Below are 132,319 nucleotides of genomic sequence, written 5' to 3' on the forward strand. Positions count from 1 at the left end.
TATGTTTAGTAGAGCATTTGTTCTACAATTTCATGAACAGTCCATCGCACTAAGTAATAATCACATGCATGATGCAGTATGCTGTATTTCATGATGGTATTGTTTCATATATATATATATATATATATATAATATAATATAATATAATATAATATTGGCCAAATACATAAGGATTTGTTGCTTAAGTTATAGTACCCCTAAAAGTTTGAGTGACAATCGCATGATTGTTTAATTCAATATTTAAAGCAGATTATAAATTATACTTAATTCAAGCTGTCTCGTTTTCGAAATGTTCAAATAATTGCTGGAAACTGTTCTTCAATTTTTTTTGGGTGTGTGTACGTGTGTATTGGTTTTCTTTCTGAAAATTTTCCTCCTTTAATTTTCATAATTTTAAAAGAATAAAAACTCTAGATGAGATTTTAGTTCAATAATCTTCATAACCTACAATCATTAGGATAATTATACATAGGGAAGTCTTTGAGAAATGGCAACAAAAAAGTTGTATGGAAAAAACTCTATATAATCCTGTACTTTTGTATTATTATTTATATTCATAATAATTATGTTTTTTATATATGAACAAATTATGTTCAAATATTTATAAGTGATTGTTTGTATATAAATAATAATATGTCCATAATTAACCAATATTTATGAAAATGCTTAAAAAATAAATTTATAATATATATATATATATATATATTATTTAGTATAATATTAATAATCTGTTAATGTTAAACGAACAATGTGTTAAAAAAATTGAAAAAGTTAGGTTTAAAAAATTAACAACTTTTTTACATATGAACAAGTTATGTTTAAATATTTATAGATTGTTTAAATATAAATAATAATATGTCCATAACTAATAGCAAATTACATAAATGCTTGAAAACAACTTATAATTAATTTACATACATACACATTATATTTTACTATGTACAACTAAAGATGTTTAATTAGTATCAGTGGCAACATTCTTTTTCAACACCCAAGGAGTTGAGGACCAAAAATTGAAATTATATTTTACAATGATGAGGGTGAGTTTTTTTTTTATTTTAATACAAACCAATGGTATTTTAATAATTGAACCAAAAATTTTAATTGCAATTGAGGCTCTTACTTAGACTTGTAGAAAAGTGTCAGTATCTATTGGGTCTTATGTGTGATTAATTTTGTTATGAGGATCTTAATTGAAATTGTCCCTAAATAGAAAGGATAATACGGAAGAACATAATGGCACGATTTAGTCGATTTAATTCTTAAAGCTCATCACTCATCATCTCAAGTCACAAATTAAATATTTATTTCTATGAATTCGGTTTCAAGTGAATTAACCTAGTCCCATAAAAAGAAATTTCTAGGACCAAAACTGAAGAAACCCATCAATTAAAATATTAAAATTAAATTAGTGACAATGGATGTAATAATTACGCCCTTATCAACATGACAACATCTCGCTCTCCCGCATTTACCCAGCAATCTCGTGCTTCATTTTACACAGCGACCAAAAGGGCCCCAAGGCCCATAAGTCCGGCCCAAACTATGCCCATCTGGATCCGTGCAGAGCTGCTGGTAGCCGGAACTGGAGCGTCACTTGGAGTCAAGTCATCTGACAATGGTGCTTCAGCTTCTTCAGCGGATGGCGAGATCTCCGGCGCCGGCGAGCTCTCTGAAGATGGTGAGATCTCGGACGATGGTGATATCTGCTTCCTTGATGTAGCTGGAGCCTTTGCTGTTGCTGGTGCCTCTGATGGAGGTGGCGATGATCTCGATGGTGATGCTGCTGGAGCCTTTTCTTTTGGTGCCGATGATGGAGCCTGAGCTTTTGGTGCCGATGATGCAGCCGGCGATGATGCTGATTGTGACGATTGTCCATCAATGCCAGGAGCAATAATTGGTCTGACGACTTGGAGAATAGAAATCTTTGAAGGCTCAGTGGCGACGGTTTTGACGAGTTCCACGTCGATAGGGGCGCCGTTGACGGCGGATCCAAACGCAATCTCGCCCTCGCCAATTAGGCCGACCTTGATGAAGCCCATTTGGCTATTGGTGGGACCAGTGGTTTGGTAGAGAGTGGTCAATTGAGTCTGTTGGTTCTCGACCGCGGACATGAGCTTCATCTCGTCGAAGTAGTCGAGGACGACATGAGTGCTGAGGATAGCCTTGATAGTGGCCATTGGCTTGCCGGAGATGGCGGAAATGGCGGCGTTGTCCATGGCGAGGACGGTAATGGTTTGACGACTATTGATCTGATCAGCAAGCTTGGTTTCGGTGAGGTATTGATTGAAGGAACTAAGGTCAGGGTATTGTCCTAGCATCTTGGTGATGTCGAAGGCCTCAATGGCGGACGACAAAGCCAGAAGAGCGAGAGCTACGTAGAGAAGAGAAGAGTTTCTGGAATTCATCTTCTGACTTCTTCTTTTTTTATTTTTTATTTATTTTATGGTGTAAAAATATTGTGTTCTATTCCCTTCCCTTCCCTTCCCTTCCAATCTTGTGTGTTCTTTTGAATCCGAAACCAAGCCCAGAGAAAAAGAGGATTGGGGGGTTCATATTTAAGTAGGACGTGGACATTTTGGATTGACCAGAGATGTGGGATTTGGTGGGTTGAGAGTGAACATAGCTTTGCTCGTTGAGTTGAAGAAGAAAAAAGTTGGTTTTGGATGGTACAAAACTTTTGGATATTTTTGGGGGATTAATATTATGAATGATTCTGACGTGACCCTGTATATAGTTTCCCTATAATTAGCGCTTTGCTCAACATGCGTGTTTTGCTGCCATCTAGTAGATGTAAATACTATTGCTCCAATCCAATTAATCATGGTTATTAAGATTAAATATTTACTCATATTTCATGCCACTCTCTCCATCTTTTTTTTTTTTGGTTGGTTTTTTTGAGTATAGCTTCACTCCCGCGCATTTATTTGCATGCATGCACCGTTGTTTTAATTTTCTTTTTCCTCTTTTTTTTTTTGGCTTAGTATTGCAAGAAAAGTAGCTAGGTTGGGTTTAGCTTGTAAATTGTTCGACTAATTAGACTTGTTAAGGATCTTTTGCAAACACACGTGTTACTTATAATTGAGGGCAAAAAAGGTTGATTGGTCTTCAAATGCCAACGTTAAACATTTAAATTTGTCATTTTATCCATCCCGTTGAAGGGAGATAGGTAGTTCCACTTTTTAATTTGTGGGTTAAAAGGTGATTTTACTTTTAAATTATAAGTTTAGAAATGTAGAAGACTTTAAACTTATTTTTAATATAACATTTTTCTTCAGTTCTTAAAAATGATAAAATGTTATTTTTATTATTATCAAAAATTAACTTTTATTATTAGTTAATAAAAAAATTATAGAAAATGATATCAAAATTACAAAAGATGACTCAAAATTATAGGCAATGAAAAAAAAAATTATAGATAAGCCTTTGCTATAATTTTAGATTTTTTTATAATTTTTTAATTAATTAATAATCAAAATTAACATTTATTAATACTGGAAGTTATATTATACTATTTTTAAAAATTAAATGAGAACATTACATAAAAAATGGGTTTAGTATTTTGCACACTTCTAAATTTATAATTTAGAGGTCGATTTATCATATAAACCCTCGATTTATTTTCTTTTTCTTTAGAAACAGTACTTTAATCGTTTCAATCTCAATTGGTATTGTGCATGTTAGTATACGAAGGAGTAGAAATACAACAACATATATCTTCACTTAGCTAAGTGTAAATTTTGTTTGTTATTATAATTCAGAACATGATATATATTTACGCACCCGTAAATATAACCACGTTTGTCCTCACAGTGAATTTAACAAGGAAAAATATATATATATATATATATATATACACGCACGTATATATCTACCATGCGTACACACGTATATGGCATAAACTTCTACATGTAGCGTCAAATCAAACCTTGTAGAAAAAGGAAAGCCATAATTTGGTGGTTTTGTGAAAGTTGGCCACAAAGAATACAATCGAGTTTCTGGAATTAATTGAATTAGAAATGTAAAGTAGTTTATTTCTGGTATGGTGCATTTTTATGTGGATTTATTAATTGAACTAAACGGTGACTTCTTGTGCCTGAAGTCTCACATAAGATTGATAGGAGACATCCCAAATCATAATAAGTTATAGTTTTGGCTTCCATGGTCTGGATGCATGTTTAGAAAAATATAGGAATGAACCAAAACGTGATTCTTCCTTGTTCTAAGCTTAAGTAGAGGAATATTAATATTTCAATGCTTGTGGAAGTGAATCTCAAAATAAACTTGTTTACCACATACTGTTTCATTACTAATGCGTGCAGATAAGAGCTTCGCGAAAATATATATATATATATATATATATATCGCTCCCAGAGTGCAACAATATTTAGCAAATCATATGTTGCCCATAAATCTTCATGATCCTCACACTCGTTTTCTGGGAAATGAGAGACCATTCATCTACAATATCCATAACTTCTATTGTCTCCAAATTGCCTTAAACATTGTGTTTACCAGTTTCATCAACTCATCCATATCAATAAAATATACTTGACTATTTCATTACATTTCAGTGGGAAAGTAAATGCTAGTTAATCTAATATACCTTTATCGATTCCATGACGACTTTGATTTTAAAAATATCAGGTGCTATTATAAACTGATAATCTAATCAACCGTCACTGTTCAACAATATTAGTGGGTAGTAAGTATCAACTTGTAAATTTGAAGTGCCGAGATTCTCACTAAACGCCAATGAAGATTCTCCCTGAAGATCAAAACTTTTCCCTCTTTCAGTGAAGTGTATCAAAGATTAATTGTCAACTTCGAGGAAAACCTACAATGTTTGAGAATAAACCAACCATCCAAAGTTTATAAAAATCAGAACTGGAAAACATCCATCCATCACCGTCCACAAGCTTGTCAATTTTATCAATCCAAAGCTTAATCACCCTCTCTTTTCTCTCCCTACAAAAAATTCATTTCCTTTGGGTCTGGACTTCCCTACGACCCAACTTATAAATGATCCATATGTGCAAGAGCCAAGGTGAGGCAGGGCATGCATCACGTGACCAAATAATCAATGCCATATTTTACCTAAAGAAAATGCTCTTAGAATGTTGTGAAGTTAGAGAAAAGCTGCAACAATTTTTCCAGTGTTTCTGGGTAAAACTTCCTCGCGAATAGGTAACAAGGCCGTTGTAACCCATTCCATATGCACGGTGTAATCACTAATGATCTCTGCAAATCACGCCCAATTCCACCATCAACACCACCAATGTTGGTATTCATAAGTTAGTTTAAATTTATCAGCACGCTTGGTTTCACATAAAAATCAACAAAATTACATAAGAAACCATCAAAACCGCATTTTTAATGGTTTTCAACGTAAAACCAAATTATTGCAACAAAAAAAAATTCCCACTAGGTGGGGAAATCCAAACATGTATACCAAAAAAAAAAAAAAACTGCATGAGATTGTATATGATTTGATTTTATACCTGTGCATCACTTGTGTAATGTGGGCATTCTGTCACGGACTGCATTGAGTGAACCAAATCATGTCATATTAAGATTGTAAACAGGTGCTCATGCTAGGAGAGAAAGCTAGAATTCCAGATCTATAAACAATGATTCTCCCTAAAGTAAATTTCAGAATCCCACTCTCTTTGTCGATCATTTTTCCCACAATTGCCAGAAGCTCGGACATAGTCAAATAAGGATCGACAGGGTAATATTGAAGCGTATGATTCAGGTTTCTTTTAATGATTACACCAGAAGAACGCTGAGGTTTGCTTTCCCTCATCAAAACTGTGGAGTCCAATTAAAAGAAGAGAGAGTAAGGTGTATGTTACGTACTGATATTTTCATTAGTAGGTCATGGGTGATATCCGCGGGCGCAAATGATCTTGGATGCCATTTTCCCTCAGACCAATCAACAAACGTTACTGACCAATTTGCAATTCCACCAGGATCAATCATCTGAACATATACAATGTAAATCAGTAACGAGACTATATGAGAGAGGAGAATGCTTTATATGCTACAATGTATGCAAAAACAGCGAAGTTCTCTGCACTGACATGAAAGAACGTTTGAAGGTAATGCTCGTCAGCATAGCAGTTGCGTCCTCCCTCCATATTTGGCTGCAGAAGTTTAAAACATGAGTAGTGGGATGTTGGTAAGGGAAACTTCAGCTTTACAGATTTCTTCCTTCCAAATAACGAGTAAAGAAATGTTGTAAATAAGCAAAGTGAGGATATATATAAATTTATACATGCTTTTCTGGAGATACACAGAGAGAGAGAGAAAAACAATTATTAACCCATCTGTACAGAAGAGAATTGAATAAGGGAAGATGAGTTGCCATCTTCAGAAGCCAAAGAATATAAATTCCATGCAAAATTAATCTTCTATTATTCCATAAAACTTCAGGATGTTCCGCTCTTATAGCAGCATGCTTTCTAAAGTGTCTTGTTTCATGAAGCTAGAATTTTGTTTCCAAGGGAGAGTACAGAGAACAGGAGTACATGGAAATGAAACGGGTGCTTCAGAATTGGCCTAATCTTTTATTTCATCAAGTAATCAACAAAAATATATTTCATATCCACCCACAATGGTTCTCAACAGAGGTAATAGGATAACTAAAGATTGAATGAAATAATCAACTCAATCAGAAACCACAAAAGCTTCAAGCAAGCGATTCGTTAGTAACATAATACCCTGCAATAATGCTTAAATTTTGTGAAGTAGAGATTATCTGCCATCACTATTATTGCATGGCGCCGCTTCAAGGAGAACCACTGCATTACAAATCAAAATTAGCTAAAAAAGTGATCTCCAACATGTGTACATTTATGATAGAAGAACCATATTTTGATCCAAATCTTGATTTGTAATAAATTGTTCTGTGTACTTCCAATACGAAAAGAATGACCAAAGAAAAAATTAATTGAACCTAACAAGTAATACCAAAATCATGTAAAATGCATAAAGAAAAATGAAGCAAAATATATTGAAAGTTAAACGTGCATAAAAGATTTCTCCCATGCAGATAAACGTCTCATACTTGGAATGAAAATCGACATCTTAAACAACTGGGAGATAGTAAGGTTTCCCAGCCGCAAAAGCTAGGCATTATAGATAGTGAGTAACAGAACAATTTGTCAAATGATGAGAGCAAATGACAAGCCATTTCCCAATGTCAGCAATCTGTAGATTTTGTGATAAAATCTTGCAGCATAAAACTGGGGTGAATGGAAGGTAATTCAATAGTTGTTTTGGGCGGTATAGATTCCACGCTATAAACAGGCAAAGACCCGTTTCATAAATGAAGTCAACAAAATTCTCAAAGGCTCTATTATCTGGATATAACTACACGGAGCAAAGTATGAAGGGCGAACTGAGAGGAGAACAAATAGTAGAAATAGCCAATCAGGAGAACTTCTTTCAATACATAGCTGTCTGTGAAACTGCATACGAAAGATAGCGTTTACCAAAAGTACGCATAATATGAACTTGTAAAAAATTACTTCCACGTGGATACTAGAAGTTCAAATCAGGAAGCTATCAGCATCAACAGAATTATACCTGTGAACCCTTTCGGAAATCCCGTATCTCTACTTCAGGAAGCATGTGTTCAATATACCTGCCATTCCCATGAGGACCAGGGTCCACAAAGCTTTTTTTTTTTTTTCCGGGTAAAAGGAAAGAAAAATAGAGACAGGTTAGACTGGATTTCCACATAACAATTAAGTAGTCGAAACTTCTCATGATACGAGCTCGAGAAAATTTACATTGTCTTACCAGTCAAGAAAGCTGACATTTGTATACAACAAGTAGTTGTACACAAATTCAAAGTGACGCACGGGTATACAGCTGGAATAAAAATTTGGAGATAGAACTAAACAGAATGAATCCCTCAAACAAATCACGACTTAACAACAAGAAGAAATTAAAAAAAACAAAAATTAAAAAACCTTTCGGATAGCAGGACAAAATGTTGGTTATCAGGGTCTAAAAGTGCATTGGCCAAAAGTCTCTTTTCTGCTTCAACCATGGAAATTCTTCCCCAGGCTACCTGTAAAATTCTAGTATCAAGACATAGATCGCATTTGTATGACTTTCTGTAACATCATTCAAATTATGCTAAGCACTTGATAAAAATTATATACATTCTGTCATATCAACTGCCAGTCATCAACCTTGGTAATAATACTTTGATTTTTCTCAGAACAACTAACAGTTTGGATATTCAAATATTGTATTATGCCCCATACCGATTCACTGTGAACGTCTCGATCAACGAAATAACGGCTGACATGTGCTGGTTTTTCCTTTGACGCATGCACATAAACTGAGAATCTGCCTTCATGGCCCTGCATTTTAGAGGTATAAGTAGAATTCAAAACTATATCTATCAAAGAAGAGGAAGGGGAGAGAAATGGCCGTATAGAGGTGATTTGAGTTTGTAATATCTGGTTATGAATGAATCATGATTTTCACCCAAAAAAAAAAACTGTATCTATCACATCCAAAATTAAAATGAATTACAATTAGCAATTATGGGCAAATGTTACAGGCTTTAAAGTTAAAAAAAAAAAAAAAAAACAGTTGTCACACAAATATGTGATATGGTTACTAAAAGTAAATCTATCCTATCTATCACTGATTGAAGATGTCAGTTACATACCATAGCTTTCCACCCAACCCAAAACAAATACTTTTGCGGAGAAGAAAGATCATTATTAATGATTTCATATAAAAGAACTTGATTGATGTTCCTCCCATTCCTTTAATGTAAAAGGCAGACATGACAGGCGAGGAAAAGAGGGATGATGCAAAGAAAGAACTTTTTTTACAGATAAGCTGGCTAAACTTCTATTCTTTTAATTCTTTCCAAAAAAATAAGCCAGCAACAGAGAGGTGTCTAAATATGTGCAAGGACATCGCTATATATAAAGACTGTTTGCTAGATATAGAGGTTAAGGGGCAAAATCACTGGTATCAGACCTACAAGAAAAGTAGCCAATTGAATATGGTAACAAGACCTCGGAAGAAATATATTTCATAAATTTAAAGTGACTTGACAGAGTAGAGATGCACCAAAATAAATCCATCATAGCTTCAGGAAGTGCTTAACTCCATTCACATAGCAAGTTTGCTACATAACTGAAACAAGCTAACATGACTGAAATTTAAACCTATGAAGAGAAAATGCGGAACCTCTATCTGCTGGAAAATCCACAGATGCAGTTTATTTGATAAAACTACGAAGAAACTTGGGGGAATATAGCATTCATACTAATAGACCGAAGAATTGAAAAAATGGAATAATGATGCCATACTTGAAAGAATGCGTGCCAGAGCTTCTCAAAAGGCAATGTACCCGGAGTCAAGAACAAAAAAGCAATCTTAGGGTTCTTTGTATGGACAGGACGAGTCTTCAGAAGTTCCTTGACAACAACCTTAGATTCAGTCTCAGCATCAGTCAATTCCCGGGTAGCCACCCCTTCATATGCTCCACAAGCTTCAGAGTCAAATAAAAAGCATGATGCAGAACTTCTTGGTAGATAAAAATAAGCAACAGTCAGAAAAATGCTCGCTACAGAAACCAATAATATAGTCCATATGGGCCTCTTTATATTTGATCGCTTTCTTGTCCCAAACATGATCAGAAGATCACTTATGCGTTGTGGCCATGCAAGTGATTTCTTTGTTTAAGATACATCAGCAGCTTCTCCAGAAATCTCCCAATTTTTACACTCAATACAATTTGGCTGTCATGGTACATAAGACAGAGTAAATCAAATATTATCCAACTATCAGCACATTAAGAAGTGATAAACTCACATGCATAAAGCTTCAGGAACATGTTGGGACAATGAAAAATAAGAGGTACAATTGTAATCAGTAATTAATCATAGAACGTGCAATTCACAAAACCATCATTGAGATGTAAGCTTCCTAATGAACAAAGAACATGAGTTGATGCCCTTGCTGTCAAAATAAAATACAGCATTAAGTAGAACATCCTTTCGCTATGTGCTACAGCATGTAAAAGAGCTCATTGAATTCTTGATCGAGTTGACAATTTGACACCAAGAAGTACGAACCTCTCCCTCAAAAAGAAACTACTGAGCTAAAAGATCAATGCAGTCTAAATCATTATCACGATTCTTTACCCCGTTTTCCTGAACACAAATTGGGATTTTTGATATGCCCTCCATTCCATGTGTGAAATATGAATAGTAAATGCCAAACCGGTCATGAGCATTGAACAATGTTCAATCCGCAGTTCACATAAGTTATCGCATTTTTATTTCATGACATGAAGAACGTTTCAGACAATGATACGAAAGAGGAATGAATTCTCACAGAAACTGGTTTGCAGGTTGAGATAGCAACGTCTCAAATTATAACAACAGAGGCCAAAAGATCAAGTCCACGAACGAAACAGACAAACACGAAACATTAAATCACACATCAACGCACTGCTTTTCCAACGAATGAATCGCAACTAGTGAGAAGCAAAATTTAGACGACAATGACGTTCAGGGATGGTCTGAATACCTGTGATCTAATGCAGGGGATCCAAGAATCAAAATTTAAAAAGGAAAAAAAAAACAAATGATATGAATGTGATAGCAGTAGATGAAGATCCGAAAGGAATAAAATGAGAGATTAGGAAATGATGAAAGGAAAGGAGGGTTTCTCAGTTGTGTTAGAAAATGCAGCAAAGAGAGTATAGAGATTGGAGGAGTGGTGGCGAAGAAAGGAGGGGGTATGGTATGTTGGTTTGTTTGTTGCGTGACGCAGGGTTGTCAAAGGAATAGAAGATAGAGGAGAAATTTGTGGGCCTTTTGCCACGTCACGCGACAAAATGCTCCCAAATTATCTCATTCACGATTCTCGACGGTACGGCATTCTCTCTCTCTCAAAAAAATTCTGTCTTTTATTCATTTCTGGGACCGCGTCCTTCTAGGCTTATACGCTCCCTTTTTTTTAAGGAAAAAGTATGCATAGGTTTTGTAAAATAAATTTATTTAAAAATAAATTTTATGAATTTTACAGGTTCTTTAAAATTTATATATAATTTAAAATTAAAATGTAAAGATAATAATATTTTTATTAAATATATATTACATCAATTAAATAATTAATTTATAACTATTTCATCAGCGTTTACAATTATAATTTTAATTTTTTACAATTATAATTTTATATATCTAATAATCATATATTACTAACAAAATTAATATTAATTGTTTATAACTATTTTATCAATAACTTACAACTATAACTTTAATTTTTTATAATTGTAACTTCACATATTTAATATTAAATATAAAAAAAATTAGTTATAATTGCAAGTCAGGGACAAGTCATTGTAAATTATTTAACTAATTTAATGCATGTATATGTAATTGGGGCATTATTATCATTTTATTTTAATTTTAAATTATACTCAAATTTTAAAGGATTTAATTATAGTTTTTAAATTTTATGAGACTTATTTGTAAATAAATTTGTTAAGATTTATATGTATTTTTTTCTTTTTTTAATGCTTATTTTATTTGTAATTTTAATGAAATTTCAACGATATTTTTATATCTCACTTACAAATTCTGCCGCCGTCCTGCGTTCAGCTTGACCTCATTCACCCTAAAACGGTTTTATTTTGTGAGGAATTAAAAATTTACCACTTTTGAAAGACCATTATTATGGTGGTGTGAATATCATAATGGGATCGGATTTTCTTTCCTTTAATTTGTTGAAGAAAATGTCTGATTTCTACTTTACCATTTTTACTACCTTCTACGAGCATTGCTTATTTTAAAAAGTTTTAGTGTAATTTTATTTAAATTATTTTTTTGTGTGCATTTTGTATTGTACTGAAAAATATTTTTAAAATTTTAAAAAATTATATCTCAATTTAAACTAATGTTACATCTTTACTTAGACGTAACATTAACTATGGTTATGTTAATGTTAAAAAAAAAAAAACAGTAGTTATGTTACGTGCATTTATGCTTGGCCAGATTTTAACCATCCGACTAAATTGATGTGTGACAGAAGAATGTATTTTTCATTTTTTTTAATAGGAGTGTACATTTCAGAGAGGAAGTATAGAACAAAGAAAAATATCCGAAATTTGATTCGCTGTCTCTTTTTGTTTGGTTAATGATTCGTGACCTTTTATTTTAATTTATTTCACGTTGAAATTGATTAAGATGAAGATACGCCTGTTTTAAATTTCATGGCAAAAGGATTTAGGGAGAACAACAAATAAATTTCATTGAAATAGGTAAATAATGGGACAAAATTTATATACTTAATTTTATATATTTAATATATTTTTATTTAGTCAGATTAAGACATATAATTTTAATGTGTTAATAATATTAATAACAGGATTTTGTTGTAGAATAAATAATATATAAAAGATACATATGTATTAATTTAATTAGAAATAAGTAGATTAAATATACAAAACTAATTATATACTCCCTCTCTTAAAAAAATAAAAAGTATTTTTAACTGAATTTTACTATTCAATAAAGTAGTTATTTATCTTTAAACTAATACTATATTATTATATTAATTCTATTTAATAAGGTGTTTCACCCTGAAATAAATATAAAGTGATTTATTTAATAATTTTTTTAAAATAATGATTATATATTAAAAGATTAAAAATATCTCATATTTTATGACATTCAATCCTTAAAAAAATGGAAGATATTTTTTAATGAAAAGAGTAAGTTTTTCCCTAAATAATGACAGAATACAACAAAATATAATGATTATTTTAAAAATTTTAGAAACTTATCTGACATGAATTTTTATAAAATTATATCTCTACCCCTCTACAAAATATGCTATAGAGTTTAGACATTAATGATTATGTTTCCTATTGTTTTGTAAAGGGTTAGGAACACAATTTCCCCAACAAAAATTATCAAATAAGTTCTTGAGAATTTTAGAATAATTTTTTTTATTCATGATACTCTTTTATCAATTATTTATTTGGACGAGATTTATTTGTCTTTCTTTCAAAAAAGTCTCTTCCATTTTTCCTTTCATATCCCATCTTATCTTAACTTATTCACTTATAAAAACTTGTGGACAAATGGTTAGAATATAACAAAGGAATGTTTTGGAATAGGGGTTAGTATAATTAGTTTGCTGTATTTTAAACTAATTGCTTTTTCGCCAGCGTATTGTATCTAATTGTTAACACATAATTTAAACATAGTTAACAATAATTCATTAATAGACATCTTGTTTTATTAATATTCCACGGAAAATTAAAACAATACTTTTATTTCTTCATCCATGAGCTCATATATTTCACACTCCTTACCTCTTACTATTGTTTCGCTCCCATTTATTCTTATATGTTGATAACATAGTTAATTGACTGCCTATGATAGTCTAATTATGAAATATATTGTGTTTCTGAATAATAAATTATATGTTTACCAATGATAATTGATCGGCGACATGTAATTTGGCAGAGGAAGCTGTTGATTATCAGTAGACACGTTTCATTTAAACCATTATTGGAAAGAGTGACAGCTTACAATTCCTCATGCACCGCCAATTAGTATTGTTAATTAACATGATTTAACTTTTATTTTAATTTAAATTCAATTTATGCAAATTAGTTATCTATCTTATATATTCTTAACCATATAAGATGACAATTCTTTTGCCAAAAAATCATGATCAAGTTTAGTTGAAAGATTTTTTCTAGCTTAACCAAGGGATGGCTTATTATAAAGTTAGGGTGGTGGGATAGTTTTTTTTTTTTTTTGGGGGGGGAGGGGGGAAGCAGTATTTTGGACTAGAAAAATTAGTCAATAGGTTTATTAAATTTTTTTATAATTTATATTTAAATAAAAAATATTAAATTTAAATGATCCAAATTTTTCCTCAATTAAAAGAGGCACAGCGAATGCTTTTCTCAGAGAAAAAAAGCCAAGTCCGCTTTAAAAATTAAAATTTTACATGTATTTTATAAACTCATTCCCAAAAATACCTTTAGCCCTTTGATTGAACCCCTAAACATAAACTTATTCTCAGATAAATAAAAAAGTTTCTATGTCACAGTTATCCATTCTAAAAATCAATAACAAAATTGTGATACGATGAGAGGAAAACACTTGTCATTTAAAAAACATTATTGAAGAATCACACACACTCACACACACACAATGATTTTTTTCATGAGGCTATTTGACCATGTCAAATCATTAAACTCTAATCCTTAAGCACAATAATAACAACACTTAGATTACTCATTACTCCATCCGCCTCTATATGTAAAGTATCTAAGCTTGTTTCATCTTTAAATATGAGGAGCGGTAACGATATTTTTAAATAATTAAACAATTTTATTCTTATTTTAAAAAATTGAATAGATTATTAATTGTATGTTTTTACTACTATCATCGTTATATTAATTATAATATTATTGAAAGTAAAATTAAAAAATTATTGTGTTTTTTGTGAATTCAACTAAATAATAAATTTTTATTTGTATGCAGAATTCAATTAAAAATATTTATATATAAAAATAAAAAGAGTAATGCTAGCTCATATAAATCTAACTCATGCCCTCCTAAAACTCATTCTTGATGGAGAGCCATGAAAGTATAACCTTTACCACGATCGCCTATATGTGCTAAAAATCAGCAACAACCAACACTGGGATTACAATGACATTAAAACACTTCTCATTAATATCTCGTTGAAGGATGAGCCGCGAGGCTATCAGTCTACCAAGAAAATCACCCGAGGGAATAGAAAGACAAGGCGGGAGGTACAAGGGATGTTTGGATGTTTTTGTCTTTAAAAAAAACTGAGGTTTTAAGTTTATAATTGATCTTAAGATGTATTGATTATTAAGAGTAATTGAATATATTTTTATAAAACTATAATTTTACCATTCAAAATTGATTATCTCGAAAAAGTATCCAAACATGGACCTATTTATATATAAAAAAAAAGTTAAGGGTCATATTTACCTTTCAACTTTGTTCAAGAGGTTGTCGGGGATTCTAGGCTCAACTATATGTTAATTCTACCCTTTAATTTTAAAGATTTACTTATTTATCATCCTATCATTTTATCACCATTAGTTACTTGTTAGTAGGCTTCACATTACATTTTTTAATATATTTTATTATAAAATATTTGAGTTAAATGTGCTCACTGACCATTCGTATAAAAGTTGAGAGGTAAAAATAATAATTAAAAAATTGAACCAAATTGGAGATCAGTTAGACCATCGACTGATTTAAATTTTAGCTTGGTCAACATGAAAAAACTGTTTGAAGGGTTGAGCTGGGTTGGATTGCTTTGGATCAGTGATAGGACCAGAGATGAGATTCAATTTTAAAAAACTAAATTGTTCAAAAAATACCCTTTTTCTTCTTTTTTTTTCATTTTTTATCAATTTTTTTACAAAATGATCAATTTTTTAATCACTTGATGTTATGTTGCATCACGTGACTTGTTAACTCATAATAAAATTAAAATATTTAATTTTATTTTTAAGTTAAATTAAAAATTTTATATTTATTTATTATATTTAAATTATTATATACATGTATAATTTTTTAATTTAATTATTACGTCATCAGTTTGATCATTGATCCAACTGCAAATCATAAATTGTTGCTTTTTCGATTCAGTATCCGGTTCGGTTTTGAAAACGTTAGGTAAAAATGACCATTAACTTAATACAAAATATTAAAAAATAATAAGACCAACTGATAATTAACTAAATATTAAAAAATAATAAGACCAACTGATAATTAACTAACTTTAAGCATTTTGTAATATCAGGTTAATAAAGGAATAATGTTGAAAGAAAAAATTGAATTATTGTTGAGATTAAAATATTTAGTAATTTTTTTAATAAAATTGAGAAAAAAAAATCACCCTCAACCCTACATATTATATGCACGGGTGCGTGTGGTGCAATTAATTTAATTGGCTTTGAGACTGACAATGGCAATGTCTAGTTTTCATTCAAAGTGGCATGGAAGTTTCAGACAAATATTAACATATAGTTAACCTGCGCCATGGCAGGAGAGTAAACCAAAAGTCCAAATATATATTCGTATTTATGTACTGGCATTGCCAGAGCAGCTTGACAAAACATGAAATTTGAATTAAGTGATTATATTTAATATAAATATTAAATATTTATATCATTTAAATTATTAAAATTTATATTAATAATTTAAATAAATTTATTTATTTATTAATTTAAATTTAAACAATTCACATGATACATGCACTCAGAGAGAATCTACAATCACTGAATCCAATTCATAAGCATGCATGCATCGACATTTTTGTTGATCTGCCAAAGTAATACAACCAAAGAAAACAATACAATATAAAACAATATCTTGTTAAACAATAAGGAGCATTATTCAAAATATTAACTTAGTTAGTATTGAAAACTGATACAAAATTGATTGATTTTATTTAGTTAACCATAATAATAAATTTAATAATATTCCACAATCGATTATTTTTTAGCCAAAAAAAGGTGGACCCAAGTTTAAGGAAACGTGACTTAAAATGATTTTCTCGTTAACTTAATTTTTAATAACAAGGGACAATTAAGAGGGAATTTTAATTAAGGACCACAGTAAAGTTTTAATTTTAAGTGGGTTTAAAAATTTTAAATTTCATTTCACTTCATGGGAGAAAAGTTAAAAAAAGTTTCAACTATAAATAGATTAAAATATCCTTAATTTATTATGTAAAATTACTAGTTATTAATTTTTTTATTTCACTTATTAATTTATGAATGCGAGTTATAAATTACATGAGTTGACATGTTATAATTTTATAAGATTTTGATATTAGTTGTTCAATCATAAATAGCAACATTAGTTGTTACATTACTAATTTTATTTGTTAATTTTTTAACATCAGTTTTAAATTACTGACCGATCTTACAATTTATTAATATTAATTATAAATTACTCACAGCTATTATAATTATAACTGATGTTAGTAAATTAATAAGCAATGTTAAAAAATTAACAACTAATATTACTAATTATGTGACAAATGAATGTAATTTATAAGTGATATTGATAAAGTAATAAGTGTAATAAGAAAATTCACAACTAGTTATTCTATATAATAAGTGAAGGATATTTTAATTTTTTTACTGTCAAATTTTTTTTTCTTTTAAATTGAACTGAAATTTAAAATTTTTTTTGAAAAAAAATTAAGTATCTGCGAGGGTCCTCAACTGAAAATTTTCCAACAGTTAACATGTCTTAAAATCTTCCCGTACAGCCACGGCATTAGAGATAAGGCGACGAAGAATTGCCTACGTGGCAGCACCAAAACCCAATAGTTTACTTCCGGCAGGACCCAGACTGATTTTTCTGCATACGTGGCATCGCCAGCTCTATATAACCTTCATCATCTCGTTCCGTTGTGTGCCCCTTCACTCCTAGCCATGGCGGCTACTTCCCTCTCTTTACTACCTTATTCAGTCGGAGGCGTTGATCCTCCCAAACAGAAATTCTCATCCATCCATTTCTCCAATGCACCTTTTACTCTGTCTCCGTCATGCTCTCAGCAGAGTCGCCGCCCAAAAAGCTTGCGAGTCTCTGCTTCTATTTCAGTCCCTAACCCGCAAGTGCGAACCGGCCCCGATGATCTCGTGTCGTCCATTCTTTCAAAGGTAATTGAAGATTTCATGCTTTTTGCGGTATTACTCTGCTTTAGTTTTCAAATTATAACGAATTAGGGAATTAGAATTTGGTCCTCAGTACTCTGCGCTGTAAGCCAAAGTGCTTAAGATTTTTCCCCCGACCGAAAGGATGACTACTGGGTTAATTTATTATGTTTATTTGGCCCCATTGTTTTTCGGTACATCCCATTGATCTTTTTTCTTCAATATCTGGCGAAACTCTTTCTTTCTCTCTTGACTGAAATTGGTGGGTGATTTGTGAAGGTTGATTTATAAAACTAACGTAAGAGAGATGAATCAATGAAGGTCATACGAAGGATCCAATGCTTCTTGCTTCTGTAATCCTTTTATAACTTAGGAACCGCGTATTTGTATTAGAAACTTCGAGATCACATTAAAAGCATGGACTGAGTAGGTAGTGGTTGAAACATGTTTGATTAAATGTCAAGGCATTTTTATCCGAAGGACGAGAGGAATAACCGTGAACGCGTGTAACGTAATGAAAGGAGAAGGTTAGGAAAAGAAAAGCGAATTGTGTAATGAAAGGAAAACGTTGGGAAAAGAACAGTGAAGTATAAATTGCCTCTACTAGTACCATCATTGTCATTCAAAACCATCCACGTTATCTTCATGCTTAAAAAACACCTTTGCTTCACTTGATGGTATCAACGCTTACATTCCATGCTTACTGTTGAACACCTGAATTTGTGGTCATTAAAGAATGAAATGGATACATTATGAGAGTATATAGCTCAAATATTGATTTAGGTGACTATTCTGCATTTTGGTAGGCCTTAAAGCATATTTCCTTAGTACAGAGAACATTTGGATAAGGCCAAGAAGGCACTAGTAATTTCAAGTTTGGAACCTTCTGCAGGTTTACACGCTGTACTGCTGTAGTGGGATTTTGTCGAGTTCTCTCAAATAGGAAACTGAAATAGAAAATGTTTCCGAGTAAAATTTATACTGGGGTACCTCTAGTATGTGTTTAGTATTTCAAAAACCAATGCTACTTGCCCATAAATGATGAATTTTCTTTCTTAACGACTAGCAATCAATTTCTTCTTGCTTATGACTATCAATGGTTGATTATGATTTATTTTGAAAATTTTCAGCACCGTGATAGTTATATACTTGTGATGATAGAATACAATTGTGTCATGCAATTTATATAGCCGGCCCCACCTAATGGGATAAAACTTCTTGTTATTGTTGTTGCAGCATGATAGTTATATACTTGTATCCATGACATTCAATTTTTGGGTTTAAGCTCTTTTTTTTCCCCTTCAGATATGTGTATTATAGAAGCCAGTTGTAATTTTTGGTGTAGGTGATGCAAACAGACGGAGGGGTTTTTCTGAAAGACGAAGAACATAAAGAGGTCGCTGAAGTGGCTCAAGAATTGCAAAATTATTGTGTGAATGAGCCAGTGAAATGCCCTTTAATATTTGGAGGTAATTCCATGCGTTGAAGCCATCCTGAGATTGCATTGAAAGCCACTAAAAGCCGGACTCCATTTTTTTTTTTTTGGGGGGGGGATTTGACTTCATTTTAAATATACTGTTTTTTCTCATCTTTAAAAGCCTTTAATAATCTGTAGTTTTCTTTCTCCAAAAGTTCAATGATAAGAACTGTTCCACTTTGGAAACAAATCTGGTTTGGTGTGGAGGCTATTTTCTGTTTCAGCAAGTAGATCGAGTCTAAAGAAGATCGAATTTTCTGATAAAATTGAATTATCCAAGGAATATAGATTGCCTATGACTAAGAGAATGAAGGATTAGACTTAGACGCCTACGTGTGATTGTTGTAGACTGCAGGTTATGATAGATGGTCATATGAACATCAGTAGCTTGGACTTTATTCCTAGTTTCCTCCCAGTGTTCAACTATTTGATGGGGCAAGCCAACAAGCAAGTGTTCTTTCTATAATTAGCAGAAGTGACGACTGGGAAAGAGACCTAGCCAATAGGTAACAAACTGTTCAGGCCTTCCCATTGCTAGCTTAATAGGACAAAAGCCCTACACTATACCAGCCAGCCACACCAATTAACGTAAAGCGCACATCCCGTATTTATAATAACGATCACCAATGTAATTGGGTCGCTCAGCCCATTCCAATTTAGCTCAAATATATAACAGCACATTTTTTTTAATAAAATGCAAATACAATTAATGAGAGCCCACTAATAATAAGAGTCTTAGATAAATATGGAAGTAGGTCAATCACAATTTGTTTTTTTTTTCACATGTTTTTTTTTTTTTCAATAGACAAGGCAAAGTTTCTCTCAAAGTACTTCACCTGTTCCTTCAGAAATCAGATCACTCCTTACTTGCCTTTTGCTATTGTTATTGTTGATTTGTTTCAGAGTGGGATGTGGTGTACTGTTCAAGGCCAACATCACCTGGAGGTGGCTACAGAAGTGCACTGGGTCGCCTTTTCTTTAAGACAAAGGAGATGATTCAGGTTGTTGAAGCTCCTGATATTGTAAGAAACAAGATATGCTTTTCTCTTTTAGGCTTCCTGGACGGAGAGGTGTCTTTGAAGGGTAGGTGATCCTATGATTTCATTCTTTATAAAAGTTCAATGAGAAATCCGTATTTGATAGCAATATCATATTTCCAAAAGCTTTTGATACCAAAGACCAAACCAGAATTATCGGCTTATGTGAATTTTTTTGGCATTCTCTTTAGATACAGTTATCTGATCCAAACATGAGCAAATAAGATTTTATAATCACTTGAAAACTCCTCTTTCGTGGAAAGGGCATGAATGTTATGGTCATGGGTTTTGTTCACTATATCTAGCTTAGCAATCACGATACACTACATTATACAGTCCTGAATGAAATGGATAGCTTTTAGTTTAGAGTTTAATCCAATGTTCTTCGGTGGAAAACTTGTGTGATTGTCTCATTCATGTTTGGATCAAACAGGAAAACTAAAGGCTCTAGATGGCGAATGGATTCAAGTTGTATTTGAAGCACCTGAACTAAAGGTGGGATCACTGGAGCTCCAGTATGGCGGTCAAAGTGAGGTTAAACTCCGAATCACTTACATAGATGACAAGATCAGATTAGGGAAGGGTTCCAGAGGTTCTCTGTTTGTTTTTAAAAGAATATGAAGTTGGAATTCAATTAAAATACTTCCATGAGATATCTGATTAGCTTGTTGGATTTCATGTATGTCAAGAGAATACTTGTCTGTTAGTCGAGCTTTGTTTTGAATAAAACGGAAGAGTAAATACTACTACGAACCAATACAATAGAATCACCTTGCCACGACCCACGAGTCGAGTCTTTTTGTATGAAGTCGAAATCTAGTTCGAATAATACTTGTATGTTTTAAATTCACGTGATTCGTAGAGCTGAAAAAATGAGCTAGTCTGGCCCTATAGGGCCGGCCCTTGATGGGCTCGGACCTAAAAGGGCCAGCCCGTTTAAGTCCGAGTTTTTTTTGAGGGGATCAATCTTGAAGTCCAGTTCTAAGCATAATGGGCTTAGGGCATGCCCTATGAGCTTCGAGCCCTTTAGCCTTTTATTTTATTTTTTTTCTCAAATTAAAATTGGTTCAATTATGCCTTTATGACATAAGCTAAATAACAATAAGTAATAAACAATCAAATTAACCACAATAAACAAGTAGCAATAAGTTCAACAAGTAACAATATTCAAAGAAACAAAACATCTAAATGAGCTAGATGTTAGAAACACAATCTAAATAAAAATGATAGCATGTAATGAAGCCAAGATGAGCTGAATCTATCCAGTATCCACCAAAAACCATAGTCTCATGAAAATCTGTAAATAAATACATATCAATACTCAATAACTCAAACATTGGTAGCATTATCATTATCTTCTTCTTCTTCACTATTATTAAGCTTAACAAAATTCGATTGTGATCCACTTATAGCTAGCTCATTAGGGGTAAAAATATCAAGACTTTCTTCTTCTTCTTCACCTTCAATATCTACAAAAAAATAATAAACAAAAATACTCACACAATTATAATTATTATTTCTCATGTTGTTTGCAATTTGTATGGTAAAAAATAAAATAAATATAAATTAAAATTACCATTGTACACAAAATCATGTAACCAATTACGAACGCAAATAATAGCTTGAACATTAGTTGGAAGAATGAAACTACGATACTTTGTTAGGATGCGCAAACCAATGCTAAAAGTTGACTCACTAGCTACTGTAGTGATCGAAATGCTAAGAATATTAACCGCCATCCTTGAAAGAATTGGATATTGATGTTGATTACTTTTCCACCAGTTTAAGACATCCAATTCTCTCCAACTATCAGTCTTCATTATTGGTTCCTCTAAATAATTTTCAAGTTCAGACTTATCCAAGGAAGAATGGTCCATAGACCATAATTGCATAAATATCTTGATAATCCTGCATCATGTATTTATAACGGATAAAAAAAATATCAACAAATACTAGATTAATGAAAAAGGTGAAAGAATTTAAAAAGACAAGGAATTTAAAACTTACATCAAAGGCATCACCAAAAGAGGTTGATGTTGAAACACTTGAAGCCAAGGAAGAATGATTAGTAGTGACTGTTGAAGCTTTATACCTTTATCCACTTGCAGCCCTATCAACTCCAAGATTGGTAGATGTCCCCATACTTGAATATTCATTAAACATGAATATTAACTTACTCTTAATATTAGCAACCTTCTCATGGCAAGTGATAGGGTCACTCTTTGTATAGCAATATTGTATTATATTAAACTTTCATCTTAGATCAAAAACTACTGCAAGTGCAAGAATGACACTATACTCATTTCAATACCTGTCAAACTTTTGTTTCATTGTCCTAGCCATCTCTTGAATCACAGGATTAAGGCTCTTTGTATTTGCATCAAGCAACATGTCAATTTGGAAAATTTGCATAAAATAAGAGTTTGATGTAGGATATGATGACCCAGAAATTAACTTTGTAATCTTCTCAAATGGCCTCAAGAAGTTGCACATTGCATTTGCTCTAGCCAACTCATCATTTGTGAGACCAAACTTGTAATTTATATCATTGACAACCATGTGTGCAAAAGCATGACGATATTTAATTCCACTTTCAAGCATTGTGTAAGTGGAATTTCATTTAGTAGGCACATCTAGCCGCAAGCCCATTGAGGTGTCAATGCTACCAACTTGCTCAACACATTGTTTAAAAAGAATTGACCTTGCCTTTGATGCTTTCACAAATTTAATACTTTCTCTAATCTTATGCAAAGCAAAACTTGTAACTTTCAAACCCTCTTGAATTATCAAGTTTAGGATACGAGCACAACACCTCACATGAAAAAATTCTCTATTACTCACTAATTTGAAATCATCTTGCAAACTCAACTTCTCTTTTAACATGTCCTGCATATTATCATTTACAGATGCATTGTCTAAAGTAACGAAGAATATTCTGTTCTCAATCTTCCAATCAGTCAAACATTCATGCACTTTTCTAGCAAGCTCTATCCCAAAATGTGGAGGTTCCATTTTACAAAATGAAAGTATTTTACTACATAATTTCCACCTTTCATCCACAAAATGAGATGTCAAATAAATATACCCTTCAGAAGTCACAGAAGTCCAACTATCATATGTCAAACAAATTTTACTATTACTACTCTTCAACTTTTATTTCAAATTTTCTTTTTGTTGAAGGAAGAATTTCATAACATCAGCAATAATAGTTTTTCTAGTAAAGAGCCTAACACCGGGATTCAATGTCAAAAGTAGTTCTTTGATCCACTTGTATTCAACAAAGGAACAAGGAAGATCATGTGCAATTATGGCCATAGTTATAATCCTCCAAATTGGCATATTATTAATTTTTTGACACCTAATATTGCCTTCTTTATCCAATAACATCACTCCAATATCATGAAATTTGTCCAAAACTTTATAAGATCTAGCATGCCTATTTAAATGTGAATTATCATTAGCCCCACCGGATGCTAGTAAAGTTTGACAGCCATTATACCTTACTTTAGGTTTCTTAATAACCTTAATTCAAGTAAAATACTTCCAAACATTAGAGGTTAAAGTTCTAGCTTTTTTAGACTTAGATTCATCAGTCTCTTGAACAAAAGAACATGACTTACCTCTAAACCTTTTAGTTTTCAATTCATCATCCACCTGCACGTCCTCTGCCTCTTGAACTACACCAGCAGGTACTTTTCCTTTATCTTTTCCAACGACATTGACACTGCTAGCAGCTGAACTAGGGATCATACCACTCTTAACTAATGTTCCATCATCACACTTGGCTAAGTCATTGCTAGAGACATTAGTTGCCTTGCTCTTACTCTTGTGTGATTATGAGGTAGACATTATAAATTTCAAATACTGTCTGCCTATTGCATTGCATCAAAGTAAAAGGAATAAATTACTCATAAACTAAAGCTAGAACAGAACACCTAAATACCCAAGCAAAATAGGAGAAAGCTCAAACTTGTGCAAGCAACTGTGCGTGATTCAACAGATGAGGGAATAGAGAACACGATAACACAGAACACAGAACAAAGAACTCAGCACACAGAATAGAGAACTCAACACAGTACGGCTTTGTGAATTCATGAGAACAGAGAATACGCAAGCAAAAGAGAAGTCTTCGGCCTTGGTGATTGGTGAACTTGTGTTTGGACTGATGGCAGAAATACACTAGTGCATGACCTCGACGGTAATGGCAGGATGGTGGAAGATCGGTGCCATAGTAGGGGTTAGAACTACAACCTTTAAACGTTGATTCGAGCTGAGGAGGGAGATCGAACGACGGTGAGCTGTGCGAAAAACATAACGACTAGCAGCGTGGAACGTAGATCGGATGATGGTTGACAGCGAAGGCAGCTACAGTAGTGACGAGAGCGATAAGATTTAAAGATGAGAGCCTTACTTCACTTTTGTCTCTATAGCCTCAGCTAGTTAGCTCAACCAGAAAGATCAAAGACCGAAAGATGACTGCCATTGCGCACAAACTAACGAAAGTGAATAAGATTAGGTTTGGTTTTTTTTTAATTTCCTCCTTCTATCCTTTAGTAAATATGGGCTCCAACTTACTTAATTTTTGTCCAGCCCACTAGTCTTTCACTCATCATGCTCATGATAAAAAAAAATTACAAGGGTTTAAATGGGTTGGCCCTTGGCCCGTTAGGGCTAGCCCATTTAAATTAGGGCCTAAACAAGCCAACCCATTTGAGACTGTTTTCCATTTTGAGGTCCTAATTGTAAGCTCGGCTCTCCTATTATACCAGCTTAAACAGGTAGGCCTGACGGACTCGGCCAGTTTTTCCGACTCTAATGATCCGTATATAAAAAGGGAGGGGGTCTTTCCATTTCTTTTATTCTCATTTTCCCTTTGCTCTCCAATCATGATCATTTTTCCAATCTATGGTTAAAACAATTTCATTTACTAAAATGATATCAATGGTCATGATTGAAAAGTGGAGGTAAAAGAAGAGTAAAGAAATGGAGAGACCCCACAATAATATAAGAGTGGGAATAAACATTCCATTATTAATTTTGGTATTTATAATAGGAAGATATAATATAAAATAAAATCTATAAGAATAAAAAGTGATTTTAAAGCTTTTATTTTTAAAAAATATTAAACTAAAATAATATTTATAAAAAGTAGTCATTATAAAATTATTTATTACATTGCATTAAGAAAATAGATGAGCTGCGTTAGATTCGATGTTTTGTTTTACTTCATAAAACATTTAAAAAGAAAAGTATATATCTAATGAATAATCTACAGCATATGAGCACCTAATTTAATTAATATTTATATCTATCTAGAATAAAAATTTAGAGTTAAATAAATAAGAGAAGATCAGTTACCTTTTAATCTAGTGGCATGAAAGTTGTCTTGCAGGTGAAGTTGGATCATGTTTGAACTTCATGTCATCATGTGCTTGTTCCTCTGAAGTAAAATATCAAAATAAATAAAGGATAAATTAGTCCATTGATCAAAAAAATTTTGTACTTAAAAAATATAGATCAAATTTTTTAAAGTTTAAAAGTGTGGCTGTTCATATTGATATGTAAAGGGTTTATTATTGGCATATAATGGTATATCATTAACAAATATAATAAACTGATTATAATACAAAATATAATAAATGTTGGACTGTTTCCTTAATTTGGTCATATAACTTGAGCTATATCTATAAAAAGCTTAGAAATAAATGAATGAGAGATGAATGGTAAAAAGAATTTTGTAGCATAATTCCTATGCCCTCTAGCTTTACATACACAAAAAAAATGTGCCCTTTGCATAGAATGTTTAAGTCATTGAATTCTTAATAGCATTGATAAAAAATAATAGGGGCCTATTAGTCTTACAATTAATGGATCCCCTATTTCACATCTTTTTTTAGTTGATGAGTTGTTGGTTTTTCCAGAAAGGTCCTTTAAAGGAGCAAGGATTATCCAACAATATCTCTCTAATTTTTACAAGGCTTTAAGGCAAAAAGTTAACACTGTCAAATCTAAACTCTTCTGTTCTAAAAACGTCAATATCAATAAATCCATGTAGATTGGTGAAGAATTAGGAATTCTCCTAACTAAAAATCTTGGCAAATGTCTTGGGATCCTTATTATTAATAAAAGAGTCCCCAAGCTTACTTTTGCTCCCCTCTTGGATAAAATGAACTCATATATGTCAAATTGAAAAAGTCACTATCTTAACACTTTTAGGAAAGTTGTTCTTATAAAATATGTTCTTTCATCAATTCCAAACTATGTCATGCAGACTATACTGCCTCCTGATAATGTTCTAGCTGAATTGGAAACTTGCTTTTGCAATTTCCTCTAGGCAGGGGTGGAGACAAGGGAGACTAGCAGAAGCCATGACCCCCTTAATTTTTAATTTTTTTAGTAAAATATAGGAGTTATATATTTTTGGCAGCTAAGTTGGCACATTATAGAAGCCTTGAGACACTGAATAAAATTATCATTTCAACTCTACAGTAGTTTTTGACACGTGTATAGTTTAATTGTTACAGTAGCTTAGAGATATATTTATTATAGGATTTATTTATTTTCAACAAGATAATATTACAGTTGCTCTTAAAGAATTAACATTGTCACACCTGAAAATGCAACACGAATGGCACACGAGAGTGAAAGTTCTGGCCTTCAGAGCGAGAACCAGTTGAATGGGAATTGCCACTAAAATTTTGAGAAAAATCTTGAGAAATCATTTAAAGAAGATAAGAATAGTCTGCAAAATCAAAAAAGAGATTCGGGAGTCAATTAAGTATGGAAAAGATATTAGACACCCCACAACTTCCATTCATAAGAACGATTATGTAACACTTGCCCCGAGTGTTATCCAAAAATCACACAAGTCAAATAAACTAAGTGTGGTTAAGGAGTTAATCCTAAAACCAACTTAGGAAACAAACCATTTAAATCATTAAGCAAATATACAATAGAAAATTAAACATTTAAAGCCTTTAAAAAAAATTTTAGGTTCTACCTATAGCGCACGGAAGCAAGTTAGACAAAAGAAGGGTAAAAATATGCTGTCATGACAGCATTAAATTGCTGTCATGACAGCCCTCCCGGGTCACCTTCTGGGAGGCGCCGTTCCGCCTTCCGATCTTCGATCGAAGAAATTTTAAAGCTCACAAGTCACATTCAAAGGGTACTATAAGTGTACCAAATTTCAAAAAGATCCAACGGTCAGATTAAAAATTGGACATGTTACAAATTTAGTCAATTTTGCTGTCATGACAGCATGAAAAGCTGTCATGACAGCACTTCCGGACCAACTTCCGGAGTGCACCATTTCATCATCCAACCTCTGATCGGAGTGATTTCAAAGCCCACATGTCACTTTTTAAGAATACTATTAGCATACCAAATTTTGAAAAGATCCAACGGACGGATTGAATTTTGTGCAGGTTACAATATAACTATTGTAGCTGTCATGACAGCACCTCCAGACCAAATTTCGGAGTGCGTCGTTTCTCTGTCCGATATCCGATCGATGTGATTCCAAAGCCCACACGAAGCTTATAAAAGGTTTTACTTATGACCCAAATTTTAGAGAAATCCAACGGTCGGATTAAGATTTGGACACCCGGATGCAAAAGTGCAGCTTTTTGGTAAAAACCATTTTCAAAATTGTCCAAATCTCATCCTAATGGTCACAAACCTGTGGGAACACTTTGGACACGTCAAATAAGACTAAAAACACCTGATAGAACATTCAAATGATGGAAAAACCCCATATATCAAAATTTGACCACCCGGGTGCCATTTCCCAAAATGGGCCCTAAACCCCCAAAATGCACAAATCATTCAAGAGTGGTCACAAATCAATCCAAATACCATATATTTATATAAATACATATGCTAAATATTTTCACTTGTCTTAGAGCTCCTTGTGGGGCCCACGCACCCACTCTCTCTATCCAAGGTGTATGTTTGCCCATAGCACATCATTTACAATGCAACCACTTTGCATTTGCTTATAAAATCACATATATATCAAAATAAATATCTGCTTGTAATAGAAACTTGGTCTACTAAGTAAATCCATCAAAACCACACACCATAACCAAGTTTCCTAGCCACAAGTCTGCAAACAGACAAAAATTCATACACAAGCACACAATCCACACATATTCACACACACATACATAATCATATCTTACTGGCAAATACATTACAATATATTTGCTCAAAAGAAAGGGGTTGCAGTTCTTTACAAATCACAAGTAAACCCCTAGCTTTGCTCCTTTCCCCGTCCACCACTGGATCCTTCGCCTGGACCTAGAATATTGAAAAGAAAGGGGTGAGACAACCACAGTCTCAGTAACAGCAAAATTTACATTGATTATTACAAAGTAAGCCATAATTAAATAAACGAATAATAAATTCAACATAGTATATAATTTAGCCATTTAAAATGCATGAATGCATGACCTAGGCCGGTATGGCCTTTCATGACCAACAGAATGCCCCCTGGCACTCTTTAACTCGTAGGTAAACCTTATACCTACTTGTACCTCCACAGGCACAAAACATAATCTAAGGCATGATCTAATCCACCGAACCGCCTATGCCCCTTCGACGTGAATCCTGAGCAGTCAAAGCTAACTCCCTCCCAGAGCCAGCCCGACTTACTCTCCATATGAGGGCTACCTTGGCCTAGGCACTCAACCTCAAACTTCATATGTCGGATTCCCTCCCCCACTGAGAGGTGTCGAACACTCAATACACTAACCACTTTAGTGCACTGAGCCCACAATACGTAAGACAACACTGAGTACTGACAGTGTGCCATAGAATATCAAAAATCCACACCTTCTCATTGGTGAACTCCCACCGAGATCATGTCTTTTACTCTTGTCTACCTTTCCTGAGTATTGACCATTCAACACTCTAAAGTAGTATAATATTTATAAATCTTATTTCCATAAAAACATTGTTATTAAACAATTAGAAAACATATTTGCACTATAATCAAAGTAGTACCCCATAACCCCTTATAAAGCACATTTAATCTTTTAAAACATGTAATGCATGATAACTAGTAATATTTATTCAAAAATATCTAAAACAAAGTAATAAGAAATATAAATTCCTCTGTTACCTCAACCCTTTGGTACCAAAAGGGTTCCCCTTGTATAAAATAGGGCTCGGCTTGTTCCTTACTTCTCAATAAGTTCCACCAATAATTTTCTACAACATATAAGTGATCCACATCACTTATCATGACAAATAGCATTAATGAAGACTATAACTCATACCACACAACTTAGGTCAATGAGTCATAATCACCCTAATGGTCCATATATTAAACCAACCATTCACATAGTATCACTTAACCACCAAAACCATTTATTAGCCATCACTAGGCTAATTTTTAATTTATATAATTTTTTTAATCAATTAAAAACCTTTACTTAGTGCCACCAACTTTCACCATTAGCCCTTATAATGAAAACCAAACCTTAATTTAAATCTTATTGGGCTCAAATAGCAAAATTATAACTAAATCAATAGGCTTAAACCATTGAGAAGCAAAAACCCAATTTCTCAAGGTTTATTTTGTGCCCAAAACACCTCTTTTCATCCAATTATTCACTCAAAACATTAGATCACTATATAGAAACTCAAAACATGCTCCCTAGAATCCAAAGAAACAAAAGCTTACAAGAATAAAGCCTTTGGGATCAAAATCCAAAAATTTTCTCTTCCAAAAATTGAAGAAAATCAAGAGAAAGAGAAGAGGATTGAAGTAGGGAGTTTATCTATCGTGTAGCCGAGTTTGCAACGGTCGCAAAGACTCCTAGATCCAAGCCTAACTCCCTCCCTTTCTCTTCTCTTCTTCCTCTCTCCCTCTCATGCGTTTCCTTTCCTTTCCAATTCAGTTTCTGCGTTTCTGCATCAGTTTTGGTCTTTAAATTGCTGGTCAAAAAGTTTGGGGAAAATTACAAGAAAGGGCCCAACATTTTTTATTATTGCACAAAAGCCCGGGTCAACTTTGGTAATTTTTCCCATAGTTAAAAATCAAATAAAACCAAACTTTTGCTTAGTAAAATTCAAACTCTGGGCCTCTATCAAATTATTCTAAATTTTAATTTAATTATAGATATTTTATTTTATTTTTTATAAATCCGAGTCTTAAAATTTCGGGATGTTACAGATTATCTGAAGTTAATTGTGCTAAATTAATATAATTTTAAAGTTCTTTTAATTATCCCTTTCTCATTCACATGTATGGTATAAAAATAATAATAATTAAATGAAAAATAATTATTTATTTATAAGGGAGGACTTGATTCAGAATCAGACTCGGAGGCCTATATACCTTGCGATGGAGATCAACGTTCATGTAGTTTGGGATTAAAAGTTTGATGGTGAAAATATTTTTTGAAGAAAAATTAATTAAAAATAATTCACCATTTTGAAAATAAAATAATTTTTTAAAATTTTGATATGTATGGTTTAAATTGTAAAAAGTAATTTAATTTTAATTATTTTTAAAATTTTTGAAATTTTGAAATAAGAAAAAGGTAAAGGGTTTAAACTATTTTTTTATATTTTATTATTAAAAATTTAACCGCTATATCTGCAGAGCTTTATTGGCTCATACAATTATTCTAAATATATGCAGAGATTTTGAAATCTCACATAATAAAAGAGTTTAATAACTTAATTTATTTACTTATATTTTTAAGTATTAATAATATTATTATTTTTTAAGTATGTTCATACAAATATATTTTTTAAAAGACTTTTAATTATCATACCTATAAAGCTTTATTGATTTATATGACAATATGATTATCCTAAATATTTGTGGAGATTCAAAATCCTCACACAATAAAGAATTAAATAATATTTTAAGTATATTTTTAATTTAATTGATTTTGTATATAATTTATATATATTTCTTTAAAAACTTAATCATTATATTTGTAAAGTCTTATTGACTCATATGCTAATATAATTATCTTAAAAATCTATACATAGTCAAAAATTTTATATGGCCAAAAGATCTAATCAGAAAATGTGATTATAATTTAAATTTTTTAATTTAATTAGTTAATATTATTAAGAAAATGTTTATTATTTTATTTACAAAATTTATTTATTTATTTTCCATATATAAATTAATAATCACAACATCTGCAAGGACTTATTATCTTACATGATGAGGTGATTAATTTGAATATCTTCAAAGATTCTTTAAATCTCAAATGATACCTTTTAATTTTTAAATGATTTAAATCATGTTTAGGAAAAGATAATAACAAAATTGTTAGCGTAAGTGATGGGCCATTGGAACTGATGTTTAATATATAAAAGATTGATCATCACACCTATGAATATAATGTATTAAATCTTGGATTTTAACAAACAAAATATTGAAGGGGAGCATAAGTGATTTTGACAGTGAAGTGATTCATTTTGGACTTTGAACAATGCATTCTTATATCAACACACATCCATAATGCCCACAATAAAGTCAAGCCTATGATTCCATCCATAAACAAAACTGCAATTTTCATATGCTCATCCAGTGTTAGACATGAGCTTGATATAATTCCATGGGATATTCCAACTCATTTAGATGTAGATGTAAAACAAAAAAGTGTGCTGCAAGGACTAAGGACCTCATTTTACTTTCACACTATTATTCCAATAAACAAATGATTAGACTTCCCACACAAATCCAAATGAAGATGTGATAGTGATGTTTATTTCAAATAATTAAAGGCCAAACACCAATAATGAGAATGAAAAACAAAACACCACAGAAGCAAGATTTTTCTCCCTTATATATCCAACAATCTTAAGGAAATTTTAAATTTCTCACATCATTCTTTCCACACCACTATATATTCATTCTTTCCACACCACTATATATTCTTTTGTCTATCTTTGCTATAATCTATGAATAGGCTATAAACACAATATCCTCATTCAAGTAATCATCACACCCACGGTTAAAAGTTTTCAAGGACATTAATGGAGTTGTTATAAACATTTGAATCACATAACCATCATGAAACACATGCACAAACCAAAAATTCCTTGAACAAAACAAAGGTGTTCTTTTTTGTTAATCAAAAAGAGAACATGCTCGATGCTCCATATTCATGTATTTAGAAACAAATTAAAACTCTTATATAGAAGGGCTATATGCAATCTCATAATTAGGAACAAAAAGAACAAAAAATTGACTTTAAACTTATTACAGAGAGTAGATGTGGGTATCTTCGATCGGCTCTTCTTCCTTGAATATTTAGTCTATTCTTCGACTGTGTCATGCTCTGCTTCTGTGAGTGCCAAATCGCTCAACATCCTCTAGCTTTTAGTTGTTTTCCATTTTTATGTGCTTCAAACTCGAATCCCTCTCAATCTTTGGTTCCCTCTCCAGATATCCCCCTTTCGGTTCTCTCTCCTAAAAGCCCAGATTTCCTTTTCTCTTCCCCTCTCAAACTCTCAGTCTCTCTTTTTTCCCTCTGGATCCAGCTTTCATTCTTAGACTCTCGGTCCCCCTTTTCATACTCAGTCTTAGGCTTTATATAGAGAGTAGAAGGGAAGGACGATTACTCACCGCTACATGCTTTAGTCTCATATTACTGCTCTGTCTTTTGCCTATTCCTTTCCTTCTATTGTGTTTTCATCTCTGTCGTGTGTGCGCGTCTGTCGTGTTTGTGTTTGCCGTGTTCATGTACGTCTGCTCTTCTGCACCTCTGCTATTCTCTCTTTTGCTCTGTGTGTGGCCGAATCTGCTCTCTCTTTGCTCTCCTTCTACATATGCATCTGCTCTCTACTCTTTTCTCTCTTCTACGTATGCGGCTGCTCTCTGCTCATCGAAGAAGACCCTTTAGTGCTGTGGTGAAATGCTGTGCATTATACTTATCATTTTTTTTATGTTAATTAATTTCTAAAATTAGATTAAAGGATTTAAAAATCTAATTTTAGATTAAACAAAAATTTATTTTTTTTAAATGAAAAATAACAAGATTTAAGGAAAAAAATTTAAAAATAGTTGACTCACAAAAATTGATTCCTAATATTTTGAATGGTTGGGATAATTTGGGAGATATTTTTCAAAAATTTAAACAATATTTTTTTAAATTGATTTCAAAGATATATAAAATTTATTATTATTATTATTATTATTATTATTATTTTGAAAATATAATCATAAAAAGGATTAAATTTTTTTGTATTTTTATATTTTTTTAGTTATCTTAATGAACTAAAAGAAATAAAATCTCAGCAAACAAAAGATTATATAAGTTAAAATAAATTTAAATTCTATTAATTAAAGATTTTTTATTTTATCTATATTATTAAAATTTTATTTTTTGGTTGAATTTATTATTATTATTATATTTAAAAAATATTCGAATAAAATACAGTGCTCACAAACATCATTTGATTTTACTTTCATTTTAAATCTGATGATATAAATTATGAAAATTATTACTAACAAACTTTATAAAGCAATGCAACAAAAATCTCAAAATATATTGAAATGATTAAATAGTAAATTCAATCAATAGGTAATAGAGTTTTTTATATTGAACAAAAATTTATATAATAAGGATGCATTTAAATTATTTAATGCTTATGGAGAGGGTGAAATCTTTACCAATTTAATAATAATTTATATTGTAAAGGAAATTTTAAAATATTTTATCTTAAACATGATAATTAATTATTCTTATACTATAAAAAATGAATAAGAAAAACTAAAAAAATAGGACATGCACACATGCTCACATATCTATATATTTATTTTTTATTATATATATGTACAATTGAATATAAATATATAGGTTGAAATATTTATGTTATGTTAGTAATGTGTGTGTATGTGTGTGTTTAATTTTCTTTTGATTATCACATATGTTTTGTCATTTTGGCCCCCTAACGAAATTTTCTAGCTTCACCCCTGCTCTAGGGCTTAACTTACAGAACTAAAACTACATCTCATTACTTAGGATCATATCATTAAGGATAAAAGTTGTGGAAGTCTTAACTTTAAAAATCTAAAAAGTCAAAATAAGACCTACATTGTGAAGCTTTTCTTAGGTATCATTACTAAGCCGAACTACCTTTAGGTTCAAGTCTTGCACGACAAATATAAATGTAACAAACCAGCCATTCCCATGGTTTTATAAAACCAATTCTTATTCTTCCACGTGGACTAATTAATATTTGTAAAGTCTAAGATTAGCTTATAACTCACGTGGGTTGGAAGGTTTGAAAAGGGGATGAAATGTCCTTCTATCATGATAAATTGTCCCCCTTTCTTGAATCTCTTGTTAAATATGCCTCTTCTAAAGCAAATTCTTTTCTTTATGCTAGAGTTTCAAATTTTTGCTTTGTCACTGGCTGTTGGAAAGTAACTCAATTACATAGATGTTTTCACTAGGATATTATCAACCTTATCACACTTGTCTAACCTCCTAACCCCCTTGCAAATGAGATGTTTTTTATTAGAGGCCTTCTACTGATGGTAACTTTACAATTGAATCTGCTTGTAAGGCTATTGAGGGCCATAGAGACAACACCAGCTTTGATATTTGGTCCAAGATTTAGAAATGGCCTACTTATAAAAAATTAAATCTTATAGCTTGGGATTGCCTATAATCTAAGTTTAGCCACTCTAATGATGCCAACCCTTAATTTAGGACATCCCCTTTTGATTGTCACATTTTGGACTCATCTATCTATATTTTGAAAGATTGCAAGAAAGCTAGAGAGGTTTGGATGAAATTAGTGAAACAAACTAAATTTAATGCTTTCTTTTCTCTCCCATTGTAGGAATGGACACTTGAGAATGAAAATAGCAATTCAGGGAGTTCAAGCACAAGAAAATTCCATTGGCAAAGACTCTTTACCCACGTATGTTGGAACTTTTGGAAGGAAAGATATAAAAGCATCTATTATAAAGAAAGCTCTGCAAATAAACAAATTCCTTTTACAGTCATCTAAGATATTCTTATTGATCTCAACTTTTAATAAAGACTCACCTGCTTGTCTCCTCAAAGTAATAGATCAAAAATAAAATGCTACTCCTCAAAGCAGGATGGGTTAGACTTAACATTGATGGATTAGTAAACAACTATGGTGCAGTTGCCTGTGGTGGACTTATTTGAGATGACAAAGGTAATTTAATTACAGGCTTTTTGAAATACCTTTAATATAATTCTAGCACAACTGTTAAGTTAATGGGTATTCTTGAAGGTCTTATCACCCATTGAAATAAAAAGTCCAAAAAAGTCAACGTCTATTTTGACTCTATTGAAGCACTCATGCTCATTCATAACGGATCCTCTAATAATCACTCGCTCACTGAAACTATTAATAAAACCAAAGAACTTGCTATAAGAAACTAGACAGTTACCTTCAAACATATCTTTAGAGAGCTGATTGGCTGACTCACTACTGCTAATATGAAAGTTTAATGGCCTATTTGGTTCATGGAATCATTAGAAATGTAATGGAATGTAATAGCTAGGAATGTAATGTAATGTAATAGGGATTCCAAGAGCTTGTTTAGTATGTTATTTAAGAATATAGGAATCAAACTTAATATTTATATTTTATTAAATTGACATAAAAATAAAAAGACGCAACTACCCTCATAAAAAGATATAATTCCATCCTCTTCTTCAATCCTCACTGATCACCATGGTCAGTCTCCTCCCAACACGAGCCAAGCACCAAAAAAAAAATCCCTTGCCTTTTTATCCCATCGCAATGCAAACACCCTTCAAAACTAAAAGAGAACAAAATTGAAAAATCAATATATAAAATCAATTTTCAAACTAAAACTTTAATGCGTCGACAATGGGATCAATAGAGGCTGTATAGATCGAGGGAGGTAGCATCAACTAGATAATGGGGAGGAAGAAGATTGCACATGGTATCACATAAGAGGTCAAAGATGGCAGTGTAATAGTACTTTGTTTGAATTTTGAAGTGGCTGCCATTAATTTTTGGTGAGAACTTCGAATGGGTTGCCGCAAACTTAGATTCATAAGGAGAATGGAGAATAAAGAATGGTGAAGAAAAATAAGGTAGTATTTAGTAAAGATGTGGTGAGGAAGGAATGAGGAGGAAGATAAGGAAGACAGATTTGGATAGATGTCAATGGCTACGACAAAAGGTGGACGATTTTGGTGTTCGGTGATGAAAGTAAGGGAAGACAAAGGAAGGAAGGGGTACTATGGTAGAAGCTTGATTTTTGGTACCAAGAATGAGGATTACATAGGTGCCTTGATGTAATCCAGATTACAATGTTTTAAATTCTAATTACATGATGTAATCATATTTACATTACCTTGCACCAACCAAACAACATGAATGGTAGAAATGAATTAGGATTAAGTAATCCTGATTCATAAAACCGAACTAAACATCCTATAAATTTTTGATATCCCACCAATTGGTTATATATAGAGTCGGTAATTCAAGCCGAGCCTAAACCTGCCTGAAAAAATTAAAGGCTGTGCTTTGAAAAAGTATAATTTTTTTATGTTTGGGCCTATTCGGGTCAAGCCCGATCGGGTTCAAGCTGAGCTCGAATACTCGAATAAAAAAATTTATTTTTAAAAAATATATAAAATATAATAATAATTAATTAATTTTTTAAGTTTTAAGTGATTTTATGCTAAAATATCATATAGTTGAGTCCTATATATCATTTAAGTATAAAAAATATATATTATATAAAATAAAATAATTAATTTTAAAGTTAAAAAATTAATTTAAAATAAATTTTAAAATAAAATTTGGGTATTCGGGCTGCCCGAAATCCAAAAGAATTTAGGCTGAGTTTAATCATTCAGGTTTTTCAAGATATTGAGTCTATTCAGGTTGGACTTATTTGAGCCGAATAGACTCGACTCCTCTGAATTTTCAACTTCAGATATACCAGCTTTTTGTATGTTGATATCATCTAAGCTATCTTTCTTTAGGATTTTTCTACCGGGGGCTTGTATATGAGTGAGAGAGAGATCGTTGAAGCTCCCCGCGAGTCCTTCCCGCCACGTCCGTTGGGAATGGCAGTATCCCTGTGCGCTGTGACAAGCAGAACGAGTTCCAATCCTGTTCAAGGTTGTCTAATATCTTCACAGTCGGTTTAAATTCTGCTTCCCATCGTTGAATTTCCACTCTCTCGCTTTTTAGATCAATTACTAATGAATAAATTTTTCAGGGGAAAAATGCAAATACGCTGGTCAATCAGTGGTAATCATTTCCACCCGTTCCTCTTGTCTTGTAATTTCTCATGCTGTACATGTTCTTAAAATTCGATTGTTTAACCTCATACCTGCATGTTGAAGCTGTTCCCCGTACTAGCATTCCTCAATGCTTAGGGTTTAGTTATGTTCCTTTTGGACGGGGACCGGCTCGCGTGCATACCGTTTAGCTGGATAGATGAGATTTCCTTAGGAGGGTGTAGTAATCAAGCTCAAACTTCTCTCGTGTCAATTTTTCGTGTTTTGCAGAGAGCACTTCCTATACATATATTGTCGGTTGGGAAAAAGCGATCTCCTGCTGTACAACTCGTGGTTGACGAGTATGTTCAAAAGCTCAAGTACTATTGCGGTGTTGAGGATGTTTAAATATGATCAAATCCTAGAAATGCAGGGTTAGATTCTTGATTATTTACAATTTCACGTGCCATGCAGTTATTAATTGATTCAGGTTGCTGTTCTACCACTGTCAACAGTATTTGCAAATTTGGGGTATTGGGTATTTTAGGTTAGAGAGCAAATTGAAACAATATTTGACTAGGGCTTTGTTTGACTGAATTTTTAATGATTGCTCTGGTATTTCAGATCTGTGTAGGCAATAAAATTAGAGAGGAAGAGAGATGAACTTGAGAAGAAGAGTAACTGTGGTTCACATTTCGTTTAGGGTTCCTTTTCTTTTAGTATTTGGAAGGTTTGAATCCCAATCACTATGCAAACCTACCCCACCCCCTCATCATCCCATTCTTACCACTTTGAGTTATCCAGGTATCACCTTTAGGATTCTTAGGCATAATGAATGAGATGCATCATCACACATTTTCAGCAGTGAATGTTTATCAGTTCTAGCAATATTGGTTATTCTGCTGTCAGAAGGAAACAAAAAGTTGGAGCATCTCGGTAGAGGAAGCAATTTTTTTAATGATAAATGTATCCCTAATTCAAAATCATCAATTACTGGAATTACCTCATACTTTTTTTTTATCTATCCTCTTAACTAGATGCCTTTTTAAGCAATTTGATAGTAAAGGAGTAACCTTTTGAAATATTTTCCAAACAATAATATCAAAAAAATGCTCATCAAATAATTTTGTCTGACACGAATGGCATCTTTCTCATTGTTCTTTTAATGAGAATCCATTTTAAAAGAAATACTTCAAAATAAGCACTTAAGTAGATATTTGCAGCAATCCCAAATAGGCCCTAAGCTTGTACATAGGCATGATTAAATACTTGACTACTGTGTCTTAACAGAAAAATCATTAAATACCTCTGAGTGGAAAAGCAAATAGAGCCGGAAGTATGCATCTTTTTCAAGTAGTCTCAACTTGATCATAGATCATGAGTTCATGACTCATCCTGCCATATGATAATATTGGCATCTAAGTTTGGATTTCCCCTTCTTCTATTATAGTTTCAAAGCTCCCTGATTTATAATTTGCATAACAAGAACTGCACTCTTCATTCTCTGTTAAAGATTATGGGTCTTTAATGTTTGCATTGCAGTGACACGAGGGCTCAGGTTGATGATGAAGACAAAGCAGTGATGGACCTTATCAGATCTGATGACTGGGTATTGTCTCAAACATATGCAGTAACGCAGTATTTTAGCATCTTTTCTTGCACTTAATGTGTGCGCAAGAAAAACTGGCTATTTCAATCTGTACATTTTGTTCTCACGTGCATTCAATTATAGGTTGTGATGTTGGACGAGTATGGGCAAGACATAGGTTCTGAACAAATGGCTGAATTGGTGGCTGATGCTGGATATACGGTGAGGTTTACATCTCATTTATGATGTCTTTTTAAATGATCTCAACCATGTATGTGAATTCCTCATGCATGAAAAAATTTCCAATGAACATGCTCATTGCCGTTCTGCTGCAAGAGCATAAGTGGTCTATCATGTAAAATAGCCTGGACCTCATTTGGTCTTACTAAGGATCAAATGTCCAAGTATGTCAAACAGAAGAAAAACACCCATGTTTTCAGGATTTTCCCAGTGGCACTGCCCCTATCAACCTTTTATGTATTTTTTTCATGTTTATGAAAGTAAATTCAAACACATATGACTTGATTTTCATTTAACGTCCTTTAATCAATGTATGTCAAATATACTTTTAGTTTTAGTTTACTTGCATTAACAGCTTTTAATTGTAACTTGCATTTTAATAAGTTCCTGATTTAATCAAACTTTGTGTTGCTATTTGAAAAAAAAATTGTCTATCAAATTAGGACAAGATAAATTATTTTTCCCAGTCTTGAGAGCAAGAAAATTTCTTGTACTGTAATACCAAGTTATTTAAGCCATATTAAGTACTCCCTCCAGTCCCATTTATAAGGCACATTATAGAAGGTCTATTTGATCCTATTTTTAAGTCACGGTACAGCTTTTTAGGTAATATTTAAAAGGTATTTTCAAAATCACCCTTCATAAAAGAGAGAAAAATAACATATTATTTTTTGGATTTGTTATATAAGGAATATTTGGAATTCTACACACTTTTATTCCTTGTTTTTTTTTGCATTGGTATTAATGAGATTGGTAGTAATGACTTATAAAGAAGATCGGAGAAGTATTTCTTTCATGTTAAAATTATTGGCATTTGATGGAGACTTAGCAGTATGGGATATCAAATCTCACATTGAGTAGTATGGAATGCTCAATAGGGTATATAAGTGGGTTGGCCCTCCCACTTCAACAGCTAGCTTTTGAAGTAGGGTTGCTCATTCCACTTAGGTACCTATCAATTGGTATCAGAGCCTCGTTGTTGGTGGTTCCAGAAAAGGGCTACCCACAGAGAGTGTTTTAACCAGAAGGAGACTGAGTTAAGTGTTATGGAGTGTAGCCGTTGAGACGTTGACTTTTCATGGGTGGCCAATTGTTGGAGACTTAGTAATATGGAATATCAAGTCTTGCATTGAGTAGTTTGGAATGCTCAATAGGGTATATAAGTGGGTTGGCTCTTCCACTTTAACAGGTAGTTTTTGGAGTAGGGTTCTCCATTCCACTTAGATAGGTACCCATTAGACTTTTATAAATTAAAAACTATCAGTGATGAGCATCATGAGCATAAAAGTTGGACGATTCAAATTAAATTTGCACAACTTATATTTTAAGCTTTTAATTTGTAAACTTTTAAATGATAAATTTATTCCTCTTTTTTTTTTTACCATTAGAAGATTAGCTTTATTTTAAATTTTGCATATGTTAAAATAAAAAATAAAAATAAAATATATAAAAATAAAATAATTGATACACGCAGAACAGGAAGAATCAAAATAAAAATATCAAATTCGTATTTGATTTCACACAAGTATTGCAAACTAAATTGATCATTGAGCTGGTCAAAATAATTGTTTAAAGGTTAATGGTTTAATTAAGGTTAGATCAGTCGTAATAAAAATAATCAAATTTAATTAAAACATATAAAAATATTTTAATTTGACTATGAAAAATATTTAAATAAAAAAATATTAATCCTAAAAATATTGTATAAAAAATATATTTTGTAATAATATTTTAAATGTTAATATTTGAAATGCTTGTGACCAGTTATCATTAATATTGAAATTGAAAAGTCAAAAAGCAACGGGTCCCAATAAAAATAAAGAGGCATGCATTGGTAAATAAGAGGTTAGTAAATGCGTGTATCAGTAACGGCTATTTTTGAAAAAATAAAGTTTGAAATTTCGCATCCTTCTCTTTCTTCTCTAGGTGTCTAGTTTTGGTTTCTACTTTCATCTTTTTTTTGGAGAGGTATTTTAAAATAGCTCAATTCTTTTGTGGTCTTGCCTCTCAAGGGATCCTATTCTCTCGCTCTCTCTTTCTCAAGTGTCGTGTCTCCAACAAGAGTAGCCAAAAAAATTTATCCTCGCCTGCAAGCTATTGGAGACCCAAGCGACACTTTCGTCTTCCTCTACCTTGTCTTTCCTTTGTTTTTTTCCCATACATGTTGTTATTATCTCTTTCCTCTTTTTTTTCCTTCCTTCTTTTTCATCCCCTTTCTTGTATTCATCCATATTCTTCATTTCTTTCCTTTCTTTTGGTCGCTAGTTTATTTCCTAAATTTTTTTTTCAAAAAGCTTGGTGACTTGATCAACCCAATGGGTTAGCTGATTTTCTTTAGGTTAATCTAGAGTTGATTAGATTAAATTGGTTTGCTTTACACCCGCTTTACTTCAATGAGCAAATTGACCAAAGGATTAATTCACCAGTTTACTAATCTGACTGACCAATCTAATTTGAGTTTACATACCATGATTTCAAAAGATATTCTTCATATCTTTATTGACCCTTTTTATAAGGTCATGACTCAATATTTGAAGCACTTTTTATCATTAATTTTCCTAAATCCCCAATTACCTTTGCAATGCCCTAATTTACCTGTATTAACAATATCAAATTTGAACCATTTAATTTTTGATTGCACACGGTTTAAGGTCCTACAAATTAAATCGGTTATTAAATTTATCAAGACACTAGTTCAAGGGTTATTGACTAAAATCTTAGTTAAATTGTGATCAAATTAGTTATAAACAAAATATTTTATTAAACCCATTAAAAAACTAATCTAATAGTTTATTAGTTTAACTTAGCGGATTGACTTTCCATATTAATATACTATGCAATTGAAGCACTATAGATTATTAAAATATGGATGTCTCACCGAGTATTAATTTTTTTAAATATTAACTTCTCTTTGAACCTTTTAATTTTAATTTAGATAGTGAATATCTTTAATCAAAAGACCAAAAGGTCAGAAGACGACGCGAAGATGCAGAGGATCTTTAGCTTGTTTCATCCGAGTCATCTGAAAATGGGGCTACTCTCCACGAGACACTAGACAACATGGATTGGGCTGTCCGAAAAGTTTTCGGATCCCTGTTGTTGTTGGTCCAAAAAACATAACAGATAATAATGATGAGTGATGAGTAATGACTTGCTTTTGAAAAGTACAGGTCAACGACTCGAAATACACCTTTAATTTTCCCGCCACTGGCTAGCAATTAGCCACGTCACAACTAACCTCCTCTCCACGTGTCATCTATCCAATGCATTGACGTGTCTCTCCCTCCCTCCCGGCCAATCTCTGCTAAAGCAGAACGAACCCAAATTATGCGTTCCTACATGGCCGTTCTCTGCTTGACACTTCCCCTTGTAGCTCTCAAAGTGAGAAGTTCCATTGATCCATACAAGTGCGCTTCCATATTCCCAACCGCAACAAGAATTCTGCCCTCGAATCGCTTCCCAACCATGAATTTCTGCAGTAAATCTGCATGCGCATCAAGCACAACCTCTTTACCAACCTACCAGGTTCCAGAGCAAGACGCCAGCGACATGGACCGTATTGCCGACCAGACATTTCATAGGTACTCCTGGAACACCGAGAGGAGCTGCAGAGGGACAGCCATTGTTTGGTTTAGGAATGATCTTAGAATATTGGACAATGAGGCTCTGTACAACGCCTGGCTTGCATCTGAGTCTGTGTTGCCTGTCTATTGTATTGATCCTCGACTATTTGGGACCACCTACTATTTTGGATTTCCTAAATCTGGGGGTACATATGTAGTTTTTTTTAATGAGCTTCTTGCTAAATTTGCGGTCTTATGGATTGCACAAGTATTTAACATTTATTTGATGAGCTTGAACATCATCCCAAGGCCAAGATTTTTGTGCCTGATTCACATAGTTCCTCTAGGATGATGAGACGATACAATCTCCTTCGAGTTATATGTCTTAATTATTGTTTATATGGCAGCATTGCGAGCGCAATTTCTCATTGAATGCCTAGCTGACCTGAGGAAGAATTTGATGAAACGGGGACTTAATTTGTTCATTCAACATGGCAAACCTGAGGATATTCTTCCAGATCTTGCAAAAGCTTTTGGAGCTCATACAGTTGAGTGATTGAATTTAATGCCTACTTTATAAGTTGGATAAATCAATCATTTTTCATGCTATCAGTTGTTTCTGGCTATTGAAGCAATGAGGCTTGCTGTTGAATATGATGAAGTCAGGTGTATGCCCAGAAAGAAACTTGCAGCGAGGAGCTGAATGTTGAAAGATTGGTCGACAAGGGTCTGCAACAAGTTGTGATACCAGTACCACCATATTCCGAGAAATCCACAGTAGCTAAAACTTCAATCACCCCCAAGCTAAAATTTATTTGGGGCAGCACCTTGTATAATATTGATGACCTCCCTTTTGATGCCACTAGTTTACCGGATGTGTATACTCAATTTCGTAAGGTACATTAGTTGTTCGGCTGACACATGCGTGTTATATGTACCTAATCAAAATTAGCTTTACTACTTCTGCATGCTGAATTTGCAGACTGTTGAAGCCAAATGCACAGTACGTGCCTGCATAAAACTTCCGAAATCTCTTGGGCCACCTCCTCAAGTTGGGGACTGGGGAAGTCTACCTTCATTGGAGCAGCTGGGATTTTGCTCGCCAAATGTAGGTTTTGCAAAAGTACTTGCATAAATCCTTGAGGCATTGTGACTTTCAAGGAAATTAAATCTTTCGAACTCAAGATTGAAAAGAGAATGAATTTGATGTGTTCTCTATATTTCTTCTCTTGATAAGGTAAGCAAGGGAATGAAGTTTGTTGGGGGTGAAACTGCGGCACTGAGCAGAGTCTATGAATACTTCTGGAAGAAGGTTAGAAGATATTTCATGTTGGCAATGGAAATCTAATTTATTTTATGTTCCTATTGTTATATTTGCTTTTTGTATGAATCATGGGTTGGTTTAAAAAACAAAGTAAAACCAATGCATTGTCTTTTTGAACAAAATATTTGTGTTTGAGTTATTGCAGATGTAGATTCTGTTGCATGAGTCCATACATGAATGTCTATCTATTTTATTGGTCAATTTCAGCAATTGGAATTTGCACAAAATACAAAGATGTCTGTTTATTTTCATATGACACTAAAATCAGAAAAATGGTTAAGTTAATAATATTTTCATCACCTTGACGTCGGCTCCACTTCTATTAGACTACTAAATCCTGGAAATGGAGGGCAAGTGGCAAGTTGGAAACTTTGACATCATTTGAACTGTCATGTATTTCATTCTCAACATTACTCTTGTTCAGGATTTATTAAGGGGATATAAAGAGACCAGAAATGGGATGCTAGGGCCTGATTACTCAACTAAATTTTCTCCATGGCTTGCCTCCGGGAGCTTGTCTCCTCGTTTCATACATGAAGAGGTTGAAATTGTCAATCATCTTTCCTTTTGCGTTTCATTGTATTTGAAAAATATAATTGCCTTGACAAAATTCATAACACACCATTCATTATAGGTGAAGAGATATGAAGAAGAAAGGCAAGCAAATAGCTCTACTTATTGGTATTTCTCTATATCTTTCCCATCACTCATCAGCATTAACTTATTACCAGTTTCTTAATTATTCATAAAATATTAACCATTCTGTCAAATTGTATTAGAGAGTTTCCTGAACTGCATCAAACTAATGTAAAGAAGATATTTTTTTTCTTTTTATTCAGTAATAAAACATTCTTGGCATGTGCAGTTGGCATGTGTTTGATAAAAGGAATAGTAACAATGGCTTGTGAATTAATCGGGAAAGTAAAAGGGGGAAAAAGCTAGTTTTGTGACATGTTAACTCCTCTCATTTTGTTTTCTTTTCCTGCGTAACTCCTTTTCTCTTCAGGGTTTTGTTTGAACTGATATGGAGGGATTACTTCAGGTTCCTATCAATTAAATATGGGAATTCCCTTTTTCATGTAGGTAAGATTGAGGTTATGGTGTAAAATTTCTGCTGATTAATCACTAATTTTGCTCATCTCCCTAAGGTGAAATAGAATTGACTGGGATAATGTATTTCTGGAGACATTTCTCTTTATAATGTAAAATTTGTCACATATGTTCTAGGAGGCCCGAGGAAAGTGCTGCACAAATGGAGCCAAGACAAGAATTTGTTTGAGTCTTGGAGAGAAGGTCGTACGGGGTACAATTTAAGTTTTCAATACTGTGCATTTATCCTACTTTACCTAGCTAACCTTTGTCCTTTCCAAACTTATTATCTAGAATTGGTGGATACTAGAGGAGGCATTATAAAATCCTCATATTCTTCTAAATATAATGAATTGAAGAGAGAGAATATGAGAACGAAGTACCTTTCCTAACTTCAAAGAAAGCAATGTGGAAAGGGAAAACATTTATATGGTCTAATCCAATTGGTTCAACTTTTACTGTTATTGCATGATTATTAGATTTCAAAAAATTAAAGAGGTGAAAAGAAAAAAACTAAGGTGTCCAAAAATTTTCTTCACTTTGTTTTTAACTCTTAATACCTCCGAAGTTTATTTTCTTCCTTTTACTTCTCTGTTGACACAAGTATTCAACTATTTTTAACTGATATATTTTAACTGTTTATTTTCAACTATTTTTCTTCCTTTCATGTACTATAGTGAAGACCTTACGGTCTCCTCCCGGTGCTGATATATTTTTAACTGAATTCCTAGGTATCCTCTCATAGATGCTAACATGAAAGAATTATCGACCACTGGATTCATGTCAAACCGAGGACGACAGGTAAAGAATAAGTCTAACCATGATGTTTAACAATCTGAAAATCGTTAAGAATTTCTAGATATATTCTGAAGACTGTTGTTCTCTTTGTTCATTTAATTTATATATATATTATATTGTTATATCTTCATGACAACTTGCACGTGGCCTTATTCCTGAAATATGAATTTCATTACCTGTTTGACAGATTGTATGTTCATTTCTTGTTCGTGATATGGGCATAGATTGGCGCATGGGAGCAGAATGGTTTGAGACATGCCTTTTGGATTATGATCCATGTTCCAATTATGGAAACTGGACTTATGGATCAGGTAATTAATTAGATTCGTACAACTATGCTGATCAGTTAGTGCATGATTCAGATGCTTTCACAGTTTTCGTGATATGCATTGCCAGATGCAGTATTCTTTTTTCTTAGTTTTATGGCATGTGAAAAAGATAATCTTTTGCTCATTCTAAACTTTCCTGTTCAGGAGTTGGGAATGATCCCAGAGAAGACCGTTATTTCAGCATACCTAAACAAGTAAGTTCCTATGAGGAGTTGCACAAAATATGATGTTTTTCATTCCTTTGCGCGTGCCACTTGAGTCATACAGAAACGAGCTCGTGATCTATAAATGTGAAAGGTCTGGTACAGAGTCACATCGTATATAATTAATATGATTCATAACTATGACAGCCATTAAGTAGTTGGAACTTTAAATTTGAGAGTGATGCGATATCTGTTCATTTTCAGGCAATGACGTATGATCCAGAAGGTGAATATGTTGCGTACTGGTTGCCAGAGTTAAGAACTGTTCCAAGGGGTAAGAGGCATTTTCCTGGGAATTTATATATTAGGCAAATTGTACCCCTCAAGTTTGGGACTGCAGGAAGACACCATAAGGAGAACAAACCCCTCGGTGCAACAAGACCTAATCATAGAGGAAGAGAAGTTAGAAGTAACCGGAGACAACAACAACAACAACAAGTCCCACTAGGTGGGGTCGGCTACATGGATTGCAAGACGCCATTGTGCTCTATCATTTATTAACCGGAGACAAATAGGATAAAAAGATAGTTAAATTCTGGTCTAATGGTAATCCTATTTTACGTTACTTTGTTGTGTTGGAAACCATGTATCTTAGATGTATTGAAGTTGAACAGAAGTAATATTTTGATTTTTGAGAGTCCATTCAGTCTTGTTTTGGGAAGTTCGATCACTTAAACATGTCAACTATTATCCTCCTGCTGCATGTTAATATGTTTCCTTTCAAGCAATAATAATCTCCTACGTTTCTTTTCTCTGTGACTGATGAGACGGGGCTGTTTTGGATTGAATTGCCTTGGCTTTTCTCATCATATCTACTAAAATCAACAACTATAGACAACCATGTTTCGATGTTATCAATTGAGCGAGTAAAAGTCACAAAAGCTGGCAATGATGAAATTGGGGGAAAGGATTGCCGTTCGATGAACGTTTTTGTTGCAATGAAAGTAAAATATGAAAAAATAAATAAATTCAACAGCAAGAATGAAGATATAAATAAGAAAAGTTATGAGTTTAAGAACAATTAAAATAAGAAAAATATCAACATGAGGAATGTGTTTACAGACGCAAAAAAGTACAAGATCTTAATATCAGGGACAGAAACATTGTTTTTTTTTTTTTTTTGTTTTTGGGGGGGTGGGGTAAGCAAGGCTGCTGGCCCCATGATAAAAGCTTACTGTGTAAAAAGTATATATTTTTATTTATAACACATGTAAAAATTAATTTTGACTCCCCATATATTGATTTCTAGGTCCGTCCTTGGATCTTATTAATATATATGTGTGCGCGCGCGCATATATAATTTACAAATTTATATTACATTCTATAATTTTTTTACTTTACTATTTACAAATTATAAGTCATTTTGTAAAATTCATATATTCAATTTGTTAACTAATTTTAAATAAATTATTGTTTTAATTTATACGAAAGTAATTTGTAAATGCAAAAGCAACCGGATTACTAGGGTGTTCACGGGACGGGATTAGGACACCCCTGTCCTGTGTCCTGTCTCAAAAAAAAGATTTGGACTAAATTGTTATCCCGTATTCTGTTTCATTAGGAATTGAGATGGGACTGAGATGAGATTGGGACATCTCGCCATCTCGATAAATCGGACCATGTTAAAGAGAGATTTAGATAATAACATTCATTAAAATTTTAAATCATATAATTTATTAAGTTTAAAATCAAAACAACACAAGTATATAAATAACAAAAATTTAAAGACAATCATTGAATTACATTAATCACAACTACACATTATGATAGCAGTTATAAGTGATATCTAAGCTATAAGAATAACTAGAGCAAATAATTTGGGCTAAATCTGAACCCACTCGATAAATTTTAGAGTTGGGCTTAGAAAAAATATAGTTTTTTTATATTTGGGTTAGCCGTTAGGCCAACCTCAATCGGGTTTGGGCTAGGCCCGAATACTCGAATAATTTTTTTTTAAAAAATATATAATATATAATAAATATTAATTAATTATTTAAATTTTAGGTCAATTTATGCTAAAATACCACATATATTTGAGTCCTATATATTGTTTAAGTATTAAAAATATATATTTTATATTTTTTAGAAAATAAAATAATTAATTTTAAATTAAAAATTTAATTATAAATGATTTTAAAAATAAACTTTGAGTATTTGGGTCGCTCAAAGCCTGAAGAAATTCAGGCCATGCTTAGATATTTAGGCTTTTCAAGGAGTCAGCCTATTTGGATTTGAGTCTATTCGAGTCGGGTTTATTTGGGCCGAGCTCGAATAGACTTGGCTTGCCCGAATTTTCAGCTCTAAGAGCAACAACAACATGCAAGACAAGCATAACATTAAATCATTGTTCTTCTACTATAATTGAGATGTGTTAAGTTAATTATTTTTTTAAAAATAAAATAAGAAATGCGATATAAATAAACGTTAGTAAATAAATAGATATAAGAATAAATTATATTAATATAATTAATATATTATAAAAAAGATATTTCATGTTTACTCTATGTCATTAAAATTATCAATATAAAAAATTTTAATTTTATATAAGAATTGTAAGTATTAAAATTATAATTGATATAATTAATGTTAGTATAAATTATATTAATATTATTAATATATTTAATGTATATTTTTAAAATAATATATATAACATTTGAGATTGGACAGGACTGGATGAGACTTCTCAATGATAATCTCATATTTCATCCTGAACCCTTTTCTTATTTTATCTTATAAAATTTTATCTTGATTATTTTTAAATTAAGATGTGACCATTTTATTATGATTGATATGGTATTAGATCAATTACAAGCAAAGCACTCATGGGGTTACATCAATTACCACAAAGGGTCTCTGTTCCTACATGACAGTGAATTGGCGCGGGGCAAATGGACGGTGCTGGATTAGCCTTGGATTGAAGCAATTGGATATATCCATTTCATGGCGTACTTTCGGCTTTCGGAGTGCGTGTAGTTCAAAGGGCGTGTTTGTGGGTTTACGGCTTCACGTGTGAGGAGCACACCCTGAAAAGGGAAGCCCCAATTGTGAAGCCTTTTGCTCCGAACTCCTCCCATACAATTTTCATACATTCGCTCATCAACCTACGTTTCGTTTACCTTCCCCAACTTCTTTACCTTCCCATCTCTCTGCCTGGCATCGATCTGAAGGAAGAGATCGATCCAACCGTCTCGGATCGACTTTCTTCCTCGAGGGTTCTTCATTTCATTCTTTCTCAGGTTTTCCTTTTCGATCCGATACTTCCCTTCTTATTCTCCATCACCTTCTTTCGCAATTTTTTCTTTGATCCATATGTGCTATTGCTTTGGGTCCGGGATTTTTCTTAAATCTGTTAATCGTGTAATCGAGAAAGTGAGTTTTAATTAACATATATAAGGTTAGTTTACAGTTTATAATTATTTTTTTTAATTAACATATATACGTTTGAGCATGCTTTCTCAACCTATCCATGTCGTTTGGAGGGGGCGGGGATTGCTTTAATTACGCTGCTTTCTTGAAAGTCATATTTTTCTCTTTCAGAGCAGTAGGATGAAGGGGTGGAACTTGTAACAAAAAAATAAAATAAAAATGGTGTTGATAGGTTAATGTAGCGAAGTTTAACTTATTTATAATGTCTATCTTTTTCCTCATTCAGAATTAAATGTCTTCACTTGCAGCAGTCAGGTTTACATTCTGTTAATACCAAATGCTCGAAATGAAGAGACCACACCAGAATGTTTTATACTCTTCATGTTAGTGTAATTGCTAATCTATTATGACTTACACGGGTTTTAGGAAATAAAAGCAATGGCTGATGACAAAGGCGTTGGAGAAAGTGAAAGCAAACAGACAAGTCCTACTGCCACTGCGAATAGAAAGAAGCGCCAGGGATTTATTTCCCGAATTTGGAATGGAATATTTAGATTACATGGAGATGATTTTGAAAAGAGACTGCAATACATTTCTAAAGAAGAAGCTGCTGTTTTGAGTAGAATGAACAGGAGATCTCAATCTTGGAGGCAAAAAACTCGGCATCTTATTGTGTTTTCGGTTATATTAGAGGTGTGTTTTATTTTCTATTGAATTTTGATGTGTATTTATTTGACTATCTTCATTTCGTAGCAAAATCCACTTGTACTTCAGGTTTTGTAAGAAGTTTTTGTCCTTCATTTGCAATTGCGAATTTTAGAAGGATTGGTCTAAGCTTCTGCCTAAATAAAGCCACACTGGCTCATGCTTGTGCTTAAAACAGTTTCAATTTTCAACTTTCAGGTCATTGCTGTAGGTTATGCTATTATGACGACAAGATCAGTGGATATGAATTGGAAGATGAGGGCATTCCGGGTCTTGCCAATGTTTCTTTTGCCCGCCTTATCATCTGCTGCTTATTCAGCAGTTGTCAGCTTCGCAAGGATGTGTAAGTGTCTAGAAATTCACAATTAACGCAAAACTTTTACTTTCCACAAGAAATGTGTTTTTTTTTTTTTAAATTAAGCTTCTAGATATGACTCTTTACAATCAGAAATACTTCAAAATTCTTTGTAGAGTTTCTGCCATCTTTCTTGATTGGTCTTAAGTAGGATGGAAAAGTTTCAAGTAGTGAATTTTTCTGTCGCTATATATTTTGTTAGTGAAAGAGATGTACACCTTTTTATGAGCAAATTTCTCTATCGGTCAAATTGATACCCTTGATGTAGTCTAGCAAATTCTGATTTACTTTTAGACTTTTGTGATGCAAAACAAGCCTGATCATTGGTTCAAATAGATGTTAAGAGGAGCTCTTGACATTCATAAGGAATTTTAAAGTTATTGCTGTCTGCACAGATACCCTTGATGAAACTTCTTTGTAGAGAAAAAGCTAGAAGGGAAAGCATTGATATTAACAATTTGGATGGAGAAATTTGGTACTCTCGTTCTTCAGTTTAGCAAATGCTATGCTTCACAAATGTGATTATTCTAACATATAAGTCCATTTTAATGGTGCAATTTTAGACGGGGTTCTTGTGTTTAAATTTAGTATTTCAAATGTTTCCTTATTATTATTGTTATTTGTGATTGTGATTTTGTAGGGGATCGCAGGGACCAGAAAATTCTTGAAAGGCTTCGAGCTGAAAGGCAAGCAAAAATTGATGAACTTAAAGAGAAGACAAATTATTACACTACTCAACAGCTCATTCAGGTGATAGTTTGAAGCCTTTTTTTTTTTTTTTTTTGGTTGTTGCTATTGCTGTTGTTGTTATCACTTCTATTTAATGCTTTAGGAGCCAAAAATTTGAAGTGGCAAGACTCTGCTTATTGAGTTATTCAGACTAACACTAGACTTCAACGACAGTTTTTAATCTTAACTTTGAATGAAATTTATTCATGACCCTGTGGAAAGAGTCAATTACCCGATTTTGTGATACATGATATGATTATGCAGACTTTGTGAAATATATGTATGTGTGTGAAAGCATGATCATATTAGTCTGTCCTGGTATTTTTAATCCATAATAGACTTGTAGAGATTTAATGCGAAGGATTATTGCTTTGGGCAAGAAAAATTAAAGAAATTGTACCATATCAATTCTCAAAGTAAAATTGGCCTTATTTTATAATGAGGTAGGCTGAGGGCTTTACCTTAAGGTGCATTGCTCTCGGTGCTACTAATTTTAATTGCTTTGGTATTATTTTGTGATATACATAGCTTGTGATATATGCAGAGATATGATCCAGACCCAGCAGCAAAAGCAGCCGCAGCAACTGTTTTGGCATCTAAGTTGGGTGCAGATTCAGGCTTGAAAGTTTACGTTGGGGATGAATCAAGCCTTAGTGCTTCAACAGGGATGAGCAATGATGTTGATCTTGTACAAGCTAGTGGACTTCGAAATCGAAAACAAATGCAGTCTAGATATACTACTCCAGGGACAACTACACCAAAGCATCCTGATCAACAATTAGCTGGTACTGGGGAAACTGAAGAAGCTCCAACTTCTGAGCATAACCAGCTTGTAGTTGTTGAACACCACCAGCCTCAGAGTTCATCCACGAATGATGGAGGATGGATTGCTCGAATTGCAGCATTGCTTGTGGGTGAGGATCCAACGCAGTCATATGCACTTATATGTGGCAACTGCCATATGCATAATGGTGAGTGGAGTGGATTCGACATTTTTAGGCTCTATCCTCTAGTGACTTTTGCCAGGAAACAGGAATCAGAGATTAATGCCTGTGCGATTTCTTTGTGGTTATAAATGTTTATTACGAATGCAATGCCAAGAAGATGGTGGTCTCATCTGCTTACATATGTGCAGGTCTTGCTCGGAAGGAGGATTTCCCTTTCATCACTTACTATTGCCCGCACTGTCAAGCCTTGAACAAGCCTAGGAATTCAGATGAGGGTGTCTCTGCTTTAAATTCCCCAAAAATGGAGTTTCGAAAAGCAGACGTTGTTGAGGCAGTTAATAACACCTTGAATTCTGCTGGTGACAGCTTGGTCACCAAGAATAGTCCCGTTAATTCTTGTGCCGAGATTGAGGAAATATCTGAAAGGCCAGATTTGGGGGAGAAAGCTAGCTGAATGATGGCCTTATGTGGATTGACCTGTGTGGTGTTCTTTAACGGGACAGTGCTGAGATATTACTTTTAATTTTTATATTTTTGGTCATCAATTATACGTAGATTGTATGTGTTGCTTGTAACTTGCAATTTTGACATTTTGTTAAATAGTTGTGCAGCTGTTCTCTGGTATCTTCCGAGCTAAAATTTGGATTGTACGAAAAGAATTTCGGTTAACAAAGTTTATATTCTTTTGTTTGATTTGATGAGTTTAAACGCGTGCTGCATATCGAATCTTAACCCATAATTTTTTTTCACGAATATGAAGCAATTGAGATCAAAATTCTTACAGAAATTCTTTGTTTCTGTGCAAGATGTTGTGTTGATGTATTATAAAAGTAGTCGTATGCCCTCTTGGGGTTCCAATAATTTCTCCGGTCCAGGACCTCCTGGCCCTGCATTTTTTTTGGGTTTAATTTTGTTGGGTAATCTCATTGCCTAAGTTTTTTTATTTAAAAAAAATGATGATAAATAGAAGGATGACGACAACACCAATACACAAATATGAGAAAAATATTTAATAAATTCTTTCAAATGGGCTCCTAAACCACTACCCATTTCCTCAGTCAAGATTCGTGGTGTGGTGGTTTGTGAGGTGGAGCAAATTTATCCAAACGCAGTGTTGATGTCTCCAAATCCATAACCTATCAAAGTAAAGGTAAGACTTGTTAATGCTGTGTAATTAAGCGAAGAAATCTGGAGATTTGGTATTAATATGAATATGAATAAGTTCAGATTTCAGATTCGGTTCACATTATTTATTGGAATTCTTTGAATTCTCTCCAAATTTGAACACTGTAAATTGTCCTTAACTAATCTAAAGTAGACAAAATCCAGGTACTTGATATTATCTGAACAATCCTGAATGTTAATTTATGAGCAGTGTCAAGAGACAAAAACAAAAAACAAACAATTAAATTGCAAGAAAATATCATTTGATTGTTTTTAATTTGGCATGCATTGAAAAATTGTAATCAATTTAAACTTATTAATTATTGATTATTAATTAATATATATATATAGATTGTATATTTTGTCGGAGAGAAATTAATCGAATAATTTGTTTAAAAAGTTATTATTTATATGATAATTAATAATATTAAAAATAAAATCTCAATTTTTTGAGTGTGCGTGCCAAATGTGAGTTAAATGATTAAATATTAAATAATATAAATAAATATAGAAAAGTATGAAAAAAAAAATCCGTTAATTAGGTTGGTGTAAACTCTTATTCCATCTGATGAAATCTAATCTAAATCTAAATCAGAGGGGCACAAGAACTGTACATTTCTTTCTTGTTTGAAGCCAGAGCGCTCTGACTCCGACTTGACCCTTCATTGGCCCCGTCGTACTTTATCACATCCCAAACAAAAGTTCTCGTCCTTCTCGTCTCTCTCTCCGTCCCTCCCTCTCTTCCTGACGCTGGTCCTCTCCCTCCCTCTCTCTTTCCATTTGTTTTCTGGGACTTTTGTCCTTTGGCTTCTTCATCCGATAAAAAAACAAGGTAATGGTATATTATTGATCAACACTGAATCACAGTAATTGGGGGTGAAACTTAAGAATGTCATTTGATATTAGATGTTGATTTTCCTCAGAATCCAAGCAATAATTTATCCGACAGCTGAGAGCCTGAGACCCGCTTTTCTTTCTACCAGGTAACACTATAGCAAGAATATCCCTCCTTTTTATGCTTTTTCATGATTTTCTTGAATATATTTGCCCTATAAATTTTCTGCTGGATGATACATGTGTTCTACATCACTGGCTTCTTTTTCGGGTTGATTTGCTTAATATTTTGGCTGTTAGGAATTTCTAGGGTTCTCTTCATCTCTGAACAAAGTTATTTTGATACGAGTTTTTCTCCCTCTCTCTATAAGTGCCTGTTCTGCTGTGCACCAGTGAACAAGTTGCTAATGTAATGTGTTTGTTTAGTCGGATGATAGCCACTACTTCTTTATTTATATATTTATTTATTTTTTGTGCGGAGATGATGTGTAAATTATGGCTTCTTTGTTTATAGTTTATTGACTGAGAATATTATCCTTGCTTTTCTTCCTTATGTGCGCGTCCGTATTCTCAATGCAATTTGCAAATGTAGAACTGAGGTTGATTCTTGGAACTGAGGTTGATTCTCGAGTGTCCTGGAATACGATTTCGGGCGATACACATCTTTCCATTTGTCCTGGTGGTATCATCACCATTGCCTGAAATAAAAATAGATATGTCTTTGATAAGTTCGTCTGTGATGTTCATGTGATTTCGTCTTTATGCATAATTTTAAATTTTAAATCGATATGATGAAAATCGTATGTGGTTATTCATTATCCCTTCCCAAAAGTTTAGCTATCTCTAGTTTTGAAACGGGATTTCTTTGTATTCTAGTATGAGTAGGCCAACTACACGAAGTAAAAATAAAAGACAAAGACAAGTGGATGATGGTGCTAGCACTTCTGAAATATGGAGGTACTAAATGATTTATCTTTTATAATTTGTGGAATTAATTAAAATACGCTGTTCCTCCTTTTGCATGTTCATCATTTTTGGTTCTTCCTCCTACTTTTATAGGAAAATTCATGAAAAAGGTGCGGTAACTGATGATGATATAAATCAACTTTATATGATTTGGAAGCCGATATGTTCGAGCTGCCGTGTCAATACCAGAGACAACCCTAACTGCTTTTGTGCATTGGTTCCACCTCACAATGGAGCCCGAAAATCTGGCTTATGGCAGAAGATGTCAAGTATTGTAGACAATCTTGGTCCTGACCCAACCAAGGACCTTCGGGCATCTGCTAATTCACCTGCTGGTCTGACCAATCTTGGGGCCACATGCTATGCCAATAGCATACTGCAGTGCTTATACATGAATAAATGTTTCCGGGAAGGCATATTTTCTGTGGAACCAGATCTTTTGCAGCAGCAGCCAGTGTTAAATCAACTGGTGCGGCTTTTTGTGCAGTTGCACATTAGTAAAAGGGCTTTTGTGGATTCCTTTCCATTTGTGAAAACACTGGAGTTAGATAATGGAGTTCAGCAGGATAGCCATGAGTTTCTGACATTGCTTTTGTCTTTGCTCGAGCATTGTCTAACCCATTCTAAAGTTCCTAAAGCAAGAACTGTGGTTCAAGATCTTTTCCGGGGAAGTGTGTCTCATGTGACAACGTAAGAAATTGATTTTGAGCTACTTGTTTACCAATAAAGAATAATTTTGTTTTATGCTTTAATCTTTTGTAAGTACCATTTAGATGGCCTATGATAGACTCTGGATTTGTCAATAAGGTTATTCAATTATTGATTCTGACCCCATTCACCAACTAAACTCGTTAAATCTTCATCTTGAGAACAATGCCAATGCTCCTATGGTGCTAGCAGAGTGAAGTTGCTTTCTTTCAATGTTGGATCTCTCATGTCATGCATATCTGAGTTTGCTTTTTTGTCATGTTTCTCTAAGCACTGTTTGTTAGTAATATAGTTAATGGTCCTTGATTTTCCAAATTCTTTTTTAATAATTTAGTTGAAGTAACTCTGTTAATTTTATGTTCAGATGATCTCAAATAAATTTCTTATGTATGCTGCATCAATTTCAGATGAATCTGTTAGCTGTAGTAGCTGTGTTCACGACTATTTCATAATTTCTCGATTTGAACACTTTTTATGTAGCTGCTCACAATGTGGAAGGGACTCTGAAGCATCTTCTAAAATGGAAGACTTCTATGAGCTGGAGTTAAATGTTAAGGGATTTAAAAGTTTAGATGAGAGCCTGAATGATTATCTTGCTGTGGAGGAGCTTTGTGGAGATAATCAATATTTTTGTGCATCATGTAAAACAAGAGTTGATGCTACTCGTAGCATCAAGCTGCGCACATTACCTGATGTACTTAATTTTCAACTTAAACGTTGTGTGTTCCTTCCAGAGGTATTGTGGTTGGTTTTGTAATATTTTATCTTTGTGATGATTATTGAGTATTATACAATTAAGAAGCAAGTTTACTACATTGCCTTTTTTTTTTATTTGTGGAAGGAAATAATATATATTAGATAAAGAATGGTACCAAATTCTGCCTAAAGAATAATTACCCTTTAAACATTTTTTTAAAGAACTTCAGCAAAGTGTTAATGTCTTCTATCAAACTTTGCTGATGATTTTGCCCCGTTGTAACTACAAGAACTGAGTTGTGCCATGTAATCACTTTTGCTGTCAAGCCCTGTTTACTAGAGATCAACAAACTAGCTCAGTTCTAATAACTTTTGCCCTTTGGACCCAAACTTCATGTCAAATAATAACTCTCTCTACAGTATCTGTCACCAAATAAACCAATTATTTTGTTCTAAATGCTTCACAAGTGAGAGAGTAAAGCAACCTTGAATGGTCTTTATTGGGTGATGCCTGATGCAATTTGCAAATCTTTACGGTGCTTCATAGCTTTAATATGTATTCTTGACTCATTTTAACTTGGAAAATTATGGAATTCCTTCTTTTAGGGTAGTGGTCTTGTAAATGTGCGTTTTTTTGAAGATAGAAACTATGTTGCAGTAGTTAATTGTTTGGTTTAAGTGAGACAGTTTTTTTTTTTCTTGGGGTAAAATTGTTGTAATTTCTTAGTTTTATGCTATTGTGTAAAGTTTCTTTTCTGTATCACTCTTCTTCTCTTCTAATGAGTCCTTCACTTATCTTTTTATGTTGGCAGACTACAATGAGGAAGAAAATTACTTCCACATTTTCATTTCCAGCTAAGCTTGACATGCAGCCTAGATTGTCTGAGCCATCTCAGTCTGAATTGATATATGACTTGTCAGCTGTACTGATTCACAAGGGAACTACTGTTAATAGTGGCCATTATGTGGCTCACATCAAGGATGAGAATGCTGGGCAATGGTGGGAATTTGATGATGAGCATGTCACTAAATTAGGCTGCCATCCATTTGGTGATGGATCTTCAAATTCTACAGCAAAATCTGTAAGGACTGATCCCGTTCATTCTGATGCATCTGAAGCAAGGATAGCTGACAGTAATGGAAATGGTCTGGATGCCCCTCACCCACAATCTTCTCTTGTGGAGACATATTCATCTAGTGATGCATACATGCTGATGTACAATCTTAAGCATACCAAAAATGTAGTCAAAAGGGGGGATGTGGTCAGCAGTGCTGATTCTGTTGCTGCACGAGATAGTTTTCCTCTTTTATCTTATCTTTTTGATGAGATTCAGAACCTTAATGCTTCATATGTTGATGAGTGTGCGCAGTACAATCATAAGAAAGAGTTGGAACTGAATCGAATCACTGAAAGGAGACAAGAAGTTCGATCTGTTTTAGCTGAAGCTCCTGTTCAACCACTTGAGCAACCATTTTATTGGATTTCTAGTGACTGGCTTCGCCAGTGGGCTGACAACATTATTCCAAGGTTGGTGCAAACATTTTTATCTTATCATTGGTCATTAAGTAATACTGCAGTGCATTTTGTTCCTAATATAATGGCTGAATTTTTTCCTACTTCCCATAGATTGGGGCTTCTTAAGTCAAATTTTAGGCAGAGTCACTTGGCTTGATTTATAGTATACTTACCTTTATTTATTTATTTGCAGTACTCTTGACAATACATCCATTCAATGCTCGCATGGGAAAGTTCCTGTATCCAAGGTTACTTCAATGAAGCGATTGTCTGATAAAGCATGGGATAGACTGTTTTTGAAGGTACTTTATGTTAAATCATCAGTCATGTGCCTGGATAGCTGCTCTTCTTGTTAATGTGTCAATGATGATGTCTTTTTTGTTGGTTTTCCACTTTATCAGATGACTTTACAACATCTTATTCATTTTTTTGAATTATATGGATGTATACGCATGCTATGAATTTTCATTCTTTTCTTCATTCAACTTTGTAGCTCTTCTACTTATTGTTGTACATGTTACCTTTTGTGGTCTTATGTTGTTTCCTTTATATCATAATTATATCCATGATGAAGGATAATTGGAATTACTTGTGAAATAAATGGGAAAGTGCCTAGCTTGCCACAGGATATTTTGGATCCGTAAGGGACCATTCTTGTTGATCCATTTAAGCTGTGTTTGGTAATAATGTTCAGAATTGGATGAATCGAGGGTATATATTTCAGAGGCTATATAAGCAAATCTAGTGCCCCATCAGTGGGTATTAAAGTGGATGAAGGGTTGGACTTCCTTCATAAAGCAGTAAGTTTACCTAATATTTTGCTGGTGATGTCAGCAAGGAAACTTTCATTTGTGGGTCAAATTGAGAAACTATTTGAGAAGTTAATTACCTCTTGGAGGTAGCAGCTCTAAAGTGTCCATGTGAGGAGGCAAATGCAGTGCACTTTAAAGGAATGAGTTACAGAATACATACTCATAATATTGACAAGTGCATGTTTCTGCCGATCATTTTAGAAATTGATAATTATTTATGATTTATGTCTATTTCACTTGCTCTCTTCTCCATACATGCATTTCCTCACCCTTCCTGTTCCTTTGTTGCTGCTATCATTTTGCTATTTATACAACCATAACACATTTCCTTTTTGTGCTTGTAAAAGTCAGTATGGTGGGGGGCCAACACTGGGCCATAGTGATTGCTGTTGGGATTGTCTTATTGATGGAGCTCGCTCTGTGGTGTCAGCTGACACCTATAGGGACCGGAGAGAATCAATGAAACACCTTGCACGGGAAATTCTTGATGGAAACTGTCCAGATGGAAAGTATTACATATCTAGACCATGGTATGATTGCAATTTTTTTATTCATTTTCTGCATCCCACAGACAGGATGGGACTGGAATGTGAACAAGTCTTTTACTTCCTTCTTGTTATGGAGATACTACCTGTTTTGGCTATTTTGGTTATTAAAAAAATCGATGACCTATTTTTATGAGTCTACTTCCTAATGTTTTGCATGTTCATTGTGATATCAACACGGTTTTCAAACATTGGTGCTGAAATCTGTTCTCTCAATCTCTTCTCTAGTGCATAATGATGCCAATGGTTTTGCATTTTGTAGGCTGCAACAGTGGTGGAAAAGAAAAGTACTTGATGCTCCATCTGAAGCTGATGCTGGACCGACAGCATCAGTTAGTTGCCCACATGGGCAACTTTTACCTGAGCAAGCTGCTGGTGCTAAGCGGGTTCTTGTTCCTGAGAGCTTTTGGCACTTCATATATGAAGATGCTCTTTCTGTAAAACCTGATGATCCTTTGGGTTGCCCAACATTTCCTTCAGACACAATGCCCTGTTCCGAATGCAGCAATGAATTATCTGAAGTAGCATGCTTGGAGGACTCTTTAAGGTAAGTAAATTGTTATTAATATATAGTTGATCTGGACAAATTTTTAAAGTAGTTTGTATGCTTATGATTCAGATTAGTGAAGCAAGTGCAGCGTCAGAATCATGAAAAACTATTACTGGCTAAAAGTATGCCACTCTTGTTGCATTGCAAATATTTCCTAGTGCCTTCTTCATGGATTTCAAAATGGAGAAGTTACATGAGTTCATCTGTCAAGAATTCAGACAAACCTGAAACTTTAGATGGGATAATCAATTCCCTTATGTGTGAAAAGGTAAATTGCACCTTCACCTTGGTTCTCTGTCACGTTTTGCATCTTGTTCCATGGTATGAGCTTGATTTTCTTTACAAGAGGAATCCAACCCAACATGCGTTGGGACTTTAGTTTCAATGGCAAATTTTAACTGTTGGATTGACATGTTGGTTGATTCTACTCATTTATGACCTTTTTATTTGTTAGTTTGATCCTTAACAAATACCTTCAAATTCATCTTGACACGCTGTTTCGTTTTTGTTTATAATCAGCACTCCCGCCTTGTGGAAAAGCCCCCTGAACTGGTTTTCAGACGTGGTGCTATAGTCCAAAGAGAATCTTCTGTGAGTAAAAACAAACATTGTCCTGTAGCTGTGAGTTGTTTTTGGACGCACATGCAAGTAGTAGTGCCAATGTCATGTCATTTTGGAATGCAAATTACAAACTAAATTTTTATTTGATTAGATTGCAAGTTACCAATATTCAGCTGAGTCTGTCTCCATTCATTTCAAATATCATGAATTAGAGGTGGGAATTCGGGCAAGTTCGGCCTAAATATACCCAACTTCCTTAAAGGCCTGAATATCCAAATTTTATTTTTAAAATTATTTTTAATTAAATTTTGTACTTTAAAATTAATTATTTTATTTTATAAAAATATAAATATATATTTTTTGGATACATAAATGATGTATAGGACTCAAATATATGGTATTTTACTATAAAATAACTTAAAAACTTAAAGAATTAATTAATATTTATTATATTTTATAAATGTATATATTTTTTATTTGGGTATCTGGGCACTATCTTGAATAGGCCCGAACATAAAAAAAATCATCTTTTTCCTAAGCCTAGCCCTAAATTTTTTCAGGCAGTTCAGGCTAGCCTATCAGAGTTGGCCTGAATTACTAGCTGATAGGCATGGCAATGTGATAGCTATAATTGAAGTGTATTTTTCTGAATCATGTTAGTGGTATAACCTCAGTCTTACTTCCATCTATTTTGTGAATTTTAGGCAGGTGGTTTGACTATGATATCTGAGAATGATTGGAAATGCTTTTGTGAGGAATGGGGGGGTACTGAGACAAAAGGTATATCAGCAGCGATTGAGGATATCAGTGATTCAGAGAATATTTTGACTGGATTCAGCTCAGAGACACCAACATGTGAGGATCAGTTGAATGATAAAGTGCATAATGATAGCGGGACAAGACAGCTGGTGATTAAGACTTCTCCAGAGGTAATCCAATACTCTGCCTTATTTCACCTACCTTCACTTGCACCTTGTGTCTTTCTTTCTTTCTTTTTCCCCCTTGGAAGTGAAAATCCGGTAGGTACAAATATACTTATTTTTGGGATGGTCCAGCCTGATGTTCTATAATTTGTGTTTAGTCAAAAACGTATTCAAGCCTATGTTTTTCAATTGCACTTGAGAAGTGATGTCCTTGATTTTCCTACTTTTATTTATGGCCTCCGGTACAGCTCTCAACAGCATATTCATAGTGCAATAATCTTTGAAGGAAAATTTTGGTGTGGCAGTGCATGTTCCGGCATGAATGCAATCAATAGTCATATCTTTGGAAAGCTACATTGCGCACTGGGCATCTATCTTGGCTGACAAAATATTGCTGTCCTTCCTCCCATATTCTTCATTATACGCAATATATTTCTGGTCCTTGCATATTATTTTTGTAATTCTAAACTACACACGGGACTGTCTCCACCTTTCAATATGCAGATTTGTGAAAGTTGCATTGGAGAAAGAGAAAGCTGTGAGCTAATGCAGAAACTTAACTATAGCAATGAGAACATATCTGTGATTCTTGTAAGGGGAAAGGAAGTTCCTAGATCAATATTAGAGGCTTCAAAGGGCTCTGTTGAAGCAGATCGACGTGTCTCCAAGCGCTCCCGGAAATCTAAAAATGGTACTTCGATAAGTCTTAAAGTTTCTGCTTCAACATCGTTGTACCAGCTAAAAATGATGATATGGGAGGCCTTTGGGGTAAGTTTAGTAGAGAAAGTGAGATGATATGCAGTTTTCAATTATGTGGCATTTTAATTTGTGTCTAGTTGTGGTGAAACTTAGTTTAATTACCCATGGTGGAAATGGATTAGTAACAAGGCTAAGGGGTTTAGAAATACTCATATGATATAATATACAAAACTGGTATCTTGCCATCTGAACTTCATATATTCATTTTAGAATACTGATGCAGCTCAACTTTTGTGTTAGATTAAAGGATCATTTATACGAACTCTCCATTATTTTTAATTTACAACTTACGCTTACCAATTTTCTTAATTGAAATGGTTGCATAATTTGGCTGACTTGTTTTAGAGAGCTTCATAGGTCTCGAGATTCCCTGTAATGTTGACATGGCTTCATTATGTATTGACCTATAGTTATTACTTTATGTGTGATGCCATTGGTTATTTCTACCATTAAAGTATGAAAATTTCCGGTTTAAGTTACCTTCAGCATTAATCATAAATCCTGATGCAATTGGTGATTTCTACCATTAAAGTATGAAAGTTTTTCCGGTTTAAGTTACTTTCAGCATTGATCATAAATCCTATGATGAAGCACATTTTTATCACAAACGGCTATTTCATGCATTCCTGAGTAGTCTTACCAGCAATTGTCCTCCCAGGTTGTAAAGGAAAACCAGATATTACAGAAAGGTGACAGGACAATTGATAATGAGGATGAATGTGCTACACTCGCTGATGTAAACATATTTGCTGGAGATCAGATTATAGTGAGGGACTCTGAGATCCATGAAAACCGAGATATTGCTGGTAAGCTATTTGATGCCTGGTCATCTTTGCAACTGACATAGAAAGTAAAATGGAACTGTGCTTCCTCAAAATGCTTATTTATTATTTATACTAAATCGGGTCATAACAATCTTTTACAGATGAGATTTGTGATGATAAAATGGAAATGCAGCGGAGTGAGGGAGGGTTTCGCGGAACACTTCTGACAGCAGACGTTTCATCCCAGGTTGTTTGAGAAGCCATCTTTTTATGGATCAAAAAACAAAAGAGAAGCCATCTTTCTGTTTCAGTGGCTGATGTATCTCTGTAACATGCTTTTCTTGGTGTATATATTTAAGGAGGAATCTACTTGCTGAGGAAAGAATTAGTTTAGGACAATACGTACAGGTAAATCTACGTGCGCTGGCTTAAATTGGGCTACCGTGCTGGCCTTAACGCTAGTTGCCCTCGATGGCCTTGATAATGGCAAATTTTGGGTTGCTTCCTTGCTGGTTGTGATGTAGTAGAAGTTAATATCGAATGATAATGAGTGAAAATGAAAATTGGTGGGTCAAAACATCTGAAAGGAACTAGAAAATAAAGTAATAAAGTGTGAATATTAGTTAAAGGTTCAAGCTTTACTGAAATAAGGAAAACACGAGAAAACAATGAAAGGTGAAATGGAGAAAATTTGGAGCAGAGTGCATCGTAGTTCTTTGTTAATTATAATTGTTTTTTCTTTGCTTTAGAATATATATATATATATATATATAGATCTCCATCCAACAAGGATGAGAATATAATGGCAAATATATGATGGTCAATTTATAAGATATAGAAGGAACCGGGCTCTGCATGTGATGAAAATGTAGTATTTTGTTTTCTGAAAAAAAAAAAAAAATGGTCAACCATGACTGTAAAATTTAAGCAGACTTCTAATATTGCTATATATATATGTATAATAATGGTAATTGGTAAAATACTAAGTACAATGGGCTACGAGATTAAAAGAAAATCCAAAGCTGTCTCCTGTATTTCGAGTTAAATCTATTATCAAATGGTGTTTCATTTAATATGCTCGGATTAATATTAAATTTCGAAAGCAGGAAAATGTGAAGTATTTGGATATATTTTAAATAATATTTTTGGATATAAAATTGATATTAATATTAATACAATAAACCCATGATTCATATGAAAAGGCAGGGTGAATTCTAGGTTACAAAATGCGCAAATAAACATGACTAGTTATCATATAATTTTGCTCCGTGATATACACATATCAATGTTAGATGTGATCGTGTGATAATGTACAAAAGTTTCAAGTTAGTGATATGCAGTTGAAAACTCTGACCAATATATATATATATATATTGCATGCATGTATGTATGCGAGGAGCTTCATGATATGCAGATGTGTGATTCTAAGTCGCCAAGGATAATAAACCCGACGGGAACAACATAGGAAATCCTTATGTGGGAAGGGAATTTAATTCATTCATTTATCGGTCATTGTTGTTCATTTGGGAAACATGATCTGATCTTCCAGTCTCGCAGGATATCCTTATTTTGCGATGAAGTACTATACTGCTGTTTAAACCCACCCAAAAAAAAAAAAAATCTAAATCCAGCGTTTATGACTTCGCGAGTGGTGGGCGCCGCCGAACCACCGATCCCAACTACCATCCACCGAGCCATTAATCCTGCAAATATTCACACTCGTTGCAATCATCGCAATCTAACACCTCTCGAATCACACCACACAAAGCTGCGAATCTCAACAACATTATACACGGCTTACCATGGAAGCAGTGGATCGGAAATCGATTCAACGCTCGAAATCAATCTGCACATCAACAATGGATCGTTAAATCTTCAGATAATGAAACCCAGAGAGAAAAGCCTTGGATATGGCAACAACAACAAAAAAAAATTAAAAAAAAAAAAAAACTCTCTCGCTCCCTCCCCCGCTTACTCCTTGCAGACGCTGGACGATTCACCCATTGTTTTCAGTTGCTCCAGCTCATCCTGCATCCATCAGATCACACAACCAATCTTCTTCAGCTAACAAAGACTTGCTAAAAATGAAGAGCAAAATCAATCAAAAAAGGGCAGAGAGAGATGAGTTAACCTGAATTATATTGATTTCGTTATTGAGTTGGGAAATGGCAGCTTGCAATCTATGCTTCCCGATGAAGGTGGGCAGAGAGTCCGCTCCTCTGGGTTGAGAACCACGACTTCTCTTTCCAGTTGCACCGTCTTCTCTGTAATCATCTGTCACTCTTCCATTTTCTGCTCTCGAGGCTTCTGCAAGGGCTCAACTGTCCCATGATCCATGGCTTCTGATTGCTCAGCGATCAAAACTTGAATAAAGCTTACAAGCCCATCAAGCTACAAGCATCTCAGCAACATTAGCGAGTCAGAAAAAGAGGGAGGAACATGGCGAAAAGGGAGAGTGGACCAGAGGATATAATATAACGAATGATGGAGGCAAGAGGGAGAGGGTCCTGTGATGACAATGAGGCGTGAAGAGTGGGAATATAGGGAAGTAGTATATTGTTGGTATTGTGAAGAAAGATTCCGAGAGAGAGAGAGAGAGAAGAGGGTTAGGATTGGCTGGTCAAAAAGAAGAAAAATAGGCAGTGAGATGTGGACAGTGGACAGCAAGCAATTGCCCACCATAGCAACGACAAAGTCGCGGCAGGTCTAATCTCTAATCTGCTGAAGGTGAATCCCTGTTTTACCCCTAATTCGTTCTACTGTGGGAATTCAATCTGGCCTAAATTCATTATACTATGTAATGATAACAACAGTCAATTTAATCAAATAAGTGTTAAAATATTTTATTATATAAGGGTCACAAAATATCAAATCTCACATGGGTTATTTTAAATTTTGGAAAAGAAATATATTTTGAAATTTTTTAAATATTATGTTATAATTGAACAGTAAATTTAAATCATTCACCGTTACATTATCATCCTATTTGGGTCTTGAATCTCAGTCGTCTCTTTATTTAATTCTCCACGTATTGGACAATCAATGCACTTCTTAGAAAAGTCATATACTGCCATTTTAGTTTTCGTTTTCATTCCCTTGACTTTTAGTAATTTTGACGACTACTATTATATCTTTTTTTATTAAATGTCTTCGCTGGACAGATAGTTGTGAAATTTTATCGCTGTCGTCAGATGGGTAGGAATAGAAATTGAATTTAGCTTCGAATTTTTTTTTTTTCCTTCGCATTCAGATTTTATTTGCAGAAGTGTTTTAAACTGTTTTTTATTTGTGAATGTTAAATTTTAGTCAACGAATATAAAATTATTTCCCACAAGTTCAGAAATAAAAATGATATTGTCAATTCCGAGATTCTTTATAAGGATAGACTTTTACGGGGAAGAGAAAAAGAAAGCCAGGTTCCTCTTATTTTAATGTATTTTTGTTAAACGACATAAAACTTGCTTTGGTTGTCTCCCTCTCCTAATTACACTCTCATCTTTGTTATGGGATATTTTTTAATTATCTCACCAAAATTTAAAGAAAGTGATTAAATAATTATTTTTTTTTGAAAATTGAAAAAAAATAAGTTTGGTCATATTTAAATCCACACACTGAAAAAAGGATAATATTTTAAAAAAATTTGCATTTTGAATGGGGAATGCTTTATAATAAGGAAATAGGCTTTTCAAAACTTGTCATTTGAATTTGGGCTTTTATCAACAGGGTTATTATTAACCCCACAAAAAGTGCGATGATTCATGACAAAAGAAAGATATAGTTGAAGATCTGTATTTCTTTTATTAGCTTTAGATAAAAGTCTAGAATGTCTGCGCTAGAATTCTTTATTTTAAAATAACCAAAAAAAAAAACCAACAAACTTCAGATGATGATAATCAACATCCTTTTCGTATTATTTTATTTTTATCAATAGACATATCACAGCAAGAACATGTATCGATAAAATCTCGAATAGTATTCTCACGGCAATGAACAAATTAGGAGTAACAACACAAGCACTCAAGCAGCATTAACTCGCGTAAATTTTTTTTTTTTTAACAAAGAGGGTAAAACCCAAGTCACAAGAAATTAAACATCAACAACACAAAGGGACTGAAGTCCCATACAGTCATTAAAAACAAGATCCCTCAAGAAAAAGGGGGCCGAATCAAACAGAGAAAAACCAAAATTTTTTCCTAAGCTAGTGAATTTGCAACCATATTCATCTTTTAAAGAATAAAATTAATCTTCATGCACTAGTCACATTGGAGGATTTGCTTAATTTCCAACAGAACAAGACTTATGTTAAGCAAATTCGTAGACTCTCCATTTAGTAACTCCTTCAAGTTCTTGCAATCTGACTCAACAACAATTTTCTTGAAGCCCATGTCCCAGGCTAATTTAAGACTTCTAAACATAGCCCATTTTTCAGCCTCATAAGAGGAGCAAATATTGAGGGAAAAGGAGAAACCTATAATCTAAACTCGTGCATTGTCTTGTAAGACACCACCACATCCTACCTTACCCGAAATAGATGACATAGCACCATCTGCATTGAATTTGACCCAATCCTTTGAGGGTGGTCTCCAACATATATCCCCAAACTCATCATCATTATTAGCCATAAGAGATTCATCTTGTGTGACATAAGATTGCCAAGAGTTTAGCACAACATCTATGGGATTGTCATCTTTGAGGAAATCATGTTGAAAGATAGAAAGCTTGACCAAAATAAAACCTTGGGCGAATTGGGCTTTCTAAGGTTTTTAATCTTTTTTTGCGGTAAGTTTATTATAGCCGTTTGGGCTAGAGCCTTTAATTTCAAGCTCAATGGGTCATAATATTAATCCGGATCCATGTCGAGATCCATATCATAATTGCCATTTCCAGCTTGAACTGAAGTTAGAGTTGAGTAGCTAGAATGTCACAGAAATGGCAGCGTCTTCGAAGATAACAGTCACCGCTAAGCTCGTACTGCGTCTCCGAGATATTACTGCTCCTACCACCAATTGTTCTCATTCTCTCATTGTCCCCTCTAGCGTCACGCAGAGGTCCATTACTACTGCTATTACTTCCCAGAAGAAGAAGAAGAAGCAAAAATTAGCGGCGGCGGGTTTAGTGAAGGAAAAGAGGAGGACGCGTTCTGACAAGGAATTTGACAAGGAAGCGATTCTGCGATATGGAGACAACCCCTCTCATATTCCTGTGATGCTTGCTGAAGTACTGGACGTCTTCTCATCTACTTGTTGGCGACCTTTACACTCTTTCGTCGATTGCACGCTCGGGGCTGGTGGCCATTCCTCCGCTGTTAGTCATTTATTCTATTCTCACTTTCCCGCCGTTCAATGTTTGTTTGCTGTGAATTAATGTGCTAGTCATTGGAAATTTGATTATGTCCACACCGGTCATGCACGCCCTATTTGGGTGCTTACAATTTCTTCTCATCGAATGTGGTATTATGATTTTGTTGCTATCGTAGTTTGAGTTTCTGCCCTTCGAAGGGATTAGCTTTCTTAATTTTCTGTACTTATTGAAAACGACAGATAATTAATGCTCATCCAGAGTTGAAGTTTTTTGTTGGCATGGATGTCGACCCTGTGGCACATGAGAAGGCTCAAGCACGAATTAATTCCGCCTTGCATTCTGACTCATACTCTAGTAGTCCTGCTTCTGACCTGAAAGTATACAACTTCTTAAAAAATTTTCGTCATATCAAGTCTGCAGTAAGTAAAATTGGTGAGCAACACTTGGACATTGGAGTAGATGGCATTTTAATGGACTTGGGAATGTCATCCATGCAGGTTAATTTCCATACTTACCTCACTAGACTTCTTAGATGGATAAATATTGGATTAGCCGGTTGTTGTAGCAATGCCAAGTCTCTCTATTAGCAAAATCCACCACAAGTCTCTACTTATGCTGCTACATCACCTTCCTCTTCCTATTACTTTGTTGTTAAGAGTATGGCAGCGAGATTGTTAGCCGAGTATTTTGATCAGGACATGGTTTTATGAGTTGTTTTATACGTTTTCTTTTTAATATTGTTTTTGTTTCTGTTTTTCATTATAGGTTGACAATCCTCAGAGAGGATTCGGTGTGCTCAGTAATGGACCGCTTGACATGCGTATGGACCCTCAGGTATAATTATGAACAATTTTGGAGTTCAATGTAAAATCTTTACACTTGAGTCTTGGTTCGAGTGGTAACTTATTTTTTATAGAGTACATCTATACATGTAAATGGATGAATTAAAAATGCGGAAATGACATCTTGTTTGACATTGTCAGTTGCTTTTCTCTGTAGTCTCTTTTCTTAGCAGTTGTTATTATTAACGTATAAGTGAAACAGGCTTGTTTCTTGCCTATTCTTGTCATATTTTGGTTAAAATATTTCTCTATCAATTTAACTGATGATAGCTGATGCACTGTGCTTTACTATCGGAGTGCATGTCAGCCAAAGGTCAAGGTGTAAAGATGGAATAACTGTTAGATTTGGAGTAGTTACAAGTCATAAAAGCATTGCATTGGAGTAGAGCAAGAAGCGTGATCATATGATTAAAATGAAAAATTTATTGTACTGATTTGAACTTCAGGTGCCAGGTATCTAGTTAAGAGGATATTGAGTAGTGTGTGTGTGTGTGTGTGTTTTTTTTTTTAATATTTGAGAATCGAGAATAATTCAGATGGCCCAACATAATGCATATGCCCTTAATTGTGGATCTATCAGTTATCCACTTCTTCTCTGTCAAAATCCTCTTTGCTGGTCTTCTTGTTTTTTGTTTTCTTTTTGCCCCGCTAAAATGCTGCGGCATTGTTCATTCGTTCAGAGATTGCAAAGTTTGCTTGGGGAATTATATTTCGATTGCTGGGTTGCTGCGGTGTCATTCTTAATTTTTCTCTCCTATATGAACTGATGAACAGGCCTATGACAGGCGAGTCTTCAAGCTGAAGACATATTAAATTCTTGGCCATCTGCTGAAGTGGGCCGTATCCTGCGGGAATATGGGGAAGAAAGCAATTGGCGTACTCTGCAGAATAAGATTGTTGAAGCCCGATTACATGGCGGATTGCATTCCACTAGTGATTTGCTAGATCTAATTAAGCTTGTCTCTCCTCCAATGAAAGGTAGGTCCTTCTGCGATTCTATTCTTCCATTCGTGGAAGCATCAAGCATGTGATCGATTTTTTTTTTTTTTTTGGGGGAAATGCTTGTGTTTCATTGCTTAATTACTAGGTATGTATTATTATTGCCTGTTCTTGAGATGATGAAAGCAGTTTATTCAATTCACTGATGTGTTGAACTGTATTCAATTCACACAATGTTCAATTTCATTGCAATAGGGGGAAGGCAAGGTTGGATAAAGACAGCAACCCGGGTATTTCAAGCTCTGAGAATTGCTGTTAATGATGAACTGAACACCCTTAAAGATTCGCTAAATTCTTGCTTTGAATGCCTCGCTCCTGGAGGTAGGCTTGCAGTCATATCCTTCCACAGTCTGGAGGACAGAATTGTGAAGCAAACGTTTCTTGATATGATTAAAGAGAAGGCAAGTAATATAGACGAAGGGGAGAACTGCGATAATGATTTAACAGAGATGAGAGGTGGGGTTGAAGAGAAAGAAACATGGATAAAACATACAATACATGGATCAAATGGGATAATTTTGACGAAAAGGCCAATCACACCTTCAGGAGAGGAAGAAAAATTGAACCGCCGAAGTAGGAGTGCCAAGCTTAGGGTAATTCAGAAGCATTGAAGATGTCTGAATTCTATATATCATGTTTAGCGAGGAAGTTTTTCTCATACTCATGACAGTATTTCTATTGGAACCTCTCACTCTTGTAAATCAATACAATTTTTTTAAAAAAAAATCATAATCTATATTATAACTATGTAAACATTTCAAAACACAACCAAGTAAAGGTATTCAAAATCAATTCAAATTAATTATATCAAATTAAATTGAATCAAACAGATATAAAGTCATCAAAACTGATTATAAATAAGATTTGATTTTGTTTTTTTTTTTTTGGCTAAGTTGATTGGTTTGGTTAGTTTTTGTTTTTGTCTTCTTAAATTTGAATCAAACCAAATCAAGCCTTATTATATTTATTTTAAGGTAAAGGTGCAAATTTGGTCATATATTATTTTTTTTAGGAGCACCTGATAGTCTAAATTATTAGGTAGTGTGAAATAAATCATCAATTTTAAAAAATGGAGCATTGAGTAGCCCATTATTAATTTCACTTAACAAACATTTATGTGGGGCTGACAATGATACATATGACACTCTGCAAACACTATTCGTTTGCTTGTGTAAATGAGCAAATTTAGTTATGAATTATTTTTTAAGAAGCATTGGGTAGTTTTTATTATAAAACATGAACCATCCAACACTTTTTTATCAATTTTAGTCAAATATTGTTTATTTTTATATTTATGAGACTTATAATACATCAATTTTAACTCGAAAAGAAGAGGTTTGAAGAGTTATTATTTAAAGGCATTCACAAAGACGACACCAATAAAGTAGGAGAAATATTCATGGCTAAATTAAGTTAGAATCTAGCTTCTCCCATGTAAAGTAAAATCAAACTTTTATTTTATTAGCATTATCTTCATAAATATCTTTAGATAAAAACTCTTTGAACCTCTTCTTTTCAAGCTAACATTGAGAATGAAAATAAAAAAAATTGGAGAGATTAACTCACTATGAGCCTCATGGGTATAAAAATAAATAGTGTTTGGTTAAAATTGAGGGCAAGGTATTAGATAGTCTATTTTTTATAGTAAAAATTACTCAGTACTCTTTAAAAAATAATTCATACCTAAATTTACACATTTGCACATGCTGCCGATGGAGTGCCACATGTGTCATTGTGGACCTCACATAACATCCGTTAGGTGAAGTTAATAGCAAGGTATTAGATACTTTGTTTTTAAAAATTTATTATTTATTTTGCATCACTTGATAGTTTGGACTATCAAATACTCTTGAAAAAATAATTCATGACTAAATTTGCTACTTTATCCTTTATATAATTTTATCAATTTATTTAATTTTTTCTCTTTCCTACGTTTAGTTACTTGTAAATCAATACTAAAAATTATATTAGAATTAACTATATGTTGTCTATAATTGTTTTTTACAATTTTTTAATATGTATAATCAAATGTTTTAAAAATAATGTGTTAGTTTTTAATAGTTAACTGTGCCAATTAATTGTTAAAAATATTCTTGTCCTCTAGAAATTTTTTGATTGAAAATAGTAATTACTAGTTAAAAATTATTGGCAAATTGATTATAAAAAATATCTCACAAAAAATTTTAAACTCAAACCAAAACATTTAAAAGCCGAACCAAATCGATTAAAAAAAAAAAACCAAACAAGTCCTAATCTTTAGTGAACCAATTGGTGGCTCGGTTTAATTTTTTTGTCACAGTCAAACCCAATTAAACTTATGAACACCTTTACAATTAGGCTATTGAAAATTAGATGTTTCTCTTGTGAATCCCCCGCTGTAATAGTTTGTCTGGAAAGAAACAAGATAAGTTGGAATTCCATAAAATTGGAGACTTGCTGTTGAAAATTATAATTAAATATTCTTAAAATAATAAATTATGTTTTTACAAAATTATAAGTGGATCTTTTAAAGTTCATTTTTATACATGCAAGGTCTTCAAATAGAATTTGATGTTTCAAAATATAAAATATTTTGATAAAAACAAATTTTTATTAAATATATTTTAATATTATTTTTCTCAATTATTTTCTTAATTTAATATTTTTTATATATGGAGTATTAAATAAAAAATATTTTTAAAAGTTTATATTTTTATCTTCAAAGAATAAAGTTTTAAAATATATTTAATAAACATCATTAATATGTTGTGATTTTATTTAAAAATGTACTCTCTCTCATCCCTTTTATAAGTTTTTTTACTAATCTCACCAATCTAATAACAAAAAATAAAAGAAATAAAATTGTATAAAATTTTAAATATGTCTTTATATAAAAAAAATAAACAATGTTATGATACTTTTTTTATCTCATAAAAATAATTTTAAAAATGTTTTTTAAATACTATTTTAAAAACTACACTATAGCTTCTAAATAAAATCAAGCTAATTTTCTAGAATGTGCGCGCTAATGGAACGGGATGGAGTGTTATAGTTTTGGACCGAGGAGTACAAAGGATTTTAGTTGGGGGAACACAACGAGATAAAGGCCGCAGATGATGGCACCTGGCAGTTATTTCTTGTTTTGCCGTTACCTTTCGTTGATGAGGATGTGCTTCGTGTCCACAGACAGATGAACTGAGAGGGAGAATGGTAGGCCACGCTGCAACTTCATGGTGGCATTTCGGCAGCCTGAGATCAACTTTATCAGCTATTCACTGATCAACATATTTCGATCCTCGTTCTGAGTCTCTTCCGCCAGACAGTAATAGTGAGAATTTGTTATTCCTTATTATCAAAAACTTTTCTCATTGCTTCCGAGAAATGCGCTGTTTTCTTTTTCGCTTTTCCTTCATGATTTTCTATGTTTTGACATGATGTTGCGCTTCCAGCGATTGTAATCAAAATCATGATATATGCGAGGACGTTTGGTCGTGGACAAGGCTGGTTCACATCTTTATCCTCCTCATCCATCCCTACATTTAGCCCTCGGTACTTCACCTGTTTATACTGTGATAAGAGTAATAGCTAGGCGGTCATGGGGAAAACGATAAAAGTAACAGCTAAATATACCTATTTGGGATTTAGAATACCCCAACAGATTTCTTGCCGTTGCAATTCCTTCTTTATGAAAGCCAATGGAACGGCCATTTTCTTTTTTCTGTAGAATTGCAAGCCTGGATACTGTGACTTTTGGTGATACACGCTTCTTTATGTTCTGAATTTGACTTTCAGGAGGAAAATAGAGATCAAGGTGAGCGAAGTGACTTCCTCTGATTCAAATGCAAAGAAAGCAAATTTATATGCCGCAAAAAAGGAAAGAGTGAAGCTTCCAACGTATAGCGGTGGTCTGCAAGGGCCAGGGTACCACTTTAGTGACTTTATAAGGCACCCCAGTGGAATTGAAGCAATGTTGAACACAAGGGCCTTGGAATCTTGTGAATGTCTTGACGCTAACACTTACAGGTCTTCCACATCTTAAATTGTTCTATATTGGCTTCATCAATCCTTTTAGATAGGTTCAGAGGCTCCGCCATAGATAATGGATTTTACATCCATGTGTATGAAATTCATGTTTCATCTAAAGCATGGAGTTCGGCGCTCCAGTGGTTTAGACAGCAACTTTTTATTTTGGTGAATAATTCTTTGGACTGTCGTATGCGCCTTGTCTTTCTGCTGATTGCGTCTAAGATCAAGTGATTATTATACTTATTTTTGCAGGTGCGCTTTGCCTAAACTTCAACTTCTGAAATTTGAAGCTGTTCCTTTGCTGGATCTGCGGGTAACGCCAACAAATAAAGATTGTGTTGTGGAGATGCTATCTTGTAAGGTATAAATATAATAGGATGAATTTGCTTCATACAGGTTGTACTTTAGAGTGAAATGCATCTGGGCGATGTTGATTGGGGAAAAAATTATAAATAATACTCCCTCTCGTCCTAAATATAAAAGTTAGATAACTAATTTACAAAGATTAAGGAAATTAGTTAGGTTAATTATTTGTAAAAAATGTGTGTTGATTTCCTCAGAATACCCCTTCTAATCATATGCATTGGAAACCAGCCCTGTTAATGAAGTCCGTGCTTTAATATTTTTGCAGTCATCTTGGAAAAAAATTATAAATTTAAGAGATAAAATATATTGAGGTCTTATATTTAGGATAAAAAAGAGCTCCTCAACTAGCTCTTACATTTAGGACTGAGGGAAGTAATAATAACAATTAGACACTGATTTTGAGTGGGCATCCTTTTACAAATAGGAAGGCAGCTTCTTAACTGAAACTCGTGTGGTTTCAAGAAATCTTAGTTAGTTTTAAGAATAAAAAAGAACATTGATTGAACATGCGCCTGATGGATTTACATTTCAATTTGTTGGATACTTCGCTGTCTTACAGTTTGAGGGTTCAGAAGTTGTGGAGCGACAAAACGACCACTTCTCAGGTAAACACTAGATGGTTTTCTGAATGCAGAAGAGAGAAGTAGAAGAAAAATGATTTTACTTTGGACTATAAGCTTTGCAAAATCATTGAATCAAAATCACAACACGTTTATTTTCTAAAGATCCTTGCACAAACAACCAACTCCTTCTGCAACCTATTGATCTGTCTCCTCTAGCATAAGGAAAATTGCCATTGTCCAGCACCGTTTTCTGCTTATTTTATTTTTATCTCCATAGCTATGGCACTTATTTATGTTCCTACTCTGGATTTGCAGCATTCATGATAAATCACATGACATGGGGGGTGGATGATGCTGAATCATTTCTAGAAGTTGATGTTAAGTTGAATATCACTCTTGAGGTCGTCCTTATCCTGATGAAAGATATACTAGTGAAGTATTTTGTGTTCCATCGATATCCACTAATGTTCTTTTCCCTTTTTTTCTTACACATTACTGAGGAGTAGAAGAGAGAAAGTCGCGTATATGATTGTAAAATTTGATATCATAGGCCACAAGCTGCCTTAATTGGACAAAGCCGTTTTCAGGTCTGAAAATGTCATTGGTTGAGGAAACTAGTAATAGTTGGACAAGAGGAATTATTTTACTTTAAGAGATTGCTTTGTCTAGTGATGCTATCTGCCCCAAAAACTTAAGGCAGGCACACAAATTGAGTAAAAAAATGCACTTGATGGCTGATCCTTGCAAAAATTAGAAAAGTTAATCCTGTGCCATTGGTTGAAATTATCAGATTGATTGGGGGAAAATAAAATTCAAACAAGTTGTAGGTTCTCTCGAAACTTTCTATAGATTATGTGAGGAATGAGGATTGTGTCACCCCATGGAACAGAGAACCCAGAGACCTAGCTGATAATTTCAACCATTTTCTAAAGTTTCTAGGTGATTGATTTGTACAACCTGTGCGAGGTTGTACAAATCAATCACCTTCTAAAGTTGGCCTTTCCTTATCTTGGTTCTTTTTAGCAGCATATAGTTACATAATGTAATGAGCTAAATATTTTTTTTGTGAAACAATCAGTAGTTATTAATATATTTCTTCGTGTTAAACTGATCTCCCATTTGCTTCCTGCCTTCCTAACAACTTTTTACTGGCAGATTTACACGCGTCCATTTACCATGTTGCCTAAAGCAGCTGTTGAGCGTCCTGGAACTCTGTGAGTCAATAATGTCTTGGCTTTTGGTTTTGCACTCGGATATTCATCTCATGTGGCTCTCAGCTTAGATACTCTTGCGTAGCAGTGCATATAATTTTTTGTTGTAATACTACCGTTCCTTAGATTCATGTTTCTAGCGACAGCTCCTTTGTAAGTATTGTGATATATTTTCCTTAGAGTATGAGCTGTAACATGAAAGTAACTCCTTATACTTCCAAAAAATTGCATAATTGCTTTTTTGTTCATCTCCTTATGCCTCCAAACACTTGCATGTGCAGAATGATGCAAGCATTGGTGGACCAGCTCGTGCCATTGCTAATTCAGCAGCTGCTACAAGATTATGAAGAATGGGTTCAAGAGCAAATGAAAAATATCCCATAAATGAGGGTCCTGATCCCATGATAAACTGGTGAGCTTCATTTTCACCATCGTGAAGTTGATTCATTTTGTTTGGGTCTGTTCAATGACCAAGACCAGACATATTCCTCCATTTTGTTCTTCTTCAGGGCAAGTCACCACAGATCCACAATCACCAAAAGGTACAATTCTATCACTTGACTACAAAAACGTCACATTCGGCTTCGCCGTAGGTCCATCTCATTCACCTCCTGCTTTGATACTTGTTCCTCCTCATTGATCAACTCATTAGCCCAAAAAACAGAGAATATCACATTTATCAACCTGGATTGAATACCCAAGTAAAATTGAAATGTGCTTGTAACGCCAAAGAAAGAAATGTCCCTGAATGAATATGATTGTTGAATACACTTTATAAAATGTCTCCTCGGAACCAACGAGGTTGGTTTTGGCCAAAAAGAAAAAAGAACCAACGAGGTTGATCACCGATTTTTTTCAACACTTAAATCTGTATTTATCAGTAGCTGATTTCGATATTTTCTTCTCATACTTGGAATTGCCAAACAAAACCTACCGGAAACAAATGTAACACGTCCAAAGTCGGAGTGTCTTATTGCTGAATCAGCCAAGATAGTTTTGGATATTTAAGAAAGACATCCTTTTTTGGATATTTAGGAAAGGCATCCTTGAGTCAAGACATTAGACACTTGTATATATGATTTGGGCTCTGGTGAGATTAGCAATAGCTGTTTCCAATATGAGCCCACACATTTTCCGGGGCTAAGGGTCTGCAATGACGTCCAAGTCCTCCATGAAGAGTTGCCGGTAAATGGTCTAGTTGGTAATGATGTGATTCATAATCTTTGAATCAAATTCTATTCTCAATATGAGGATTGTGTTGGAGGGCAATTTGTAAATTCTTTTGTAGATGTTTATTAAGTCTAGAGACATGCCTGGTAAGCTCTCGAAATTTTACTTACCTAATTTTTTTATATATATAAAAAAAGGCCTACTTAAATAGTTGAAGCTTGGTTTGGTGATCGGTACTCTGGTTTGGTGAAATAAATAAAAAATAAGAGAATTTAAGTATAAAAAATAGATTTTGTTTAATGTAATAACTACTTTATTTTTTATTATTTTTATATTTTTCAAAAAGTTATCAGGTCGTTTTTCACCTTGACTTTATTTTCTTTTTATTTTTATATCCAACTTTCTATTATTCTAAACTAAAAGCAGTACTCATACTTGTCAAGTTTATTTTTTATCGAACAAATGTTATAGGAAGTAAAACATGTAAAAGATACGACAAAACTTCCAATTGCGGTCAAATCATTAATATCAACATTATTAATATACTTATAGATTTAAAGGAGCACCATGTCCAAAGCCTAAACGGTATGTTTTTTTTTTTTTTTTGGAATTCCAAATAGGTGCACAAGGATACAAGAAAGAAATAAAATTAAAAATAAGTGAAAAAAAGGTTATGTATACTTCAGATTATCTCTTTGATGGAAAAACAAATATATATATATATATATATATACCTACCTTGTAAATATCCGTTGCATAGCATAGTGACAAAGAATCACATCACAAAACGTGTTTTCTCCCCTTCCTTATTTTTTTTTATATCTATCCAATTCCATCTACATATATTTGCTAGATGCGAGAAATATAAATCAATAATTCTTTTTTTAACTTTGCTGCTTCTTTTTATAAAAAGTCAAATTTATTAAACAAGGAAACGATTAAAGTAATAAAAAGGCCCAAGCGGAATTTACTTTGCCTGGGCTGAATTTGGAAATCCTGGCCGGGCCCATATTGCCCTTGACCACAGGATTAAGACCCGTTTACCCAGAAGCTCTACGCTGAAACCGGCAGATCCGGAGTTGCTCCTACTTGTAGCCTAACACTCTTAACAGACACGGCAAATCGAAGTCAGTGGAAACCCTAACAGTAACCCTGCATTTCTGTGTTTTCGCCGCACCTCACTTCTCTGTGAGGGAGGTGATTCTTGAACTCGAGCTTCAGCATGTAACCTCAATTTGATTTCGTTTTTTGACGTTGCTCTTTTTATGTTGTCATTAATTAATGGCAACTGAAAACAGTTGGCGAAAATGACGCTCGAAGAGTGGTGTGTCTCGGAGTGAGTTCAATGATGTCAGATACACCTTCTTGATTTCAATGTCTCCTATTGGAGCTTCGATCTCGTTGTTGTTCCTTGTGTTCGTCTTTATATTTTCATACGCTTTCTCCTCTCTCTTTTTTTAATTTTTTTTTGGACCATTTTTTAACAGGAAATGGTAGTTTGATGAACATGAAAATTGTGATCTGTCGTACAATATGTTAGTCGTGCTTGGAAATGAGCGGAAGATTGTAGTGTTTAGTAATTTCACTAACTTGTAAATCGATGTGGATGCTATGTGTTACAGCAGGAGTTATGTTTGTATTTTTGAAGGTGGCCAATTAGCCATTCACACGGCAGCTTTGGAGTTGCCTTTCTGTGTGTGAATGGTCAGTAAGCTCACCTAGAACAAGTCTTGTTTGATTGACCATTACAGTGAAGCTGCTCCTCTGTGAGCCTGTAAGATTTCATTGATTGCGTCTGTCAAACTACATACCCCAAGTTCCTGAATCCTGACGCATGTAACAAGTTAGCACTTCCTAGTTTTGCCTGTCTTTGTTTGTTTTGTATCAATTAATGTGTAGCAGTGTTTGACAATGTGCTAGCAAAATTGCCGTTGTGATGGCTGTTTAACCGCATTAGACTGCAATTGTGGTCTGCAATGACTACAATTATGGGCAATTACCCACAATCAGGATACAGCTGTTACAAATCATGCTTGGTAGCTCGTTAGCTAGTCACATATTACCTCAACTTGTGTGATTGGCAGTTAAGCTACCTTGATTGACCAGTTGCTGCTTGCTGGCAACTAACGGTGAAGCAGAGATTGGGGATTCTTGCCCCTGCTACCACCAACTATATAGGCTGTACATTTTGTTTAAGACCAACTAATAGAAAAAAGTCATCATAATAAATTGGATACCAATGTTTAACAAGAAAATTTAAGAAGTCGAGCATTTTTCACATGACAATGTTATTGAAAATCTTGGTGAAAATTTTAGGTGAGAGGAGTATTTTTTTAGGATGAAGTGAGGAAAGATTATACATTCGTCCTGCCATATTTTAAAGAGTATGGGGATTATGTAGCCTGCCTGTAGTGCATTAGATGTTTTCTCTTCACTATTATGGTGGCCAATGAGCCAGTCTTGCAGCAGTGGCTAGGTGCTGCCATTATACATTGGTTAGTTAGATTACCTAAAGCAGTGGTTCGATGTTTCCATATACAGTCCAATGTTGCAACTTGTGAAATATGTTACTATGCCTGTTTTTACAGTACAAACACATGAACAGGGGTGAAGTAGCCGACTGGTTGCGGGAATTTATGCAGAAGGGATTGAAAGGAAAGCATTGAATTGCGTCGTAGTGGTATGAAAGCTTTCTTGTAAATAGAAAGTATTGGGTTTGATCGTGGCTTATAACTCAATGTCATTAGCATCTACCCCTCTAGGATATTGTTGATGATGCATGGTTTTTGTGCTGTAGAAATTAGAAGTTATCTATTCAACATGTCAATAGAAGCTCCAAAACTTATGTTGACTATTTAGCTAGGTTGTTTAACTTTTGTACCTTAAATTATCCCCCACCTTTCTCTCAGGAGGCTGTGGGTGATGAAAGAGATCAGCTAGGGATTTCTATTCACTCTTTTGCGATTTTACAGGAGCATAATTGTCTTTCGGGGTTCTGTATGGGGTTCTACTCACTGGCTGATCCAGTGGTTTGAGAATGACTTGGAACCCCGCGGGCCTGGTCAGCGATCAGCCATTTTTTCTTGTCTGGCCCTTGACTGGGACCCGGACTGTGAAAACTACGAAGCAGCTAAGCATACGTCTATTTGATTTGCGGGTCTGTATGTGCCTTTCGGGTAACAGACTACGGCTACAAGAGATACCTTTGCCCTTCGCGTTAACGGTATTGAGGAAGCAAGAGGAAAATAAACGAGGCCAAAGCAACTGGAGCAATAAAGTGGTTTTATGTGTGTTGTTCTTTGGGAAATGGAACTCACACTTTTGTCATTAAAAGCTGAAAATAAGCAGAAAAATTCAGAGAAATATTCGTGTGACCGTTGGTTAACTAACATTAAGCGTCGGAGGCTGTTGCAGTAACTAAGACGACGTTTAGTTGTAATAAATTAATCCATTGGAAAGCTGAACACAACCGACTGAATAACCACGTGAAAAATATCTACATGTACCCTAGTTCAGGAATAATAACACTGGACAAAGTAGCAGTAACAAAGAAGCAACCAATCTCTTGTTTATCTTTATTTGCAAACCTAAGGTAATGCCCTTATCCACTACATCTGCACCACGTAATCAGCTGAGGAGGCTTTGCCACCATCATTGCCATCATCGAAGAAATCCTCCCGGACATTGCCAGCTAACATCAGAGCAATCAACCAAAACAGAGATGAATCAAGTGATAAAAAGGCACCACCACCAAGAAGACCAGTCTTAGCTGTAGGGCAGTCGTAGTTGGGATTATGATGAACATTTTGTGACCAGTGAAGCTGTTCCGTTATCGTTGGCCATAACAGAAATGCTGCGGCTAATCCGGTTGTAAGTCTGAAATAATAATAATGATACGCCATGCGACAGAAGTTATTCAGCTGGTACCACATCAAGATAAGAGAGATGAAAATAAAACCGACCAAAAGAATGCTTAAACCAATAAGATGGTTAGCATACAATGATTTTAACTTTGTCAAAGGGGACGCGTGGTGGGAGGTGGGTATGTTTGATAGAAAGATATGCAAGTCAATATGTCTTTGAGCGGTATGTTACATCCCATGTCAGAGAAATTTGGAAAGAATTCTAGGTATATAAATGAATGCACTACACATCTCATTAAACTAACTTTTTAGGCCCTATGATAAAATGGCATCAAAGCCAAATCTAGATTTCGCCCACTTTGTAGGCCCTTTCAGTGGACTACCCGTGACAGGAGCCTCACAAATTGGATGAAAGAGCTATTGTATCTCGCTTTGAAAAGCCTTGGAGAAGGTCTTGAGCATATAAATGGTTGCACAGCCTATTGAATTAGCTTTTTTTTGGAGGGGGGGGGGGGGGAGTAAATGGCCACACGACAAATATCTCATATCACACCATTTTTAAATTCCTAAATTCCAATCAAATAATGACGGTGTCTTTTCTAGGACAACTTTCAATTGTCATATCAAACATGAATAATAATAACTATACCATGGTATGACGCATCAAAGAAGCATGTTGTCAAGTCATTACTTAAAAATCTTTCTAGTAATCGAAACAGCTACGTCATTTTGTACCAGAAAGACCCAGAATTCAATTCTCAAAATATGGTAGAACTATCAAATTCTCGAGATATCTTTTGTTTATATGATCAAGGAACAAGAATGAAATATTGTTATCGCATGATTCATTGACATGAAACGAAGATGATCTAAATAACGGCTTAATGAAGGATGAGAAAAGTCTACTTACAGTGCAATGTTGAAGAATACCATGAAACTACCGCTTCTGAACAAAACCCCTTGTGGAATAGATTGTCCTTTGTAGGGGTAAAACAGAGACAAATAGCCAACCACGGCAGAGGCAACAAGAAATGCTGCTGAGAGATATCCCAATAGAACAGTAGGATCAGATGGATACTGGCAAATAACACCACCCTTGGTAGTAATTGCGTTGCCGGCAGCAGGCTATAGCAACGAAAGAAGAATAGATCACCAATTTAGATTATAATTTAAATAAACATATTACGAACCCAGAAAACGTATGTTGGGGGGAGGGGGAACTGATATACTGATGCGTAGCATGTATATGTGAGAGTATGTATTGTTACCATAACACTGTCAGCCTAATTTGTTCAAGCAATAAAGACTAAAGAGAACGGGTTTCCAATAGATCTCACCCTTCACAATACATTGGTTATCGCTCATCGGAATACATACTTTGTATAGACAGAATATAGCAAGGGTTTAGAAAAGAGAATTATCAATGTGCATTGTATGTGACTGTTTAGTTTTACTTTCCAGCTAATTTGTCCAAGCAACAAAAAAGGGACTGCCTTCAAATAGATCACATCCTTAACTTACCACTTGAACTACAAATTTAATAATAGGCACGCTGGATGGAAGGTTCAGGATTATTTACAGATTAACACAGCCACCTTAAATTGTCCCACAGAACACCCCAGAAAATCCTTGTTTAATTAATCACCTTTTTGTTTTCTGCAATAACTCCCAATATGAAAGACAACACGCCAAAAGTTGTGACAATTGTAGCCATCTGTTTCACGCTAAGAGCCATAGTGCCCTGCAAGAGGAAGGGGAAAAAAAGTTTAGCAAACAACGAAATTGAAGGCCAATATAACATATTCAGGACCTCCTTTTTGGAAGCAACAAAGAGAATGCAAACCTAAAAGAAAATCCAAATCACAGAAACCATACTCTGAACTCTAAAGACTATAATCAGAAATCAGAAATAAGGGGGGGGGTGTGCCTGATAATTGAAGATCAGGATAGTTGAGGAACGAGGTGAAAGAGATAGAAGATAGAGTGAGATTGAAAGCCGAACCCTATAAGCGGATTCAGAATCTCACTCGAGAAAGGGTGTTCCTCTCGAGATACGGAAAGCGAAAGGGATGAGAAACAGTGGAGATTTAAATTCGCATACCTTAGTTTGGCCGGTAGCTGGCAACGAAACCGGAGATGCGGTTAGATGCCCAGTGGCCTCTGTACTTTCAAAACTGAATCTCTGGGTTGGCACAGAGCAGTCTTGTTGTATCTGTCAAGCTGTGCGCCGAATCTCCGAAAACCTATATTTATTGTTAGCCCAGGAGGAAATTAGGTTAATCATAATTAATAGTATGATGTAAATGTCTTACTGTGTTTGCAAAACAAGACGTCTTGCTAAATAATTAATAATTTGTTGGCAAAAGATAATAATTTTGTCCAAATTTATCTATTAAGTGTTCTATGTAACGATTAGAAAGGGAGGAGAAATGTGTTTGTTCCCCTATTATATTATCTCGGCCTGTTTGATTTTGTAAAATATCTTTATAAGATATGAGTATTATAAGAATGCATGTTTAATATGCTGGATAATGATATCATATTCTTAATACATATCTTATCAATATGTTAAAATAATCATTTTTATTTTTTGTATATATAAAAACTAGATTAATATATAATCATTTTGTTATGTTTTGAACTGAAAAGATAAAAAAGTTACAGAATTGAATATTTTTAAATATTTTATTATTTTAAATTATTACTATTGGCTCTTGAAAGAAAGTGCAATGCATTAAAAATATATATAGCAAGGCCAAGGGCATGCCTTGTTCACCAACATGATCCCGGATGCAGTCCTTTTTACCAGCCTCCTTTCATATTTCAGATATTTTAAATTATTGCTTGTCATTATTAATACTTTCAGATATTTATTTAATAACAGTAATAATAATAATGTTACAACTAAACATTTTCCCCCAAACATGACGCCAGGTCTTAAATCTTAAATTTATATATATAGTAAAGCGCGTTACGTACTGTTCACATGCTGTTGAATGAACAGTGCCTTTTTTTCTTTTTTTTTAAATTTAAACTTTGTATATTAATAATTCATGCGGAACCCATAACAAAAATTAAAAATGAGTATGGGATTCACAACAAAGATGCTTATAGGCATGAGACTCGTAAAAAAATGTATGAGATCTTTTTTTATTTTTTTATTTTTTTGTAAATAGGAGATTTATTATTTATTACTTATATTTTATATATGTATAAGATAATTAATTGTATATAACATATAAATTTAAATAATATATTATAAAATAAAATATTTTATTATTTAAATTGATCAATTTATCCATGTTTGCTTTTATATATCAAATTTTAATCAATTCACCCAGCTTGAAAAAATTAGTTAATCTTACATAATAATTATATCTAAAATTGAAAAGTTTGAATTAAGATATATTTGTCATTAACATTTTATTAAAAATATAAAAAACATCTCAAAGTCGTTTGGATCAACCTCAGTCAATTTGGTTCAACTGATTGGACCATGCTGTTTTGATCAATGGTGGCGATTGGATTATCTAGTCTAGTTTGATTTTTAAAACGCCGCATTATACTTCCTCAATTTAAAAATATGAGATATTTTTTGACTAGTTGGATGTTTAAAATGTAAGGTATTTTTATTCTTTTGAGATATAATCATTACATTTTTTTAAAAGTGCCCCGATTGATGAATAACTTTATATTTATTGTAAATGTTTAATATGAATAAATATAAAAAGATATAGTTAATTTGAAAGTATGTAACTACTTTATTGAGGGGTGAAATTCGGTTAAAAATACCTTACATTTTTAAACAAAAGAAGTACATTTTTGTTGCTTCATTTTTCAGGTCATTTATTTATTTTTGATTAGATTTTTGATGTTTAATTTTGAAACATGATTAAAAATAAAGCTGAACCAAAAAAAACTCTAATAACTTTGAATGTTTGTTTGTTTAAGATTAAGAAATAAATAATATTTAGATAGTTTAGAGATTTGATAAAAAGATATTTATTTTGTAGAGATTTTATAAAAAGTAAATATTATTTTATGTTAATTGCAATAATAAAAATAATTATTAATTAGTTATTTGTAAGTCTTATGATCTATCCTTTTATTTTTTTATAAAAATACTTCATTATTTAATTTTAAAAAAATTATGATATTTTTGCATATCCTGCATTTTCAAAAATATTCTTTCTCATCTATTGCATGAGATTATTTTTAAAAACTTCTTAAAATAGCTTTTTAAAATAATTAAAAAATTATTTTTTTAATTCTATTTATTTTCAAAAGTTTAAATAGATATAAAAATATCATGCAATAAAATTTTAAAAAAATAAGTTTTTTTTTTTAAAAAACAAGCCGAAATGAATAAGCCGTGCACGCACGTAGTTCTCGAAACTCAATAAATTGCCTTAAACATTCATATTCATGCCAATAACCTTTTTAATATACAACTAAATTTTTACCCTGTGCAATATACAGGATTTTTTTTTTTACTTGTATATAGATTAAGCAAAAACTTGTTTGAGATATTTTTAAGTATTTATAAATATTATTGTCAAACTCTTAAATTGGCTATATGAGTTTATCATTTTTGGTTCACAAAATCATATGAACTCACTTATAAATTCAAACTAAATAAAACTCAATTAAACTAACCAATTAACTCTCTTATTTTACTGTTTTTATGTCTTCAATTTATAAAATTATGTCAATTTATTCATAAATTAATTGAGTAATATATGTATATATTATGTAAAACTTGATTCATAGAAGCGGTAGAACCTGTTTAAATAAAAAATAAAACTAAAAATACAAAAAATAATATTAATAAAAAAGAAAATAAAAAATAAAAAAAATCAGTTGCCTTGTTTTAAAATTTCTATTTTAAATATAATAATATATAAATATAGATGAATTTAATTTTAATTATTTATATTTAAATTAAATTATAATCATATTTTATATTTTAATTATTTAATTATATACTTTGAAATGCTCTTTATTAATAGAGATAAACTCTTATAAATTTTTTATTTAAATTTACATCTCTATCATTAATTATTCACGAGTTTGACAACTTTTTTTATAAGCATCTTTTATCATTTGAAAAGTAAATATAAAATAAAAAATGAAAATTTTAAAATATTTTTTTGTGTACTAGTAATATGTTACCTTATGTAAATTCAATTTTAAATAAGAATTTATTCTATTTGAATTTTTTTTACCCAAATATGTTAAAGATATAAATAATACTTTATTTTTATTTTAAAATATGTTGCTCCTATAATAGATTTAAGAAGGCAACACCTACATCTATGCTCTTCCTTCAGTTGATGTGAGGGAAAATTTTAAAATTGTGTTAAAGAATAAATTTTGTGTTAAGTTCTACCTCAAAGTTAATTAAAGAATAAAAATTATTCTCTAACAAGTATTATTAGATTTGTCATTATTTGTTCTGTCTAAATTTCTAAGCAATAATTTCAATTTTAAAACGTGTTGCCCTCATGCATGCTAAAAATTATGAGTAGTTTTTTCATTTTAGCATATCATGCAAAATAAGATTAGTTTATCTTCTTTAACAGTTTTCTGGTCAATGCATCGTGAGAAAAATGAAACATGTATCATAATGAATCTCATATTATGGTTTATGTCATAATAGTATTTATAAATCATAATTATATCCAAAGGTAAAAAATAAATCTGAACAACGATTTTAAATTAAGTAGAACAACTAATACTACATTACTATTCAATAAATCATATATATGCTATGCCCATAAAAATGAAAACAATGACTAAGAGAAGTTTCTAATTAAGAAGTATGTGAAGAAAAATAAATTTATCAATCTTACAAAATTAAATTTAAAGTACATGATTGCAATATCGTTGTTAGAGTTTTGAAGATGTGATATATTTGTACTCCCTCAATATAAAATTATAAAATATTTTTAATTGAATCTTATTCATAATATAATAATTACATATTTTAAATTAATTTTATTTTTTATATTTATTTTAATTAAAAATTTATAATAAATATAAAAATTCATTCATCAATAGAGACGTTATAAAAAAAATAATAATTAAATTTTTAAAGATTTATATTTTAAAATATCTAATCCTTAAAAATTATTTAATTAATAATAAATTTGTTTGACTGCACATTTCAAAACAACTCGGCTTTAAGATCAAGTACACATCCCAGTGCAGTTACCCCACTGAGTTGGAGTAGGACTGAACAATAGCGGCTGAACGATCTGGACCCTGCGGACGCATTAAGGCTCAGCGACGTCACCGGCGGAAATGTATTGGGCTCGTCTCATTTCATGTGCAATTTCCATCGCTCGTTTCTCAATTTACTCATACTTTATTTTCCCCCTTAAAACCTCTGCGTTGATCTCTTCTAGCCTCTTCTTCTCATCCTCCCCTTTTCCTCCTACCCTGTGCTTCCAATTTTCAGTGGCCCATCTGTGCCTCTTCCCGGCTTTTATGAATTGGTTGCTAATGTCTAGATCGTTTGGAACTGTTGATCCCGTTTTTTCTTTTAACCCAGGTTTTTGTCTGTGTAGAATACCATTTAGGGGAGAAAAGACATTGTCTTGGTATTAGTAAAGATTACATCGATACATAAAGTCTCATTTTTACTATACGCGACTGAGTTTTTCAAATTGCGTTTGTGTTGTTGTTTTATATGTCTTGTCTGATGGCTTGGATTATTTTTCCGGTTTTAATATGAAAGCAGGAAGAAGGTAGGCCAACGAGAAAATGTTTTTCCATATAGTTCTGAAGCGGAATATGCAGTTGCATCCACGTTACTTTGGCCGTAACCTTTGCGATAATATCGTTGCCAAGCTCATGAAAGATGTGGAAGGAACTTGCAGGTAATTTTTAGACCCTTTCTGCCGCCCCACACCCAAAAAAAAAAAGAAAAGAAAAAGACAAAATTTAGGTTTCTCTTGTTCAGATAGTGCAGGTGAGAATATGGTTATGCTGAAAAGTAGAACACTGAATTGAATTTAGAATTTCCATTGCTTGGTAAATTTAATATGTATACTTACAAACTCTGTTTTCCACACTGTTGAGCCCCTTTTTTTTTTGGGTGATGTTAATGGCGGTTGTTAGCTTTCCAAGACACTTAAAATCTGCTAAACTCGTGGAGCCATGGTATTCAAAAACTTTGTTGTCTCTCTTTTGGTCTTGATTAAAGAAGACAAGTGAAAACGGAATACAATCAGGACACTAGGGAGATGGAACAGTAGCTGGTATTGTTATCCCCAGTAAAATCTAATTGAGTGGGTGTCAGAATTGAACTTCGCTTCAATGTTTTACGTCTAGTGACATGTATCTCATCTAAACGATCCTAACGTTTCTATAGTCAAAAGCATTTGAAAACAAACAATTTTCTTTATTGAAGCATATGTTTTTTAATGATTGATTGATTATAGTTTGAAGCTAAACGTGAGAAAAGTATTTATTTCTGTAAAATTCTAATCTGAAGATACGACTCTCTGAAATTTGACTTTTATGCATTGATCGGCATGGATTTGTAGTGGCAGTTACAGGAATAGAAAGTATTCGGAAAGGGCTAATTCGTGATGGGACAGGGTTTGTGACATTTCCTGTAAAGTACCAGTTTGTTGTATTCAGACCATTCAAGGGAGAAATTTTAGAAGCAGCTGTCACCATGGTGAACAAGGTAGATGTTCTTCCTCTGTTTACAGTAATTTAACATGGCGTTGCGTGCAGGTAATGGTTTATAACTGTTCATTGAGCGACTGCTGAGCTTTTGAACCTGTAGAGATGGGTTTTTTTTTTTTTTTTTTTTGCCGAAGCCGAACGTGTCCAAATTTTTGTTTCAAATCATGTAAGACTTGTGTGCTTTATATATAACCATCCATCAAGAAAGAGTCTGCCATCTTCATGTCACACTGCACTTCCTTCTTGATGTTAGAATTATGTGTGAGCATAATTATTTGTTCCATACGAGTTATTGGTAGGTAATATCAACGTTTGTTTTGTGAACGAGGTTTTGGTTGAATTAAAATGGACACTGAAAATGCTTCATTTTCAAAGCCATTTTATTTTTATTACTATTCTGTCTTTGCCTTTCTTTTCAGCTGATTCCAGATGATGTGGAGTTCCAGGCAGGAGACGTGCCAAATTATACTACTTCAGAGGGGTCAGTATTGGCCTGTTTGATTCAAAGAATCAGAAGGAATGAAATGTAATGTAATGTTAGGAAATGAAATGTAATGCAATGAAAATTACATGTGTTTGTTTGGTATGCTACATGAGAAGAGGTATTTTGATATAAAATGTGGTTGTAATGGAGATTACATAAGTTTATTGATGTAATCATCTTTATAATGTATGATGTAATTTCTTTTACATGATGTAATCTTTTTTATTTTGCCTAGTGCCAATCAAACAGGTAGAATTCTATGATGCATTAGGATTATAGGTAATTTTCTTACACTGTATCAAACCAACGGGCTATATATGTCATCCTCAACTTCTCGTTAGAATTTAAAAAAAAATAAAAAAAGGCAAATAAACTAGTTTTCTTTTCCTTTACTTGATATTGTGGTATGCTTGGTATTAATCACTTGGTCTCATGCAGGTTAAGATTCAGAAAGATGGTGAAGTGAGACTAAAGATCATTGGTACTCGAGTGGATGCTACTGAAATCGTCTACGCTTGTTGCATACTGTATTGTCTCTTTGTGATAGATGTTAAGCAGAGTACTCTGCTAAATTCTTCATTGGGAAATATGAACCAATGTAATATTAGAGAAAATTTAGATACTTAATCTTATATAGTTGATATACTTTTATCCAAATAAATCAGAACAATTAAATTTTAAGATGTTGATAATATTAATAATAAAAGTTTATTATAAAATAAATATTGTAGGAAAAATTTACACGCCTTGATTTGACAAAAGCATTTTAAATACAAAAGGTCAAGTATATAATTTTTTCCTAAATATTAAAGGGTTTAGAAAATTTTTAAGTGTTTAATAATTCTAATATTTATAATATATACTAATAAATTTTATCATATTTATTAAAAAAATAATTTAATTGTTTTAATTTTAATTTTTTCAACCCATTTTTTACTAATAACTGAACGGGACTCAATGTCATGCGTGACCATTTAATTGGCAGTTCTGCGTCAGCACCATAAAAGATGGATTCTTAGGTGTGACCAACGACCCTGAAACAATTTAGATGCCCCTTCCCTGCCTTCTCTCATACCCTTCTTGCATGCATAGCTTGCATGACGTGGATTTCTACCCTGGAAATCCGATATTGACTGTACTATCAGCCCATCACTGGATCAACTCGCTAACATGCCTAAACCATAGACCTACAAAGATCTTTGGGTGTGGGTTTAAGATTGTCATATCTTCTTTGTTTTGTTTATCCCAAGTGGGTAGCTTTGCCCTTTGGCAAGACTGCTGCAACTTCATTCATGACCTCTGGCCTTTAACTTTCTAAAACCATGATGAAACTATAATCGGCTCGTTTTTGGATTGAATGAATTTCCCATTTCTAAAAAAATTATGACCGGCTCAAAAATATCAGAACCCTTTGAACATAAGCGGGGCATAAAGGAGGTTGTTTCAACAGACCTATTTGCTATTTCTATAACATGGCAGATGAGTCTGAGGCCTTCAACAATGAGACTAGTACTTCTCAAAATAGGTTTGCTTTCTCGCTCAAAATGTTACATCGGATGATTTTTAAGTTCATTGAAGAATTAATTAAAATATTCTATTTAATATTTTTACAAACAATGATGTAACATGCATTTGCCGTGATCTTTCTTTTGTTGTTTAAGCCTTTGTTTTTAATTCGAATGATAACGAGCCTTTTCGGGTCATGCATTTGTCATTAACGAGGCTAGTTGAAGTTTAAAGCGCGTGATCGTGATTATTTTACGTCATCGTTATCCGTTCGTTGGCCGAACAAGAGGTCGTCGTAATCCAATCAAGCTGATAGCACAGGCCTATTGCCCTATGGAAAGCATGTAGACTTTCTTTGAAAACTAATAATTAATTAAATATGGCTATATGAATAATAAAAATTTTAGAGAGAAAAAAAAAAGACCTTTGATGTTCCCAAATGTTAATTGTTATTTATTTTTATTTTTTAAATAAATTTTATATAAAAAATACAAAAATCAGGTTATATTAAATTTTATAAGAGTTTTGCATCTTAAAAGTGAAAGATTATACTTTTTTTATTAAAAAATGTAAAATATTTTTAACAGAATTTTATCTTTTAATAAAACAGTTATCTACCTTCAAATTAAACCTATCTTTTCATATTTATTCCTATTAAATATTTTATAATAAATATAAAGTCATTAATCAATAGGGATACTTTAAAAAAATAATAATTATACATCAAAAGATTAAAAATACTTTACATTTTTTAACATACAACTCTTCAAAAACAGCTTTATATTTTTAAATGAAGGGAGTAAATAATATTCACATTGTCTTAAAAAGCTCGGAGAGAGCATATTTATTAACTTTTTTAAATATGTGCTCAAAAGTAATGGTCTAATTTTTTATAATAAATTTTTTAATTTTTTTAATAGTTTCTGAAAATAAGTGATTATTAGGAAGGTTAAGCTGGGTAGAATTTTCATAAAATTCTAATATATGTTTATTTTAATGAATTGTGCATTTCAACAAATTTTGAGCCCTTCTAAAATGCTCTGAAATTTAGCTGCAATACTGGAATCGTATCCGAGACATTTGGGGAATTTATTAATTCAATTCCTTTTCTCCTCAAATGTTAATTGTTATTTATGAGTGTTGGAAAGCGTGACGAAGACAAGAACGAATGTAGAAGACAAAGTCCGTGTGGCTGTGAGATGAGAACGACCGGGAGTGGAGTGGGATCGCGGTGGCAAACAGTAGCGTGATATCCACCAATCGTGAATTCGTGACATATATGTAGCCCCACGTCGCCTGCTTATCCTTTTGGATTTTTCAATTGTTCAAATTAATGCGGGAGGAGTTCTGAGGGGAATTTATATAGTCAGTTCAATATTATAAAATATTTTTAATAAATTAATTAATTATTTTTAAAATTGTATACTCTTTCCATATTTATTCTTATTTAATTTAATAGGATACTTCAATTAAAAAATTTTATTAATTACACTCCTGATTAAGAGTCTTTAAAAAATTATTAACTACACCTTAAATTCTTAAAATATAAAAATATCTGATAATTTTAAATAGAGAAAATATATTTAAAAAAACTCAATGCTTGTATGGCTGTTGGAGAAAAAAGAAATGAACTAATAAATGTTAGTTAAATTGGTATAGATTTAACCCATAATTCATTATGGTATGTGATCAAATTTCATTGTTGATATAAGAATTTTATTGATATATAAATTATAAATATTTTTATAAGCATTCTTTGAATTCAAAAATATGTCTCAACCCTGATAAACTTCAGGATTTAACTAACATAAATTTTTTTCTATAAAGAATGGAATGAAATGAAATAATCTAATAGAAAATAAAAACCTAAAATAATAATATATTATTTGATAGAAAATAATTTTTTTCAGTGAGAATGAGAACTAATATTCAAACAAATCTATAAACAACATAAAGCACAAAGCAAAGCAGCAGAAAACTTTCATCAGCCTCGAGTGGCGCCGACTTTGTAAAAGAAACAGCTTGTATTCTGCAGGCGACAGCTAGCACTCGCCTTATTCAGATTAACTAAGAGTTTCACGTGAATCCTCCCGAATTTACAGCTCGTCCTCCATTCATCCCTTCGGCACTTCCTCATTCTCGTGCCTTCTTAATTTGAAGTACTTGGGTATTTTTTGTTTTTTGAATAAAAAATAAAATTACTCACAAAATAATTAACCATGAGCATTTAATATCTTAAAATAATAAAAAAGATAAAATTATTCATAAATGATGGATTGGTGCAAAAGTAATTAAATCAGTGGGTAATCGAGCCTGTTTGTTGTTTGGCCAAATTTCTAGTTGGAACTGCTTTTTTGGCACCGAAAGGCATCAACCGTAATGTTTCCACCTTCAATGTAATGAAATGTCGAGTCTATTGTTTTTTTTTTCCCCTGATCAGAGAGGTCGGACGCTGTCATTTACCATGCTGCTTGAGGCTGAACCATTGATTAATGTGGCATAAGACTTCATTTAAATGAATCGATCCATGTTGTTCTTGTTAAATGAAGTTACTTGAGCTACTTAATCAATGGGTTTTTCATCAAGCCTGATCGATGTTTACCGGTCGCGGCTTTTTTGTTCGCAAGGATGTGTGTGTGTGTGTGGGTACATACATCAACGGCAATGTTCGCGCCTCCAATGTCATTCAAGGTCAAGTTGTTTTCTCTATTTATTAAAGATCTGACGCTTCCTTTCTACAGTGCTTTAAAGTCTGGGGCGTCATTTGTTTGCTTAACAACAAACCTTATCTCTGGGTTCCGCTACATTGGTATCACCTTATTGTTTATTAAACTTTTAAAAATATTACTAATTAAAAAGTATCAAGGGCAATTTTTTAAAGTATTTTTTTTAACTTTACTCTATGTTTCTTGACAAAATTTAAAGTTATCTGTTTTATTTTCCTCATATGTGCCTATGGTCATTTTTGTATGCGTCTAATTATCTTAAATAATTTTTTACAATTTTTTTTTTCAACAAGTATGGCACTCTTTTTTTTTTTTGTATATTTGTATAGCTTTGTGTTTATTGACCATTTTATCACCAAATGTTAATTGTTTGATCGATGGAATCAAATTAAAGTACTTAGATGGATTGGTGCAAAAGTAATTAAATCGTTAACTTTAATTGTTAAATGCTGACTATATATACCACATGTCAGTTTTTATTGATGTGAATTAAAAAATGAGCAAAAATACTTATAAAGTCATTGATCAAGAGTAAAATACGCATAACGTTATCAGAATTGGTATAAAAGTGACCAATGCATCCAATCACTTAAATGTTGACTGTTTAGTTGACACCTAAGCAGAAATTGATTATATTTTTACTGATGCAGACAAAAAATATTTCAAAATAATTTTTTATGAATGTTGATCGATTATTATTTGAGTACCCATAATGTTACTTTAATAAATATAATAGTGATTAATATGTTAAAATCAATGCCATATGATTTCTTTCTATCACCACATATCTCGCCTCCTCTCTTTCTCTTTATCCACTCATTTTTTTTGTCTGCAAAACTTGATATTTAACATAATGAGATAGGTTGTTCAGAATTAAATATCGAGACTGAACACATCTAACTTGAGAACATTATCACAACCTTAAGCAATTGCATTCATGATAGATTTAAATTTTTTAAATGATTTTTGCTACTGTTGCAGAAACAACAAGCAATTTAATTTAATATTCAGTCAAAATAACATTTTCTTGCATGATATTCATACAATAATCGATTAACTTTTAGAGAATTTCATCTAAGAATATTTGTTGTTTATATCAGTGAAAAAAATAATTAACTTTTACTTACGTGTCAGCTAAAGGTCAACATTTAAGAGATTGAATGTATTGGTCACTTTTACACTAATTTTAGTAACTTTATGGGTATTTTTGCTTCTAACCGATGATTTCGTGGGTATTTTTGTCCCTTTTTTTAGTTCATATTAACAAAGACTAACACGTGGCATGTACAGTCAACATTTAACGATCAAAGTTAATGGTGTTAGGTCAAAGTTAACGGTCTGGTTACTTTTGCACCTGTTCATGTAATGTTAAGAGTAAGTGATTATTTTTCTTGAACAAGATGCTAAATTTCTACGGGTGGGAGAAAAATCATTCACGAGGGATTAGTATGCCCATAAAATAAAATTCAATTGAGGTTCGAACCAAGGAATAAGTCATGTACTTCAAAATCAGTAACTGACTGCTGATGGGTTTATGTATTAGGGAAAAAATCATTCGAATGCCACTCCTGGAGAGATTTTATCTTTAGGAAAGATCTTAAAAATTTAAATTTCACTGCACTCTCTTGATAACTATATGAAAATAAAATTTTATAATAACTCAAATACCCTTGAAGTTTATAAAAGTTTAATAATTTAACGGCTTGTTATTAATTACGTATAATTAATTATCAAAACCTAAATATAGACTTGTTTATTTAAGACTAGCACTCATACAATTAAACGCATGATATTAGTCACAGTCATTTGCTAAATATGAATGGGTTTTTGTTAATTATATATAATTACTTATCAAAATCTGAACAAATACTTATTCATAAAATATCAATATGTATAATTAAACATGTGCTGTCAATTATAACCACTTATTAATTATAGATGGGTTGTTGTTATTACATATAGTTACTTGTCAAAAATCATATAATTATTTATTTATGAAATATACAATTAAACACTAGCTATCAGTAACAGTTATTTATTAATTCGGAATTCGGATAAATGCTTATTTATACAAGACCAGCATTTCTATGATTAAATATATGCTGTCAGTTTTTCAACTTGTTCGTTTTTAAATGAATTATTATTAATTACATGTAGTTATTTGTTAAAAGCCAAACACATACCCATCTATGCATTCATAAAATCTGAAGAGTAATTAGACCTCCCCAAAACCCAAAATCTTGTTTTCAAATAATTGCTTGAAAGGCGGAGTAGAGTTTCAGATTTTCAAGATCATTCTGTGACATAAAAACTTTCCAGGTTCTTACGTAATATTTTCTATGTGTTATGTGTTGAACAAGAAAACGTTTACTTGCGGTGATCGGGGATGGCTTCCCGACAGAAAAAATGTCCATGTCAAACTTAGAGGAGGCGCGGGTTTTTACAACGACTGATTCAATATTTAGTCATCTTCATCATGCATCTCAAATATCGCCACTCATTCACTTCCTGTCTTCAGGTTTTTTCAAACCTAAATAAAAAGGCTGGCAAAACCACAAAAAGGGTGCAAACACGGTTAGACATAGAGAAGTCTCCCGTCTAATAATTTAAAAATAGTCTAGAAATATAAAAAAAAAAAAATTTGAGACACGACTGGTAAAGTTTTTTTAAAGAAAATGACGCATATATCTTTCCGAAATAGGGAAAAAAAACAATTTGGTTTCCCGAGATAGGACAATGCCTTATAGGTTCTAAGGAACTTAATTGTTATTAAAATAACAAAAAATATCCCTTAATTTTAAAAATTGAAAAAAATTATGAAAAGAACTTATTAATGCCTCAACTACTTTACTCATTTACTAAATCAGACCTATGAATTACAGAGCCAGAGTTGTGAATGAAAAAAAAATTGTTACACTTTGCTCATTGAATAAAAATGGTGAGAAAAAAAAGTTACAAATCCTTAAACTAAAGTTGTAAATGAAAAATTTTGTTTTGCACTTTGCTTATTGAACTAAATGGCAAGAGAAAACTGTAAATGCCTAAACTATTTTAGATATTTGCTGAACTAAAATTGTGAATTTTAAAATTAAAGTTATAAATGCAAAAACTTTGTTGCTCCTTTTTAAATTAAAGGATATTTTTTATCATCTCATAATTTTTTTAATGATAATTAAATTCCTTAGGCCTTAAAAGTCGTTGTCAAATTTTAATGAATTAAATTGTCTTTTTTATTTCAAAAGGACTTATTTTTATTTTTCCTAATTTACTTATATTTTAATTCAATCAATCAAATAGGCTTTAAAAAAAATCTCGAGCTCGAGCGACCTTTTTAAGCCCAATTTTATTTTATCCATAAAAAATAAAGTATTTTTAATTTTTAAGTTGAATTTAAACTTTAGAATATGTATTTATACTTTAAAATTATATTTTTATTACTTTTTTTAACATTATAATTTGTGTATTAAAACAAGACAAGAAATATTATAATTGAGATTTTTTATTTTTAAAACTAATAAAAATAAAAAGGACTTACAGGCAACCATGAACCATTTTAATAACAGTTCGACTTAAAAAAATTGTCAGTTTTGAGATGGCTTTGTTTGTGAGTTTGAGCTCATGTGGATTGGGCTTGCTTGTTTGCCAGCTTTACAGATAGATGAGCTATGAAAATTGATCTTGCATGAGAGATGAATACATTTAATATAAAAACTTTAGAAGATTGAGTTATACTAAGTCACATTTTAAGGGTTAAGTTGTAATTGAATTAAACTTTCAAGGATTAAATGATTAATTTGCTCAAATGTTTTTCATTATAACATTTATGGTTGATTTTTTTTAGAAATACTATAATAAAATCTCTTTAAATTATATAAATAATATTTTAATCTTTTAAAATATCATAATTTTCCTAAAATCCCTTTCTGTTATTAAAAAATTAATATAAATAATTAAATTAAAATATTAATTGACATTTATAAATTTTATTCCAATATTCATAATTTTTTTTAATTTAAAAGAATCTATCAAACACGTTTTACTTTGCTTAACGTACCGTCCCAATGACAAAGATGTCTCCCAGTACGAAAGTGGTTGCACATGAAGTTGACTTAACCCTCGTTTCAATTTTTTTATTAAAAAAATCAATATACAGCATGAAGATAGTTCGACATTACATTTTATATTCATTTAAGTTAAAAGGCATTTTATCATTGCAAAAATCTGAATGTCTTTGTTTTATCTAAACACAGTTATATAAAAATGTGTATCATGTAGGGTTAAAAACATGAGATCAATGGTTGGTAACTAATAATTAATATTAATATATAATACTATCTGTCCTAAATTATATAACATTTCTTAACAAATTTTTTGCTCAAAAATACAAGATATTTTGAATAGATTAAAGTTTTATTAAACGTGTTAATTTTATTTTTTAACAAGTTTCTTTATCCAAAAATATAATAAATTTTAAATAAATTAAAGTTTTATTAAATGTATCAATTTTAATATTAAAAAATTTTGTCTTAAGGAGTATTAGTTATAATAAATTTTGGGTTCTATATTGAACTAGCATTTATTACTACGTGCAATGCACCGGAACATTGAATAATGAGATTTTAATATTATTCAGCCAACATGTTTCTCACATAGTTACATTACATTAATCATTACCAAGCCATATTAGTTTATAATAAAAACTATCAATCATGGAAATACTTTACAGGTAAAATTTGAGGAATAACACTATTAAAAAAATATAAATTAACAAGAAATTATCTATTTTTTAAATACTAAATCAGTGGGAAATATTTATTTCATATTTTAACTTAAAATTAGCAAGCAAAATGGTAAAAAACTATCAATTCTTCTTTAAAATGAAATAAGATAATAACGAAGAAAATAGTGAGAGGCCATTAATCCCTCTCTAAAATAAGATAAATGTGAAAAAAATAACGAGAAATTGTTAATTCCTCTCTAAATAAGATAATTAACGAGGGATTCTATCCCTAGTTAATTATCACAAAAAAAAATTGACACTTAATAATGATTTTTAATTATATATTTAATTATTTTTATTTAAAAGTAAAAAATAAATTTAAAATTTACTGAAATATTCACAATAAATTTATTTAATATTCAATATTTTGTTTATTTTAAGTTCATTTTTATTAATAAAATAATATTTTATTAAAAATTTAATATAAAGAATAACTCAAATAAAATATAAATATTTTTAGCATGTTAATAATTCAAAATAAAAGTTAATATATACGTGTATTTTTATAATATACTATTTGATATATTTGTGTAGTTAAATAATATATATTTAATTTATTATATAATGACTATAGGTGCCTTTTGGTTTAATGGACAAAAAATGAAATTGTAAGGTATAGAAGGTGGGAGATCAAGGGTTTAAATTTTAGCCTTGGTGTAAACATAATGAATATGTGATACAACAAAAAACAAGTGACATGACGTGACGTGGACAATGATGTGTCATGAATTATTGCATACATGGCATGATGAGGCAGGAATGTAGGTGACACAACGATTAATGAGGCACAAGGTTATTGACAACATGTCACAAGTTATGATGCGCACACGGCGAGTGATATGACATCACTGTTTTTAAATATAGGCATATTTAGTAAGAGACTAATACCTAACTAAAGTTATCAAATCTTGAATTGTATTAGCAAGTGACATGACCCTTACTAAAAATCAACGAGGGATTGAATTCCTTGTTAAAAATCAGTGAGGGACCGAATCTCTCACTAATTAAAGAGATAAATATGATCCATTGCTAAATTTAAGAAGTCATTTTTTTAGTTATGAATTTAGCAAGGGATAAAATCAATAACTAAAATGCAATTTAATGAAAAAGAATGATATTTATCCCTAGTTAAATTTCATTTTCCTAATAGTATGATGGCATTAAAGCACATGCATATAGGAGTTTAACACGACTCAATTACAGATAACATGAGTAACATGCATAACGTCATCACAGCAAGTTTTTGAATATTTATCTGTAAACAACATTTGTTGTAATGCATTTGTCAGGCGTTAAGAGAATCTTCAATCATTTAATGCTTGTAACTCTTGATAATGCCATGCCACATATAACCGACTATGTGCGAACATGATCTTAAGAAAAATACAACTTAAACAATGTATAGTGATTGCCCTTAACCTTTGTTGATGGTCATTGCAAATAAAATAATAATTGAAAACTGCCTTCTTTATATATGAAAAAGCCATTTACTCTCCAATAGATTTATGTCTATTCGATGACATGATGCTTTCATTTCACTTTGAACCATTCAAGGTTATGACTCTTATGACATTTTTTTTTTATAACTTTGATGATATGTAATCTTGCATTATTGTAAGGATTCAAGACTTGGTCTATATTGTGTAGCAATGTCATAGGAGTTCAGATCTTCAAGCATGGCCTACGAGGAGGTAATCTCAAGCAAGTGATGGTGTCTAGAAATTCAATATTGTACAAATAAGCAAATGAATCACTATTTTCCATAAATTTGTAAATCAAATTGCAATATAAGAACTTGGTTTTTCTCAAATAACACTATCATTGACGTGGTTTATAATTTCAATGATATGAGCTAGAATTGTTCTATTGTTGAAGTAATTAATATTATATATGCTATCAATTAAATTGGGATAAATTGATAAATTTTCAAGCACTTTTATTTAAGGTTCATCATCACATAATTGCCTTAAATTTCAATCCCCAACGTTCAGAAACCACTAGGAACACTTTTCCAATTCTTTTGGAAAATTTTGTGCATTATGTAGAGTTTAAAACGGAAGATCAATAATAATTAATATTAGTTATTATAAATTTTAGATTTTATATTAAAATATAAAATAAATATTAATTGACATTGGATCGAAACATTTGCTTTTGAATATATGAAGACATGGGCCCCGGTCTGATTCATCGTGATTTTTGTTCGAGGGTGCAGGACAGGGTGTCGTGTCTGTGTCAGTTGCCATGATGCCTGCTGCGCAGCACTACTTCCATGAGACATGCCTGACTGCATCGCAAACATTTTCCGGCTCTCCCCAGCTATCATTGCTATTATTTATATGAAAAATTATTATTAATAATTTGTTATTGCTACTATTGTTGCATTTTGTTGGAATGATTTGAGAAGAAAAACGCTTTCCCTCATTCAGTCCTTAAAAAAAAAAAAAAAGATGAAGGGGAGAATGATAATTAAATTAAAAAATTAATGATAATTAAGTTTTTGATATTTTGTCAAGAGTAAGCTATAAATATTAATTCAAATAATTATAAATTTAAGAATTTCAGTTATAAATGAAAAATTAAATTATAAAAATAAGTTATAATTGAAATTCTTTCGTATAATTGTTTAGATCAATGCTTGTAACTTTTTTTAGAGGCTTTTACAAGAAATGTATATTTTTTTTATATTTTGTTGCCATTCTCAAAAAAAGAAACAAAAAGTCTTATTCATTTCGTCACCTCACTCCCCATTTTATTGAATATCTTTCTACCAAACCAAATACCCTATTTTATTCAATCACACACAGCATGCATTCAAGGACGGGTGGACAGACTAGCAAGGATCATGGCCCTTCCAAATTTTTAAATTTTTCTTTATATTATATAGGAGGTGTGTTATTTACTTTTGTATTCTGCCACCCAAAAATTTATAAAAGCTCAGTACATTGATCCATTTTATTTTTAAATCCTGACTCCACCCGACATGCATCAAGAACATTCTCAAAGGACGTGCTTGCGTTCAGTAATTCTCACAGGGAGCAAATAAAGAAGAGTGATAAAGGTTATCAAGTATAACCTCAGCTTGGAAAAGGACCGGGGGCGGGAAAAAAAAACAAGGAAAGAAGAAGAAGAAAATGTCAAAACATCTGGTTTCAGGATCATTGCCGCCGGCTCTAGCATAGAATGCCTAGTCATGAGAACTGAGGAACAGTGATTGACATCGCAACATAGCTCAAAGATTCTTCATTCACGCGTCCCCTTCATGGTTTATAAACTAGAAAGCAAGAATTGGATTCAAAGAGATAGAAGACTATATATATCGTGGTTTTATGGATCGTGTTATCTCTGGCATCACAAGATCGTGGATTCAACTATGAAGCAAGGTACTTCTGCGACAAATAAACTACATCCAGCTAGTCTAATACTTGTATATTTCGGGAACGAATCACATTAAAATATTAATTAATTAAACTTGCACTCTGATCTGCGCATTTAATTTAATTATACATGGATTATTGAAATACCTTTTCATTGTCTCTCCATAAAGTCAAGAAAAAAAAATGATCAAAGACGTTGAAATTATATTAATATAAATTCCAGCCCCTTAAATTATAAGTATCAAAATTTGAATCTTAAATTTTGAAAGTTCAACTATAAAAAGTTCATGGTTTTATATTGATATTTTGTTGGGTTCTTAGTTATCATCCTCCCTAAATCCAAGTTCAAGAAATAAATTGATTTACCAACTTTTTTACTAATAAGGATATTCATTACACATTTAATAATCACAAGTTACATGGATAAATCTGGTTCACGATTATTCTGTGTTGATAATTATTTTTACTGTCTCTCTATATTATTTTTGTAAAATATAAATACATGATTATATCATTAATGACATTTGTTTTTTTTTGTTTTTGAAAAAACTAACAACCATGATTTCTTGCTCTTGCTATCTGTTTTATGAATCATGCCTATATCCCACAACAAAATTTATTATTAAGAAGTTTAATAAAATTTATAAAATATTTTTAAATTTTAAATTATGTTCATTTAAATACTTCTAATTAAATTGTAAATACATAAAATTTAATATTTAAAAATATTTTATAAATTTTATGAGATCATTTAATAATAATTTTTTTTATAAAACTCAGTTGTAAATTTTTTTTTTATTGTAAGAGTTTTTTTTTGGGAATCCCGCCACTGCTGCCATGTGATTTTGGAAATATTTTTGAAAAAGCATAGTATCATTCTGCTGTGTAAGCTTGCCTCTGCTTACTTCTGCTTACTTCAACCGAAGAAAAGATTCTCTCCCCTGAACTCCTTTCTCATCGTTCATTGCCCACTCTCCCCCCCTCCCCCCCTCCCATGCTAAGCTCAACTAATAACTCATAAGCACATAGCTTCTACATTCCTGGGAGGTTTGTGCTACTTCGAGTAATTTAACATATTTTAGTTTTTGTTCGGAGCTTTGCAGCTCTAAAATTCGTTGCTTTCCAAGAATTTCTTGTCCCTCTTTCCAAGGTGCTTTCATTTTCGTAACTTTACTAGTACATCGGCCTGTCTTTTTTCATTCGCTCTCTACCTCGCTTCGTCATTTAACAGCCCTCAGCTATCAAATCTGCCCAAGGCATACTCGCAGCATTCTTAAGCGCTGGTTTTTTTAGCATGCCTGCTTTTGATTTCCGGAGCTAGTTCCAGAATAAATCAATACTCGTCAAAATCCAGGTAACCAAAAAGTTCCTTTAACCTTCACATTTGCTACTTTCGATTTGTTTGCTAGTCCTGATTTCTGTTCTCTAGGTATACTGGTGAAGCTTCAAAGGAGTTCATGGAAGGCGCGAAACTCAGTAGGCTTCTTCTTGCTCCTTTATTTTTCTGTGTATTGTTAGTGGGCTCAACTAGTGGGATTGGTGTAAATTGGGGGACACAGTCAACACACCCATTAGGAGCATCCACAGTGGTGAAAATGCTAAAAGACAATGGGATTCAGAAGGTCAAGCTATTTGACGCCGATCCAAATATTTTAGATGCTTTAAAGAAGTCTGGGATTCAAGTGATGGTGGGTATTCCTAATGACATGCTATATACACTGGCTACCAATATGCAAGCTGCTGAAAAATGGGTTTCGAAAAATGTTTCTGCCCATCTCTCTTCCGGCGTTGACATCAGGTGAACTAACTCCTCTTTTTTGTAGCCTTGGATTTTAATTTCTTAGGGTTTGTACTGTATCAATAGATGAACTCTCCCCCTCGGAAACTAGAGCGAATGATGTCTCGTTACACTGGTCCATTTTCGGGTTAGGATTAATTTGAAAATGTGAATCACTGATGGGGCTGAACTTACTGATATAGTGATATTTGCTGGACTCTATGAACGTTAGCCTTTTATTTTGTTATCCGTTGTATAATCTGATACCCTAGTTAACCATTAATTTTGAATGCCATTCCTGATAGGGATAGATGTTAAACCTGAAGTTACAGATCCACTGATGTTCTCTTTTTTGCATTATTTGGATGTTTGAACGCCAATGATAAAGAGTTACAGGTTCTTTGCTTCCGCAGTATGCTACTGTAGAATTTCCTGTTGCGTCTAGTAGACTCGCTTTAAGTTTAGTTTCTTGATTTTCTTTTTGTCTTGTTGATATCAGTTAAGTCACTGCGTCTTGGAAGCTATATTAATTGTTACATTTCATTATTCTTCTGAACCCAGAAAATGAAAATCAGATTGATTAGACTTGAAAAGCACACTAACTATTTTGTGAATGACTTACTCAAACTCTGCGTTTGCCAATCTTGCATGATGCTCTGGTGCTTCTAGCATGACTTACTATATAAAACTTTTTGGTTGGTGGGGCTGGGAAGTTATTAGATCTTGTAGGCTCTATCGCTAAATTATTGCACTAAGAACTGGAATATTCAATTATTATAGTGGGGGATATTCACGTCTAATTAGCATAAAAGTCCACGTAACTGGTACTCCATCTACTTTGAGCTATTCTTACACAACGGAGAACAAAAGTTGAGTCGGAAGATGTGAGTTTCATCAAAGTTTGTCCTTTAGCTTTTGCGTTTCCAATGGCTTTTCTACTTGTTCTGATGCTTGAATACAATTTTTTTCCTCTTTTTAAGCTACTAATATGGCAGAGGCCCCCATGTCCTTTTAATATTTGATTCAATGCTTTTAGGATGCTTTGACGCTCTGCCTCATCTCTTGTCTCAACACTGCTCATCTGGGTTCTCAAACTTCAGTTTTTAATAGTTCAATCCCCTCAATTTCCCATCATGTATATCCGAAAGTGATGCTAAACTGATATAAAAGAGAACAATTTCCTCCCTCATCTCGCAAAGTAGTGTGCCTTGCCAGATGACAGAAGCATCCGTTATTATCGAGGTTATAAATGAAGGACTTAATAACTATGAGCTAAATGTCCTTTGCTAGTATTTTTACTACTCCCAGCAAAAAGCACATGCACATTACTTTTCTAACATGTTATCTCTTCCCATATTGGATGCTTTTATCTCTTCCATTATTTTTCAATGATGTTGTGCGATCCATGTGACCAACTCCACCTAGTGGGATGAGGCTGTTTGTTGTCTCTCTTCCTATACTAATTGTGGGGAGCCATCGACCACTTGCAACTAGGATTTTCCCTGCTTATTTCTGTTCTTGGTTTCTGTAGGTGTATGGCATTCTAGTTTTAGTTTCTTCAAAGCATGGCATGCCATTGGCAACTTTATTTACACATTCTTATAAATGCGTAGTGCCATCTGAAACTTAAGGTTTGCGTATCAAAGGTAGACTTTGCAAGATCTAGTAAGTCCTAGACAACTGAAATCTTTGTATGTTATCTCTCAAACTTTTCTATCTTTTAAAAATGCATATTACTCACAGCACTCCATTCCAGATCACACGTGTCTCTTGTTTCACAATTCACAATCACCACCTGCAGCTAATTTGACGCCACTGTTGTCAAACATCTATGAATGAGGATTAATGAACTAAAATGGCTTCAAATCATGCATTGCATCAGGCTGGAAAATAAGACACGATTTGATTGTTTATCCATTGATGTCTCTGCTAAATCAGAAGGTTCAAATGTCTCCTTATTTCTTTTCGAGGGTGTATTGGTTTGATCTTATGAGCTTACGACTCCTTTGTTGGAACTTCCTACCGTAGGATCTTAATTTATGCTTACTAATGTCTCTTGCAGCGTCTTTTTTTTTAATTATTTAATGGTTTATTTTTGTCTATGTTGAAGTTGGAACTTTATTTTGTGGCTATCGTCTATAACTTCCTACTTATAGTTTCCTCTAATTTTTACAAGGTATGTTGCAGTGGGGAATGAGCCTTTCTTGTCAACTTTCAATGGCACCTTTGAAGCCACAACTCTTCCATCTCTTAAAAATATACAGACAGCACTCACAAGAGCAGGTTTGAGTAACCGCATTAAAGTCACCGTCCCTCTAAATGCAGATGTGTATTTGAGTTCATCTGAGAATCCTTCTGATGGTGATTTCCGGCCGAACATCCATGAACTGATGCTGCAGATTGTCAAGTTCTTGAGTGACAATGGAGCTCCTTTCACTGTCAACATCTACCCATTCATCAGTCTCTACGCAGACCCCAATTTCCCAGTTGACTATGCCTTCTTTGACGGTTATCAGAGTTCTATAAACGACAATGGCAAAGTCTATGACAATGTCTTTGATGCTAACCACGACACACTGGTCTGGGCATTGCAGAAGAATGGCTTTGGAAACTTGCCTATTATCGTGGGAGAAATTGGGTGGCCAACCGATGGAGACCTACACGCGAATCTTCAGTATGCACAGCGTTTCAACCAAGGCTTCTTGTCTCGCTACCTCACTGGAAAAGGGACTCCAATGAGGCCTGGTCCTTTAGATGCATACTTGTTTAGCCTAATCGATGAAGATGCAAAGAGCATTCAGCCAGGTAACTTTGAACGCCATTGGGGGTTGTTTTACTTTGATGGGCAACCCAAGTACCAACTTAATCTTGGGTCAACAAGAACAAATGGTTTAGTGGGTGCAAGTGGGGTTCATCATCTGGCTAAAAGATGGTGTATTTTGAAACCATCTGCGAATCTGAATGATGATCAATTGGCTCCAAGTGTGGCTTATGCTTGTCAAAATGCAGATTGTACGAGTCTTGGCTATGGGACTTCATGTGGGAGCTTAGATGTTAAGGGTAATATTTCTTATGCTTTTAACAGCTACTTTCAAATAAATGACCAGATGGATAGTGCCTGCAAGTTCCCGGGTCTTTCTGTTGTCACTGATAAAGATCCTTCCGTTGGGAATTGCAAGTTCAGGGTCATGATCGAGTCAGGTTCTGCTGAGGGACTTGCATCTCTTCGAGTAGTGCTCTTTGTAATTTTTCTTTTCTCTATTCTCTAATCCCCCCTTTTGTCCTGCCTAGTTTGCTAGTTTTTCTAATTTATTGTCTTTTGAGAAATTCCAGTGAGTAATTGAAATTCAAAATGTCATTTGGATCCTGTGAAGAAATTCGTTGTTTTTTGTTTTGTATTTTTTTAAGCACACTCACATACCCGTCCTTTTCCCGCGAGGGTGGTCGCACACGCTCGTACAAATCCCAATAGGAAGCCAAGCTTAGAACCCTAATGCTGAACCTTTCTAAGGAAGGTGGCATTACAATTAAGACGGCCAGGAGAATTAAAACCTTACTCCCTCTATCCCGCTCACATTGAAAATTTAGTTTCATTCTCCCCCGTGAGTTATTTTTAAGTTTTTATTGCTCGACGTAATAGGTTTTTAGTTAGCATAATAAATTTTATATTTAATTTTAAAGATTTTGAAATCAAGAAAATCCTATAATGTAGAAGTTTCTTTAAATAACAGCTCTTTCGTAAATAAATACTATGATAATACAGAAAATATTATTTCATGCCCTTAGAAATTATTGTTCCTTGATTTAGTTGCTTGTGGACAGTGAACTTGTTTTCCTTTTTTGGATATAAAGTCAAAAAATTACAACTAAAAAAGGCCTCTAGCCCAAAACCTTTAAAGGCCCCGAAAGACAGAATACAAAACGGACAAATACAGACACTGAAATATTTAAACAACAGACGTAAAACAGGCATACAAAAGCAACAACACGAGGGCCAAGATCGTTATTTTCGTGACCTTGCAGATAAGAAATTATAAAGCTCGTTATTAAAAACATATGAACCAGTCCAAAAACTGGTAGAAGAGCGAATGTAAAGAAACGAGCGAGCATGCAACAGAATTGATTATTAAGAATCAATTCTGATAGTAATATCCCGTAGGATTTAAAAGTCCAAAGCTCCAAACTTGAAAACTTTGGTTTTGTGAAAAACTTTTCTGCAAGAACACGGATAAAACAACCTGAACCGTAAAACACAACAAATCAGACAAACAACAAAAACAGACACAAAGACGCAACCAACATAGCAACGAAACTCCAAAAAAGCTGCAACTCCAGATAACGGACCTCCATGTCGCTGCATTGCATGAAGGCTCTCAGTCGAATCATGCAACTAAACGAGGTTTTTTGGCAGAAACCTCTCATTAAACCCAGACTGTGACGTAAAATTCCACTTGCAGGAAGAAGGCAGGGGAGCTGAGACTATTCCAAGTTCTTCAAGTTCATAGTTATTTGAAGGCAAAACAGATGATGAGGATGCAGCATTAGGACGTTGAAATCTGGAATGCATGAACCCGTTCTCCATAACAGAATCAGTTGCATGCATGAAATCATAGAATTTAAGTCCAACAACAGGGATAACCCGCACATAGCCGTCAATGAATTTTGTAAAGCTAGCCAAGACAAACCCCAACTCCGGACCCAAGACCATCCATTCTTGAACTAGCAAGGGGGGTCCACAAAACTTCCTTCAAAGTAAAAATATCCTGTCCCACACGTCCAGAACTAACAGTATCTAACATTTTATTTATTTCAAGAGGCGGTCTATTCTTGGTGAAGTAGTCAAGATTAGACACATTGGCTCTTTCATATAATTGCAATTTAGGCCTCATAATTGCTCCAGTTGAATCATCATCACAAACACTGAACTTCCTCTTCTTGGATTGCCATTTAGCGGACACCTCATCCTCTTCATGCACACTGCCACGTGTTTGCAGGGAAGGATTACTCGAATCATCCCTTGCTTTGACTTGTTTTGCACCACTTTTCAATGCCTCCAAGTTTGGCATGCTGGATCCGATAACCAAAGAGACCCCAACAAGTCCAAAATTAACAACATATTGAGTCGTCCCAAAAGGACACTGTCTTTAAGAACTATTCCAATATACCGGGATAATAGACCGACAGTTTCTCAAGATTAAACAAGCACTTCCTACGGAGCAAGGAAACAGAACAGCAGAAACCAAAACGAACTCAAATGAACAACACAGAGAGGGAGGAGAGAATTGTCTGGAAAACTCAAGAGGCTGGCAAGTGGGTCTATCCGCACCTATGGCTATATATAGCTCGAAGATGGAGACATGAACGTTGGCTCATAATCACCAGATTAAAGCTTCGGTTACACTCTCATAAATCACGTTTAAACACCTGTCTGGAAACGTTGGGGGGGGTTATGCAGGCATAAAACACATTTAAGCTCTTGTCTAGAAATGATGGGAAGACAAAAAATGTTTAGAAAATTAATCTGGTTACTGATAAAAAATGTTCATGGTTTGATTTCAAACTCCAAACAGCCAAAAACTGAGACTTTTCGGTAAGCAAAAATGGTTATTTATTTTGAAAAAATAATTCAATAAAAGGAATCCATTGCCTCTTGAACTTGCATGCAGAGGGCGAATCAGCTGATTTCAACAGCGATTGCTCTGAGTTGGCCTGTCTTATGCGTGCGAGTTCACTTCTTCTTCAAGCCTATTTTACTAGCCCACTTTATTCTTTAATATTTATATACTAGGAGAGTCCTTCATTTAGTTAGCGTGAGACTTTTGACACATGCACAATAGTAACTGCCAGTAAAAAGATACAAGAGCTTCAAGCTTTGAGACGTATCCTGCGTTTGCCAGCAACCTTAGCAAAAAACATAGTGTTGTTGATAGAAACTCTTCCTCTCACAAGTCGAAAAAAGTAGAGACATCAATTCAACACACGAGAAACTAAGACCAAAATATCAACTAGCCAAGAGAAATGGTTAGCTCAAAGATGAAAGAGCAGCTGGAGAAACATGAAGAACGACTCTGAAGCTACAGCAGTAGAGCACCGCCTTAGTTGAGAGAAAACTCCCTTGATGAAGGGACATTTATATGGGAGAGAAGGTGGAGAAAAAATTGGACTAATTTATTCAACTGATTAAGTGGGTGTTTGGTTTTTAATTTGTTAAAAATTTATTTGGTGAAAATTTATTTGATAAAAATTAATTTAGTTAAAATTAGTTGTTTAACAAAATTTATATTTAAATATATTTTTTAAAAGTCAGTTTAATACATTAAAAATTTTTTAAATTATGATAGTAAAATGTACTTTTAAATATATAATTATCAAAAAAGACATTCATTTATGATAATCTATAATTTTTGTTATACAAGTGTAATATATTTAAAATATTTAAAAAATATGATAAAGATTTTAAATAATAAAAATTTGATTTATAGTGCTAAAATCTTAATTTCAAGTTATTTGTACTTTTTAAATTTGTAATTTTAAAAAATATGATAAAGATTGATAATTTTTATTATACAATAATGCTAAAAATTAACATGACTAATTATTTAATTTATAATGCTAAAAACTTGATACCTAATTATTATTATTAAAATGATGGTTATGTTTTTAGTAAATTAAATATTTTTTAAATAAAAAAATAAGAGATTAAATTTAAGACAGTATTGTCAAATAATATTTTATTTTTTAAATTTACTTTTCAAAAGTTTTAAATAATAATATTTTTCAGATTCATTCTCAACCACTATTTAGATGTACTCTTAAGATATACTTTTCTACAAAAAAAATTACTTAAACAACTTTTAGCATTCTAAAAGTAAAATTTTATTTTTTTAAATGTGAAATTGAGAGTACCTAAACGGACCTCAAGTCTACCCGCCAAAAATAAATTGTTTTTCCATGTTTGGTCACTTACAGCTAAGATGGTTTAAAGATATATTATTTTATAAAAATTATTTTCTCAGTTTTACAAATGATTTTTTTTTATTTTTACACATAAAAATATCAATAATATTATTCTATTAGTTTTTTTATTAAGTTAATTTATAACATATGTCGATGGCAACAAATAATTGCTAATAATTGCATGCGCAATAAATTAAACTGAAAAATATTAATACGTAAAAGATACGATTAAAAGAATAATTTCACGAGAGATCAAGTTACAAAATTGTTTTTAAACGAAAGTTTGCAGTTTCGTGGGCCGGGACTCTTAAGTATAAAGGTCCCCCCATAGCCTGGAATACGTTAAATAAGATAACATGCTGGCTAGGCCTGCGTTAACGGACATTTTTTGGGGAGGAAAACGGGCTTAGATTTGAAGGGTTGGCTGCTAGGGTTCTTCCAAACGGGTTGGTATTTGCTGTTGCATCTCCGGAACCTTCCGGTCCATTGTGAAGCACTTGCTGTCTATTTTCTCGTCCCGTATAAAACGCAAACGCAACACGCCACCCTTGTTTATTTGATTTTGTAAGATGCTATTTCTCTCTTTTCAAACTCTGCAACTGCAAATTCGAAACGGAAAACAATCACAAGGTTCATTGATGTATGTATAGGAAGCATCACAACCCATATACAAAAACAATAATCCATATAATCTGCCCCGATTTTTTTTTCCTTAAAATTTGCCTCCCATTCTATATATCCATTCCTCTCTCGCTCGTAGTTCATAGAGGTCACCATGGACGAGCAGGACAATCAAAACCAAGTTCCTCCGCCTCCCCCAGTTGCAGATTCTCTGTCTCAACCTCAACCGCAGGAAGGGGCGGGGGAGGAAGAAGACGCGTCCAAGAAGGAGGAGGACGAGTTGGTTTCGAAGGCTCTAAGCTTGATGGAGAAGATCACTTCTGCGCCTGATAACCCTAAACCTACTGTGCTTCATGCCCTTGCCTCCATTCTTGAAACCCAAGAGTTCCGGTATGCTTATTAAGTTATTTATCCTTTTCCACAGGCGATTTCTTTTATTTCTGTGCTAATTTCGCCTTATCACTTGCAATTGTGAAATTATGAAATTCCACTAAATTTCGATCAATTTTCTGTATGTTTATTGTTTTACTTCCTTTTTATCTTGTTTCTCTTTTTGGTTTTTTGACAAATAACATGATACTAATATGTTGCATCCTGATCACTTGTTAAATGCGCACCCCCTTTTGGGCAGCTAATGTATAATGGCTTTAATTGGCATTTTTATAAGGCGCTGATGAATAATTTTTACATTTTTTGAGGTTGTGTTTTGACCTTTTGAGGCTGAATGGGGATGAGAGTTTTATTTGAATATCAATTCCATGGTGCCAGTTGGTTGATATATGTATCTCTGAAATCTTATTACTTGCCCACTTGTTAGATTACAGTATCCGCCGCTAAATTTTTCTTCCTGCTCACCTATTTCTTATCCATTACTATCTTCTTTCGGTCAGTCAATGTTATTTATTGTGCAATGTAGATACATGGAAGAGAATGGTCATTCCTCCTCCAGTAATGCCCGTGCCTCTCATAATGTTGGGCGCCTTGGGAGCTTACTCAGGGTATTTTGGAAGTCCATACTCTTTTTTCAGCCTTTTCCGTAGGCTACTTCTTCTTTCTGAAATGATTATCCTAGTTGCTGTTCATTCACAGCCACCCTTATTTCTTTCATTATCCACAGGAAAATGATGAATTCTTTGAGTTGATATCGACTAAGTTTCTGTCAGATACAAGATACACTACTTCCATTTGGGCTGCTGCTGCTAGGCTTCTTCTGAGCTGTTCATTGACTTGGATTGTAAGATTGTCTTTTTAATTTTCCCAAATAGAATCATCCCTTCTTTTACCCATCTTTTTCTGCATGTGCTGTCCTATTAATCTGATAATTTAAATGGACAGTATCCTCATTATTTTGAAGATCCTGTACTGCATAACATTAAAGAGTGGGTCATGGATGAGAATATTAGATCTTCTGTGGAAGAACAGAGCCTGAAGCATAACCCAGGGCCAAGGGAAGCCTCAGATTCTGAAATGTTGAAAACCTATTCAACTGGACTCCTTGCAGTGTGTTTGGAAGGGTACGAATATGCAATTTTCTTATTTAGAAGTTTCATGAAATTCTTGTGTGCTTCTTTCACTTTTTTATGGCATGTTGGTATTTATCATGCTTAAATGTATTTTTTTTTTTTTAGTTCTCATTTCCGTTTTTAATATCCATTTTACTTTTGGGCTGATCTCAGTGGAGGTTCAGTAGTGGAAGATGTATTGACGTCTGGCTTGTCAGCCAAGCTTATGCGTTATCTTCGTTTTCGTGCGCTGGGGGAAACAAGTAGCAGCCAGAAAGATACTGGTCATTTAACTGAGATTAGGCATGCTTCTATAAATACTTCAACAAGAGGTAGAGATGATGGTCGTGGTAGATTTCGTCAGGCCCTAGAATCAAGTCATTTAGATGATACAAGGATGGCAGATGAGAGGGCCTTAGATGACCGTACTCTTGAAAGGGATCAAGATAGAGGCATTACTGTACAAACTTGCCAAGAAGAGTCTTGGGTTGATGGTGAGCTGCCTGATGGGTTGGGTGAAGGTGCTGGTACTGATGGGGATGATAGATGGCATGGTAGAGATGCACGTGATGGAAGGATAAAATTTGGTGATCATGATGACAATACAAGAGATGACTCTTCACGGCGGCGTGTAAACCGTGGATGGGTTAGATCCAGAGGAAAGGGAAGGTTTGGTGATGGGACTGTAGAAAGCGAACCAATTTTGTCGTCTCCAGGCTCTGTTAATCAATCAGGACAGGGAAGGAACGTCAAAGATAGGAACACAATAAGGAATGCTGATGCTAGAAGGGTGGCTGATTCCAGGAAGACCCTTGCCAGGATCGCTTCTGAAACTTCTGCTTTGGAGAGAGAGGATAATGATGATTGTTTTCAGGGTTGCCATATTGGAAGCAAAGATATTTTGGATCTTGTTAGGAAAGCAGTCCGAGCAGCAGAAGCTGAAGCCCGAGCTGCCAATGCACCAGAAGAAGCTGTAAAAGCAGCTGGTGATGCTGCTGCTGAACTTGTTAAAACTGCAGCTTCAGAAGTATGTTGAAGATTGTATAGTTTTTTATTATATATATATATATGATCATTCTATGTGCACAAACGCTTAATGGTGGATTTTCTTGCTATATAAATTAGGAACTTAATTCCACTAATGATGAAGAAGCTGCTGTTTTGGCTGCTTCCAGAGCTGCATCAACTGTTATCGATGCTGCATCTGCAATTGAAGTTTCAAGGTATGTGAGAATATATTTAGAAGCTGCATCAACTTGAGTTCTGATGTGAACAGTTGCCATCCTACTTATTTTGGTCCCTGGAATGATTTTCATCTTTGTTTGGTGGCAGGAATTCCAGCATCAATTCTGAAACAGAGAATGCCTGTAGCAGAGAAACTGAATCTGGCGAGGAGCATGAGGATTACTTCATCCCAGACAGTCAATCACTTGCATTGCTGAGGGAAAAATATTGCATTCAGTGCCTTGAAACGCTTGGAGCATATGTTGAAGTTCTCGGACCTGTATTACATGAGAAGGGGGTAGATGTGTGTCTTACACTTCTGCATCAGAATTCTAAACATCGAGAAGCATCAAAGATTGCCCTGCTGCTGCCTGATATCATGAAACTGATCTGTTCTTTGGCTACTCATAGGAAATTTGCTGCACTTTTTGTGGACCGTGGGGGCATGCAAAAATTGCTTGCTGTCCCTAGAATGGCTCAAACTTTCTTTGGCCTCTCTTCCTGCCTATTTGCCATTGGTTCTTTGCAGGTACTTATGTATAATAGTTATTATTGTGAAGTAAGATGCCTAATATTTATCCATTATACCCTGTTATATATATTTATTACTTGTCTGAGGCTTTTATGCTCCTTTCTCTGATGTCTATATTGTTACTTAAGGGAATCATGGAACGGGTCTGTGCTCTTCCACCAGACGTTGTCTATCATGTGGTTGAATTGGCACTCCAACTACTTGAGTGCTCCCAAGACCAGGCACGGAAGAATGCAGCATTGTTTTTTGGTGTTGCATTTGTCTTTAGAGCAGTTCTTGATGCTTTTGATGCCCAGGATGGATTACAGAAGTTACTGGGCCTTCTAAATGATGCTGCTTCTGTAAGATCAGGTGTAAATTCTGGGGCCTTGGGCCTCTCAGGCGGGGGATCACTTCGAAATGACCGATCACCTGCAGAAGTACTGACATCATCTGAGAAGCAGATAGCTTTTCACACTTGTGCTGCTTTGAGGCAATATTTTAGAGCGCATCTTCTTTTGCTGGTGGATTCCATTCGCCCAAACAAAAGCAGTCGCAGTGCTGCTAGGAATATTCCAAGCGCAAGAGCAGCATACAAGCCACTGGACATTAGTAGTGAGGCAATTGATGCAGTATTCGTGCAGTTACAGAAAGATCGGAAGCTAGGCCCTGCATTTGTTAGAACACGTTGGCTTGCAGTTGAGAAGTTCTTGGCATGTAATGGGCATGTTACGATGTTGGAGTTGTGTCAGGTATGGTATATTTAATTTTACACTTGCTTTTTTCAATAAGGTTTGTATTCACTTTGGTCGTTTGTAGGCTCCACCTGTGGAACGATATTTGCATGATTTGCTTCAATATGCATTGGGTGTCCTGCATATTGTTACACTGGTACCCAGCAGCCGCAAGATGATTGTAAGTGCAACGTTAAGCAATAATCGTGTTGGCGTAGCAGTCATTTTGGATGCAGCAAACGTTGCTACTAGTCATGTGGCCCCTGAGGTAAAACATTTTATGCTATCAGGTGTAGCCTTTACTCTTTTTTTTTTTTTTTGGGTGGGGGGAGGGGGAATAAAATTTTTTCAACTGTGGACGTGGCAATTATGCTTATATATTGTCTCAGATTAACTATTTAGGTTTACATTTCAGATTATTCAGCCTGCATTGAGTGTGTTAGTCAATCTTGTTTGTCCTCCGCCTTCAATCAGCAATAAGCCATCTCTAATTGCACAAGGTCAGCAGCCAGCTTCTACCCAGACTGCAAACGGTCCTCCTACAGAGACTAGAGATAGAAACAATGAGCGTAATATCTCAGATCGAGCTGTTCACATTTCTAACCAGGCTGATCAGAGGGAGCGGAATGGAGAATCTGGTCTTACAGATCGAGGCTGTGCTGCCTCAGCTACTACACAGATTGTTAACAGCACTCCACAAACTCCTGGTGCTACTGCAACTTCAGGATTGGTTGGAGACCGTAGAATATCTCTGGGTGCTGGAGCAGGTTGTGCTGGCCTGGCTGCCCAACTGGAACAAGGATATCGTCAAGCAAGAGAGGCTGTCCGCTCTAATAATGGAATAAAAGTCCTGCTGCATCTCCTACAACCACGTATATATTCACCTCCTGCTGCTCTAGACTGCCTTCGTGCTCTAGCATGTCGAGTCCTTCTTGGTTTAGCCAGAGATGATACTATTGCACATATATTGACGAAGCTTCAGGTAACTATTTTGCCCATTGTAATTGACACATTGTCACTCAAACTGTTCTCATCTCAGCAAGCTCGATATCTTGTTGATACTGGTCAAACTTTGTGTCAAGTATAAATAAAAATAAAAATTGAGAAAATTAATCATTTGATTCTTGTAGTTTAGACTTGGTTGTAACTTAGTCTCTGAACTTATTCATTGTAACTTAGTTCCTAATGTTTTGATTTGATTTGTAACTCAGTCCTTATATTTTTAATTATCTAAAATATTAGTTTCTATATTTTAAAAAATAAAATTGTAGAGATGAAAGTTATGTTAAAATTCATGACTAATAATTTAAATTACTAAACTCTTTTAATCTTTATAGGGAATATAAATATTAAAAGTTTAAAATATTTTTAGTCTTTATAATTTTATTTTTTAAAATATAGGGACCAATATTTAAATGATTGAAACGATAGGGACAGAATTGTAAGAGGCAAAGTTCAAGGACTGAATTACAACCGAGTTAAAACTATAAGGATTGAGTTACAATTTGGTCAAAACTACAAGAATCAAATAATTAATTTTTCCAAAGTAAAGGGGTAACCCTGCTACAAGCTTATACTTGCTATTGATATTTGAAAGGAATGTCTTGGTTTTTTCAAATTTTTTTTTTAGTCCTTTAATCTGGCTTTAATTGGTTTTATGTGTTCTTAGGTAGGGAAAAAGCTGTCTGAACTGATAAGAGATTCAGGCAGTCAGACACCTGGAACAGAACAGGGAAGATGGCAAGCTGAACTTTCCCAGGCTGCAATTGAGCTAATTGGGGTGAGCTATCTTGTGCTTGTTGCAGGCTTTTCATTTGTATTTGCTCTTCTATTTGCTACTTTTCAGTGTCTTTTCCTGTTTATTTCTTTTATTTATGTTTGAGAGTTTTTGAGGGAATGAAATGGATTCAAAGAGTGGAATGGCTAGTTATATGCCATTCCATTGTTTGAGTTCAATGAAGGGAGAAAGTTATTTATAACATGGAATGGCTTGTAAATTATTTTTTCCGACATTACTCTTATAACTAGAATGTGACGCTAGCATTAAGTTTTAAGCCAAAGAGTGTACGATTGTATTTCTACTACTAGTCTATTCTATTCCCAAACCTCCCCATTTTGGAGAACACAACAATTTGGGTTGTAGATGGTAAGGAGGGGTCTGGAGTCTCTCCTTTGCCATGCATTCCATCCTAATGAAACTGGTAATTCTGAAACACCTTTATCCCATATTGGCAAGCCTATAGGTGCTTCCATTTTTCCATAAAAATTTAACGTGTTATCTTCTCTACATTTTTGCATTAATTACTGATTTCAGTATTAGTTTGACTGTCGTGTGTCACATTAAAACATGTTGGGAAATGCATTTTGTTTTAATAGAAATTTGATAATGATTCAGGATAGCTGCAAATTTTTGGACATACACTGATAGGGGGGCTTTCAGTGCATGCAGATCAGCACCGTCCTAACTTATTTCTTGTCACTTTGGTAAAACTAGATTGTGGGTGCATACTATGCACGAATTGTGAGTGAGCCACTTGACTTAATGAATAATGTGGCTCCCTATAGATTTTACACAATATAGAGATATACAGATAGTTTACTTCTTTCAATTATCCTGATTTATCACAAGACTTAGTTGAAATGTACAAAACTTAGGTTGACCTGCCTTGGAAACATGCATAAACCTCCAGCTGATGTTGCATTTTTATTTTTACATGCTTCCTTGTTCAGGGAGGTTTCGATATGCTTCTGAAAATAAAAATCTCACTAAGGAAATTCAAGAAAATCCAGTTGATTTTTTAGCATTGAGTTGCGTTCTATTTAGTTGGCATTTGAACAGTGAGAATGTTAGTTGTTGACTGTATTCAATATTCGACTATCACAAACTGATACATGCAGATTCAATGCACTGACGTGCTGCATAAGGGGTGCTATTGATTTTTACCTCCTTTTTTTCTGTAGATTGTGACCAACTCAGGTCGTGCAAGTACGTTAGCAGCTACTGATGCAGCTACTCCTACATTAAGGCGCATTGAAAGAGCAGCAATAGCTGCTGCCACTCCTATTACTTACCATTCTAGGTATTTGGTGGCTTTTCATTTATTTTGAATCAAAGTCAAATATTTTGTTGTCAAATTTTCCTATATATGTGCAGTTCTGTCTTCCTCTGTTCTGATGATTCTTTTGTATTCTGCTTTTCCGGAAATTTAGGGAGCTTTTGCTCCTAATTCATGAGCACCTACAAGCATCTGGGTTGTCACAAACTGCATCTACATTGCTTAAAGAGGCTCAGTTGAATCCTTTGCCATCATTGGTTGCTCCATCATCTCTTGCACAAGCAGCCACCTCACAGGAAGCTACTTCAATGCAACTTCAGTGGCCCTCTGGTCGGACTCCTTCTGGATTTCTTACTAGCAAATTAAAGCACAATGCAAAGGATGAGGATTCCAGCATGAAGTCTGGTTCCACCATCTCTTCCAAGAAAAAAACACTGACTTTCTCATCTTCTTTTGGCCTACATTCAAGACATCAATCTGTTGATTCTCAGCAGTCACAAGTACGAAAGGGATTGACTACTGGGAAGGAGTCTTCTGAATCTTCGAGTTCATTAGAGATTCCATCAGAACCTTCAATTAAACATAACATTGATGCAGAGTCTCTGTATAAGACCCCGATCATCTTGCCTATGAAACGCAAGTTGTCCGATTTGAAGGATATAGGAGTATTGTCATCATCTGGAAAGAGACTCAATGCTGGGGATCAAGGGCTTCGATCGCCAATTTTTCCAACTCCTGGTACAACCCGGAAAAGCAGCCTGCAGAATGATGCTGTTGGGTTAACTCCAAGTTCCACCTTGAGAAGTCAACAAGGACGTTACACAGGTGAGTATGTGGATGAAGGTCAATTAAACAGCTCGAATCTTGGTCAACTGACACCATCCTCCCAAATATCAGGTGACCTTCAGCCCAACAATCAAGAGCGTTTAACATTAGACTCTCTAGTGGTTCAGTATTTAAAGCATCAGCATCGCCAATGCCCAGCTCCTATTACCACACTTCCTCCGCTATCTCTTTTGCACCCACATGTTTGTCCTGAACCAAAGCGAAGCCTTGATGCTCCATCTAATGTAACAGCTCGGCTTGCTACACGTGAATTTAAACATACCTATGGTGGAGTGCTTGGGAATCGAAGGGACCGGCAATTTGTTTATAGCAGGTTTAGGCCATGGCGTACATGTCGGGATTCTATTAGTGTCTTATTGACATGCATTACTTTTATTGGGGACTCTTCTCGTATTGCTGTTGGGGTCCACAATGGAGAACTCAAAACATTCGACTCCAACAACAGTAATGTGGTGGAGACCTTTGGATCTCATCAGTCTCCTTTAACACTTGTCCAATCTTTTGTTTCGGGAGAGACTCAACTGTTGCTTTCTTCAAGCTCCCAAGAAGTGAGGCTGTGGGATGCATCAGCGGTGTCAATGGGCCCTACCCATTCATTTGATGGGTGCAAGGCTGCCAGGTTTAGCAATAATGGCAATGTTTTTGCTGCCTTGTCATCAGAACCTGTTCGACGGGAAATCCTCTTGTATGATATTCAAACTGCTCAATTAGAGTCAAAGCTGTCGGATACATTTGCCAGTTCAACAGGCAGGGGTCATGTTTATTCCTTGATACATTTTAGCCCTTCTGACTCAATGCTGCTTTGGAATGGCGTCTTATGGGATCGGCGGGCCTCTGGGCCTGTTCATCGCTTTGATCAGTTCACAGACTATGGGGGTGGAGGCTTTCATCCTGCTGGAAATGAGGTATGCAGAATTGAGTATCTATATTAAAATAAATTTAGATCGTAGAAAGAGCATATATAATTGATTCCTAATTTAGCGTTGGGGAATATAGAAATAGTAGTGTGTTCTTGCCATTCTCATTCATTCGAAGAGTGCTTGCCTGATATAACTACTGCTAGGTTGGTTTTGTTGTTTGTGCCCAATATATCCAGTGAGCTTAAAATTTGTTAATTTAAAATATCAAATTTGTATTCTTGTTATCTGCATGGTGGTATTCTACCCCATCTTTCCGATGCTTATAAAAAATTGTTTTAACCAGGTTATTATAAACTCAGAAGTCTGGGATTTGCGTAAATTCAGACTGCTACGAAGTGTGCCTTCATTAGATCAAACGGCAATAACATTCAATGGACGTGGCGACGTAATTTATGCAATCCTAAGGCGAAATATTGAGGATGTAATGTCAGCTGTCCACACACGTCGAGTCAAGCATCCTCTTTTTTCAGCTTTCCGCACTGTGGATGCAGTCAATTATTCTGATATTGCCACTATTCCACTGGATCGCTGCGTGCTTGATTTTGCAACTGAGCCAACTGATTCATCTGTTGGGCTGATTACAATGGATGATCAAGATGAGATGTCTGCATCTGCCAGGATATATGAAATTGGCCGTAGGAGGCCAACTGAAGATGATTCTGATCCCGATGATGCTGAAAGTGAGGAGGAAGATGAGGATGAGGATGAGGATGATGATGCTGTTGTGGATCCTTTACTGGGCCCCGGACTTGGTGGGGAAAGTGAGAGTGATGCTGATGATTTGAGCAATGAAGACGATGACAGTGTAACAGATCTTGATGACGACGACGACGGAGATTTCATTATGGATGATTTAGACTTTGATGGAGGAAATGGAATATTGGAGATTGTGACAGATGGCGATGAGGATGATGATGATAGTCAAGTACTTGAATCCTTAAGTAGTGGCGAAGAGGATTTTATGGGTAACGGTTTTAGTTATTAACAGTATTCTAAATGGAAAGATTGGTTCTAGTGGTTTGGGAGGCTGTATTGTTTATTTCCCTCTTAATTATATTCATTTTAGGGCGATAGAGTTTTCATTTTTTTTTTCTTCCCTCAATTTTGATGTGTTAACTTAGCAGTTACGCCCGGGGCTTAAAACATTATAGTAGATCACGAGAGGCAGCAATTGTGTATAGCGCTTTGAAACTACACTTTTCTTGATCTAGGAAATGGCAACCTTGCAATTTTTGGAACCCGGCTGCGCATGCGGGTATAGAAATGGTGGAAGGGCTCTTCTCTGTTTTTTTTTTTTTGGGGGGGGGGGTTCATTCAAGATGTTTTGATTTTGTTATTTTAACTTCCTAGAAGACACAAGGGAGGGATTGCAGAAGGTACAATGTTTATATACCGACCTGGAAGCGTGTGCTCGCCTAAAGTATGGTACCTTCTGCTTCCTGTTAAGTCTTCTTCGTATTAATTACAAGTCATCTTATATATTTTAGGGCGTTAATTATTTTCTTTCGTGTATGTCATTAACGATGAAAATTAAATATAATGTTAAGAGTTTAGTGTAGTTAAGAGTAATATTGGAACCTGATTGAATAATGCCCGATCCTGTCTTCCACAGGATGTCCTTTAATAATTTTATAATAATTACATCACACCTGGTTAGCAGAAACCAACCAGGATTAGAAGGAGTAGTTGAGTTAAAATGGCAGGCGATTATTTTTGGGGGCGTTAAAGCAAGTGTTCCCCAAAGAGATCCGATTTTTGAAGGTCCCGAGTTCAAAACCAAGGGCGAAAAGAAGGATACAGAACAGCGTTTCCCTAAAATTTTTATACATTATACCCAAAAGAGAGGGGGGGGGGGGGGGGGCGATGGCACTAAAATAGCTCCCAAATAGATAATTGATATAAGAGTACCACAAAATATAATAATTACGTTAAATTGTATAAAACTTTCTTAAACTTTAAATCATGTATAAATAACTTTCTTAATCTTTAAAACTTAATGATAAATCTTCTTGAGTTTTTAGGCTTATGCAAATTACCCTTAACCATTAATCATATACCCCTTAAATTTTATTTGTGTGTGTATTAAGTCTCTAAATTTTGATTTATACACTGTATAACCTCCCTAAACTTTAAATTATGTGTAGATAATTAATATATAAAATTAATTATATAGAGTTACTCGCATGAATATAAAAGTTGAGGAAATTTATTGTAAAGTTTAATATGTTAAAAAAGTTATGTGTACGTGATTCAAAGTACGGAGGAAGTAACGTACATTTTAGCCTAATAAGTATTCTGGAGTCTTAAGAAACTTTTTTGGCATAAAATTATTTTAGTAAAATTACCTTTCTAGCCCTATGAATAAAAAGAGAAAGGAACACCCAAAATGTTTTATTTTGCGCTCTCATCTTCTGGCGATGGGTTCCTTCCAAAACCCTCCCTTCTCTTCTCTGCTCCTTTCTTCTTTTTCTTCTAGCTGTGCAGGTTAGCCACAGAGAGTGCGTAGGATAGCACATGATGGATCCCAAATCCATCTTTTTCCTCGGTCTCATCTGTATTGCCGCCGTGGTTGTCGAAGGCCAATTTGCTTCCACTTATCCTCCACCTTCATCTCCCGCTCCTTGGGTTAGTATTTTACTAAAGTAATTTACGTCAGAGGAGTCACTTGAAACTTCAAAATAATTATTATATTTTACAATACTCTTATATTATTTACTTATTTGGGAGGTATATTTGTGTCATTTTCTCAAAAAAAAAAAAATCAATATCATCCAACATTAAACATGAATATTTATTATTAAAAATTTAAATCTTAATTCTCCATGTTTGAGTACTAATTTTCTTTACTAAATCTAATTTTTGTTGGTGTATTACCCTAAATTAATTATCAATAATTATAATTATAAAATTTTAAGTTTAAAATATTTGTAATTTCAAATTGTTATAATTATCAATTAAGGCAAATAAATTCTGTCCATGATATAAAATTTAAGATTTGAGGCTTACTTTCTTCCCAAAGGAGCACTACTATTTATTATTTATTAGTCTTTTAACAAGCACTATGTTGATATCTTATTTTTTTCAACTGTTATATTCATATCTTAATTGATAATTTCTTTTATTTTTTGGTTATATCATTGATAATCTCATTAGTGATAACCCATACTCATCACAAGAGTGTAATTGGGTACTGATAAACAATTGGTTGAATTACGTATTTAGTTCTTTAACTTTGCAAAAAAATTTATTTTAATATCCTAATTTTATAAACTATCTTTTTAATATTTTAATCATAATATTCTTAATTTTATTAACAAAAAAATTTATATTAAAATTTTAAATATTAAAAAATTCTTAAATATTAATATATTAAAATTTATTTTTTTAACATAACAATGATTGATATAAAAAATAATTAAATGTTAGAGAGAGTGTGTTTGTGTGTAACATTTTTAATTTTAATTCAAATTAATTAAGCTCAAATAGACTAATTAAGTGTATTAGTGAGGTGTGTGGCCAGAGAGACCTAATGGGCGTGTTTGGTCTCAATTTTAGCTTTAAACAAGAGTATGAAGGAGAATCAGGTTGTCAGGGAATGGAAGAGGAAGAATTTCTGAAGAAAATGATTCTTTACCACGCATCATGACTTGTAGATGAGCTACTGCGGTACGTGTGTGACAACACGCTTGGGAGAGGCTTTATGTGCCATGTATCGCAGTGCATGATTAGATTTATGTTGTATTAAGTCATGAAACTGAAGCAAAAGAGAAGAGAAAAACAAAGGGAACCGAGAGAGAGACGAAAGAGTTAAGTTAAGGTTTGAAGAAACCGACTCGTAGGAGTAATTTGAAGCTTATAAATACTAAAAGTAAGCTTCCTTAAATCTTTCTCTCTTCTTCCATTTTCTTGATGGTAAAAGTTAGGGTTTGATTGATAATGATGATTTTCGATCCATAGAAGCTATGGGTCCGAACCCATTGACTTAAATAATGTTAATGGGAGTAGATTGAGTTAAGTAAATTTGATATTTATGATTTTATGATGATTAGTAGTTGGAGTACATTAAATGTCCAAAATTCTCATAAATATGGTGGTTGGGAACAATGTAGTTCCATTAATGACCATTTAAGAGCTCAATGTTATTAATGAGAGTTAAAGGAAGCTAAAAAGTCTTATGGGTATTTTTACATGAGTCAAAAATAAATCTTGAGTATCAAGAAATGTTGAAATGTTAATGAAAAATAGCTCAAATATGAATATTGATGTTTTGCATAGTAAATACTTGTAGAATGACTACTATTGACACTATTCAAGCTTCCTGAAAGCTTTGGCAGTGAGTAATTGATGGGTAAAACCTTTGACCTCTTAAAGGTTTGAGGTAACTAGGAAAATTCTATCTTATGTTTTTGTGTGTTTATTAGTTTATGGATTTATGTTTGATCATTGAAATGTGTAAATTAAAATGAAATGCAAGGGTGGCTTCATTTGTTAGAAAATTCACTAGATTGATTTTGTGAGTTTTATGTCTTGTGATGTGAAATTCTTTAAAAACAATATCGATGGATTTTCATATTATATTTATTGAGAGTTCAATAACTTTGTGATTTGAGAGGTAACATGAATCTTTATTTATGAGAAGTTCAATAATGTTTAAAATAGCAAAGTTTAATGATTTTGAAAGTGTGAGGTACAATGATTGGAAAATTAGAGTTCAATAACTTATTTGATTTGAAATTCTATGAAAATATATTTAAAAAATCTAATGATTTGTTTAATGATGAAGTTCAATGAAATTGATTATGTGAAGTTCTATGAATTGTATAAAATGTGAATTCTTGCATAAATATGCATTGCATGATCTTGAGAGGCGAGAATTTGCCTGTGAAGAGGAGTAGGTGATAAATCCACGTGGTAAGGCCCTATCCATGTGATGGTTCACCCAAATTAATTATATCTATATTGTCCCACTAGTTTAATGAGGGACTTGAACCTACCTAACTATCTACTGGTTTAACGAGAAAGTTATTCTAGGGTGTATGACACCCTATAGTGTAAGAAATGGAAAAAACTGTGTCCCATAAGTGAGTTGGGTGTGCCTTGACTAGGCAATTTCCTCACAAGTGTTTAGGCTAGGGAAGTCATGAAATATAGACTATTCCATTGTGTTATAGCCCACGGTTTCATGTTAGAGAAATAAGGAGAATATAAGGGAGGTGTGATCATACATGTAGTGAGTAAGGGTATATGGTTGTCTGTATTGTGACCCTGATAATGATAATCATGAGTTGAGTCTTAATTATTTTTGATTACCTGTCAATGACTTATGTGACCAACTCTCTTAATATGGAAATTATTATAAGCATTATTTTCCTAATTTGCTATCATGCTTGTAAATGTGGATGTATATTCTTAAATGTTTTACCTGGTTTGAAGAATTATTTATATGCCACTTGTGTTTTAAACTAATTGACATGCATTAGTATGGGTTAGTCGGACCTTAGTTATCGAGTGTTTGTACTCATCCTACTATCCTCAATATTACAGGAAATAGCTCAAGTAAATGTGGACCAACTCTGATATGGTTGTCTGTATTGTGACCCTGATAATGATAATCATGAGTTGAGTCTTAATTATTTTTGATTACCTGTCAATGACTTGTGTGACCAACTCTCTTAATATGGAAATTGTTATAAGCATTATTTTCCTAATTTGCTGTCATGCTTGTAAATGTGGATGTATATTCTTAAATGTTTTACCTAGTTTGAAGAATTATTTATATGCCACTTGTGTTTTAAACTAATTGACATGTATTAGTATGGGTTAGTCAGACCTTAGTTATCGAGTGTTTGTACTCATCCTACTATCCTCAATATTATAGGAAATAGCTCAAGAGGTGTGAACAGAGAAAAACACTTAGAGGTTTAGGATCGCGAACCTATTGTAATAGGCCTATTTATTTTGAGCATCTATATGTGTTTGAAAATTTCAATTGCCAATTAAAAATTCTCATTTGATCCTTACTTACATTATGTGAATTATAAATTGTAAGTATATTTTGGGCCTTAAGGAGTGAGTGATGATATCTATTTTTTTGTTATAAGGTCGAAATATTAATATAAGTAAGAGTAAAACATATTATGAGATGATTATGGAGTACTTGATGAAAATTATGGTAAACTCCCCTTTATATGTTTTTGAGATTAAGAGGTTGAGTAGTGAAAATTTAATCTGTGAGTATTTCATGTGATATGGTGTATTGCACGAGTTAGTCTTAATGATTTACATGTGGTCAAATTAGTGTCAGTGGTTATTGGCTTTTGATAAATGATTTGGACACTTGGTTTTGTAAAAATTGTTAAAAGTATAATTTTTGATAATTGTGTCTAATTTTTTATTTAGAAAGAATTTGAGTTTGAAACTAATGTCATTAGTTAAAGCTCAAAAGAGCTTTTTGTAGACATCTAATTCTTGTCAATCGAACGTTGGACGGAGATTTGGATCGCGTCAGAAGTTTTCACTAATGCTGTTAAATTGATAGCAGAATTTATTGTCAAAATTTGTGCAATTGCGCAGCGGCGCATGGTGCCATGATTCATGGTGTGCGTGTCACAGAGGCAAACATGCCGTGATGCATGTTTGACGAGTTGCAACACACACCTCAAAATTTTCTGGAAATTTTCTTATTTCAAATTCTTAAACAAATGCATTCACTTATATAATGATCCCATACTTCTGCATATTTATGAAACTCTGATTTACCTAATTATATGAATTTGAAAATGATTTTAATTTTATAAACTTGAAAACCCCATTTTGCTAACTATTGAAACTTATGTTAATTGCTATAATCTCATTTCCTTTTTACTTGGGAGTTGGAATAATTATGTGTGTGTAATTAAATTTTAGAGAGAGTGTGTGTCTTAAATATTAATATATTAAAATTTATTTTTTTTAACATAATAATGATTGACATAAAAAATAATTAAATGTTAGAGAGAGTGAGAGAGAGACATGTCCTATTTCAAGTGTGTGTATGAGTGTGTGACTCATGTTTTATTTTTTCAAATACTGCCATTTCGTGAAGCCATGCTTGATTGGTTTAAAAAATTAATTTTAATTTATACCTTTATTTTATTTCTCATTTATTTCTTAATTCTCATTCCCATTATTGTAATTATAACTTCCATTATCTTAACTCCCTTATTAATTTCCTCATTTGTTTTTGAACTTTTCTCCCTCATTATTTTTGTTATCTTGACTCCCATATCACCTTATCTCATTATAAAATTTAGAATTCCTAATACAAAAATTACATATCAACTCATCTTTATTTCTATTAAAATACGGGAAAAAACTACCTATGATTTGAAAAAATTGAATTAGATTTAAATATGAAATTTTTGAATCATGAATAACTTTTGTATTTCATGATCTATATTCCCCAATATCATTAACCTTTTATTTCGGATTTCAAAATTTTTTGATGTATCTTATTTTAAAATCATTCACATTTAAATCAATTTATTTAATTGGTATAATAGATTTTTCATTCTAATAACTGTACTTTAATACCTATTAATTTAAATATTTTAAATTTTAAATGAATAAAATCTAGATTTAAATGCAAAATTTTTAAATCATGACTTCTCTTTAATTTTGTATTTTTAAGTGATGTATCATATTTTGCAATTATTTACGTTTAAAGTAATTTATTTAATAATTTCTTACTCTAATAATTGCCTCTTAATTCAACTTTCCGTAATTTTAGGCCCCTGATTTTGCATGTTGCTTCCCATATTAACCTTCATATGTTTTTTTAACTTTCCCCATGATCTGTCAATTTGCAAGTTGTGTCCCAGTGCCTCCCTCAACTGTCACGATAGTTTCCCCTCCTAACATGAGCCTGCTCCTTAGTCTACTTCATACTTTCCCAACCACGTGAAGATGATTGCATGAACATGAGAGGATTATACACCAACTCTTTGACTCCTTCACAATACAACCTCAGGTGACCCCACCAAAATGTAAATTAATATATGATATTTGCTATGTCATTGCGAGCGTATTGTTAAAAATATAAGTCATACACTCTCAATTTGTGAAGGACATTAAAATTTCTTGATGAAGTTTTGGATATGTGTAATGACTCCTTTGGCATTTCTCTATTATATAGTGTTATTTTCAAATTCTTATGTTATTGACTCTACTTGTAGATTTCTTCTTTTTGAGTACATGGATAAGTAGTATTGAGAATTTGTTTTCTTTCATATCTATATATTGTACAAAGATGTGCCTGTTATGATAGAAAGAGGCCTTAACGCCTATAGATTCTTTTCCTACATCAATGATGCAAGTCTTTCATTAACACATGTGCATATATTTCACTTTTTTTTTTCTTCAATTTATATATTGATTATCTCTTGAGCACTTTTTTGTTATTCTCTGTCTACATGATATATGCATTGTTTAATTTTAATTTGTAACCATTATCACATTTGGTGGGCATAACAATTTTCTTGCAAATATTCTCTATAAATTTCGGTAATCTAATCCAACTTGCTTTTGGATTGTTGGGGCTGTGACCTTTTTATTTATTTTTTATTTTCTTTTTAATTTAGTTGTGTCGCATTGACACTTCCATTGAAGACAATTATTAATTCTCAATTAGTGTTAAATTTTTCACATTCTGTGATTAAGATAAATGACTATATTATTTGCCAAAACAAGATGTTAATTTTTTTCGTGGTTTATATGAACCTCTATATATATGCAGTCATAATTAAGAAAACATTTTCATTATATTTCAGTTTCATTCCTTGCCTTACACTAAATTATATTTGTGTTTTTTAACCTTAATTATATAGAAATTGCATGTTCAACTTTTTTATATTTTAATTTCATTTTTCCCTTACTCCTCACCCATTATTCCCACCACTCTCTTATCATCTTAACTTCTAATCATCTTATTCTTATTTTTAAAATTTAAAAATTGATTTGGATAGTGAATATTTGATAGTTGTACAATTATAAGAAGGAAGGGTTAAGTTACCAAAAAATTCACTTTTCATGACCCTACAATTTGGAGTTGGAGCCATTTAATTACTTTTCAAAAAATTAGATTGTATTTTATTATTTTACATGTTAATAATAATTAATTATTTATGATCTATACTAAAAAATTATTGTATAGGATATTTACTAGTTAGAATTAGAAAAGTGAAACTTAAATCACTAAAAATAAACTTTAGCCTCACAAATTTAGGGAGAATTGGTGAAAAAAATCTAGTTGAAAGGGAAATTATGCCTTAGGACCAAGCCAAATTTACGAACAAAAATGGATATTTTATTCATGAAATAATCTATGCCTTTAACCAAGATGCCCTTATTTTGAAAAGGCAAGTAGAGAATGGAAGAGGTTGTCCATCTAGAATCATCTTCAAGTTCATTGGTCCCAGACCTTTTGCCGCTATTGTGTCCGTTGCCCACGTTAGTTCGTTGTCTACCACCCCTTTTGACACCTTTAGGTACTTCATTAAGAACATAGAGGAACCTTCTGGTTTACTGGTCCCAGACCCTTCATTGCCATCGCATTGGTCATCCATGTTGGCTCATTTTCTACCACCCCTTAGAAAATTCTAGGTACTTCATTGAGAACACAGAGGCATCATCGAGAAGCTATTCGCCTGAAGGATCGTGCAAGGATTGGTGTGTGATCCAACTAGAGGATCCACATACTAACTAGGGACTTATTCACCCCTTGCTTTGTCTACCCTAGCCAGCTCGCGAACTTAGACTAAAGATTGAGGGGATGGTCAAGGTAATCATGCATTTATTGGTTTAGGGTTTAGCATATATATATATATATATATATCTCTCTAAGCCTTTCATTTCTTGGTATTGACTCACATAGATCATATTCACCATAGTTGTATGGCTATCATATGGTGTTCTTTGACTCTTAGGTCTCAAATTAAGAGGAGCCCTTTTTTTGCATTTATATCTAGTTTGCCTATTGTGCATATGGTTATTTTAGACTAAGTTAAATGGTGATTTTCTTCGGAAGCTTATGTAAAGCTATGCAATGAGATGGGCATGAAAGTTATAGATCTTTTTAGTGCTCTGCAGGATACAAATGATTGGATGAATACTACATAAGTTTCCTTGATTTGTTGTCTTCACTCTTCCTTTTTCTCATATAATCCATGAAGTTCAAAAAATGAGTCATTTTGCAATCAAATTGTTGAATGTCTGAATCTTTTCAGGTACCTTGTGCTTGCTATACTTTCTTTTCTGGCTAGTTTAAAGTTGACATCTTTGATCTTAAATGCATAAAGATTCATTGAACAGTCTTTATGAAATCACTCCTAAATGCCATTTTCATTCTCTCTCTAGGTGTTGTTAAAATTCAAGTGAACTCTACCAGATCTTAGTATCTTTATTTGATATGTTGTCATTCATCAAAATTTATAGTTTTAATGGAAATTACTAATCATCTTTTATTCCCAGCCATTAGAATTTAAATGCTCTCCAATTTTTGATATCCAAGTCATTTGGATTAGTTACAAGCGTTTGTTGGTTAAGCCAAGCATTTCTTTAAGGGTTGTGATAGAAGTTTTACAAGTAAGTCAAGCCTGGTGCTAAATGAAAAGACAAGAAAAATCAACTTTATTTAAGGCTTTTTACACCCCTTCGAATTAGAAAGGACAAAACTTCAGTGTATTACTAAATTGTCTATTGTTGGCTTTATGAGTCACTAGATTTCACTTTCCTCTTAAGCCATTCTGAGGACTGTTTTAAAATTACTTGTATCACTAAAGAAATTATATCTTATATTGCACTACATGGAATATAGCTTCTCTGGAGATACTTTCATAAACAAGTTTTCAATCTTGAAAAAAAAAAGAACCTACTTTAGAAGAGAATGAGGTTTTCAATCTTGCCTATTTGGCACAACTCATTATATGGACATTCTTGTATGGGATTTCATAATCATATTGTGAAATAAGCCAAATTTTCTTACCACATTTCTTCTTATAAATAATACTAAGTGGGTCAAACATTTTTCACTTTAAAAGAAAATTGTAAACCTAAACCAGAGGATCACATCTCAAACTTTTGTTTATTCATTTGAATAATGTACAGGGATGGAGCATATGTAAAGGGATATTTAGCATGGTCATTATTGGACAACTTTGAGTGGTTAGAAGACTATACTAAAAGTTTTGGATTGATGTATGTGGATTACAAAAATGGACTCACAAGGCACCCTAAATCTTATGCTTATTGGTTTTCAAAGTTCCTTAGAGCTAATGAAAGCAAATAGAGCAAAGAAGAGTAGCAGTTCACCAATAATATTGTTCTCAATCTGCATTGAGCAATGCTGTTCTATATAGGTTATTGTGGGATTTCTAGAGTAATTTCTTAGCTTATTTAATGGGAAAATAAAGTATATAGGCTATTATGAAAGAGATAATATATTGCATTTGATTATGATATTACTAATGTTTTGCTGTGATCCACACAACATAGCCATTAAGACAATGTCGTAATACGCAGTAAAAAAGGAGCATGCTTCTTTAATAAGTTTCATTTCATTTCATCCTATCAGATTTGTTGGCCAACTTTGTTAGATTTATGAAATTAATTTCAATTGAAAAGGAGTAAAACTTGTTGATAATTTAATGATAGTGATACATGAAAACAATTTATCATATGTTCATATGAAAACATTTTGTCAATTATTGATGGTTGTTTTCCCATTTTCACATTTCATGCTGCATATTGG

General features: G+C 33.3%; 14 protein-coding genes across 39 annotated transcripts; 10 read left to right on the forward strand and 4 right to left on the reverse strand.

Annotated features, from left to right (window-relative positions):
- Positions 1–1,373: 1,373 nt before the first annotated feature.
- Positions 1,374–2,527, reverse strand: LOC129298279 (fasciclin-like arabinogalactan protein 3). Its single transcript, XM_054936679.1, has one exon. The coding sequence runs from the start codon at positions 2,406–2,408 to the stop codon at positions 1,497–1,499; it is 912 nt and encodes a 303-aa protein (XP_054792654.1). The 5' UTR covers positions 2,409–2,527; the 3' UTR covers positions 1,374–1,496.
- Positions 2,528–4,505: 1,978 nt separating this feature from the next.
- LOC129303819 (glycosyltransferase BC10-like) lies at positions 4,506–10,777 on the reverse strand. 3 transcript variants are annotated; one of them, XM_054943357.1, is made up of 12 exons: positions 10,573–10,777; positions 9,348–9,779; positions 8,280–8,378; positions 7,980–8,080; positions 7,807–7,878; positions 7,591–7,681; positions 6,723–6,803; positions 6,084–6,146; positions 5,860–5,982; positions 5,502–5,540; positions 5,098–5,241; positions 4,506–4,837 (listed from the first exon to the last, which is right to left on the reverse strand). In XM_054943357.1, exons 2-11 carry the CDS (start codon positions 9,669–9,671, stop codon positions 5,113–5,115), a joined length of 1,122 nt encoding a protein of 373 aa, XP_054799332.1. In that variant the 5' UTR covers positions 9,672–9,779; positions 10,573–10,777; the 3' UTR covers positions 4,506–4,837; positions 5,098–5,112. The 3 variants fall into 3 exon arrangements, with proteins under 3 accessions (XP_054799332.1, XP_054799331.1, XP_054799333.1); XM_054943356.1 differs by having other exon boundaries at positions 4,506–5,241; XM_054943358.1 differs by lacking the exon at positions 6,723–6,803 and having other exon boundaries at positions 4,506–5,241.
- A 6,686-nt stretch (positions 10,778–17,463) lies between these two features.
- LOC129301847 (probable plastid-lipid-associated protein 8, chloroplastic) lies at positions 17,464–20,982 on the forward strand. Its single transcript, XM_054940458.1, has 4 exons — positions 17,464–17,728; positions 19,068–19,191; positions 20,103–20,282; positions 20,670–20,982. The coding sequence occupies exons 1-4, from the start codon at positions 17,501–17,503 to the stop codon at positions 20,855–20,857; spliced, it is 720 nt and encodes a 239-aa protein (XP_054796433.1). The 5' UTR covers positions 17,464–17,500; the 3' UTR covers positions 20,858–20,982.
- A 14,383-nt stretch (positions 20,983–35,365) lies between these two features.
- On the forward strand, positions 35,366–39,295 carry LOC129302064 (putative RNA methyltransferase At5g10620). Its single transcript, XM_054940737.1, is given in 6 exon segments — positions 35,366–35,407; positions 37,222–37,360; positions 37,461–37,492; positions 37,753–37,895; positions 39,004–39,070; positions 39,194–39,295. Coding segments are annotated over 6 exon segments (525 nt in total).
- A 3,320-nt stretch (positions 39,296–42,615) lies between these two features.
- On the forward strand, positions 42,616–47,349 carry LOC129303369 (cryptochrome DASH, chloroplastic/mitochondrial). 2 transcript variants are annotated; one of them, XM_054942653.1, is made up of 14 exons: positions 42,616–43,058; positions 43,260–43,399; positions 43,519–43,749; positions 43,835–43,960; positions 44,090–44,164; positions 44,601–44,717; positions 44,811–44,857; positions 45,183–45,259; positions 45,404–45,479; positions 45,997–46,066; positions 46,251–46,374; positions 46,537–46,586; positions 46,800–47,005; positions 47,094–47,349. In XM_054942653.1, the coding sequence occupies exons 1-14, from the start codon at positions 42,617–42,619 to the stop codon at positions 47,113–47,115; spliced, it is 1,803 nt and encodes a 600-aa protein (XP_054798628.1). In that variant the 5' UTR covers position 42,616; the 3' UTR covers positions 47,116–47,349. The 2 variants fall into 2 exon arrangements, with proteins under 2 accessions (XP_054798628.1, XP_054798627.1); XM_054942652.1 differs by having other exon boundaries at positions 46,800–47,349.
- Positions 47,350–49,548: 2,199 nt separating this feature from the next.
- Positions 49,549–53,390, forward strand: LOC129301768 (uncharacterized protein At2g24330). Its single transcript, XM_054940361.1, has 6 exons — positions 49,549–49,831; positions 50,388–50,654; positions 50,865–51,009; positions 51,662–51,771; positions 52,295–52,721; positions 52,886–53,390. The coding sequence occupies exons 2-6, from the start codon at positions 50,400–50,402 to the stop codon at positions 53,149–53,151; spliced, it is 1,203 nt and encodes a 400-aa protein (XP_054796336.1). The 5' UTR covers positions 49,549–49,831; positions 50,388–50,399; the 3' UTR covers positions 53,152–53,390.
- A 1,082-nt stretch (positions 53,391–54,472) lies between these two features.
- LOC129302439 (ubiquitin carboxyl-terminal hydrolase 26) lies at positions 54,473–64,000 on the forward strand. Of its 2 annotated transcripts, none has more exons than XM_054941326.1 (15): positions 54,473–54,693; positions 54,768–54,844; positions 55,572–55,652; positions 55,755–56,351; positions 56,850–57,105; positions 57,878–58,593; positions 58,775–58,883; positions 59,745–59,923; positions 60,201–60,485; positions 60,558–60,756; positions 61,008–61,079; positions 61,754–61,978; positions 62,477–62,740; positions 63,390–63,537; positions 63,657–64,000. In XM_054941326.1, the coding sequence occupies exons 2-15, from the start codon at positions 54,768–54,770 to the stop codon at positions 63,749–63,751; spliced, it is 3,303 nt and encodes a 1,100-aa protein (XP_054797301.1). In that variant the 5' UTR covers positions 54,473–54,693; the 3' UTR covers positions 63,752–64,000. The 2 variants fall into 2 exon arrangements, with proteins under 2 accessions (XP_054797301.1, XP_054797302.1); XM_054941327.1 differs by having other exon boundaries at positions 54,785–54,844.
- A 967-nt stretch (positions 64,001–64,967) lies between these two features.
- LOC129302066 (uncharacterized) lies at positions 64,968–67,880 on the reverse strand. The gene is made up of 5 exons (XM_054940738.1): positions 67,757–67,880; positions 65,627–65,811; positions 65,471–65,523; positions 65,297–65,341; positions 64,968–65,198 (listed from the first exon to the last, which is right to left on the reverse strand). Exons 1-5 carry the CDS (start codon positions 67,878–67,880, stop codon positions 65,117–65,119), a joined length of 489 nt encoding a protein of 162 aa, XP_054796713.1. The 3' UTR covers positions 64,968–65,116.
- Positions 67,881–68,388: 508 nt separating this feature from the next.
- Positions 68,389–71,358, forward strand: LOC129303701 (uncharacterized). Its single transcript, XM_054943180.1, has 5 exons — positions 68,389–68,799; positions 69,036–69,293; positions 69,562–69,630; positions 70,424–70,616; positions 70,833–71,358. Exons 1-5 carry the CDS (start codon positions 68,425–68,427, stop codon positions 71,246–71,248), a joined length of 1,311 nt encoding a protein of 436 aa, XP_054799155.1. The 5' UTR covers positions 68,389–68,424; the 3' UTR covers positions 71,249–71,358.
- Positions 71,359–73,715: 2,357 nt separating this feature from the next.
- Positions 73,716–80,797, forward strand: LOC129301383 (uncharacterized). Of its 7 annotated transcripts, none has more exons than XR_008590972.1 (10): positions 73,716–73,944; positions 74,066–74,165; positions 74,409–74,639; positions 74,895–75,003; positions 75,568–75,613; positions 75,887–76,002; positions 76,727–76,785; positions 77,064–77,194; positions 77,292–77,324; positions 77,818–80,797. XR_008590972.1 is itself a non-coding variant. In XM_054939946.1 (9 exons), the coding sequence occupies exons 2-8, from the start codon at positions 74,083–74,085 to the stop codon at positions 77,164–77,166; spliced, it is 747 nt and encodes a 248-aa protein (XP_054795921.1). In that variant the 5' UTR covers positions 73,718–73,944; positions 74,066–74,082; the 3' UTR covers positions 77,167–77,194; positions 77,292–80,797. The 7 variants fall into 7 exon arrangements, 2 of the variants coding, with proteins under 2 accessions (XP_054795921.1, XP_054795937.1); XR_008590976.1 differs by having other exon boundaries at positions 79,251–80,797; XR_008590977.1 differs by having other exon boundaries at positions 73,717–73,944; positions 80,541–80,797.
- Positions 80,798–81,403: 606 nt separating this feature from the next.
- On the reverse strand, positions 81,404–84,073 carry LOC129301412 (uncharacterized). 2 transcript variants are annotated; one of them, XM_054939967.1, is made up of 4 exons: positions 83,917–84,073; positions 83,461–83,556; positions 82,726–82,940; positions 81,404–81,828 (listed from the first exon to the last, which is right to left on the reverse strand). In XM_054939967.1, the coding sequence occupies exons 2-4, from the start codon at positions 83,548–83,550 to the stop codon at positions 81,561–81,563; spliced, it is 573 nt and encodes a 190-aa protein (XP_054795942.1). In that variant the 5' UTR covers positions 83,551–83,556; positions 83,917–84,073; the 3' UTR covers positions 81,404–81,560. The 2 variants fall into 2 exon arrangements, with proteins under 2 accessions (XP_054795942.1, XP_054795949.1); XM_054939974.1 differs by lacking the exon at positions 83,917–84,073 and adding an exon at positions 83,743–83,862.
- A 3,949-nt stretch (positions 84,074–88,022) lies between these two features.
- LOC129301428 (DNA-directed RNA polymerase II subunit RPB7-like) lies at positions 88,023–90,656 on the forward strand. 13 transcript variants are annotated; one of them, XM_054939992.1, is made up of 5 exons: positions 88,023–88,120; positions 88,558–88,696; positions 89,346–89,511; positions 89,933–90,039; positions 90,436–90,656. In XM_054939992.1, exons 2-5 carry the CDS (start codon positions 88,581–88,583, stop codon positions 90,461–90,463), a joined length of 417 nt encoding a protein of 138 aa, XP_054795967.1. In that variant the 5' UTR covers positions 88,023–88,120; positions 88,558–88,580; the 3' UTR covers positions 90,464–90,656. The 13 variants fall into 13 exon arrangements, with proteins under 13 accessions (XP_054795967.1, XP_054796016.1, XP_054795975.1 ...); XM_054940041.1 differs by having other exon boundaries at positions 89,366–89,511; XM_054940000.1 differs by having other exon boundaries at positions 88,034–88,120; positions 88,555–88,696.
- Positions 90,657–103,366: 12,710 nt separating this feature from the next.
- On the forward strand, positions 103,367–107,540 carry LOC129301722 (glucan endo-1,3-beta-glucosidase 5-like). Of its 2 annotated transcripts, XM_054940313.1 has the most exons (3): positions 103,367–103,740; positions 103,816–104,184; positions 106,340–107,540. In XM_054940313.1, the coding sequence occupies exons 2-3, from the start codon at positions 103,844–103,846 to the stop codon at positions 107,430–107,432; spliced, it is 1,434 nt and encodes a 477-aa protein (XP_054796288.1). In that variant the 5' UTR covers positions 103,367–103,740; positions 103,816–103,843; the 3' UTR covers positions 107,433–107,540. The 2 variants fall into 2 exon arrangements, with proteins under 2 accessions (XP_054796288.1, XP_054796289.1); XM_054940314.1 differs by lacking the exon at positions 103,367–103,740 and having other exon boundaries at positions 104,052–104,184; positions 106,351–107,540.
- Positions 107,541–111,543: 4,003 nt separating this feature from the next.
- Positions 111,544–121,772, forward strand: LOC129302236 (DDB1- and CUL4-associated factor homolog 1). Of its 2 annotated transcripts, XM_054940960.1 has the most exons (14): positions 111,544–112,131; positions 112,658–112,739; positions 112,859–112,975; positions 113,077–113,255; positions 113,418–114,270; positions 114,369–114,466; positions 114,576–114,996; positions 115,128–115,730; positions 115,798–115,980; positions 116,128–116,694; positions 117,382–117,492; positions 118,674–118,792; positions 118,923–120,519; positions 120,818–121,772. In XM_054940960.1, exons 1-14 carry the CDS (start codon positions 111,896–111,898, stop codon positions 121,517–121,519), a joined length of 5,868 nt encoding a protein of 1,955 aa, XP_054796935.1. In that variant the 5' UTR covers positions 111,544–111,895; the 3' UTR covers positions 121,520–121,772. The 2 variants fall into 2 exon arrangements, with proteins under 2 accessions (XP_054796935.1, XP_054796936.1); XM_054940961.1 differs by lacking the exon at positions 112,658–112,739 and having other exon boundaries at positions 112,113–112,131.
- The last annotated feature ends 10,547 nt before the right edge of the window (positions 121,773–132,319 follow it).

Source organism: Prosopis cineraria, unplaced genomic scaffold (genome assembly GCF_029017545.1).
Source record: "Prosopis cineraria cultivar Desert tree isolate PC_DT_omini unplaced genomic scaffold, ASM2901754v1 PC2, whole genome shotgun sequence".
NCBI lineage: Eukaryota > Viridiplantae > Streptophyta > Magnoliopsida > Fabales > Fabaceae > Prosopis > Prosopis cineraria.

Coding starts and splice junctions, on each gene's coding strand:
- LOC129298279 (XM_054936679.1), bottom strand. CDS start 2,408: ATGAATTCCAGAAACTCTTCTCTTCTCTACGTAGCTCTCGCTCTTCTG.
- LOC129303819 (XM_054943357.1), bottom strand. CDS start 9,671: ATGTTTGGGACAAGAAAGCGATCAAATATAAAGAGGCCCATATGGACT. Junction 7,682..7,806: donor AATGTCAGCTTTCTTGACTG/GTAAGACAATGT, acceptor AAAAAAAAAAAG/CTTTGTGGACCCTGGTCCTC. Junction 5,541..5,859: donor ACCTACTAATGAAAATATCA/GTACGTAACATA, acceptor CACTCAATGCAG/TCCGTGACAGAATGCCCACA.
- LOC129301847 (XM_054940458.1), top strand. CDS start 17,501: ATGGCGGCTACTTCCCTCTCTTTACTACCTTATTCAGTCGGAGGCGTT. Junction 17,729..19,067: donor TGTCGTCCATTCTTTCAAAG/GTAATTGAAGAT, acceptor TTTTTGGTGTAG/GTGATGCAAACAGACGGAGG. Junction 20,283..20,669: donor CGGAGAGGTGTCTTTGAAGG/GTAGGTGATCCT, acceptor TGGATCAAACAG/GAAAACTAAAGGCTCTAGAT.
- LOC129303369 (XM_054942652.1), top strand. CDS start 42,617: ATGCGTTCCTACATGGCCGTTCTCTGCTTGACACTTCCCCTTGTAGCT. Junction 43,750..43,834: donor TGTATACTCAATTTCGTAAG/GTACATTAGTTG, acceptor CTGAATTTGCAG/ACTGTTGAAGCCAAATGCAC. Junction 45,480..45,996: donor TGGAGAGAAGGTCGTACGGG/GTACAATTTAAG, acceptor CTGAATTCCTAG/GTATCCTCTCATAGATGCTA.
- LOC129301768 (XM_054940361.1), top strand. CDS start 50,400: ATGGCTGATGACAAAGGCGTTGGAGAAAGTGAAAGCAAACAGACAAGT. Junction 50,655..50,864: donor TGTTTTCGGTTATATTAGAG/GTGTGTTTTATT, acceptor TTCAACTTTCAG/GTCATTGCTGTAGGTTATGC. Junction 52,722..52,885: donor CAACTGCCATATGCATAATG/GTGAGTGGAGTG, acceptor ACATATGTGCAG/GTCTTGCTCGGAAGGAGGAT.
- LOC129302439 (XM_054941326.1), top strand. CDS start 54,768: ATGTTGATTTTCCTCAGAATCCAAGCAATAATTTATCCGACAGCTGAG. Junction 59,924..60,200: donor TATTACATATCTAGACCATG/GTATGATTGCAA, acceptor TGCATTTTGTAG/GCTGCAACAGTGGTGGAAAA. Junction 61,080..61,753: donor TAGTCCAAAGAGAATCTTCT/GTGAGTAAAAAC, acceptor TGTGAATTTTAG/GCAGGTGGTTTGACTATGAT.
- LOC129302066 (XM_054940738.1), bottom strand. CDS start 67,880: ATGGGCTTCAAGAAAATTGTTGTTGAGTCAGATTGCAAGAACTTGAAG. Junction 65,524..65,626: donor ACGAAATCAATATAATTCAG/GTTAACTCATCT, acceptor TGATGGATGCAG/GATGAGCTGGAGCAACTGAA. Junction 65,342..65,470: donor TCGTCCAGCGTCTGCAAGGA/GTAAGCGGGGGA, acceptor GTTGATGTGCAG/ATTGATTTCGAGCGTTGAAT.
- LOC129303701 (XM_054943180.1), top strand. CDS start 68,425: ATGGCAGCGTCTTCGAAGATAACAGTCACCGCTAAGCTCGTACTGCGT. Junction 69,294..69,561: donor TGGGAATGTCATCCATGCAG/GTTAATTTCCAT, acceptor TTTTCATTATAG/GTTGACAATCCTCAGAGAGG. Junction 69,631..70,423: donor ACATGCGTATGGACCCTCAG/GTATAATTATGA, acceptor GGCCTATGACAG/GCGAGTCTTCAAGCTGAAGA.
- LOC129301383 (XM_054939946.1), top strand. CDS start 74,083: ATGATATATGCGAGGACGTTTGGTCGTGGACAAGGCTGGTTCACATCT. Junction 74,166..74,408: donor ATCCCTACATTTAGCCCTCG/GTACTTCACCTG, acceptor TTTGACTTTCAG/GAGGAAAATAGAGATCAAGG. Junction 75,004..75,567: donor TGGAGATGCTATCTTGTAAG/GTATAAATATAA, acceptor GCTGTCTTACAG/TTTGAGGGTTCAGAAGTTGT.
- LOC129301412 (XM_054939967.1), bottom strand. CDS start 83,550: ATGGCTCTTAGCGTGAAACAGATGGCTACAATTGTCACAACTTTTGGC. Junction 82,941..83,460: donor TTATTGCAGAAAACAAAAAG/GTGATTAATTAA, acceptor TCGTTGCTATAG/CCTGCTGCCGGCAACGCAAT. Junction 81,829..82,725: donor GTATTCTTCAACATTGCACT/GTAAGTAGACTT, acceptor TTATTATTTCAG/ACTTACAACCGGATTAGCCG.
- LOC129301428 (XM_054939992.1), top strand. CDS start 88,581: ATGTTTTTCCATATAGTTCTGAAGCGGAATATGCAGTTGCATCCACGT. Junction 88,697..89,345: donor GATGTGGAAGGAACTTGCAG/GTAATTTTTAGA, acceptor ACTTTTATGCAT/TGATCGGCATGGATTTGTAG. Junction 89,512..89,932: donor CTGTCACCATGGTGAACAAG/GTAGATGTTCTT, acceptor CTTTCTTTTCAG/CTGATTCCAGATGATGTGGA.
- LOC129301722 (XM_054940313.1), top strand. CDS start 103,844: ATGGAAGGCGCGAAACTCAGTAGGCTTCTTCTTGCTCCTTTATTTTTC. Junction 104,185..106,339: donor TCTTCCGGCGTTGACATCAG/GTGAACTAACTC, acceptor AATTTTTACAAG/GTATGTTGCAGTGGGGAATG.
- LOC129302236 (XM_054940960.1), top strand. CDS start 111,896: ATGGACGAGCAGGACAATCAAAACCAAGTTCCTCCGCCTCCCCCAGTT. Junction 115,731..115,797: donor CGATGTTGGAGTTGTGTCAG/GTATGGTATATT, acceptor GGTCGTTTGTAG/GCTCCACCTGTGGAACGATA. Junction 116,695..117,381: donor ATATATTGACGAAGCTTCAG/GTAACTATTTTG, acceptor ATGTGTTCTTAG/GTAGGGAAAAAGCTGTCTGA.